The 139,953-nt window shown below is 46.0% G+C and overlaps 4 protein-coding genes and 2 long non-coding RNA genes across 9 annotated transcripts; 5 read left to right on the top strand and 1 right to left on the bottom strand.

Moving 5' to 3' along the window:
- Positions 1 to 9,326: 9,326 nt before the first annotated feature.
- Positions 9,327 to 65,323, top strand: PPP1R16B (protein phosphatase 1 regulatory subunit 16B). 2 transcript variants are annotated; one of them, XM_068207512.1, is made up of 11 exons: positions 9,327 to 9,430; positions 26,818 to 27,220; positions 54,478 to 54,548; positions 56,472 to 56,617; positions 57,800 to 57,903; positions 58,164 to 58,288; positions 60,056 to 60,181; positions 60,539 to 60,614; positions 60,992 to 61,121; positions 61,879 to 62,047; positions 62,622 to 65,323. In XM_068207512.1, the coding sequence occupies exons 2-11, from the start codon at positions 26,974 to 26,976 to the stop codon at positions 63,141 to 63,143; spliced, it is 1,716 nt and encodes a 571-aa protein (XP_068063613.1). In that variant the 5' UTR covers positions 9,327 to 9,430; positions 26,818 to 26,973; the 3' UTR covers positions 63,144 to 65,323. The 2 variants fall into 2 exon arrangements, with proteins under 2 accessions (XP_068063613.1, XP_068063614.1); XM_068207513.1 differs by lacking the exon at positions 9,327 to 9,430 and adding an exon at positions 26,558 to 26,678.
- Positions 65,324 to 69,587: 4,264 nt separating this feature from the next.
- Positions 69,588 to 76,773, top strand: LOC137483999 (protein FAM83D-B-like). The gene is made up of 4 exons (XM_068207514.1): positions 69,588 to 70,241; positions 72,814 to 72,981; positions 73,695 to 73,819; positions 74,142 to 76,773. The coding sequence occupies exons 1-4, from the start codon at positions 69,792 to 69,794 to the stop codon at positions 75,094 to 75,096; spliced, it is 1,698 nt and encodes a 565-aa protein (XP_068063615.1). The 5' UTR covers positions 69,588 to 69,791; the 3' UTR covers positions 75,097 to 76,773.
- A 281-nt stretch (positions 76,774 to 77,054) lies between these two features.
- Positions 77,055 to 81,827, top strand: LOC137484002 (protein FAM83D-B-like). The gene is made up of 4 exons (XM_068207517.1): positions 77,055 to 77,566; positions 78,432 to 78,599; positions 79,225 to 79,349; positions 79,597 to 81,827. The coding sequence occupies exons 1-4, from the start codon at positions 77,117 to 77,119 to the stop codon at positions 79,985 to 79,987; spliced, it is 1,134 nt and encodes a 377-aa protein (XP_068063618.1). The 5' UTR covers positions 77,055 to 77,116; the 3' UTR covers positions 79,988 to 81,827.
- A 952-nt stretch (positions 81,828 to 82,779) lies between these two features.
- Positions 82,780 to 112,119, top strand: DHX35 (DEAH-box helicase 35). Of its 2 annotated transcripts, none has more exons than XM_068207515.1 (22): positions 82,780 to 82,860; positions 84,246 to 84,379; positions 84,775 to 84,867; positions 85,027 to 85,104; positions 86,709 to 86,813; positions 87,659 to 87,720; positions 88,397 to 88,466; positions 89,092 to 89,151; positions 91,059 to 91,171; positions 91,338 to 91,434; positions 92,521 to 92,679; positions 93,865 to 94,075; positions 96,976 to 97,100; positions 97,567 to 97,621; positions 102,508 to 102,603; positions 102,953 to 103,047; positions 103,616 to 103,693; positions 104,793 to 104,922; positions 105,596 to 105,677; positions 106,217 to 106,288; positions 107,894 to 108,032; positions 110,385 to 112,119. In XM_068207515.1, the coding sequence occupies exons 1-22, from the start codon at positions 82,821 to 82,823 to the stop codon at positions 110,427 to 110,429; spliced, it is 2,139 nt and encodes a 712-aa protein (XP_068063616.1). In that variant the 5' UTR covers positions 82,780 to 82,820; the 3' UTR covers positions 110,430 to 112,119. The 2 variants fall into 2 exon arrangements, with proteins under 2 accessions (XP_068063616.1, XP_068063617.1); XM_068207516.1 differs by having other exon boundaries at positions 107,894 to 108,005.
- Positions 96,967 to 98,323, bottom strand: LOC137484003 (uncharacterized). Its single transcript, XR_011004703.1, has 2 exons — positions 98,165 to 98,323; positions 96,967 to 97,139 (listed from the first exon to the last, which is right to left on the bottom strand). It is a non-coding gene; the product is annotated as an uncharacterized lncRNA (long non-coding RNA).
- A 10,062-nt stretch (positions 112,120 to 122,181) lies between the features above and the next one.
- On the top strand, positions 122,182 to 131,513 carry LOC137484004 (uncharacterized). Of its 2 annotated transcripts, XR_011004705.1 has the most exons (4): positions 122,182 to 122,434; positions 129,132 to 129,299; positions 129,750 to 130,872; positions 131,234 to 131,513. It is a non-coding gene; the product is annotated as an uncharacterized lncRNA (long non-coding RNA). The 2 variants fall into 2 exon arrangements; XR_011004704.1 differs by lacking the exon at positions 131,234 to 131,513 and having other exon boundaries at positions 122,206 to 122,434; positions 129,750 to 131,191.
- The last annotated feature ends 8,440 nt before the right edge of the window (positions 131,514 to 139,953 follow it).

Here is a 139,953-nt window from a genome sequence, read left to right on the forward strand (position 1 = left end):
AAAGGCAAGATTTTGTCCCTTGCTCAGCAGAATTTGTATTTCAGGCATTATAAGTGATTTATAAGAGTCCAGCCTGATAACAAGACAAAGCTTCTGTTGATTGTTTTGGGTGCAGACTTAAACCAATATTCATTGCTTTTGGAAACCTTTATTTTTCCTACTGTATTTCAGATTTAGATTATTTTTCCCCCACTGTTTCATGGTCAGGGATAGGAATATCTCCTTGATAGAAGGTAGTGATATTTTAACACCAGGCTGCTGTAGTCCAGGTATTAAAATTATTTGATAAGAATGTGATTTAAGGCACAGCCAAGAAAATAATTTTACTGTGAATACTCACAGCAGCTTTAATAGATTTAATAAATATAAATCTGTGTTTCTGGTGACTTCACTGATGCCTCATCCCCCATATGCCTCTAAAACATTATTACCAAGAAAATTTAAGACCTTACCAAAATAGCTTAGCCACAGCATTCTGTGTTCTATGTTATTTAGTGTCCCAAAGTGCTGAGCAGGGGTTTCTGAGAAGGGAGGGGTGGTTTAATCCCACACCTGAAGGCTTTGGTGGCTGTGTTGAGAGGGCTCCATCCCAGCTGACAGACCTGGCTGCAGAGCCTGTTGGCACAAGGCAGACCAGAAATCTCCCACTTTAAGCAGTGCCCCTCAGGAATGACTTAGTATGGGTGCCAAAGCATCTCCTCAAACCAAGGAGCAGCTTGTCTGTCCCCAGCCTGTTGTAAACCAGCCATCCCTAATTCTCCCTACACTCCAGTCTACAGAAGTGAATTTCTCCTATGACTATAAAAATAATGCAGCTCTTTAAGGAATTAAAACTACTCAGATTAATCATCACAAATCCTCCCTTCTTTCCTTCTCCTCCAGAATAATCTTTCTCAAAAACCTTTAGGAAATGAGTGGGGTTAGGCTTGCAGAGCACTGGGACAGCCAGGGACTGCTGTGAGCTGGCCCTGTCCCTTTGGGGTCTGTTTAGTGGCACCACTTTAAGTTCTGCTGGTAACCAGCACTGAGTCATTACAGCATTAATTCTGCTGAGCCTTTAAAAGTGCTCATTTCAAACATCAGGGCTTTATTCCTTCACCTGTGGGTGGAATTAAAAAATAATGCTAAGCAGTTATCAGCATTGAGCAGTGTCTTGTGTGCTTTGGAATAACTTCACACAGGGTCCTCTTACATTTTTCAATGCCATCTTCCTTTCTGCATTCGTGTTTTCCTGGGAGCTTGAGCAGTGTGGTAGCTCTGTATTTGTCCTGGCTACTGAGCCAACACCTGGAATGCTTTCAGACTGAAATAAGTGTTGTTTATGTAATGTAAGTGGCCAAGGCTCCTTTTTGATAACTTCATCCCCAGTGCTGTGAGTTTTTATGCATGCAGTCACCTTTAGAACAGCTGGATGACTGCATGGTTAAACGTGGTTATTGTTAAACAAGCAGCAGCAGTTGAAGAGGGGATGTTGGGCATAGATAAGAACTTGAAATAAAGCCCTCTGCACTCTGCCTGGTTAAGCACCAAATCTTCTAATGGGAACTAGAAATTAACAGTTTTATGTCTCATAAAATGGAGACGTATGTGAGGAGAACTCATCCATGAAATAACCATCATCTTGTTGTTTGTTCCTTTTTTCCTTAGTATTTATTTTTCCTGGAAGTTCATCTCTGTGTCAAAAAAAATCAGCCAGACTCTGTGGGACAGTAGGTACAACTGTGAACCAGACTTTCAACAAGCACTCAGAGTATCAGAGCAGGAAACTTCCAATTAATATTGATTAGAATCAATTTTTCCCCCTCGTTTTAGATACTATAGGACAGTGTTTGTTGTCACCATCACTTTTCCTGTTACAGTTGTCATATTGACTTTTTCCTACTCGTTAGGATTTCAATGAAGAAATGGTCTTTCATTTGCTGTGTAACATGACCAGGGCTGGTTAACTGGAATACATGTGAAAGCAATTAGGAACATCTTGACCTGCAATAGATGCAGGGCAATGTCCAAATGAACAGCTGAATGCACTGGGAAAGGAAAAAAAGCATTCATCTGCTTTGCTAAAAGCTTGATAAAAGTGGGGAAATCTGGGGGGTTGCAAAATAAAATCCAGGTTTGGGGCAGGAGTGACCTGTGTGTGTTACCATAACCAGGGAATGGGGTTTGTTCTGTGTGTTCTGCTCTGTTAGGGTGCCTTGATACATCATTAAACCAGGTCTCAGTAGCCTCAGGGGGAGAAAAAGAATCCTGATGTTGCTTTTAGTGCTCTGTGTGTTGTGTAATACTGAATATTCAATTGAGGCTGGATACCTTAACCTTGAGTCTGTATTTTGAACGTCAGGGAACTTTGCTAAAGGGCTGAGTTTCTGCTGTCTCCTGGTGTGTCTTTTGGTGTTGCTTTGTTCTCATTCTCGTTGTTCTTAAAAGCTGATTATTTAAATGTGAATTCGTGGATTTAGAGAGCAAAGGCATTATGTTCCCTTTGGGAAACACTGGGCATGAGTGACAGGGGAACTCTGAGAACATAACCCAGCTTGTTTGAATGCTCCTGCTGCAGTCTTGTGTTTGCTCAGCATCATCACTGTCAGAGCAGCTGACCAGTAAAGCCATCCTTCTTACAGAGGAGAAAGTCCTAAGCATGGAATATCTGTGTTTAAATCCCTATAAACCAGCCCCTGACTCTAATAGCTGTGAGCCCAAGCTGCAGCTTTCCTTCCTCAGGCCCTGCTAAAACGAACATGGGGACTTTCATCAGCTGTAGAAACTGGATCTGGCTCTGAAAGATGGACAAAGGCTTCTGACACTCCTGCTGAGGCTTTTGTGCCTTCAGCTATCAAATGTGTTGTGTGCAGAGCACCATTAAAGATGCATGGCCTGTCAGGATCATTTCCCTCGGGGCTGGCAGCAGCAGCTCCAGCATTCACAGTCTCCTCTGCTCCTTTCCTTCACAGATGGTCAAGTCCTGCTGAACTCGGGGCCCTCTGAAGCTGACTGGTGTGAGGGGTGGCAATGCCAGCCTTCCACAGCACGCTCGGGGGTGCTGCTCCAGGGGACAAAGTGTGTGGTCACTCCTGGGAGAGGAGCAGGACCTGGGTGAAGGCACCAGAGCCATGGCAAGGGCTGGAAAAAAGTTCCTGAGAATAAACCCACCTGGAAACTGGAAGATGAAGCTCCTCAGCCAGCAGAACCAGGTGACTGAGCAGGCTGCAAGGACAGCATGGCTGGTTCATCTCAAGGGTTAAGTGCCAGAGCAAGCCAAGGGCTTGAGGTTATGACTCCAGAAATGTGTTTGCAGTTTTTCTGTTCCAGAGGGTTCTGAGGCCAAGCTTCTCTCTGAGCTTGGATTAAAAAATACATTGCACAATTGTATATCTAAACAGAAATGCCAGGCACACCCTTAAACCCTCCAGCTTGTCAAATACCTGAATGCCACAAGGTATTTTGTGGCTAAATGTTCTGTACACTTACTGCAAACCAAATTATTGGACAATATTTGCTTTAACTGGGGAGAAAGCTCACAGATAATGACAAAGCACTGATGAGTTTCAAGTCCAGTGCACAGGAGATATTTTAATTAATTCCAATCAATGGCTGCCTAATAGAAGATGGAAGGGCCTTTAATGGGACCAGTGTGTGAGGGCTGGGTAGAAAATGTCATGGTTTTCCCCTGGTAGTGCCCTGACTTTCCCTCTAAACCACAGCCCTCTTTCAAAACCAGTGTTGCTCTTTCTATTTGCCATTACACTTAACACTGTTGTGTTCCTGCTATCAAGGGCTTTATTCTCAGACTTTTTAAAAGAGATTAAAGAAACCAGAAGTTAGAGAAATGAGTGGTGCTGCAGCTGTTTGAGGATGGTGCAGACCCCATTTTGCAGGTGTACCAAACCTGGTAGCACAGCTCTGCTTGGGGTTTCTGTGTAAGTCTCTGGGCATAGTTCCCAGGCTGAAGAACAGGAGCATGGCAATTATTTTCCAAATTTCCATCAGCTGTGTGACCTACAGGTGAAGACCCACCCTGTTCCACAAGTGAATTATGGGCTGGATGATTTCCTCAAGGCCAGAAACTGAGAAATTCAAGGATGCTATCAGGAGGGATAGCTGCAAATAAAATAGCATTGTCTCCTCTGAATGCTAAAGCATCTTTCAGTCGCTCTGTGCTGAGATATTGTAGAATAATCCTGCTCTGCCTGATATTTTCTTCCTAAAAACTTTCATCCCTGACACCAGAGCTGTCCAGAAAGGCCTGGTTTCAGGTATCCAGAGGGTCTCGCTCCTGATTCACTGCTTTTGGAGACTGTATTTTGAGGTTCTCCTCCTCATGAGTAGCTGTGACCTTTAAAGTCCCTGATATGAGTCTATTGCCAATGTGTCAGTGCAGTGAGCCTGTGCAGCACCAGCAGAGTGTTGTGCTTTCATGTTTTAGTCTGTAATAAACATAAACCAGCTTGCTGCTGACCTTCAAAGTTTCCAGTCAGGTGCAAAGTTTGCACCTTGAGATGATCTTTGTGATTAATCTCCCCAAAATGCTGTGAAGAAGGTAAGAAACGGGTATTAAAGTGCCATGGGAGGGTGAGAGGAAGGAAACAAGCTACAGTAGGTAAAAGGTTTTCATCTCCCAAACTATGGACAGAGAGAAATGCTTGGAGCTGTCTGTGTGGTCTTCCCCAGAAACTTCTGGAGGTGGCACTCACCCCACATGCTGCTCTGCTGCAGAAGGAGGGAGGCCCCAGCAGGGATTGAAGGCACTAGAGAAGAGCTAGGGGTTAGTTGTGAGATAAAACCAGTGCTGCTGCAGGGCTGTGCTCTGCTGCAGTGCAATTCCTGCTTGGCACTGCGGCTCCTGTGCAGAGTGGAGGGAGGAAACCACCTCCAGAACAAATCCCCTCAAAGCAAACCCACAGGATTTCATGCCAGGCACTCAAGTGACCCCACAGATGGGCTCACCTGACACCAGGGGACTGCTCTGGCTACAGGCATCCCTGACAAGGTGGGGCAGGCGGTGCCCATTCCTTCAGCCCGAGGATGAGGAGGAGCAGGCTACTAAAAACTGGGACACAGTTTCACCCTGGGCAAGCAGGCAGCTCCTAACTACAGGGATTTTGTCTTGTGACCTTGCAAGCCATGGATCTTTGCCCACCAGCCTGTAATATTTCTTTCCTGTCAAGGCTTGAAATTCTTCACAGGTCAGCCTGGTCCTGGCTCTTTGTGAGTTTAGAGAGGTTTTCCTCTCCAGATCTGCTTCTGGCTTTTCTGTCTGCAGGTGGCCGTGCTGGGAAAGCCCTGAATGTCACAGTGCAGCTTTCACTGCCTTGGGTGACTGCTGGGGCTGGTACTGACTGTTCTGCCTGGAGGGAGTTGGCCTTTGTGCCTGCAGAAGAGGAGGACTGAGTGGCAGCCTGTGATAAGGGTGCGTTGTACAAATATTGGGGATTGATCAATTAATCATTTTTCTTCTTCTGGTCTATTTACAAGGTACAAACTGCCATTGGCACCATCCCACATCTTCATTTTCTTGCAGTGGTGAGGAAACACTTGGAGAGCTTGTTGGTGTGTTGGGAATTCCTTGTGCCAGTTCACTGCCCAGTTTGGTGTGGACTTTCCTGGTGCAGGTGGAGTGATGTTCTCAAGGTCACAGCCCCTCCCACCAACCTTTGCAAAATTTCTTACTGATCTGAAGCTGGAGCATGAAATATCAGTTACTTTTCACTTTTCTTGCTACAGCACTTTTAAATTCAGCTGTACTGGATGCATGCACCTTGTTTTTGCACCCTGGTTTATTCTTCAGCTAATCTCTGATATCCTCTCCCGACCTTCTACTGAAATCAGCATGAATATCCCAGATCTATTCCTCTGTCTCCTTTAGTCCCTCAATTCTGCAGCTACTTTTACCTTTCCCTTGGTGTCCCCCCATGTCGTCTCTTCTCTTACTGACTTCCTTAATCTAATTTTCCTTTTTAAGTCAGACTCTGGTTATTCCATGTGTAAGACATTTGAGAGCTTTCCCATGACATCAGCACTTTTCAAGCCCTTGAATCCGTTGTTTGTTTGTTTATTTAACAGAGAATAATCAATGTTAGTGTTCTTACTCATGAATCTTTCTCTATGATATTGTTTCACCACTGGCAACCGCCTGGCCTGAACATCATTTCCTTTTCTCGTCCCTTGCTGTTGTCTTCTAGAGAACCCACACCCCACAGCAGGATCACTCCTCCCCTCCCACCACCCCGCAGTTCCTCTTGTGCTGCACCACTGATTTCCTCCCACTACGTCTGCTCAAAACCTGCCCTCACCTGCAAGTTTGCCCATTTCCTTCTGTTTCCCCATCTCTGCTTTACCCACCTTCCTTGCCAGCATCCTCCTGGTGCTTTCTGTTCCTCCCTTGGCTTCAGCTCCTGCTCTGGGTGAACCCCAGTGCTCTGAGCAGCCTGCGTCCACCAGCCGTGGCCAACTTCTGCCTTCATTTGTTGTCTCATGACTTGTTCCTCCTCCCCAGCCCTCACTGTGCTGCCAGAGTGCCCATGGGCATTCCCAGAGGTGTTTGGACGTGCAGGCAGGGAGAGGACATGTTCCTCTGCTCTGCAGAGGCTCTTGCTCCTTCGCAGCAGGTTGAAGTAAGGACATGGTCTGCTCACTCGCCATCAGACAGCAGCTCTGAGCTGGAGTCAGATAAATACACCAGGAGACCTTGAAACACCACCAAAGGAGAACTTTTCCAGGGCACTAAAACTGCGGAGATTGGAAGCTCAAATTGAAGAGGGGAGAGGAAAACACAGCAGCATCCTCAGCCCTGCGTCGGGCTGCGGCCCAGCTGTGCCCAGCTGTGGCTTTGACAAGCTGGCAGCAGCACTGCACGGTGGAGCAGAGACCACAGCCACACGTGTCCTGCATGCCTGCAGAGCAGGGCAGGAGTTTTGCCGTCACCTCACTTCTTCACTTTAAACTCCCAGCATGGCCCATGGCAGCTCCTTCTGTGCATCCAAGGGACTGCTCAGCGTCCTTCAGCCACTGCAGCTTTCCACCTGCTTGTTTAATCCAGGAGGCTCCTCTGACCACTGAGCAACTTATGTATTATAAAAGCACAAGAGAAAAATCTCCTTCTTAGGCCTGGATGAAATCTTTCCAGCAAATAGTGAGCTTCCTGAAGAAAGGAATCTGAGCAACCAAAACTACCTATGAAATTGGATTGAATGCTGGATGAGGAAGAGGAATCTAGGAACTGGGTCTTTGAAACTGCTGGATGCTTTAGTGGTGCTTTTTGTGCAAGTTCACCTTTGAAATGTCTTTTTTTCCTTAACTTAGGTGTCTGCAAAATTTTATTTGTACTGGAAAAAAAAAAAAAAACCAAAACAACTTGATGCTGTGAATTTTGACTATATTAGTAAACAAACATTGTATTTCTCTTCTAGCTCCAAATCTTTGCATTGGCAACTGAAGCAAAGGCTTTGATTTGCCAGCAAAAACGAGGATGATGCAGATGCCTGCGGGCTCTCAGATGAGCTCAGCCTTCTTTCTGCCCTGAAGGTCTCCACCTTCTCCAGTTCCAGGCCCTGGGCACGGCAACATCCTGCTGAGGCTGTAGCTGTCCTTACCTTCCCAATAACAACGCTGATACCCAAATTTGAACAGAAAAGGTTGGGGGGAGGGGGCTGGGAGAGCAGTTCTGAGGATATTTTAGGGGTTTTTAAATCTTGTTGCTGTTAAGCTGCATTTCAGCTCTTTACGCTGACTCACTGGTCTGGCACAAAGCCAGGGTATTTATGAGACTCCCCCTTCATTTCCATACGTGCCTCAGAAAGCAGCTGTGCTTACAACACAATTTCAATAAACAGACAGCTGAATTATGGACTTCAGAGACTGATGCAAAGTTGCTGAGCTCTCCAGTGCCCTGGGCTAAGGCTCTTGCTGCCAGACTCGGGCTTTGGAAAGCCGCCTCCACCCTGTGCAGCCCAGGACAGCCAAGGTCCTGGCTGCTGATCTAAGTCTATCCCAGAGCTGTAATTAACCTCTAACGTGGCTATAGCTTTCCCCATTCCATCCATCCTGCACCTGTATCCCTGTGGATCCAGCGAGGAGGAGAACACAGATGCGCTTTCTTCTCATCAGCTTTGTTTTCAGGTTTTTGCACATACAGAGGCAGCAATAAGACAAGTTTTACAGTTAAGCCATGTCTCCATGGGTCGCTTGCTGACTCCTAAACTGTGTTCTGCCATGCTGCAGTAGTAATAAGTGAATTCTGGACAGAGCTCTCAATCACATGTCAGGGAAAGCTCTTACTCTAGTCAGACCTTCACCTTGTGGATGGTGTCTCACACTCCTGTACAATTGCAAAGATTCAGGTTTACTACCTGTGAACACTTATCTGCACCTTTTCAGGGAGTGACTCACATTTTGAGCCTAAAGGCCTCTCTTGGGCTAGAAGAGTTTCAGTGAAACCCCAGAGCTCGGTGTCAGAGCTGCTCCCCATGGATCTGTTCAGCCTGGGAGGAGGCTCTTTCCCAAGGAGAAATAGAGTCCATGATGATTAATCCTCCAAACCCTCTGAAACACATTTCATCCTGGAAAAGGCAACTGATCCCAGACACAATATCTGACAGCAGCATGAGGAATCTGCTCTGCTCTGCTCCCAGTGGGTGAGTGTGGGCTCCCCAGTGCCACTCCCTGGCCCAGGAGGCTTCTTGGCTTCTCTCCCAGTTCCAGTGGCTGGTTTGACTCCTGGCAAGGGCTCTTATCTGCCTATAAAATTGGCATAAGGCACACTTTAGGAATGGCATTTGGTTTTGGTATCAGTCACTGTGTTTAAAGCGACGTTGTACTGCATTGGGGGGAATTTTGGTTCCTCCTAAAAAGTTCTCTGGGACCCCATCCCTCACGCCAAATCACTCTGTGGCAAATAGGAACCTGCTGCCGGGCTCGCATATTTATGATAAAAACCCTGGCAAAATAGTTTCTAAACCACATATCCACCTTCCAGCCTCAGTGGGGGCAGCAGCATCCCTCACCTTGTGCTAAGCCAGAAGTCGGGGTAAATCTTATCCATAGGCAGCTGGGCAGGCAGGGGCGCGACCTTCCACCGAAATTCAAAGAGTTTTTTTTTTTTTTAAATATATATATTTATTTATTTATCCTAATTACCCCTCCCGGCGACAGAACCAGCCCCGCCCGCCCCATGCGGACGAGCCCTCGCTCCCCAGAGCCCGCAGCGGCCGCTCCCGCAGCATCCCCGGGGATGCTCCGCGCCTTCACCTGCGGGGCGGGCGCCGCTCCCCGCCCGCCTCCGGCCCCGGCCCCTCCTCGGGGCGGAGCTGCGGCCGCAACCGGGGCCGGAGGCGGGCGGGGACCGGGTCTGCGCGGCGCCGCTGCCGCCCTCGGCTTCCCTCCGCCTGCTCTGCTGCGGGAGCGCGGGGCCGGGCCCGCTGCGCGGAGCTCCGCGGTGAGTGCGGGGCCGGGGCCGTGCGGGGGGCGAGCAGCGGGGGTTGGGGCTGGCCCGGCTCGGCTCGGTCCGGCCCGGGGGATGCTGCGCGGGCGCCGCGGTCCTGCCGTGCCGCGGGCGGGCGCGGTCCCCGCGGAGTTCGGGTAACTCCAGCCCCGGAGCGGGCTGTGCAGCCGCTGCCCTCCCCGGGCAGCACGGCGCCCTTGCCGTGGCACATGGAGGAGGACGCGGCTGCCCTCTCCGCGCGGTTTGGCTCCGCGGAGCTTTGGCCGCCCGGGTGGAAGCGCCGTTCGTAGCGCGGGTCACCGCGCGGGAGCCGGCGCTGTGGGTGTGCGTGCTCTGGGCTGTTTGTGGGTGGGTTTTGCTCGGTGCGTGTAGAATTCCTCTCCCTTCTGGCACGAAAGGGGTGTGGTAGAAATTTACTCGAGGTAGCACAAATACAAGCAACCGTAATTACTGAAATGGCATCGGGGTTGCAAGTGCCGGTTTCAGGTGAGGTGAAGGGCTTTTGGGGACAGTCTCCTTCAGGCTATGACAGACCGGGGGAACTTCAGTCTGAACTTCAGCCCCTTCTCCAGCTCCAGGGCCTGAGGTAGCAGTGGTGGTAGAGATGCTTTTGGTTGACTGACGAGCCACCAAATTCTGGTTTATTTCTCTGCTTGCTTATCGCGAAAAGATCTGTTCTGCACGGTGAAAACCAGTCGAGGAGGAGAAGGAAGATACTGCAAGCTGCAGTAGGGTAATAGTTGGAAAAGTGGCTTTTCACAAATTGCCAGAGGAAGTAGAGGGTTCACAAACCTGAGGGAAAAAAAAAACCCAAAACAAACTCAAACCCAGCTCTGAGCCCTCCTGTTCCCTAACAAACCCTCAGGGAACCTCGGGAGCGGCGGCTGCCTGGGCTGCCCTCGCTGTCACCTTGACCCAGCCTCCCTTGACCCGCTGTCCTGAGCCCTGCCATTACTGTTAAGTGGTTTTTCACAGATGGAAGGGCCAAGTGCTGTTATGGCAGAAAGCAGAAGGGTTTTTTCTGGCTGCAACAGAACTTAGTCTGGAGGTAGATTGTGTTTGTTGTGAAAGATGTAATGTATTAAGCCCTGATAGTGAAGAATACTTTTTTCCTTCCTTTCCTTGTCAATGCTATGAGTTGGATAAAAAACTGCAGATGATATTAAAATACTCTTATTACAGTATTTTCATGGGTTTTGCTTTATGTCCTGAGATCTCTCCTGAGGCTGGAATTCAAATTTTAAAAAAAGTTAATTTTCCCTCTGACTGGAAAACATAAGTGACTATTTCATAAGAAAAAAAAAAGGTTTAAAGTGTTGAACATCAGATATGTGTGATGGATGTGATGAAATGCTGAGATATGACATCTTCTTTTTGCCATCAAGACCACGTGTCCAGGATGTGCATTTCTAACAATGTCTTCTTGTTGAGTCAGTTGTTGCAGGAAAAATGACTCTGTGTAAATTTGCTGGTACCAATTGTACCAGCTCCTCGGTGCTTCTGCATCGCTTCTGCAGTCACTTTGTTGGAACCTTATTTTCCCTTGGTTTAATAATTTATAAAATGCCTGTTGGCTCTAGGCACATTTCATCCAGCAAGAAGAAAAACATCAACCAGTGTTTACTGGTTACAGAGCCTGAGGTTGACAAATAATGAAGCTTTTGTGGATGAGGGGGTGTCTCATTTTTATATCCTATAAACTCACAAAAATGCAGGATTTGTGCTGAAAGTCTTGTTGGTTATTACTTGGTTCTTTTCCCCGTCCTTTAAAAGGATGAAACTTGCTTGCTGGTGACAAAGTGGGTTTTTAACTGTGACCTTCCTTACCTTAATTTTGGGTCTTCTCCTTTTACCTTTTGAGTCTGATTTAAGTTTAGCAGCTCTTAAGTATTTAACAACTGTCAAGTAAGATGGCAAAATCAGATCCTACATCTTCACCAGCTGAGCTGCTTTGGCTGAAAGAGATCAACCTCTTTTTGGGCAATAAATTGCTCTCTCAAATCCTCTGCCAGATACTTATGAGCCACTATCATTAACTGCATTTTGAATCACTCATTGAGCTGGAGGGGGGAAATTGGCCTGCAGTTCATCTCATCTCCTTTGAAACTGCTAAATGATGATTCAGTGACCTCAGTGGGCAAATTATATCAGCAACTAATTGGCCTAAGAAGAAAAACTTGCCTGATACCAAATAAACTGGCTGCTGCTGTTCATTACCCTGAAGAAGATGCTCCAGGTGAAACCTCCAGTTTCAAACGGTGACGGGGTTTTGTTGTGACACTGGCAAGGGGACACAGTGAGCTCCTCCTTTTGGCCATACCTGGATGTGGTGTCCACTTCACCTCCAGCAGGTTTTGAAGCTATGGTCCTTTGAAGGATAAAAATCTTAACACTTCAAGCTTGCCTTCCCCCTGTGGACAGCCCTCTGCTCTTCCTCCTCGGAGGGTAAACCTGCTCACTGGGGTGTGGTGTTTTTGGAGGACTTGGCTCTGGGGGGATCCCAGCAGAGCTGAATTTAGGAAGGGAGGCAATGCATAATGCAGGGGCCCCGTTCATCACCTTGTCATTCCCATCCCTGCTTTGGCAAAGCCCTTTCCAGGAACCGTGTGCCGCTTCCCAAAGATGCCTGGCAGCTTCCTGGCCCGACGCTGGGGACACGGGTCGGGGTTAACCCCTTGTGGGCCGTGAAACGAGCTGGGTGGCCAGCTGGGGAGAGGAGAGCAGGCTGGTGAGCTCTGCCAGTGCCACGGTCAGCCCGACCTCACTGCTTGTTCTAAACAGTTCAGGGCCAGTGGCTGCTCTGCAAGGAGCGCTGGAATTGCAGGTGAGTGCCAGGGTAGAAGCATCCAGGTGTGGCCTGTTCAGCTTTCCTTGCTTAAGCAGCTGCAGGAGTGAGCCGGGATGTGTGAAAGGGGTCAGCTGGTGGCTTTTTGCAAGGCTGTTAGTCGACTTACACCACCTCCTAGGATGGTCTTGCCAGCTGGCTCATCCTTTAGGGAAGTTTCAAGAGGCTTATCACAATCTTACTAGAAATCTGTCGTCTTCTATTAATCTGCTTGTCTCTCCTTGTCTTCTTCCCGAGCGCTCCCCTGCACATTCACCTCCACAGCCCCGCTCTGCTGCTGGCCCACACCAGCTCTGCTGCTTGCCAGAGCCTTGTTTAGGGGATGTCCACAGTTGTGGACTCTCACTTTTTACCATCCATGTTTTTTCTTTATTTATAGAGAGATACTATATTTTTAAAGGTTTTCTTTGAAGGTGCCGCTCCCGAAAGGACAGTGGAGCCCAGTTGCTTTGCTGGCTGGGTGGAGGAGGTGCAGGGTGGTACCAGCAGCAAGCTGAGTCCAGCTCTGGTTAAGGCAAAGCCCACTCCTGGGTCAGGTCCTGCTCAGTGTGGAGCAGGGGGTGCTTGGCCATGGCAGCAGCACCAGGGGCAGGTAATGGTGGCTGGGAATCACCTGCACCTCGCCTCTGAAATCAGGACAGTTCCTGCTTTGCTGGGCAGTGCTGGGCTTGGCTTGAGCAAAGAGCAGCAGAAAAGCGATCAGACTTTGGGAGGGGAGAGGAGTGAATGCAACACCCCGGGTCTCACGGCAGTGGGCAAGGGTTTGTCAGTGAAGCTGCTGGCACGGGACTGACCCAGAACTCGGCACTGCTGTCTGGGACAAACGACATCTGCAGAGTGATGTGGCTCTTCCTGACAGAGCTTCTTGCAGCTCTCAGAAGCATGTCAGCACTGGGGTTAACAGCCACGTAGGCACTGAGGAAAAAGAATGAATAGCTTGAGGAAAGCTAAGCCTTAATACCCAAACAAAGCAAAAAAAACATGGTGTATCGTTTGATGGGGATTAAGTGAGCTGTGAGATCTCTGGCTCTAGAGGCCCAGCCAGGAAATACACGGCCTTTGACAAAGGTGGCTTGGCTGTCCCTGCTTCCAGAGACAGCATCCGTGTGCTGATGCAGGTGCTGAGCTGCTGGAGCTGCCCATCTGCCTTTCCCCTTGACTTTCACAGGGATGCTCTTTCTCCTGCACAACACATTGTTTGCTCTCCTTGAATGTTGCTAGCTGGCAGGGAAAGAGATCAGTCTGTTTTTTTCCAGAATAGTCAGCTGATTTCATCCCATGGGAAGTGGTTGAAAAGCATGAGACAGGTGGGTTGGCATTCCTACTTTGTAGCCCTCCATAATTCCAGCAGGAGAAGGATAACCGGGAGAAGTGCAGTTGCTGGGTACATTTCCATGTTTGCATTTGAAAGAGCTTGATAGGCTGTGATTAACGGGGCTAAATGGAAGCTTGATAAATGGTAAATTCAAAGGAACCTCAAACAAAAATGGCTTTACAAGGAGGCCTTGGGGTGCTGTAAAGGGCAGGCTGCGGGTCTGCTGTAGTGCTGTTTGGTTATAGTGGGCAGAGAGCACTGCAGGCTCTGTCCCCTGCCTTGTGTGTCCCGTGCACCTGCTGAGGGACAGCCCTGTGGCTGTGCAGACACTCCTGCAGGTGGCTGGTTTTTTTCCTGGTTTAAGTTAATATGATGTTCCCAAATTGAGAGTACCACATCTGCATCCCAGAGCCCCCTGTGACCCCATAGCCAGGCTCAATTAAGGATGCTCTAAAAGCAGCAGGCCAGCTACCATGGCCTTGTAGATGAGAACCATTGGCCTAATCTATTTTTACAGTGAATTAAACTAGAAAAAGGTACTGCCACTCTAGAATAAGAAGCCACCTGGGGAGTTAACCCAGAATAGTTGTTCTGCTTTGAATTCACGCCCTATCTCACTTCAAAATAACTTTCCTTCCATATATGCAGGCCCTGTAAATGCAAAATGCAGGGCATGACTTAAGCAGGATCCCCAACAGAGCCAGGAAAACACCTTCTTTTTCCTGAGGTCTCCCTGCATCCACACACACTCCTTAACTCAGGCATCCTTCTCTGTCATGATGTTTCATGCTCAATCCCCTGCAGAGAGCTGTGCTCCTTTCCCACCCCAGCTCTGTGCTTTGCTCCAACACCCTGACTGCCAGCTCCCACAGCCACCTCTGCTGTCCTCCCCTGTCCCCATCCAGCTCCCGAGCAGGTCACACACAGTGAAATGAGCATCCCGAGTGCTCAGTCCCTGTCAGGATTGTGCAAAGAGCTTTTCTCAGGCTCGCCACCTTTCTCAGTGAGTCAGTGTGAGCAGCAGCTAAGAGGCAGCATCAGGTGGTTTTTCAGAGCTGGGGCTGATAACTTGGGCTGGCCAGGGGTGGCATGTGTAAATCATTTGCAGTGGCCAAAGGTTTTGCTCTGGTGCTGCTCTGGTCTTGTGTCTGTTGGGAGGAGCAGTGGGGATGTTGGCATGGTGGTTTGAGTTGTGCAGGGACATTGCTCCTCTGGCTTTGTCAAGCTCAAGTTAAATGTATGTAATTTTAACATCTGATTCTTCGGGGCCTGACTCATGTTTTCTTGGCCTGAATGATTCATAGCTCTTGAACTCCATTGCTAAATTCATTATGCAACAATTACAGGGTTGGAAATGCCACCCTAAGTGCACACAAACAAGCTGGCAGCAACTCCCCCCCTCCTTTTCTCTCACCCTGAGTTGCCAAGAGACCTTCCTTGTGAGTTTGCTCTTGTCCCTGCTTTGTAGGTGAGGCTTTGCTATATCTTGATGCTCTGCCCTTGAGCTGGGAGGGGCAGGAGTTGCAGGTCAGTATTTCTGGAAGAGGTGAGAGGACAGCCTGGAAGGGAGGGATGGAGATGCGCAGCTTCATTCATCAGGACCAGTTGCCTTAATTTTATCCCAGCTGCTCCATATGATGTTACAGCATCCTTAATGATCCATATGGGAAAACCCCAAGTATGAGGCATTGCTCTAATCACCATGTGGTGATTTTGGCAGAAATTCATGGGCACAGATTCTGCTTGATGACTGGCACAGCAGCTCAAAGGTCAAATACCCTTCCAAGGAGAAAGACCAAGGAAGGAAAGAGGGCCCTGTGCTGGCTGTAAGGTATCCAGTAATATCTTCATTTTCTCTCCCTGGTGGGGCTAAGCTGAGATTTAAGGATTTGTGTAGGACTTGGCTTTTTACTAGTGAGGTCTCAAGCAAGAGTTCATCTGGGATGTGGAGTTAAGTGGGTTTTGTACTGGGTGGGCTTTGCTTAAACCCCCCAAAGCAGTGGGTGGGAGCAGGGCTGTAGGGCTGTCAGTGGGATGCAGAAGGGTCATCCCCACCATATGCTCCTCTGAAATCTGATCAGATTTCAGGCTTTAAGGTGCCCCTGTTACCTGAATTTGACTTCTGCACTGTTTTTTCTGCCATCCAAATAACATTTCTTCTCAGAACAAACATGCAAGTGAGGTACCTACCAAATGGCAGGGTTGGCACCTCTGCCCAGGAAGTCGTCCCTAAGAGCAGCCATTCTTCCCAGCTGAGGCCTTAAATCTTGATATCTTTGGGAAGAGTCTCTCCTGGACAGGTGTGACTGTTTGCACATTGGGACACAGAAGAATGGCTGAATGTTGGGCTCATCAATGGCTGAGGTTTTCTGGGGTTTTCCTTGGTCCTTCTTGGCCTGTGGCAGCAGAGCCCTTGTGCTGGTAATCCCAGAAATGGCAGAAGCAAAGTAAGAGCTGGACTGGTGAGGAGGAGAGCTGTACCAGCAATTCTGGTTCCATGCTCACAAGTCAAGTCAATCTAAAGTATACAAAATCCTATTTTCAAACGGGTAAGTGATAAATATTTGATTAAACTAGATGTCAGAGCAAATGTTTTGTCAGAGCAGCAAGTCAAGCCAACAACCACCCTGACTGTGGCCAAGAGGAGATGCAGAAAACACAGAAAGTAGGGCACGTATGGTGACGTGAGGGTTGATAGCTGCGCCTAAAAATAAGGTTCTTCAGAAACAGAAAATCTGCCTCGCAAGCAAGGCAGTGGCAAGCTGCTCCCAGAGTCCGATTTCAGACTGAAACTGGCGATGTTGGCACCTCAGAGAGCTGCGCTAACGTTTTGTTAGCATTCTGCTAGCAAGACATTTCGTTTCAATCTCATGGCTTGCATGTGAGATAAGGCGAGTTCCTCTGGAGCAGGGCGGGCAGAGGTGGAAGTGAGAGGCGGTGCTGCTTTTCCCGTGCAGACTTTCTGCTCATCTGCATCTTAAGGAGCCTTTGTCCTCTTCAAGTATTGTGGTTCCGCTTTCTAGAAGATGCTCTTGTAATATTCCTGCAGGTTTCCAGGGAAAACAGCCTGGGTTGCCCTGGTCCAGGCGTGCTGATCGTGGGTGCCGCTGTGAGTGGGCTGGCCCTGGTACCCTATAGCAGCTATAGGGTGCTGCAGGAAGCCTGATCAGGTCTGTGAGTGTAGGATCAGCAGCCTCAGGGACCCCTTCTTGCATGCTGGGGGTTAACCTTGACCTGCAGAATCTGGGGGATGAATTTTTTGGTGACATGTGCGTGGTTTAGCAGGTCAAGAAGTCATCATGGAGTTCACCAAGGTATAAGGGCTAAACCCTAGACAACAAATCCAGATGTTTGAGCTGTCTGGAACAAAGCATCCCACACTATCACATGGATAATCAGTTTTTCCCAAAGTCTCACCTCTTTACTCTCCCAGCAGAGCCTGTGGGCACCCTGCTGGTCCCTGCACAGCAGAGGCAGGAGGGTAACACTATCCTGAGCAGCTGTACAGGCTCCCTGATGGGTCAGAGGGCATCTTTTTATGTTATTTTGTTAAGCCCTTTTGAGGATTATTGGAATTGTTGTAGATACGCTCACTAATGTCCATAAGCTTTAGAGTTGAAAGCATTTTGTTAGCAGTAATTAAATGCAACCGCTGTTTAAAATGGATGGATCAGATGGTTGGGAAGAGAATCCTCTCATAAATCTCCCACAAAATCAATATTCCTGCTGTCAGGTGTGTAGCAAACACTTTTAAATTCTGCCAATCACTGGCTTTATCACCGTGGTGCCACAAAGCTGACAGCATCACACCTTTGCCTTGGAAAGGGACCAGCAAGGCAGGACTTTCTTTTGGTGGCAAAACCCCCAGAAAATCAATAAAAAATGAGGAATGCAGTCCCACTGGATGGTAACTCCTTGTAAGGAGGCACAGCCCTGGGGGTGCACTTCTGCATGGGGGCAGGTGGGATGCCCAGAGTGGGAATTCCCAGGGAAAGGCACATCCCTGTCCACAGCTGGGAGCCTGCAGGAGCCCTGCTGCTGGCACATCCCACTGCCATGGCCTGAGTGCCCAGGAGCTGCAAATGGAAAATCCAGGCACTTTTCTAGCTTGTTGCTGTGCCAGAATAGGGTTGTTCCTAGGATTATTTTTTTTCTCCCCGTGGGCCAAAATATGTGTAAATGGCTTTAAACAATGGAAGGATTTCTGTTAAAAAGAGCGGGGTGTGGGTGCGAATAGGGTTGTAATTTATATCTTGAGGGAAGGGTGTGGGCTCTTCCAGTGGTGTTTTTGAGATTCTGTTGGAAATTAGCTTGGGGTTTGGGGTTTGTTTTTTTTGTTTGTTTTTTTTTTTTTTTTCATTTTCCCTATGTCTTATTTTAAAGCCTGTTTTGAGGGAAAGTTGTTGTTTTCCAAATTACAGATCTCTCAATGTGTAGCTGAAAATGTCAGGAAGAGGGATGCAGTTTTGGAAGCCTCCACACATCTGTCTGTGGCAGGGTTGATAAAAAATGGAAGCTCTAACCAGAAAAACAAATAAAAAGAGGTAATGTCACTGCCACAGATGGGTCGGGCTGCTTTCCCTGCAGGTGTCTGCATTGCATCCCCCACTCCCATATAATGTGCTGTGGAAAAAATAAATTGAGAGCCCAATCGGAGACTTATGCCCTCAATTAATTTTTGTTCCACATAATCGGAGCTGTTGCATGCCTTTCCTTCAATATTTAACTGCCTGGCTCAGAGGATGGGGCTGCTCTCGTGCGAGGGAAGCTGGGATTCGCTTCATGTTTGCACAGAAATCCCATTCTGATCCTTTCTTCGCCTAAGGGCAGGGATCCTGCTGCTTCTCTGATGCTGGAGATAAATTTTTGTTAGCAGACACTTCTCTGCTAAGGGGAGCAAAGGGGAGAGGGGAGTGGTGTGTGCTGGATTCTGGAAGGAATAAAATTGCCTTGTCTTCGAGCATCATCTTCCCTGGAGCCGTCGGTGCTGTCTGGGGCACAGTCAGAGGGGAGAGCTCTGCTCCTGGTTCCATGTGCTCAGCCCTCGGCTCAGGGAAAAAAGCAATCAGGACAATTAGTGAGTGACAATTAGTGAGTGCTGTCTGCAGCTTCCCGAGCTGCGGAGGGAGGTTTCTCCATGGCACCGAGTTAAAGGGGAATGCCTTGTTCTGGTGTAGTTTGAAATTGAGCCCTGAACTTGCTTTCTGATTTTTAACTCGACTCGAAATCGCCGTTAAGATTTTCAAGCTCAAGCTGGCAGAAATGCTCCCCTCCCTTCTTCTTGTGGAATTTCATAGGCAAGAGCCCAGGGTGTGTATTTTTACTGATTCACCTCAAACTGGGGCTGGAACAGCCCATTGTGCCCATGGATGTGGAGGAAGAGCCAGTGAGAGTGGAGCTTAGCTGCTGAGGAAGATGATAGGGAATAAAAATAGAGGGGAAAAGAAACCCCCAACTATTAGTGAGTGGGAAAACCATCCTCATGGAAGTTTTAGTTTTGAAAATATCCCCAGGCAAGGGCAGCTTAATGCAGAAAGGTGTGTGAGAAATGGTGCTCACTTTCAAAACATGTAAAATGTTTATTAAAACCTTATCAAAAACACAACAAAAGACTGAATAGAGAAAATATTGCAGCGCCGGGAGCAAAGGATTTTTCCCTCTATGTGCTCATCCACGCAGTGGATGTTCTGCCTTTTAACCCTTTAGCCCCTCCCACAGTTCTGTCCATCGGCTCCTTCTTCGCTGTCCCGTGGTGGACATCACTTTCCTGCACCTTGTTTGGAGGTCAGGTGCTGCCACGGTAACGAGCCAACCCTCCCAAAAATCCCAAACCCAGGCCAGCCCCTGATAACAACGCAAGGGAGGGGTGAAACATATCTATAAATCTATAAAACTTCTCTTAACATACACATAATATTTGCCCTTGAATCGTGAGAGTCAGCCGTCGCGTTACTCGCCTGCCACAGGTGGCAGCTCTGAAGTGCTGTGCTGGAGCAGGAACACAAAGGTGCATTTGCTCCACAGAGCTTTTAGAGGGAGGTTTTTAAAACACCTCCAGGTCCTGCTGCCTTGCACTGAACGGGGCTCCAGGAGCTGCTCTGCACAGGAGGAGGGAAGTGAGATCTGAGCTGGTTTAGCTGTAATGCGTGCTCCTAAATCCTGGGTGTGAGCTGTGCCCAAAGCCCTTCCCGCTGTGCCTGCTGAACCCCCAGACAGAGCTCTCCAGCCCTCTGTGTCTGGGCACCAGCACCAGCTTCGGCTTACTCCTCACTGCACGCTGATCCGGGGGAGGACTGCTTGGCACAGAACGGCTTTTTAATGGTTTGGAAAAATTTTTAAAGGAAGCCCACGTTGAAATATTGATAGGAAAATGAATGTATATTGTGCTGTGTTGGGTGTTTACAGGAAATATATAGTGAAAATACTGAGGGGCTTTCCTCAAACAACTGCCAGTATTGTTAGGAGTGGAACAGTTGGGAGGAGAAAAGAAAGAGGCACTTAAAATTTTCTATTGCCAGTGTTGGCTCCAAAGAGATTTTTTTTTTTTACTTTCTGCTTCACTTTTTTTTCCTCTTGCTTGTATTTTATTCCCTTTGCTGGGAAGGAGCTCATTGAAGACAGAGAGATTATCTGGAATTAGAGATAAAGCAGCCAAATGAAAATATTTTTAATTCTCAGGAGCAGAATTTAGCTTGAAATTTTGAGCTTTCCATCAAGCTAGAAAAATATTTTACAAGGATGCACCTTCAACACATTTGCAGCAGGCAGCAATGAAAGTTCCTTTGCTGCAGACGGTAAAACAGTATCTTCACTTTAAGAAGGTAATTGGGGCACAGATTAAGTTACTTATTTTGCATACAAGAAACCTGTGGGAAAGCCAAGAATCTCTCCTGAAACTCCCAAATTCTGACGAGATCTCTTACCCAGAATATTTCTGTACCTGCTCTTCCCCACCAGCACTTCAGGGCAGATGTAGGAGTTGTGTTCCCTAAGGGGTCCTGGCTGAAATATATATATATTTATATATATTTTTTTTAAAGTGATGTTTCCTGCCACTTTCCCTGTCATTCCCTCAGGAGGAACCATTCTTCTGGTAGTGCTGAACATCTGCTGCTTAAAGTGTAGCTGAAGCCCCACGTTAGGAAAGGAGCTGTTTACTTCTAAGATACCAGTGAAATTAAATCAGGCAGCAAAATTTTTCATTATTTTCACTCCTCCATGTGGTTAACCTGTGGGTGTTGTGGGGCTCACAGCACAACACAGAGAGAATCACACGGTGTGCAAGAAGAATTTGCCACCAGAAGCAATAGCCAGAGCTCCCATAGCAGCACTGAGGGACCAGTAGGTTCCACCACCAGTAGGTTCAGCACCAGTAGGAGCACAGGACCAGAAATAACAGTCCTGAGGTGCTGATATGGCTCTTGCAGTGACTTTGCTGCCCAGAGAGATGCCAGTGACTTTGATATGTGGTCATCTGCTCACCTGTGGATGCTCTTGAGCTCTGGAGAAGGGTTTGGTGCGGATTATTGAGGGCACTGGCTGAGGTGTGTGTCCTGCTGTGGTTTGATGTGCTGCCTTGGGCCGTGTGCAGGTTTCTGCCTTCAGCCTTGCCACCAGCTCTCATGTCCAGAGCAGACTGGTCAGTGCCCACCTGTGTCAAACTCCATGCACAGAGACCCAGACATGGGAGATGGTACAACCTACCTGGCAGGGTGATACTGGAGAAATAAAAATTTAGGCTTCAGGAAAAAAGGAAACCCTTCAGGAAGCTGGAAATGCTGCTCTGTAGGAAGAGGGACTGTGTCCTGTGGCATTGCAGGTGAAAAGGAGTGTTTTGGGGCTGTGATTCTGTGGAGGAATAGCTCTTGTGATTTGAGGTCCTCTTCCCAGTTTGCCATGTGGTCACTGTTGGTGTCCACCTCTGTGTGTCTTTGTTTGAAAACCCAGTGGCCAGGTCCCCTGTTGTAGGTGTGTGAGGCTGTGACAGGTGGGGCTCAGTGCAGTGTCCTTATTGATGGTGCTCTAATGAAATGTTTGCCCAACAGGCAGGAAGTGACAGAGGCAGTTTTTAAAAATCAGTTTTAGGCTGTGATGGTCTAAGCATGAAGGACCCTCTTGATTTGATGCACTCTACAAATGAAACAAATAAACCACACAAACCCCAAGAGCTCCTGTGCAGCACAGGGCTCCCTGCTCCCATCAGCAGAGAGAGTTGTTGGTTTTCCATCTTCTGGAGGTGCTGCAGATGAGAGCAGCTCACGTGTCCGTGGTGGGGAGTGCCTTGGCTGAGCTGCTGGTGGGTACGTGCTCTGTGGGACATGGCTTAGGAAATGACCTGGAGGGTGTTCCCCTGGGAAGGGTGGGAGGGATGCTGCTGCCCTTCCCACCCAGGCTGGGCTGTGGGAAGGAGGGAAAGGACCTGAGCTCCTTGTGTGTGCTCAGCCCCAGGGCACATCCCCTGAGCCCGCCTTGTCCTCCTTGGCGGATGGCTGAACTCCTGTGCCTGCCTTTCCCTGCTGTTCCTGCCCGACCCTTGGGCTGTCTCCTCCTTCTCTCAGTGGCTTTCTGGCTGGCTGTGTTTGGCTTTTGGGCTCAAGTGAGCTCGTGTCTCACTGGGGACCAAGGGGTGAAGAGCTGCTCTGCTGCTTCCTCCAGACCCTGGGAAGATCCTGGCCAGCAGCAGGAGCACCCATGCAGATCATCCATCTTTGGCTGGTCTGTGTCCCCAGACAGGGACAATGCTGAAGGCGATGCCCAAAGGAAAACCTGTGAATTCTTCATTGGTGCCTGCTGCCACAGGATGGGTTCAGCAGAAGGGCTGCAGTGGGCTGGTCACCTTGCATTTCATGGGACAGGAACACACAGATTGGCCTTGGCCCTTGCAGGGAGCAGAAAAGGTGAATTTGGCAGCTGCTCACCTTCCATGGTGCAGGTGTTGATGTTAGTGGAATAAATAAATCTGGCACCCCCTCCTCTGCTGACTGCTTATGCACTCAGATCCCTGCTGTAGGCTTTGGTGCTTGGTTTCCAATCCCAGTGGAGAGATTAGCTTGGTGTGGGGAGGAGAGGGCTGTTTCTGTCTGTTCATGCCACTGACTTGACTTTGTGCTGCAGACACCTCACCTGATCATCCAGGCCCAGTCCTGCAGGTGTCTCACCACGAGCAATCCAGTGGCTGGAAACGATCTCCTTAGCTTCAGAAATAGCTACTCTGGGCCTTCCTGTTTTCCCTTTGCTTGAAAGCTTTAAAGAATCTCCAGCCTTTCACTTCAAAGTGTATCATTCAAGGGCTGCTCTTCCATGGTTTGTAGGATTTTTTTTTTTTTAAGTAGAATAAAACTGAAATCAGTTGATGACACTTAAGGAGTTCTGTGAGTGTTTGTGTTCTGCATGAGTGTCATGCTGTGCTCTAACTGCTGCCTTGGGAAGATGTGACAGAGGATTTGCAGGTCTCAGCTCCAGCTTCATCATCAGATGGGGAGATGAGCATTTCCAGCCTCACTCAGCAACATGGCAGCTTTAACAGACCCAGCTCCAGCCTCTGCAGTGTTATGGCAAACTGTCTGCAAGTTGAATGCTTAGTAGGAAGGTCAGGGTGGCAGCTCTGAGTGTGTGCTGGTGGAGGAAATGAGTACCTTTGGTTTTCACCTATGAGGGATGCAGGTGCCAGACTCAAAGAGTGAAATGGGAAGGAGTTTGTGTGTGTGAGATGATTTCAGACAGGGTTGGTGTCACAAGCTGCAATCCCTGAGTCAGTAAACTCCCACTTCACTTGTATTGGCAGTGAGTAACCTCTCCTTGAGAGTTCTTTTGGGCTCAGTCAGGTGATACAAACGATACAGGAAATGCAAATTTACAAAAAAACCCCAGACAGTGTTGGCCAACACTTGTGTGCCCTTTGCAGGAGCCAGTCTTTGGTCAGGGTGAGCCTTTTCCTGCAGTACTGGGAGGAGGGGGATGGCACCCATGCCTTGCCTTCCTTTTGACCCCTGAAATAGTCCCCATTGTCCCTGCAGGGTCAGGGGCTGTGTGTGTGTGGCAGGATGTGCTCAGCCTGGTGGCACCAGTTCTGCTGAGCTCATGGAAACTGCTCAGCTCGGTCCAACAGGAGGAATGGTGCTTTTTTCTGCCCCTCTGCTTCTTTAAATAAAACGGAAACCAAAATGCAATGCCTTGCAAGCCACAGACACCCACACAGCCACTTCTGTGTACTTTGCAGGTAAGCAAATGCTGGGGGCTGAACCTGTGCTATAGTTAATCTGTTTGTACCACAAGTCAATGTGCCATTTCTTTAGGTACAGGGAAGGAACCAGGTCAGTGGAAAATAGGCAGTCAGAACTATGGGGACAGAGTCTTTTTTGGGACTCTGGGGTCTGTGAGAGTGATAGGGAATTATGTCTGGGAGAAGTTGAGCTGTGTTCACCTCAGGAAGTGTTCTCAGGGTGACCTTTTAGCTCCTTTAGATGTTTGTTTTCTGGTTGGATCGTGCTGGCATTTGGTATTTCCAGACATGTCTTGATGTCTGTGGATCTCCCCTCTCCATTTCACTCCCCTTTGCAGACCACCTGAATCTCCCATTTCTTCTGTTGTGAGAGCAAAGGAGCTGCTGGAGGATGAGGTGCATGCAGGAAAGCTGAAACATGGGCAAGCCCAGCCACACTTGTCCTTTACTACTTAAAAATTGCACTTTCCAAGGTGCAGTCCTAAACCCAAAGAGAAAACTTCCAGCCTATCTTGTGAAATGCTGAAATAAAGTTTCCTGCTTTAATAACCCTGCAGAATTAGGTCCTCATTTCTACTCCAGGTATGTTTTGGAAAATATTTGTTCATCTTTGAGCAAACAATGGCAGAAGTGGCCTGGAAAAGGAGCAAGGTGGGAGTGCCTGTTGGGTGTTCCGGGAGGCATTTCCTGCCCTTATCTCCCCTCCTTCGAGGTATTGTAACTGGGGCTTCAGATCTGTAGGCTGTGCTGCTGCAGCAGAGACTGAGATTGCCAACAAAGATACTTCCCAGGAATGCTTGCCAGGGGCAGGAGCTGAGTTCACCAGAGGTGCTGAAGAGCTTTCCAGCTGAGCGTCTGCGCTCGGGAAGTGTGCCTGTCCCAAAAGAAAAGCTTCTTGGGAAGTGCATTCTTGCATTTCTGTGGGGTTTCTGGGGACTGTGGTGAGTCCCAGCCCATGGGGGCTGTGGGTAGGGGTCAAGGACAGCTGTGAGTGGCTCTTGTGCTGTGGAGGAGCCATGGCACCCTTCCCTTGCTTTCCAGTGCCGTGCTAAAGCCACAAGTTGGTATTTTCCATCTTTAGCAGGTGAATTAAATTTGAATTTTGAGTTAGTAGCTCCCTTATGAAAAACTTTGCAAGGATTTGGGTTTGTTCCTGTGTAGAATTAAAGCATTTTTTGGCACTCTTAAATTCTTTTGGGATTAAACAGGGTTTTTTTTTTTCTGTTCAGGTCTACCCTGAAGTCTTCAAAATAAGGTTTGCAGGTGCTGCTGAAGCTGTCCTTGGCCATTTGCTGGATAAAGCAGCTGCCTGGACCTGCCTGTGTGCTCTGGCTGAGTTTGTTTGTTTTCAGTTCCCAAACCAATTATCTGTTGGAGGAAATGGCATGTCTTGCTCTCAGTCTGCCCAGATATTTATAGGTAAGGTCAAAGCCCTGTGGAAGGTCTGGAGCGGTGTTTGGTAGGTGTGGATGCTTCAGCCAGGATTCCCTGGGATGAGGTGGATGTGCTGTGTGGTGTGGACACAGCCTCTCAGAGTCTCCTCGATGGGCTGCTTCACCCTCTGACAGGGATGGGCTGTGGCTTTTCCTGCCTCACCTGGATGGGTGAGGTTGGGTATCCTCACCAGGGCTCTCAGCTGGGTCCAGCTGCCTTTTTCCTCTGCTGCTCTTCCCAAAGATTCTCTGCATCCAGTGCTTACAAGGCTGTTGCTTCCTCTCTTTGCAGCAGCAGAGTTGAGGTTCATCTGTCTTACTAAGGCTTTCTCAAGTGCTTGTGAATACTTCAGTTCCTCAGTCACCCTTTCCCATAAACACTTTATTTTTCTTTATCCTTTGTCCCCTCCTAACTGGCTGAACCACACGAGCTCTCATCTCATACCTGATTATTTGCTGCTTGCCTGGATTTTGCATGAGCCATTCAGTGTGCTTTAAAGCACAGGTCTGATTAGAAAGGATAAATTCCATTTGCTTGTGATTTTGGCTTTATTTCAAATGCACCTGTTGGACATCTGAAATCTGGGCTGTGTTCCCTCCTCCTGTGCAGCAGGTGACTGACTGGGCAGCTGCCCGTGGGTCCCTGGCTGGTCACTGTGGGCAGCCCTGCTCAGAGGTTTCTGTTGTGGTCACACTGAGGCTCAGGAGCTGTGAACTGACTGCTCTCATTGCTCGTGGACCCCGAACAGCAAAACCAGAGTGATTTAGTGTGTGGTGAAGAGAAAACCTGGAGGAAGAGAGAAATGAACACAACCCCCGTGTTTTTAAGAACTGAGGTTGTTTAAGTGTTATTAATACCTGAGAGCCAGGTCTATCCATCTGTCCTCAGCTGGGGCTGGATGGATGAGGCAGAGCAGCAGTGAAGATGCTCCTGGTGGGTAGAATTCCTCTGGGAAAACCTGCCTGGCCTCAAGGCACCAGACAGGTATCCCCAGATATGTCCAGCCTCTGGCTTCTGGGTTATTTCTGCTGGAATGGCCTCATTTGGTGTCTGTGACTGTCCTGGGTGTACTGCAGCTTGGTCCCCTCTGACCTGTGCCTTGCTGCTCAGACTGAAATGCCTCAGGGAGGTGGCTGCTGGTGTGCATCGGAGCAGGACCGTGGGGTGGAGACACCTGGAACAGGGCTGGTGGGGAGGACCAGCCCAGGGAAGGATGGGAGTCTCAGTACTCAAACTGCTCCCAAGTTGTCTGACAAATGGTATCCAACATGTGGCAGATCTTTGCTCATTAACACTTTATTCTGCTCGTGGGAGAGGGTTAATGTGAGCAATAGACATGAACGAGATGCACAGTGGAATTTCTGCTTAATCAAGAGGGTTTTGCTGGGCTGTTTAGAGTGAGGGTAGGGGGAAATCACCAAGGCTGGTAAGAACAATTAGAGCAATTAAAGTATAGTTAAGTCAGCTGCCTTTTGGGGTGGTAGATGTTGCTGTTGTGTTCTCCAGCAGGCTGAACTCATGTACTTGATGATACCTGATCTCTCCTGCTTTTCTCCTCATTTCAGGTTCCCACCACATTCTCACCGGACTCTGCCATGGGCCCTCCCCAGCTCGGCCTCAGGATGCTGGTATAGCAGCAGGAGGCTGCCATCCGGAGGAGCTGCGGTGGGACATCCCTTCCCACTGGGACATCCTCCCCATCCCCTCTCTCGGCAGAAGCCATGGATGCCCACGTGGACCTCCTGACTGAGCTGCAGCTGCTGGACAAGGTGCCCACGCTGGAGAGGCTGCGGGCAGCCCAGAAACGGAGGGCTCAGCAGCTGAAGAAATGGGCCCAGTATGAGAAGGAGATGCAGCACAAGAAGAGGAAGCATGAGAAGAAGAGAAATGCTGTGAACAGAAAGAAAGTGTCTTTTGAAGCCAGCGTTGCTCTGCTGGAGGCTTCTCTGAGGAATGACGTGGAGGAAGGTAGGGCGCTGGTGCCTGGCGGGTTTTGTCTGGCTGCCTGTGAGCTCCATGTGGTGTGAAGCCCTCTGTGGTGTCCAGAGGCATCTGTGCTGTCATCCATGGACTGCCCTCGGTGTGGTGTTGGGCTTTAAAGCGTTGCCATCTCTGACACAGCTCTGAGGTCCTCAAAGCCCCGTGTGACACCAGCGTTACCTTGGCTGGCATCAGGAGTGGGTGCATGAGTGCCAGGATAGGGCAGGAATTGTGACTGAGGTTTGGGTGAAGGAAGGCAGTTTTCATCTCTCTCCTTCTCACACTTCCTACTTACAGGAGGTGTGAAACACTTCCTTGCCTTCTGGGTGTGCCTCTCAGTGGTTTTAGAGGAGTCTGTCGCAGGGATTTACATGTCAGTGTAAATCTCTTCACTTTCCCTGCTTGAGGGCATGGATTCAGAGCTATGTGAATGTATGAATATTTTTCCCAAAATACTGGGAAGCACGGCTTTGCTTAGTGCTTCCTGAAGAAGAGACCTGCAAATCGTTCTGAAATTGGTTTAATTGCACCATTTCAAAGTGGATGAAAGTGCTTTGCTACAAAATCTGAAGGGAGGAGGGAAAAAATACGTCTAAAAGTCAATAACCATTAGCCTCAGCACAGCATGGGGGGAAATCTGTGAGCTCTGGGGAGCTGGAGAGTGCTTCTTTGCAGAGGAGTAAAAATATCTCTTGCAGGAGAGCTGGAGCAGCCTTTGGGGTTGGTGCTCTGCAGGGTAGCAAAATTGGTGTGATTTTCCTGATCCCTTGGCATGGCAGAGGAGAGTGCTTAGGAAACCTGGCCAGCTGAGCATCTCTGCTAGGGAATGTTGCTCTAGTTTCCAGCACCCTCTACAAGAGGCAGTGTATCCTTGCCTGGTACGTGGGGGGAAGGCAAGGACCTCGTCTTGTCTCGTGAAGAATCTCCCCAAAGTCATGTCCCTGTTTCTGAGCAAGCCTTTTCTGCACTGTAACTTGTCCTTGTGTGTGTGTTTTGCTCCTGTTTGGAAACAGTGGTGACCCTGCCTGGACATTGTCACTGCATTTGCCAAGCCCTGCCGTGGCTGTGGCTCTTTGTGCATTTGTGACCTCCCTGGGACAGCAGGCCTGTGATAACGCCCTGGAACTGCAGGCTTTTCTTTTTGTTCCTTCCTTGCTCTAGAGGTTTCATAGCTCTCTGCTTCAGTGGCCCTGTGCTTCTCTGAGCTGCTGTGGTCTTCTAGGAGGGTTCCAACAGTGAAGCCAGCTGTGACAGCTGGCACTGCCTGAGGGGACACGTTTGGGACTTGTATCACCTCTGCCTGTGCTGGCAGGTTGTGGTTTGGGTTTCATACCCAGCTGTTCCGCTGCCAGTGACAGGTCACAGCGTTGGGACGGATGATGAGCGGTGTACCATCTTCGTTTTGTGTGGCGCTGCTGCCTCTGCTCAGCGCTGTGCCTGGGGGTGTGATGGGTCTGCAAGAGGCCCAGCCTTGCAGTTTTGCTTTCGGCTCTCTCTGGTTTGGGATCTGGGTGTTTGGAAGGAGGAAAGCTCCTCAGTGTCTGTCCTACAGATGCTTTCTCGTTTTGTGAGGGAGGCAGGAATGGTGGAGGTGTTTGTGCTCAGGCCCTGGGGAAGGATGGCTGTGCTCCCTGAGGGCAGCGAGCGGGCAGGGCTGGCCCAGCGTGTGCAGGCTGTGACACCAGTGTTCTGGTGGCTGGGTCCTGTGGACAGTGGTCTTGCACCACGTGTGGACATGGATACTTCACTGCTGAAGCTGCAGAATCGATCTTTCAGCTCACACTTTCACTCTTTTCCTCCTGTGAGGGAAAATCCATCACTGCAGGTCTCTTTTGGCACCATAATCCTGTTCACCTCTTTCTGTGGGCGAGCCCAGGTTGTGGGCTTGAACCAGCAGCTGCTCTTTCCAATGTGATACTGGTGATAAAACCCAAATGTTACAAAGCCACTTTCCTGCTGACAGAAAATCAATTTCCTCAACCTATGGAGGAACAGTATTCCCAGGGCATAGGTGCTTCCTAAGTAGCTGGATTTTTCAGATGCCTCAAGTTATTACAGTGAATTTGTTTTGTGCTCAATTAATTTAAGTCCTAAAAGTAGTGTGTGGGCAGGTTCTGTGCCAGCTCTGCCCCCTCTGTGATGTGGGACCAGGATAAAGGGAGGAGGGGACAGAGTCAAACCCAGGTGCCAAACTGGCAAAATTCCTTATCAAGAAAGTGTGGAAACTCGTGGGCTTTTGGAGGTCCCAGGTGATTATTTTGACATATGAATCATCTTTTGTTTCCATGTGGGTTGTGGAGGGGGAGGTGAAATATAAATGATTAAGAAGTTGATCAGTCAGTGTGAGGAAGGTTGGAGCTGGGGGTGCAGCTGGCACGTGTCACCTCCGAGCTGCCTCTGGGCGGCTGTGCCATTTCCAGTCCTTGTGACTTCTCTGCTTATTTTTATCATTCTCACCCCCAAAGTGGGAGAGGGGATGGTGGTAGGTGCTGTGCAATGAAGGCAGGGAGGAGAAAGTGGAGTTGGCTCTTTGTCCAGATGGTGTCTGAGGCTGTGGTGTGTATGACCACCTCCTGAGGTGGTAGCTGAGTGCTGTAGGATGGAGCTGGTGGGTGCAGAGCCCAGCCCTGCTCTTCAGGGGTCCTGAGGTCCTGGACATGCTGCTTTCACTGTCCTTTGCCTGCCTCTTGCCCAGGTGTAATTGAGAGAGCTACTGTGTGCCAGGTGACATGTGAAAGGCAAGAGGAAATGGCCTCAAGTTGCACCCAGGGTAGGTTTAGATTGGTTATTAGGAAAGATTTCTTCACCCAAAGGGTTGTCCAGCCCAGGCACAGGCTGCCCAGTGCAGTGGTTGAGCAAGCATCCCTGGAGGGATTTAAAAGATGCGTCCATGTGGCACCTGGGGACATGGTTTAGTTGTGGCCTTGGCAGTGCTTGCGGAATGGCTGGACTTGATGTTCCTGGAGGGCTTTTCCAACCCAAATTGTTCTGTGGCTCCATGTTCTCAGTGTGGTGGCCAAGCAGGACTGAGGACAGGGGCTCCTGGAGACCATCAGCCCCAGCGTGGGCAGGAGCTGGGAAGGGGTGATGGCTCCCGTCTGCCTGTTCCTCTCATCTTCTGTAACAGATCTGTCAAAACACCCCAGGTTTTACAAGCAAGCTGCTATTAAAAGCTCCTTTGGATGTCTGCTGGCAGAAGCGGGGCAGGGAGCACACTGCAAACACGCTGGTGGCAGATGTGAGCGGGCAGCCACTCTGGGGACAGCGAGGTGACAGGCAGTGACCCCAGACTGAGGGCAGCAGTGCCCCTGGGCTGCAGGGTGCTGCCTGGACCTTCCGTTTGGCAAGCTGGGATAGCTCCAGACAGCTCATGGGTGAGTCTGAGGTGGGAGACCAGAGCACTCCCAGCTGCCAGGCTGGACCTGGTCCATGCTCCTCTGTGGGAATGCTGGGCAGGGGCATCCCACACCATCTCCGTTTTACTTGGAAATATGCTCCAGTCCTCACCCAGCTCTGGCTCAGTCTGAGCTGGTTTCAAAGGGATGGTGCAAAAGGAGGACCCCCAGCCCACACAGAGCTTACAGGGGGTGTAGTGCTGGATGCAGCCTCTGGGCTGTTCCGATGGCTGCAAAGGAGTTGCTTTATAATGCAATAAAGGGATGCTTTATGAGCTACTCTACTGATTGCAAAGGATTTGAGAAGATAAGAAATTGCTGAGGGCTGTGGCCCTTTGAGGCTCTTCTGTGAGGTGATGGACTGAAACCATGGAGAGGAGGCTGGTCCTGCCATTCCCAGGGCAGCACCTTGTCCCCAAAAGCATCCAGGGCTGTCATGTCCAGGTCTTTCTGCATCGCTGAGCTTTTCTAAAAGTAGCCCCAGAGCATGGGGAGACAAGCTGGTGTTCTGTAAACTGCAAAAAACAGATCCCAGAGGTGGGTGAAGTGGCTGCTTGTACAAACATGTGGCATTTGCTGTCTGGAACTCCCTTTGCACACCTGGGCTGTTTGCAGTGGGAGCTCCTGCTTGAATCACACAAACTGCAGGTGTTGGCTTTGGCTTCAGGGTGAGCTGGGCTCCTTCAAGGAGCCAGCAGAGAAGCAGAGACCCCAAGGATTGATTCACTTCCCAGCAGCATCAGAGGTGCCCTGGTTTCTCCTGCTCTCGGGTGAGAGCTGCCTCCCACAGGCACCCGCTGCCCCCGGCGATGGCATCGCTGCAGAGTCCTTCAGCTCCCACCTCCTGGCACTTCATCCTGCAAGCAAAACCTTATCAGAGCCAGAGTGTTGCATAAAGCAGCACTTCTGCAGGAGTTTACTGTGCAGATCGTCATGGCTGGTGAGCCTGAAAATGAAGGAAAACTCAGCTTTCGTGACCTTGGACTTGGCACTCGGCGAAACAGTTCCCAGCGACAGAGCAGAGGGTATAAGCTTGGAGCTCACTGTGTGGGGAAGATTTCCCTGGGCAGAAAGCAACTTACTCCTATCAACACATCTCCCTGCTTCCCTTTGTGCCATCCCAAATCTCCTGTTCCTGTGCCGTGGTGCCCAGCATGGTTCAGGCACCCTTCTGGGAGCATCTCTGAGCAGCTCCAACCACGCTCCCTTTGCACCTCTCTGGAATAAACCCAACCTTGTCACTTGCAAAGGCACTTTTAAAAGAGGCCCTAATTAGTGTCTATAAATTGCTTTCTCTAACCTTTCCAAGCTGATGTGATCTGTTCCCTTGTTACTTCAAACCCTTTATGAGGTGCCTTAATTTTCCACCCACATTATTAATCTCCTGAAGTTTTTTTTTGTGGGGTTCCTGTGTCCAGGTCTGTAAGTGCATTTATCTGTCTGAGAAGGTTTTTCCCCTGGGTTTTGTGTCCTTTGAAGGGCTCTGAAAATAAAAGATCTCTTATCACCATCAGTCTGAGTGTCTGTCTGGATATTTGGGAATGGTTTGAGTGAGAAATTAGGTTTCTGTTCAATAACAAAGGCATTTCTTGAGTTTTGAACTCGGCTGGGTGTGGAAATGAGAGCTGTCCTCTTTAGGAAGCTGTGTGTGGGAGCCCTTGGCAGTGATGAATTTTGTTAATTTTGTTAATGGGGGTTGGTACGTCTTCAAAAGCAGATTCACGTATTTGGCCACATTTTAACTTGGCTTTTTCATGCAGTTTTGATGTGATGCCAAGTTGGGGTGATTTGCATATGGCAGCTAACTAGAGGCATCTGGGAGTGTGAGCAATATTGAATCAGCAACTTTCTCTGTTGTCATAACAAGTAAATATTTTAAATTTTTTTCCCCCCTACTCTCTGAAATTCAATCAAGTGGGGAAATTATATCCATAAGAGATTCAAATGCCAACTTTCCTGTCTTGAAATTAACACTGAAAGTCCACCTAAGGTTTTCCTGGGATGAGGCCATCTCCCTCCCCGAATCTGGAGTCAACTTCAACAATTCATTTAACAATTATCCTTTAAACTTCTTTTACTTCTTTTATTTCTCAAAAGCTGGTCATTTAAACTTCATTTCGTTTTCTGGCTTTTACTCTTGTGCTGCCTCCTACCATTTCTGATACCACTGAAAATATTTCTGGTGTATTTTGTAATAGGATTACAGGGTAATGAATAAACATTGGATTCACACTGCAGTAAGAACGGATTGTTTGGGTTTAAGGTGTTTTTCATCAAACAGGGATTGGCCAGTCGCTCTTGTCAAGATTTTGTTTCTTACAAGAAGTAGCTTAAATCACTTAATCATCTTCCAACATTTGGCTGCAGTGTGTTTTGGAGGAGAAACTCAGTGTCTCCTTGGTTGCATGTGCACCTCTAAATACAAACTGGACATTGGCTTGGTTTTTTGGTGGTGTTAATGGTGTTAGTGTGTCGGTGTGTGAGAGGTGTTCCTGCCTCCCAAGGAGATCTGGGCAGCAGGGAGGAGAGGCTGGAACTGCTCAGGTTGTGCTGCAAGGTGCCGTAGGTGGGATATGTCAGGTCACCATCTGCTCTCCAACCCTGCCCGGCCAAATCACGGCAGGGAGGGCTCAGAACAGGAACGTCAGGCTTTTGTGAGCACAAGGCAGATTATCAATGGGACCTTAATTCAACCAGGTGCCTGGAGATGTCCCTGCCTACAGGTGCTAAATCAGTGGCATTTAACCTTTCCCTTCCCTGGCTGCCCTGCTTCCTGTGACGTGGAGGCAGCCTTGCATGCCTGCTTGTTTCCTGGTGTCTACAGAGCTGCCAAATGTCAAAGCCAGGACTTCCAAGTCTGCTAGTACTTGCTGACATGTCAGTGGCTCTTTCTAGCCTGGAACTTCCCAGCTTGGTTGTCCGTGTGTTTCCTCCTGAGGGGACCACTGCCTGCCATGTGCACGAGGAGGGCCAAGGCAGGGCTCTGGGTGGGCTGGGGCACTGGGAGCAGCACTCCTGGCTCCTGCTCAGTGGGATAACAGCTGGAAGGGCTGGCCCTACAGCCCAGCCAAGTCCTTGCCCCAGGAGATGAGCCATGGGGGGTTTTTCTTGCAGGCAGAGTGTTTCTTGCCTGCCTGGCTGCCTTTCAGGTGGGTGTTGTTTCCTGTGCTCCGATTTGTGGTGTGTTTTGTTGTTGCAGTCAGGTAGAAAAATTATCAAAGAAAGGCTTCATAAAATCAGGCCTGTTCTGTTAGATTGATTCCTGGCCTGTCAGTTCTTCTAAGTGCAGCTAGTACTTTGCAAGTTCCATGTGAAAACGATCTTGGTGTGAACAGTTGGTTAACATAACAATCTATTCCTAGGTGGAAAACAGCTAGCACCTACCTAAACATTAAATCTGTCCCATGAAAATCAGTGAAGGAAATATGTAAACAATTTAAGAACAGAGAGATTTGATGGGCAAGTAAAATACCTTTTACTAACCGATAGAGTAATTGGCAAGAAAACTATTAACCAATTACCGTTGAACATGAGTTCTGTAAAAACAGTATAAAATAAGTTGTGTGGATAAAGAATAGGCTTTTCCACATGAAGAAAATGGAGTTTCACATGATCTATTCTGATATTTTGCCCCAGTCCAGTAGCGAGGAACCGGAGAGCGTAAACAGCAGCTCCGTTGGGAACCTGCTATCTTCTGTGTAAAAGGCAGCACAACCCAGAGGGAAATTTCGTCTGCTTTCTGTCCTTGGCTGTGAGCTCTGGGAGCCAAGGCTCTGTCCTGCTGTGGGGCTGTGCTGTGGGGTCTAAGCCAGTTCTTCCAAGGGATGTGGGACATGAGCCTGATTGCTCCCGAGAGCTCGCTGGCTTTTTGCAGTGTCATTCTGTTCTCGAGTGTATTTTGTACAGCAAGCCACAACCAAAAACACAGGTCTGCAGCCACGTATCTGATTGTTCTTTGCAAGTGAATGTTGGTGGGGAGATGAATACTTTAGGGGATGAATCTTTCTTGCAGGGTGAAACCTGATGTTGCTGCTTTACCCCTGGTACAGCTGAAAATGCGTTCCCGGCTGGGAAGAAGTTGCTTCTAAGCTATGGTTGCAGGCTCTGCTTTCTGCCCCTTTCGCCTGGTCAAGGAAAACTTGAAAAGTGGATTAAATCTATTTTTTTTCCAGATTTAAATTCCTGCCTTTCTGGAGTGGGGCCAGCTCAGCTCAGCTGGTGTAGATTTCTCCCTCCTAGAATCATGGAAAATAGAGGTTGAGAGGGCCTCAGGAGGTCATGTAATCCACCTCCTGCCCCAAGGCAGGATCAACTGTATCTAAAATGCTTGCTAATGAGGGTGGAGTTAGGTATCTTAGTGTATTTATAGGCATCTCCACAACACCAGAGCACATCTACCTGTGCAAGGAGCCCTGCTTCTCATTCAGTTGTGCATATTTTTCCTACTTTTTTTTTTTTTTTTTTTTTGCTTTGCATCTCATCCTTACACTTATTGACTGGGAGTTTTCTACTTCCGTGAAGAATGCTCTAATTCTTTCTTTAATAGCAGTTGCTATGGCAGCTGGTTCAGGCACTGCCTTATAGCCTAGTGCAGAGCTGCTTCTACAGACACTTCCACTGCTTGTTTTTCCCTCTGGAGCTTGGCCAGATCTTTGGGAAACGTTATCATTCGCTGCGAGTGTCTTGAGGGAAAAAAAAAAAATTAAAAAACTCAGATGCTGGTATATAAAAACACCTCCTAAGCCTTGCCCACCCTCAAACCCAGCACTAAAGGATGCCTAAATAGGCCAGGAAGCCAAGCCAGTTTAATTCTGGCTGCTGGTGCATTTGTAATCAAGAGCCAAGATGCAATCAAGCACTTTGCACTCCCTTTTAACTCGGGGAACAAGAGCCCATGTGCAGCTCTGAGCAAGCAGATGCAGTTTCCACTGAGGTCCCTACAATTTGCAACTGCTTGTTGCTGGACTTGGCCTCTGGATTCCCTGGATAGCATGAGGTAAGCTGGCTGCAAGTGCCACTGGTGGGAAATGGATTTTAGTTACTCTGGGGTGTTTCTCCTGCTCTGAATACCTTTTTATAACAGCTCGTAGCATTTCTCAGTTTGGCCAAGGTTGTCAACCTAGGCCTTAATTCACATTTCCCTGGTGATTTTGTCTGCTGTGCTGGGCTTTGCTTTCAAAGCAGCAAAAAGATCCCTGCCTGGAGTATGAGAGCATCAAACTCTGAAATGTAGTGGGAAACTTCCAAAGTCTCATTTATCTTGGTTTGCCTTTACCTGGGCTGACAAGAGAAATCCCATTAGTAAAAAAAATGTTAACCACAATCCTTCTCCATAATAAAACCCCAAGCAGCCCACCCACCAAACAAAACAGCACTCACATTTTTTTTGTCCTAAGGGCTATTGCTATAGAGTTCACCTCTAAAAAAAGGGGAGACAAGAGCAGGAATTAACTCTAAGGCACTGTCACACGGTTCTCCTTGCTTGCACCAGCCTTGTTTTAGCCTGGTTGGCAGCTGATGGTGTCCATGGCAGAGTTACCTGCACACAGCTTCTGTTTTGTCCTGTGTTACACCTGCATCTGTCTGGACACATCCACGTTTTGAGTGGCTGGGGAAGATTGTGGCACCTCCAAAGCACTTCCATTTGGAGCAGCAAGGGTTAGAGGTGAGGTGCTGACACTTCCATGGTTCTGGTTGCAATGATAAGGACTGAGACACTATGGCTTGGTGTATTAATGGTCTTTTAAGTTATCTGACCTGAAGGATTCTCTGAGTCAAACCCATCCTTATCAATAAACAGCAAAGTTTTACCCTATTCATTAATGTTGAATGAAAAGTACAAAGTCCTTGCACAGAGAACAGAGCGCCAAGGTTTCATTGCTGCAGGGTATTTGTGGTTTGCCCAATGATTGGGTCAAGGAACTCACCTGGAAATCCATCCCAGCTCAGCCTGTTGGGGCTGGAGAGGAGCAGGGAGCCTGCAGTAAAGAGCAGCCATTCCACCTGTGTTGGGGACCTGGAGAGAACTTCCTGTATCTGCCAACATTGGCTTCAGATCTTGGGTGCTGTCAGGGAAGACAGGGGAGATCTGACCTGGGGTGCTGTGATTCACCCTCTGGAGAGTCCATCAGCTCCACAGAGACCAGGACCTCACAGAGGAACCTGGGGCTGGACAGCACACAGTGCTCCCACAGAGAGCAAGCTTCAACCTACTTAGAGCTCAGACTCGTCCTGTGCCTCTCAAACTTTTCAGACCTGGTTTATTTTATCCTTTCAGATCCTGTCAGTTTGTCTTTAATTAGCAAGGCTAGAGCAGGGCTCCACGAGAGCTTAAATGGGCCTCTTGTTTTAATTAAAATTGTGGTGTAACAGCCTGAAATAGCAGGTGTTAGAAAGAGCCAGAGCTCCAGAGAATGAGGACAGTCCCAGTGGATCTGCAGTGACATCCTCCTGCCTGTCAGGCACTTATCACAGGGGTTTCTTTCCTCCTAAAGCTGTGATGCTGTCACAACAGTGATGCAAGGCCTGAATGTGATACGAAGTTCCAGTCTAGGCTGTAACCAGCTTCCAGCCTGCTGCTGGATGCTGTGCCAAAACCACAGCGTGTCTGGTTTGGGAGGTGGCAGTGGGTCATGGAGAGGTGCTGGAAGTCCATTTTGTTTTTATTAGAAGGGCAACTGGGTTTAAAATTTCATCTGTAAAGGCACCTAAGTAGGATTGCTTGTGCTTTCATAGGAAATTTATTTCTTATAACTTCAATCATGCAGTTGTGAAATAGATATGAAAAAGCTGCTGCTCTGTCCCCTGACCCAAATTACTCTCATTTGTGGCAATTTTCTACCACTCTTCAGAGCCAGGAAAGGTTCATCTGAGTAGAGGTCAGCACTGGATCTGTAGCATTAATTCAAGGCTTGGCTCATCATTGCACTGTCTCAGTCAGTGCTCTAGGATTTGCCATGTGTTCAGTAATGGGATGTGTGCAGCATTGATCTGTCAGTTACCCTACAGGGAACAAGTGAACAGGAAATATTTCTTGCTTTGCTTACATCCAGAGACTTGTCTTGTAGCTCAAGGACAATATTTGTTGGCTGATTTTTCTCCTGGGAGGTGTGATTGGCAGCTTGGATTGCAGGAGCTGGAGGTGGAAGGAGCTGTGCCAAGAGCAGGGCAAGGGTGCTGAGCCAGAGGTGTGGCCATCTGGCTTTGCTTGGTCCTCGTGTCATTCTCGTGGGGTTCAACGCTTCCACAAACACCTTGCTCACTCAGCTGTCCTGGGCTGAGCTCTCACAGGAGCACCTTCAGCTACCACTGACTGAGGGCTTCCTGTGGAACCCTGAGCATTTTGGCACAGACCTCTGAAGATATTTGGGTTTTTTGCCTTTATTGCAGTCAGTTTGGTTGGGTCACTTAAAGCACTGTGCTCCATAGGATCCAGAGTCCATGTGAAGAACACTCAGCTCCTTCCTGCTGGATGCTGCTGTACAGACCACCCCATTAATCCCTGCCCCATGGTATTAAAATATATTGACATGGCATTTTGAATCCCTCGGGGGTCACCCTGATCAGAACCAGGAGCTCCCAGCAGCAGTGGAAACATCTTGTGAGTGCCATGGGCAGGAGTGATGCCCTGGGACAGCCAGTTCCCAGTTTTGGAAGCTGACCCCTGTGCTGTGGGCTCCCCACCCTCCTCCTTCCCTTCCTGCAGGAAGGGCCTGTGGGTTTTCCAGCCGTGGAACAGGAAAGAAGTGGGGATCCTGTTTACCTACCCACTGAGCTGCTCACATCTGTTTAAAGCTCCTCCTTGTCCCATGCTGCTCACGGCCGTGGCCTCGTTTGTCAGCTGTCCTGTCTCTGCTGTTCCCTCTGCTAAGAGCTCTGCGTGGAGCATCCTGAGAAGCCACAGCCAGAGGGGCCTTCCAAACCCAGCAGGCTGAGTGCTGGCGTTAAGAGCCCAGCACTGGGTCCTGTGTGACTGGGACATGAAAAGAACAGCTTGGTCACCCAGGGACCCTGGGACTGGAGGGCACGAAAAGGGTGTTTGCTGGCACTGCGGTGGGCAAAGTTGGTTTTGCCCTGTCCCAAAACAGCTTCTGTGTCAGATCCTAATAACATCCAGTGCAATATCAGCTCCTTGGGAGGTGCCAGGTGGCATCTGACACATTCAGGAGGGTGGAGGTCTGGTGGGACTCATGCAAAGTCTCAGCCACGTTTATCTCTCATTAAAATATGAGAAGACTTTGGGGTCTTTTAATTTGGCATCCCTTTGCTCTTGTTGGGGTGGCTGGATTCTCCACAGCTGGGATAGAAGCCAGCAGGATGAGACACAGAGCTGTGAGAGGGTTTGCTGGTGGAAGTGCTTATGGAGTAGGTGAGAGGGAGGCGGGAGGTGTCGCTGTCAGAGCAGGGTGAATGCTGCAGCCTGCCCTGGCTCTGGGACAGCCTCCTCAGCAACAAAAACCTCTTTAGATTGGGCACAATTTGTGGTGTCGAGCGATGCTGTGAAACGCTGCCTCGGGGCATAGGTGTTTAACCTGAACCGAAGTGTCGCAGGCTTGGGAGTGTATTTGCTTTGGAAAACCGCTGCCTACCTGTGCTCACACATCCCCTGGGACACTCACAGCCCTGGAAAGCAGCAGGGCTGCCAAGAGCATGTGGGGACACTGCCAGGGTGGCCTTCTCCGAGACTGCTGGTGGCAGGGAGCTTTTGTGCTCTCCTCGTCTCTGGGCAGCGAGCTGTTCCCGTGGGGTTTGGGGACAGCAGAGTGGCTGCATGGAGCTTTTACCCTGGCAGCGGTGGGTGATGCTGCAAAGGCACTTGTCCTGGGGCTAAGGAGGAGGCTGTGGGTGTGCTGGGCATGGCACAGGGTGCTGGCGGTGGCTGATGGGCGGCCCGGGCACCCCCAAAGTCACTGAGCAGCTGCCTTCAGCTGCCATGAGCCCCTGGGCAGCAGTGGTGGCAGCTGTGTGCAGCAGAGGCTTTGCTGCAGGAGGTGATGGCTGTGCAGGCAGCAGGGGCTGGGTCAGCCTTTCCTTGGCAAGGCAGCACGGTGCTCCTGGGGGTTGTGTTGCATTCCTGCAGTGTTCGGTGCTGCAGCAGCCCAAGAGCAGCACTGAGGTGCCCTGCCTGGCGTCAGGGACCACGGAGCCACACTGCAGAGCTGTGCCTGGCCACAGCCAGTGCTGGCACCAGACCCGGGGCTGTCTGAAACGGGCTGTGCCAAAAGCTGGGCTCTGGCAGTGCATCCTGCCCTGCTGCAAGCGGGACAAGGTGCCCCGAGCAGGGAGAATGGCACTGACTGTCACCTACTCTGTTTAATTGAATTTGGGAGGCTTTTTTTTTTTTATGGCCTATTTTAATTTTTTTTTTGGACAGTTGCTTAACTGGGAAAGTAAACTGGAGAAGAGAAGCTGTCCTGGTTTAAAAGGGTCTACCCTTAGCCCATAAATCTGGGCCAGATCTACTGGTACATGCTGATGCTTTATGCAGCCCTAGAAAGGAAAACAGGCATAAATATCACTTTATAGCTGTTCTGCTTTGTTCCATGAATCTGGATCAGTGTCTCTCTCCCTCTTAATCGGGTTAGTTTTCTTTTGATCTACCTCTGTTAAGGAAATCTAAACTGATTTAGGTATTCCCATCCATTTTCCATTTGCCTGATGGCTCTTTCCACAAGGCTGTCTCAGCTCTACCCTAATTACTGTTGAGTTGTCTGATGCTGCAGCAGGTGACACTCTGCTGTGGAACTTCGTAAATCTTAACCAATATTCACTGGGAATTTTTTTTGGCAGATGTTTTGTTTCATTTTTGGACAGATTCATTTTAAATTGGCAAATGCACTAGGCTTAAGGAGAAGACAATTGCTACTAGCTGCCAAAAAGAAAACACTAATTATCAATCATGTTTTATTGAGCCTCTGTTGAACTGATTTGCTGTAGAAAACATAATTTTCTTGTACTCTAGCTTCAGGAAATCTGATTTTTGAGAGTTCTGCTCTCCTGATGGCGCTGATGTATGATAGAGCATAGAAGAGAGGAAAAATTAGCTCAGAATTAAAATCTGTGACATCTTGGAATTTTAATCACCTGCTTTTAGGGACATAAAAGCATTTTCTATGCTGATGTGCCATAAAACCATTGCAGATGCATCTTCCTTGTCACTCCTGCCTGAAGAGCCTGTCCCTGCACGTGATTTACAGCAGAGTTCAGTGAATGCCATGGCTTGTTTGTTTGCTCTCAATAGGTCCCAGTTTCCAACACTGTGAGACAAGATAAGAGCAGCTGGGGGAAATCTGAGTGTTCCTGCCGTGCTCTGGGGCTTGGCTGCTTCCTGTGACTGGGAGCAGCAGCAAAGCACTGGGTACCTCTGGAATCACCCATGTTTTGTGAAGCTGCTGCTACAGTCATTAAGTGAATCAGGCGTTTAGTGTGCTATTATCCACTGGGGTTATATGTGATGGCTAAAACCTCTCTCACTGTGCTCCTGGTGTCTGTAACACGCTCAAACTGCCCGCTGGGAAAGGCAGGTGGAGGTGAAGGAGCATCTTCCTACCTGGCTCATGTAGCCCCTTCCTGACTGCAGACTGGGCTGGTTTTTCTCTTGGGAAAAGTCCAGCAGGGCAGCTTTTATCCAGCTGTTTTTCTTGGGAGGGGACAGCGTGACCTGTGAGGGGAGATGCTGTACCCTGCGTCCATGGACACGTGGGAGCTGGCCCAGGGGTGTGGTGGCCAAGTAGGACTGGTCAGTGGGTCAGCATAGCCTGGCCCCTGTCCATCACTGCTGGGAGTGTGCTTCATCAACAGCAAATTTCTCCTTATTTTCAGCAAGGGTGTAGGAAAAGAAGGGATTGCCAGCCAGGGAGCTGGGAAACCTTGTCATTCAAATCAAGTCCACTCTCTGAAGAAACTCCTTGATTTAAATATGCTGCATGGGGAAGGAGGGATCAGATGGTTGCAAAGCATCTCAAAACTGCTGACAGTGTAAGGACTTCCTTATGAGAGCTCCTGGTCCTTTCACAGTCCTTTGAAGAACCTCCTTCTAATGCTTTTTGGAATTTTACTGCAGAATAGAAACCCAAGGGAAGGTTTGTGCATCTTGCTGAGCTGCTCTGGGGCTCAGGTGTGTCCATATTCCCACCTGACCAGGGCTGTCCGGGCTGGTGCTGGGGTGGAGGAGGAGATGGCTTTGCCTTGCCTCTTGTCCCCTTCCCAGGGTGACTCTGCAGTTCCCAGCTGCTGTATTTGCCTGCGTGTGCTGAGCTTTCATCTCTGTTTTTATGGGTGTGTTATTTGTTAGACTCTCTGGTGCAATATATTCTTCTTCTTAATGTCTTTGATGCTGCTGTGCATCACAGGCACAAAACACCTCAAACCAATCTGGTTATTGGGTCTGTGAAGAGAAAGAGCCCTCCTGAGGAGCTGGGGCTGCACTGGTGAGCAAGGCTCCAGCAGCTAAGAGGTTAATGCTGTCTGTCCCAAAAACTCTCTGTGTCACCTGCTTGTCACCTTGGTCCTTAGAGCGCACAGAGCTGTTCTGTCCCAGAGCAGGCTGTGCTCCGTGAGGGATGTGTGTGCTGGGGAATGTCCTGTGCTCCAGTGCTGCTGCTGCCCTGTTTGGTGGAGGGAGCAGCACCAGCTGGGCCTCTGTGTGTCCTTCAACCCAGAAGTGGGTGCTGATGTGTGGAGAGCTTGGCCACCAAACCACGTCCACCCCTGAGTTGTAGGTGGCACAGATGATACAATTTATGCAAGCAGGGCCCATTTTTAACTCACTTTTTGCTGGTGATCCTCTTCCTGCCAGCTGTGCTGGATGGAGGAGAGCTAACAGTCCTGTTGGGATGTGGAGCCAAGCTGGGATTACAGCTGTGGGAGATGGCAGCAGCCGGGGCAGAAGATGTGTGCAGCCTTCACGTGCTCACTTCTCAAAGGGGAACAATAGAATTTGGTTCAGGGTTTGTAGGTCAGGTTTCCATTATACAACTGTACTGGTTGCAGCTGCTTGTGTGAGATCCAGCCTCGTTGGATGCTCCTGGTGGGGTGGGCTCCTTTCCCTGGGAATGATTCTTTGTGATCAGATGAACAGAAAGAAACAGGATTTCTCTGTTGTAGCATTAATTGGATGCTGATGGAGGCTTGGAGTGGGATTGCCTCAGCCTGTGAAATGTGGGAAACGTAGCAAAAGCATTTCTTACAAACAACTGACTGGAAAAATAATAGTTTTCTTTCAGCCTGTGTTTTTCCCCAGGCAAAGCTGCACCAAAAACAGCTGGGGAGGGATCTTGTGCTTGATCACAGATCTAGCAATGAGGATCAGATCTGCATCTCCCAAAACAGACACAGGTGCTCTTGGCACAAGTCACACTGAGCAAGTGGGGGTCTCTGCCCATGCCTTCAGGAGAGGAGTACTTGTGTGAGGAATGTTCTACCCCTGGTTTATTGAGGGAGAGTACAACCCTCCCACTCCATTTCACAGGAGATTAAATGGTCCATCATGTCTCCAGGAACCAGAACACTTGGATTGCTCTCCTCGTGAGGGTCTGTAAGGGCCCTGTCACCTTGGCTAGCCAGCCCTTCTCCTGTTAATGAAGGGCTTGCTCTCAGAAAGGGTTCAGGAGGATGCTCCAGGTCTCTCCTGCTGGGTGTTGTCTGCAGAAAACCAGCAGAAGCTGCTGGAGTTGCTCAGTTACACTTGGTGCTGGAGATGCTGAATTTTGGGGTTAGGAGCAGGAGGAACCAGGGGAGTGCTGGGTCCAGCCCAGGGATGGCACAGGGCTGCACAGCTGCCCCTTTCCATGCCAGCTCCTGGTCCCCTTTGCTGTCACTGGGATCCACCTCTGCAGCCTGTAATTAGTGCTGTCAGCAGAGCTGTAACCAGCCACTTCAGCATTAATTACTTTAATGAACTTACCCAGGTGGGTTGAGCCACTGAAGCATTTTGTTGTTCCTGTAAATGTTCAAGTCAAAATATTAAACTGCAGAATGGATGGGGGATGATGCAAAGCTGGAGCCTGGATTTCTTCTTGCCTTAATGTTCAAAATTGGGGTTATTTTAGTTAATTTGGTCATGTAGTCTGTTCTTCTCAAGCAGCATGGCAGGAGAGAGTAAGGAGGCTCCTTTACTCCTCCTTTACTCCTTGGTGTAAGGGGAGCAGTGAGCACAGGGCAGTCTGCCATTCAAGCCCAGAAGATGGATGTCACCATTCCTGCTCTGTGACAGCTCAGAGGTGGTCCATGGCACTCAGGCTCTTGTAGTGTTAAATATGTAATGAAAAACTCCCTGATAAGAGGGATCTGCTGGTGAGGGAGCTTTCAGAAACAAACAGGATGGGATAAAATGGCTCATTAACAACACGGGGTTTACTACAGAAATAAGTAGCGTTTTCTCTGCTGCTGGGAGGAGAATGGTCCTGCTGTTGCTAGTGGCAAAACTTAATGGGGAATTTTAATGGCTGTTAATTATTTTGCAAACTGCCATTTTATTGGGAAATGTGATATACTTTGGCAAACTGAAGCTGTTCTCCACTGGTGCAGGAAGGAAAACTAGAGCTCCTCTGAGCTGCCTCTTGCTGCAGAGGCTGGGGGAGGCATTTCACTTGAAATTCTGATACGGAGACTTGTCTTTCATCCCAGGATAAGAGTCCTCTCACAGGGATGAAGGGAGAGAAGTCAACAGATGGTTGGACTTGATGATCTTCAAAGTCTTTTCCAACCTTAGCAATTCTATGATTCTAAGTGGGATATATTGTGCTCTCTCTGCTCCCTGCTGTTGCCTGCAACTCCTTGTTCCCAGCATCAAGGGGCTGTGGCTTCAATGTTCAGAGACACTGCCCTGATAAGTGGGGTGCTTTAAACCTGTGTAAGAGCTGCAGGAATGATGTATTTTTTAATTTGGTGGTTTGAACTGTGCATTTTGTTAATATGTATTACAATAATATATTCAGGTAACACATAATACATATAATTATAATAAGCTCAGCATGTAAACACAAAGCAATGAATTAAAAATAAATAAATCAGTGTATGCATAGAGACAGAAGTGCTCAGCTCACATCAGTGACCTGGCCTGAAGCACTAAGGCAAAGCACTTTCTGGAGAAGACTTTCAGTTCTTTTCCTCTTTATGTTAAGTAAAAGGCTCTCAGGCTGCCCCAAAGGCTGGTAGAGTCCTGAGCTCAGAGCTCCAGTCTGAGCTGCTGTAGGTTTGGACCCCAAACCTCTCCTTCCTCGAGGGAGCATCCTTATTGCCCTGCCAAGAAATGGAGAGCTTTTCTCTCTCTGCCCATCACTAATCTGAAGGGGTTTGCTGAGTTCAGGTTGTATTGTGCAGATGAAAGAGTGAAGCTGATGGAGATGGCTTTAGAAAGTGAGGTGAAAAAGGAAAGTGCTGCCAGCCCCATGCTCAGTTTCTTTCTTCTCTGCATCAAAGTGCCAGAAGCTCAGCAGAGGAGAGCTGGCAGCAAAAGCTGTCCTGAGTTCACATGAGGCTGCACCTTGGTGTCTGTGCACAGGGCAGGGATGGGTGAAGACAGCCAGTTGGGCTTTTTTGTGCCTTTCTAAGGTCTAAGTGACCTGTCAAGCTCTGGAGCTGCCTCCCGTGGGCCTCCCAGCAGTCACAGAGCTGTACTGCATCACCCTGCCTGGGAACGTTCATCTTCTCCTTCTTGAAGTGGTGGCAAGCAGAAATCACGTGGAGCTTGTGGCAGAAGTTGCTTGAGAGAGCTTTCAACTTTGTGTGATGGAACAGATGAGATAATTATTAAAACAAGGTGATCTGTGTGCACAGCACTCACAGTCAGGTCATGGGCCAAGCCAGGTTGTATGGCTGTGTGCCTGCTTGTTTTGAGCAGATTTGAAGGCTTTTTTGCAGTCTCTGTCTCATTTATTGCAAGCACCACTGTAGCTGTGAAAAACCTGCATTTCTGCCAAGCTCAGGTGCTAACTTTGGATTGCACTCTCACATGTATGAGCTGGTTTCCATGCAGTGCTGAATACCTCTGGTGATGATGTTCACAGATAAAGTTGACTTCTCTGACAAGAGTCTGTTGGTAACCAAGGGACACTGGACTTTGGGGATTGCTTTAGGATTGGAGGTGTTTGACCTGGAGAGCAAATTTGAATGCACTGCTTAGTCCATACAAAGAATAAATTGTGGGCTGTGTGATTTGTCTGTGTGACAGGTGCTGAAATGAAGGTTCAAAGAGCAGTGCTTGGAAAGTCTGGGGGAATAATGAGATTTGATCAGCCCTTAAAAATTGCAAACTTCTGGGACCTGAGCATGTGAGAGTAGGGATAAAAGATTGCTGTTAGCACTGAGGCTTCAGCTGCTTTGTCCAATTGCTCTTGGCTGAACAACAGAAAGGATGGGGGAGAGTAGAGTTTTCTTGTGCTTAAAGGGCAGAGCTGGGACCTGGGCTCAAGGGCAGTGTCACAGGACAGTGCCATGGACTGTCATTGTCACCTTGGCAAAAGAAACGTCCCTGAGCCTCCAGAGCCTTGGTCTAACTTGGGTTGAGATGTCACAGCTGTGAAACGAGGCAAAAACTGATTGTAAAATCCCAGGAGATAGCCTGGAGCTCACTCCACTGAGGGCAGCTGCACTTCGAGAGATCTTTGGAGGGAAGGTGCTGTTGAAATTTAAATCTCTGAAATGTGTAAAATTTCCTGCTGAATAATTGCAGGTTGCAAAAGCAAAGGGGTTGCTAAGGATTGCCAATGCTTCTCTGGTAAAGTTCAGGTTGCTGCTTAACTTGCATGAAAGTTTTTTTCTGTGATGTTTGTTTTTTAAATTGAAACCATATTCTCTTTTTATCTGATATTAGAAAAGGGGGTGTGGGGAGGTGATTTTCTGCTTTTATAGACATTTCTCTTCCCATACTGCATGGCAGCACGGCATTTCCAGTTAGAAACAGAGCCAAGGAGCAGAGGTTTTAGCAGATTACTCTTTAACTGCTGGCATGTCCCTTGTGGTCTCCTGGGTGGGTAATGGTGTGAGACACATCTGGGCTGGCAGCAGCTCCTGCTGTGGCACTGTCACACAGAGCTGGGCACAGTCCTGGCACACTGCAGGCCCTTGCAGGCGTTCAGGAGTGCAGCCATCCATGGGAGCACACCTAAGGGTGTGATGTGGGTCTGTAGCTCTGGAAGATCTCCATCCCCACTGTACTCATCTGCAACCAAAAAGAGACAGTTTTGGAGGTGGGGAGTTAAAAAACCCCAGTAAGCAGCATTGGTTGAGGTCAGAGTGGAGCAGGTACTGAAACAGCCAGAGCAGATGGAGAGAAGAGACCAGGGCCCTCTGAAGAACAGAGTGTGGTTAGAGAAACACAGGACAAGAGTCTCTGGAGTGGGGCAGAGGAGGAGAGCCCAGCCTGCCATGAGCTCCTGGGATGTGGTCAGCAGGCTGTCACTGCAGGAATTGTTCAGCATGAACTCAGGGCAGCTTGAAAAGCAGATCTGTATTTCCCCACCCTCAGTATGATCTCAGGGCAGCTTGAAAAGCAGATCTGTATTTCCCACCCCCTCCACCACAGCCTCTCTTCTGCTACTCTAAGTAGAAAGTTTCCTGTTTTAAAATTGAAACTCTTTAAAAATGTTCCTGTGGTTCAGGTCACCATACAGCTGCCTAGCTGAGGCCATAGGATGCCTGAAACACGAGCTGGGGCAGAGGCTGTTGGCTCTGGAACCTAAGAGCACTTTCAAGTGGCAATAGGAGCTATTTCCTGCTACACAGAGCACATCAGAGTATCTTCTTGCAAATCCTGACAGTCTGGCTCTGTGTGGAGGTTGGAGGGGGCCTTTGCAATCCTGCTCCTCTGATCATCTGTTAGGTTATGGTGTTCATGTAGCTGGGGAAGCTCTTCACAGACAGCTGCAGAAGTTTCCCTCCTGACACTATTGCTCCCTTTTATCTAAACACTTCTCAGGCTGTCATTTCTATTAAAGCCAATTAATTTTTATGATGCATTTCCTTTTTAGTACCCTGAAAGACTTAATTTCTAATAAGATTAGTACAGACAGGTGCTGAGTGCTCCATGTCTCAGTAGATGGATTTTGGTCCAACACATCAAAAGTTGTTTCTGAACTCATGTGCAAGTGTGATACTCTGTGCTGCTCAGATAAAAGGCACATGTTGTGTTGATTTTGTGTTGTCTGAATGGATTTGCTTGTGTTGTCATGACTTCCAAGATGTGCTTTTTGTAGGAAGAAAGCTGGAAGTAGCCAGAGGAGTAGGAGAACAGGAGGTTCTGGCTGAGTTTCTGGCTCTGTAGGTGCCCTTTGTCTCGCTCTGCCTGAAACTCAAATTAAAATGAGATGTGTTGCTCACCTGCTTGGGCCCACCAAACCCAAAATTTCAGGTGTGAACTCAGGAGCTGGGGGGTGCTGGTGCCCCTGGAGCTGCTGCTGGAGAACGTGGCTGTCCATCATCCCTCTCTTTGTGTTGTTGTTCCCTGCTCAGGCCACTGACCCGCGTGGCTTCCACCACAGCAGGACCATTCCCTTTGTGAGCTCTCACACCCTAAAAGCCAGCACTGCTCTGCTGGTGGTGCCAAGCTCCTGAGAAACTTGGGAAACTTGGCCTTGGGTTGCTTGGTCCATGCCTCCCAAAGTCTGAGTTAATGCATTTTTTTTAGTACTCTTTGAATCAGGACCGTTCAAATAACTACTCTGAAATGCCTCGTAAAGAGAGAGGAGGCTCTGCTGCAGCCCAGGTGTTTCTGTCACAGTGATATTGGGGAATCTGCTTTCCTGGCTCCCTGCCCACAGCAATCCTGCTGAAGGCAGCTGAGCCCAAAGGTTATATAAAACACTCATCCCTTTCAAATCCTATCATCTGTTCAAAAACCATCCCAAAATGATTTATTTATTCTTCCAATATCAGATGACAAATGGGAAACCAGGGAAGTAACCTTTGACTTTAATTTTGCTTTATGTATTTAACATTTCCAGTGTGGACCAATTTCACTGTTGGTCTGACATGAGAAGAGGATCAGGATACTTTTGAACATGACACTACACCCTTAGAAAGGTGTGTCAGATTGGCAGCATCCTCTCATTTTTATTTTCCCAATTGAAATAAATTTGGCTTTGTTTCTGCTACGCCCTTCAAGCACTGTGGCTGCAGGTGGGTAACTTGCTCATTTCCTTATCCCAGTAATCCCAGGTGGATGGCAGCCATAAAAGAAAGATGCTTTATCATCACTAGCACTAAGTGGATTATCAGAGCTTGAAGTCCTGCATGTGGAACAAGAAAAATGCGGGATGCAGAAGGGTGTGGGGGCCAGGCTGTGGCCCATCCACCCAAGAAGCAGCTGTAGGAGGTTGTCCCTTTGTAGCATTGCTCTTGTTGCTGTGGTGCTGCAGTGATGGGTAAGGGTCAAAGCATAAAGCAAAAATGGATTCAAATATGCACAAACAGGGGGAGAAAGAATTGGACTCTGTGCCTTAAATAAATGTACGACTTGTTGACTTGCTGTCAGAATAAAACTTGCATAAGCCAGGCTCCCAACCATACAGGAGGAGCCTGCTGTGAAAAACAGGCTCCTCGGGGCTGAGGAGGGCTGTGCCCTCTTAACTAAGAGGCATCAAAGTCAGAAATAGATTTTCCTTGAGAGAAGCAGCACCTGGACTCAGTGTGGCTGCGTGCAGTGTGCCTGCCCTGTGAATGTGGCACCGAGCAGATGGGGCTCTGCTGGCCTCTCTCCAGACTTGCCAGATTTTGTGGGCATATTAGAAGCAGCGTGTGTGCCTGGCTATAAACTGGGTGGGAAGTGTTTAACAGGCTTTGAACCTTGCTGAGAAAGCTCAGTGATCAGTCAGGATGGGATGTCTCAGCGGCTGGCTCAGCAGGCAAACTGGGCCATATTTATTTTTAGGAGTACTCTGTGTTTGAAGCTGAGTATGGCATTTTGCTTTCTGTGGGGTTTTTCTGTCTTTCAGAAAGCTTTAGGGAGCTGTGGAGTTTATCAATGGACCAGCATGGGCTATCAGCTGTACATTGCAGGGAGTGGAGGATAAGGCTGAGTGAGTTCATCCTGTTATTGCTCAGAGTTTAGATAGGCTGTAAAATGTGAGTATCATTGTATGCTGGGCTAGGGAGCTGGCAGAGCACTCACAGCTCCAGTGCTGTTTTCCTGGCATTGTTTCTCCTGTGTAATAAATATCCCTGCACAACCACAGCAGTAAATGTGCAGCTTTGAAGTAGCTGAGCTCCTCCACAGTGCCATGCCTAGCAGGCTGGGATCAGTCTTTGCAGACATTTGCCAGCACCCCTGTGTGTATGTCACTACAAATAATGCTGGAAGGAGCTTCTTCTGCTACACTGGGTCTCTGACTAAAGCTGCATTTGGGTGAAAGGGACTTGGAGCAATGCGTAAAAATGGTTTATTAACCCAAACTTGTAATGAAACATAAATGAAACTTCATTTTATGCAGTGAAATCATGTGTGAACATACAGAAATTATTGTACTGTCATAGAGACCCCGTCTTTTAAAGGTGGCCTGAAAGTACCTGGCTCACCAAAAGGTGAACTTGAAGAGTTTGGATGATTTCAAAGAGAAATTGTTGAGTAAAAAAGAGACAAACCTGGGTTTTTACAAAGTAATGGCCTCTGTGTGTGTGCAAACTCGGAACACACAGGTAAGCCTGCTTGCCAGGAGAGGCAGTTTGTCATTATATATTTTTGGGAGGAATTAGGACCTCCTATCAGGAAGGTGTCTGTTGGAATTTTTTTTAATCCCTCCATGGTATCCATATCAGTTCCAGCTGGCTTTTTCTCTTATGAGTTATTAATGCTTTAGGTATGCAAGTGCTTAGTATAGATGGGAGTGTAACAGTATCCAGGATTTTATGGTGTAGTTTATTGACTTAGGGGAAACTACACTAACAGAGTTTTTTTGTTTTTTTTTTTTTTTCCCTTCATCTGGTTTTGGAACTTTTTTGGAAAAGCTGCTTCTAGTGTAAACTCAGTGGGAAGTAACACCAATAAGAAATGATAGCTCTGCAACATCTCTTCAGGCTGGAGAGTCAGTTGCCCTGTGTTGAGTTTTCCTTAGGACCTTTGCAGTGTTGTTTTTGCCTTTCCCCTGCTTTTTAGTTTTTGGGGAGAATAAGTGAGGCTGGGAGGAAAAGGAGCTCCTGAGAAGTGGTTTGCTGTGTTTGGGAGGAGAATCCTTCTAAGACTGCCCCAGGACATCTGATGGAGGGAGGCTTAAAACCCAGGCTGTATTTTTACAGCTGTTGTGGGAGCTTTTTCCATTTAACACAGCACAGATGTGAATGATAACATATAAATTGAAGATTAATGTACACCATCTTGGTGTGTGAGAGTTTCAATTATAGGCAGAGCAAGGAGAATAATGGAAAATACATTTGAGTGATCGCTCAGTTAATATAACTTGCAATGAATTATTCACAACAATTTGCTCATCCAGCTCTTATTGTGATCATTTTCATTCCTTCATTTGCTATGCCTTTGGAACTGCTTCCCACAACTTGTGCTCGACACGTAATAAAGAATCTCCACGCACCCAGCCCCTGCTCCCCACCTGCCTCCACCCACGCGCAGCTTTGACAGAGCTCAGCATTTTTGGCACTGAGCTCTCTAAGAAGTTAATCGTGGTGTTAGCGTGGAGCCTGATGCTGCTGAACACGCTGGTGTGACCCCAAAGAGCCCCTTCTGTGGGGCTCAGGGGCTTGCAGAGGGCTCACTTCTGTGCTGTTCCACGAGCACGGGGGGATTGTCCTTCCACGAGTGCAGGCTGAGGCTTGGGCCGACAGAAGGCGATCAGCTGTGCTGGGTGATTAATCTGTGTCCTTGGGAGCTGAGGGGTTTGCATCCTACCTGTGCAGCATCAGTCATGCCTGGAGGTGGGGGAGAAGGTGCTGGGCTCTGCAGAGAAGCGTGTGACACCAGCAGGGCTTGAAGAGTTCTTCAGAGTGCTTCTGCATTTTGCACACTCAGGTCCCTGTAACTTATGTTGTGTGTGAAGCAGCAGAGCAGGTTGGTACTGCCACAGGTGAGGGTCCAGCTTCCAGCACTGCACAGCATCAAGATAAGCCCCCCTTTCCTATTCTTAGGGCACTGGATAACCCACAAATGCACAATTTCTCCTGAAGTTTATCAGAAAGGAGGACTTGTTCTTCCTGGCTGTTTGGGAAGGGCTGTTCCTGGGTAGTGGGCATGGAGAAGGTGTCCATGTCCTCCCTCCATGTGCCTCTGCAGCTCACAGGGAGAGGGGGTGCTGAAGCTGCTCTTTGCCACCCCATGCCCTGCTGCTGGGCAGGACTGGGGCTGTGTTCTGTGAACTTGGGCTGCTGGGCAGGACTGGAGCTGTGTTCTGTGAACTTGGGCTGCTGGGCAGGACTGGGGCTGTGTTCTGTGAACTTGGGCTGCTGGGCAGGACTGGGGCTGTGTTCTGTGAACTTGGGCTGCTGGGCAGGACTGGAGCTGTGTTCTGCTGTGAACTTGGGCTGCTGGGCAGGACTGGGGCTGTGTTCTGCTGTGAACTTGGGCTGCTGGGCAGGAATAAGGGCTTGTTGCTGCCTGACCTGTGCTCCCCTGCCGAGCCCTGACATGCAATCTTCAGCTTAGGACTGGACAGAAAGCAGTCTGATCTCTTCTTCGTGCCTTGTTTGCCTGGACTCAGTGGAGCCACATGCACACCTAGCTGCATTATCTGACTTTTCTGAGCCCTTTTCTGGTGTCTCGTGGCTGTCAGTCTTCGGTGTGTTAGGAGGTACTGGGAAATAAGGTGAGCCTGTCCTGAGGGCAGAAGGGAGCCAAGGGGAAGTGCACTGGGAACACAGGGCTGTTGCAGGGGTTAGTGAAGAATTCAATGCTTCTTTAGGGTAAGATTAAAACTTCTCTGAATCTTAACCCTTCAGGGCCTCTTACAAGCTCTGTCAAGCCATGATCACAGTGCCTTTGATTCACAAAACCCTGTAACAAGCTGGGATTTATGCTGCCGCTTCTTTCCATGGAGAGACAGCACTTACAAGGTTAATTTGCCAGCATCTACTTGTCCAAATCTCCATAATCAGGCAAAACATGATTATGGAGCTGTGTGTCATTAGTACACAATGGCACTTAACTGACTGAGATTGAATTAAAACCCTGATGGCAGAGCATCCAAAGTAAATAAGAGACAAGCAGACCCACTGGTGAATGACTCGTCTATCACTCAGCTTGGATAAGGAGAGCAGGAGCTCAGGGCTGGCCAGAAACAGTAGAAGCAGAGTCATTAAATTGGATATACTGGCTGAGGTTCAGTGCTCTTATTACTGTAAAGCATGCAAGTGTTGGGGCTATGAGTCCAGTGTAGGCGAGGGCTTCCTGCACTGGCCTTTGAGCTGGGAAAAAACCCAGAGGCTTTGGATTCACTGTGGTGCTGGATGAGTTTTGTCTTTGCTGTATTCTGCTTTTTTTTTTGCTGCAGCTTCATCAAGCAGGTGTCATTGCCTTGAAATTATTTGCAACAAAAGTAAATTCAAGCATTCATTTTGAGTTGGGTGAAAGAACTGTGTGATGTGAAGTGTTTTATTTCACTTCTGTCTGGTTTTGCCTGCCTTTGTGATAACGTCAGAGCAGTGGCTTCCAATTAAAATTTCACTTTGCTTTCGATTTGCCTTTCTTGCAAGTGCGTTTTCCAGATCTTTTAAACAAAGCCTCATAAATCATCACTGATGTCATGGTGGGTGTGTTTTCCATGTTCTGTTTTGCATGCCAGAAGTGTTCTGTCCCCAGGGACAGCCCTGCAGATGGTTTTCCCTGTGGATGTGCTGGGGAAAGAGCTCCCTCTGACAGCAGCACAGGGATCAGAGGCTGCAGGATGCTTTGGAGTGGGCAGCCTTGCAGTGTTTGTGATTGCCAGCTCTGAGGAAAGTTATTGCCCTTTTGGCTCTGTCAGTGTTCCTGATTGTGCAGCTCTGGTTTCACTCAGTGCTTGCATGCCTGCCATCAAATAAGATGTGACGTGAATGTCTGTTGCTGCTCTGGCCCTGGGGAGATGATTATGAACCTCTGGCTTGTGCTTGTGCTGTCAGTGACATTTGAGGTAGGAAAAGCATTAGGTGGTCAAATCTCTGGAGAAAAAACAGGGAATGAACAAGGAAACAACAGAAAATGGGCACGGACCGTCAAGATCTGTCAGCAGTGTTGAATTTGAAGAGTTTCTGGTGTTGTTATTAATTTATGCCCTCTGCCAACCTTGTTGCTGTTGCCCTGTGCAAGTTTTTCATCTAGGGTCTAATGACTTTTCATGTGTTTCAGAAATTTGCATTTTAATGGAATAAATGCTGCCCTTTGCCCCCAAAGCAGTGATTAAAAACTAAAGCCTCTGGGAAGCTTTCTCCAAACACCCAGCAGCTCAAGTGAAATGTCCAAAGCAGCCCTGGTGTATTCAATGTGGCAGGGCCCTGAATGGATAGATTACCTCTTGAGGCAAGGCCTTGTCCCTCTCATGGTGGGAGGAATCTTTTCCATGGTTGTAACTCAGGACCCCAAAATCCCCTTTGGGCTCTCCTGGGCCACAGAGTGCAGAGGTTGCACTCTCAGGCATTGTGAAGCACACGGCAAAAATGGAGACTGTTCCAGCAGAACTGAATGAAAATTGTAACTGTGCTAAGCATCCTTTGGAAGGAAGCTGGAGGAAAATTGTGTTCTGGTGCTCTCTGCTGGATAAAACCAGGAAGGCTCTGCTCTCACTGCGGTGACAAGCCAGCGCTGGGCTTGTGGCTCCCGCAGCTCTGCCCACACTGATGGTGTGAATTGCATTGCCTTGAACTGTCCAGGGCTGGCTGAGAGCATGAGATGTGGCAGGGTGGCTGCTCTGACTCTCCCCTGTGCTTGCCTTGCAGTGTGTTACTTGCTGAAGAGCAACATCAGCCCCGACCTGTGCAACGAGGATGGATTAACTGCGCTGCATCAGGTGAGGCGTGGCAGGAGCTCACACCTCCCTGGCTCTCCTGCTGCCCACTCAGCCAACCTGCCCAGGTGTAACAGGGACACCTCTTAGATTTCTTTTTTTTTTCCTCAGTTAAAGCAGTGAAACTTCACCATGTTGTGCTGCCAATCTGGTTTCTTGGGGAGCAAACTGAGATCAGATCATTTTCTTGCTGTATCCCAGATTTTATTCAGTGATAATAAGAGCTCAGGGCTGGACTTCACATGTGAACAGCATTTCCCCCACCCTTTAATTTTTGTAGGACTAGGTTCTAAATTCTTACACAGATTAACTCAAATTTAGAGACCTTGGCAAGCCATGAGTTTTGAAAGTGATTTAAATAAATGATGCACAAGATGCTTGAAGAATCCACTGCTGCTCGTTGTAGGCTCAGGGACTTCCAAAGTCTGTATGAGATGGCAGTAGCTGATCACCAGTGAAATACAGACTTGCTATCGTGGTGTATAGGTCTGTGGCCTTCCTTGCAGCCCCTGTGCTGTTTCCATAAGGGTTTTTCTATTCTTTCTCAGGCACGTGGGACTGGCTGTGCCTGGCAGCTGCCGCCTCCACTGCCTCAAACAACAGTGGCATGGTTGTCACACGAGCACTCAGGGCTTTCTGGCCATAACTCCCTGCTCTGAATGCTCCCATTGACTTGGGATTTTGGATTCTTTTGCCAGTCGCCTGCTCTCTTCAAAGCTGGATGAAATGTTTGTTTAAAAATGCAAACTGGCTTCTGGAAGAAAAGGTCCCACCACCATCACCTCTCCTAAGAGATATTGTCCTGCACTCAGAGAGACGCTGACAGCCTCCTTGCTTTCACAGCCAGGCTCTAAAGGCTGGAGAATCCCACCTTGCCCACTGAGAGGTTGTAAAGGTGCATTTGGGGGTTCTGATGGGAGCTTTGTATCCACTGGAATTAACTGAATCCCTGGGCACAGAGAAGCCCCTCAGTGGGCACATTAGCATTCCTTCCAGTGCATGTGACTTCCTTCCATTTCTGTGTAACTTGGCTGTGTGACAGGCATGACTTTAACCCTACTTCCATGTACAAATAGTGAACAAAATAGAAGTACCTGAAAGGTCCTTGTCACTCAGCTGCTGAAATGCTAATTGTGTGCTGGAATTCAGCCCCATTAACAGCCCATACTGCGTGCTGAGCTGTGTGGGTCTGCAGCAATGCACAGACCACAAACAGGCTTTTTGCACAAGAATAAATCTTATTTTAATGTCTTTAACACCTGTACATTCATGTCTAGGGGTGAACAAGAGGTGGATCAAAGAGCATATTCCACCTTCACCAAAAGAAGGAGGTTGAGGCCCTTCTGGCCTGCTGGGCTGTACTCTAAATGCAGGAAGGAAGCTGCTTTTTTTTGGGAAGTGAAAAGTGCCCTGCAAAGGGCCTCATAATTCTGGGAATCCAATTTGTGCCTCTCCAGATAACTGTGGTAGGTAGCGTGAGCTCCTGAGAAGACTTTTGCTCATCACATGCCAGTGTGTGGGATTTTCCCTAAGAAAAGGGAATGTCAGTTTGTCAGCTCATCCCTTGGTATGTGGTTATACTGGTTACATTGAATTTCTGCTATGTTTGCTCTTGAATATGGAAGACCCAGTGGAATAGAAGCTGTGAGCATGTTTGCTGTTATTCCCTGCTGCTTCTGCCCCCACACCAGAAGGCCCTGGAAAACACCAGTGACCTTTTGGTATGTCCAGTGTAGGTGTTCTGCCTTTTTGATGGGGCTCAGTTTGGTGTTTAACTCTGCTGGACATGCTCCTTGCCAAGCAGTGCAGGATAAAGTAGGTTTCCATGTCCAGGTGCCCTTTATTAATTTACAGCTGAGCAGGTATGAACCCTCATTTTCCCAAGGTTTAAAAACCCCCAATCTGTCTGCATTTCTTCCTCCCCAGTGCTGCATAGACAACTATGAGGACATAGTCAAGCTCCTCCTCAGCCACGGGGCCAACGTCAACGCCAAGGACAACGAGCTGTGGACTCCACTGCATGCAGCAGCCACGTGTGGTCACATCAACCTGGTGAAGATCCTCATCCAGCAGTAGGTGGCTTTTGTGTCTGTCCTTTCTGCGGGTCTCATTCTACCCACAGCTTCTGTGGATGGAAAGTGAGACTGCTTAGGACCTTGGGAGATTGCAGCAGTGGTGATGATTCCCTGCTTTCAGGCTGCTCATGGGGGTCCTTCCTGCTTGGGGGTGAAGGGAGTGAAGGAGGAGGAGCAGAAAGGCTGAGGAGACAATAAAACCCTGAATGACTAGGCTCAGTTTTGTGAAGTTTTTGGAGACCGGACCAAAAATTGTGCCTTTTTGCCTGTGTTCTGGTGTGTCTGTGTGTGCCTGTGGAACTGTGATTGCTGGGGGGGTAGAAACAGGAGCAGCCAGCAGGATCCACCCTCAAGCTCCTAAACAGCACTTCAGATCCTGCAGCCCCAGTCAAGCAGACACTAGTGTAGGAGGGCAGCAGTGTGTTTGTGTAACTCAGACACCTGGGTGAACTTTGTGACCTGTCTCACTGGGTCTTAATTAGTGATCATTAAACTTCCTGCAATATTTGATCCCCAGTGGTGACACAGGGTGCTTGACAAGTCCCTAAAGATCAAGTCTTCCTAGACTTGCCAGCAAGGAGAAGGAAACCAGGTGTGTTTTGAGCTGTTCCATGAGCACCTGTGGTGAATCCTGCCTGGAGCAGGTAGTTGTGCCTGTGTATGGAGCCCTCTCCTCCCTTTCCCAGAGTGCCGGTGCTTTGGGAGTGTTAACCTGCTGCCTTGCACAGCCATGCCTGCTGCTTCTTCCTCAGGGAGGGAGACTTCTCCCTGTGGTGCTGCCATCTGGGAGATAAGCATTGAAAATTTGGCTTTTCTTTGACTGTATAATGAAGGAGAGAAGAGGATGCAGTCAAACATCCCTTGAAGGATGTTCCCACTCGGGTTAGGAAATTTCTGGATGAGGGTTATAAAAATGGAGCAGATGTGGAACACAGGGCATTACTGACTCAGGAAGGAGGTGTAGTGTGCTGCCTTTCATCCAGTTCTGGAATTAATCTTCTCCATTCATAGCTCCACAACTTTGCTTCAAATCTTTCTTATCTCATACATACCCTGGTGGCATTTGGGCAACTATCAAATCCCAGTTACTTTTTCCTAAGCATTTATCCCAGGGTTTGGCACTGTCTGCTCCAGGACGTCTGAGGTCCTTGCTGGTGTAACTCAGTTTTCCCCTTGCAGTGGAGCAGACCTGTTGGCAGTCAATGCAGATGGCAACATGCCATATGACCTCTGTGAAGATGAGCCAACCCTGGATGTCATTGAGACTTGCATGGCCTATCAAGGTAAGGAGACTGAGTTTATGTAAAATCCAGAAATGGGTCAGTGTGGTACTAAAAAATACCCTGTTTCTCAGCTCTTGATTTGCCTCTGGAGAAAAGCAGAGAGCTGCTCCTGGCATAATTTCTTGGGACCTGAACAGTCTGGTTATTCTGATTCCTAAAGATCATGAGGGTGAAGGATGTGGGGTCATATCAACCAGGATCATAAGTCTTACTTTACTCAACCTTTCCAACTGTCCTTTTTCTAACTGGAATTTTAACAGGGATTACCCAGGAAAGGATCAATGAGATGCGAGCTGCTCCGGAGCAGGTCATGATCTGTGACATTCATGACATACTTGCAACTGGCCAAGACCTGAACAGGACTGATGCCCAAGGTGCTACGCTGGTGAGTGAAACTGCAGCGGCTTCAGTTTTGCTTTCCTTCAGCCCAGAGGTTATGAAACCTGCCCTGGAGCAGGAGTTACCCAAAACCAACAGGTGCAAGTCACTGAGAGAAGTCCCAGAGACCATAACACATCTGCTGACCTGCAGGGAACTGGGCCTGGAAGACCTCCCAGTAACCTCTTGCTTCTCATGGACTGATTGGACTCCTGTGGAGGAGATGTGAGAGCTCTTTGATTTTCCCAGGAGCAGGATCCAGTGCTGAGAACCCTGGAGTCTTCCTGCCTCCTTTCTGCTTTGTGTGGGTCTGGCTCACACAGAGTCTGTGGCTGCTGTGTTTGTTCACACTGGTGGCACCTGGCCCTGGGCAGAGGCGGGCACCCAGGACAAGAGTACAGCACAAAGCAAGCTGGCCTCTGGTTTTTGTCTGCACAGGGACTGAGAAGGCTGAACAATCCTAGTTCTTTTCACCCCACAAATGTGTCTCCTAAATCATATCTTACAGCAGTCCCAGCTTAGGGAAAGTTTAGTAATGAGGTCATATGTGCTGGGAGTTTCATACAACCATGGTCATTTAATGCTTGGGTCCAGGCATAACCGATATACTGGCACTTGGTTCGTGTGCTTGAGGGCCAGGCCATGGCCGTGCATTTCAGTTTCTTAATCTAAATGTCACCTTCAGCATATACCAGAAGTGTAAGGGGAGGGCAGGCTCCCTCTAAGGTAAGCTTGGATGATTGAAGTTCTTATTGCAGCTTATTTTTAACACATTTTCCCCTTTAACAAGGGTTATATACATACATTTAAGCAGACCTCTGGGCTCTCCCTTTTGTATCATCCCCAACTGATTCCTTATTAATTTATGTGGCCTCTAGAATGTGGCATAAAATTTATGTAGAAATTAATTGAGTTGCCAGAAAGCATCAGGATTTATTTCCAGATGAAGTTTTTACTCCATGTGGTGGCATCCTCATGAAAAGTTTTTGAAAAGAAGCTTTGATTCTCCCATTTAGCACAACTGAAGTAGGAGGAGCTCTGAGTGGAGTCAATCCCTTCAGAGCAGTGCATGGGTCAATGTTTTGCTCAGAGATGCAACAGCAGACTGCAATTATGAAAATCTTCCAAGACCTGAAGTTGGGGGACTAAAAGAGACCATTATTGAATGTCTCCAAAGTGGTGGCTCTAGTTGGAAGCCAATATCTGAAAAATCATACTCCCTTAAGTTAAAGTAGCCAAGGTTTAAAATGTTTTTGACTTTCAAATGGTGAAAATAATTATGATGTGGCTGGAAGTGCAATTGCACAGAGAGAGTCCTGACTAAAGCAGGCTGTAAATTTGATTTTAAAAAATCACATCCACAGCACTTCAGTGGGGAAGAGGAGATGTTCTTCTGGCATGAGGAATGCAGAACTTAGAGTGGATGATGTTCTGCATTGCAGGCTCGTGTTTTGATGGAGCCTTCCTACAGCTTGGGAAGCACTTAAAAGCCCCTGATTTAAAATGTGAATACATTATTTTTCTCATCCATATATCTAAGTTATTCTAAGAAATGTTAAGCAATTTCCTCTCAAAACAGAACTACATGCAGGCAATACTGAGCTTTAATAACAGGAACGACCTGCTTTTGACCTGGTGTCATCTGCCCAGTGTGAAATGTGCTGCCTGTCCAGCTCTAGGCTCAAACATTATCCAAGAAAATCCTCTGAAACTCAGTGTATAAAACCATTTGTGGTCCTTGCAGGCGGCTCATGCTCTGTTCCTTATCTCCTAGCTGCATATTGCTGCAGCCAATGGTTATCTGCATGCAGCTGAAGTGCTTCTTGACCAGGGGGCAAGCCTGGATGTTAAGGACTGGGATGGCTGGGAACCTCTGCATGCTGCTGCTTTCTGGGGACAGGTAAGGATTTTGCTGAAAGTGTCATATGTGAGGGTGGCATTTCTTTCTGCCTGGACAAATTGGAGTACTCTGAAGATGGAATAAACATGTTCTGGGGTTGGGCTCTCTGGACAGCATCAGAGGAGATCCCATGGGCACCAAAAAGAACTGGTTGCTGAGAAATTTCAGGCAGAGCATGCCAGTGCAGGTGGATGGGTGGGAACAGTGTTTAACATCATATACATACCAGAGTTATTTGAGGCGAGTTGAACCTGCCTGCCATTGCCTCTCATCTTATTCCAACCTTTCAGCTTTAGGGAGGAAAGCCTAAATTGCCTGAAATACCTCTGTCAACTTGGCTTTCTTTCCATTCTGTAGATGCAGATGGCTGAATTGCTCGTGTCCCATGGGGCTAGTTTGAGTGCCAGGACATCTTTGGATGAGATGCCAATAGGTGAGTTTATGAAACTTAAAGAAAGAAATATTTTAGAAGTGGCTGGAGTCCTCATGTGGTGCTTTCAGAAGCATTAACATAATGTTTTAGGTATCCTTTTAGAATCAAAGTTAAAGTTTCTTTCACTGGGACTGAAGTTTTGAAGCATCACTTTACTACAGAAAATACTACTTCCTGCTCATAAAAAGAAGGAAGAAAGCATATCCCAAGCACCAAGTCTTCCTGCTGTGTGTTTCCTATGTTATCCCTTGTGCTTGGGAGCCTCCCTGCTGTTGTGTGCAGCCCTAAGACCTGGGTGTCTAACTAGGAAGGCACAATTAGCAACATGGTGTTAATGAGAACTATCTGACAAAGGGCTTGGTCTGTGTGTGCCATAGATCTGTGTGAAGAGGAGGAATTCAAAGTACTGCTTCTGGAGCTGAAGCACAAACACGATGTGATCATGAAGTCTCAGATGAGGCATAAATCCTCCCTGAGCCGCAGGACCTCCAGCACGGGCAGCCGGGGGTGAGTTCTGCTGTTCCCTGCAGGTCACTTGGGGCACTGGCCTGGCCACCCACGTGTGGTTGCAGAGCTCCCTGAGGTCGGTGAGAGCAACCCATCTATCCTTTCTGAATGAACTCAGGAAAGGCAGCAGCTCACTTTGGTTGCTGAAAGCAGAGCTCCTTGAAGAGTGGCTTTTTCACTAGGAAGAGGTGCTAATTCTTGGGGGGGAAATGGTTTTGTGCCGGTGTGGTTTAAGAAGTGCCCAGAGCACAGGACCAAATGGCAAGAATTTACCCTGTTAAACCACTGAAATTGGTGTTGGAAAATCAGTGCTTCAAGTGGATTAACTTGAGCTTTTCAGTAGTATGTCACGTGGCCAAGATGCAGTGCTGAGACACAGTTTGCAGAGGTATTTGTGAGATGTTTACTAGACACCAAAGCAGTCCTGCACACACAAAGCTCCCTAAACAGCCCATGGGCTGTTCTCTTCTAGATTTACTTCACCAGCTGCAGAATAGGTCCATAAGGTGACCTGCATGAGCTCTAACACAGATTTGCAGTGCCAGTTTAGAGCTCCTTAAAATTCCTCCCACCTTCAGTATCCACGCCTGTGCCTTCGCTTTGTGTGGGTGCCAGGAAGCTGAATCCACGTTCCATTCCAGAGGGAGAGGCTGTGAAGTGTGAGGAGGAGGAGGAGGAGGAGGTGAGAAGAGCTACAGGCTAAGAGGAAATGTCATGTCCTGCTCACAGCTTTGATGCCCTTGTCCCTGTCCCACAGGAAGGTGGTGAGGAGGGCCAGCCTTTCGGACAGGACAAACCTTTACAGGAAGGAGTGTGAGAAGGAGGCCATGGTGTGGCAGCAACTGGGAGCAGCAGAAGAAGGAAGAAACTCAGGTCTCATTGGAGAAATTGGGGAGACTCGGTCTGACCAGGAGAATACAGACCCTGTAAGGAATCTCTTCTATTTCATGGGAGTCACTGAGGAGGGCTGGTGGTGCAGGTTCAGTAGCAGTTGGGTGGAAGGTGGCTGAAAAATTTGTAGACCTCATCCACCAGGTGTAAGCAAGAGAGCAAATTTTTGTTTGGTGTAATGGGGATGTCCCATTCAAGTGGAAAGCCTATTTTGGGTGTACAGCTGCATACATAGTTTTGAGATAAAAACAAACCAGGATGCTCCAAAAAAATAGTGTCTGCCTTTCATTGTAAAGCTCACAAACTGGTAAGCACAAAAGAATTGTAAACTTGCTTTGCAGTGACTTATTTTTAATTAAGTTATTGTCACGTTATGTAGATAAGCATATTATTTTTGCCTGTGTGTGAGGCCTTCAAAGTTAAGGTACCATGTCCTGTTTGGGAAACAGTTCCTGGTTGGAGCTGACAGCATTAGTGGGGGAATTCAATGTTTGTGCTGCAGCACCTGTCTGGTAGAAAGGCTGAGTGTAAGCAGACTTAGGAGCTTGTCACAGGGATGAACCCTGCTATGGGGAATGGGGGAAAATGCTCTTTTATGCCTTGTTACAGAATTCAGTGCTGGAGAACTCCTCCCTCCTCCCGGAGCTAGCGAACAAAAGCACCCAGTGTGACACCGAGATCCCGCTCCAGAATGGACTGATGGCATCTGCCAGCCCTTACCAGTACACCTTTTCCAACGGGGACATTTGGAGCATGCACGCTGACCCCGACAGCAACCCCGGGCACATGCTGCCCTACGGCAACCCCGGGCTGCCCGAGGCCCCGCAGCTCTGGGGCACCTACAAGGAGCACAACCACCAAACGCTGTCGGAACTGAAGCGGCAGCGAGCTGCAGCCAAACTCCTCCAGCACCCCTTCCTCAGCACCCACTTCAGCACCGGCGTGGCAGGAGTTGCTGAGAGCGTGGGTGAGGCCAAGTCGCACTTAATCGAATCCAGGACTTCTCCCTACAGCTCCAATGGGACCTCAGTGTATTACACAGTGTCCAGTGGTGATCCACCCCTGCTGAAATTCAAAGCTCCCATGGAGGAAATGGAAGAGAAGGTGCATGGGTGCTGCAGGATTTCCTAGTCTGCTCTGTGTGTCACCCCAGAGGACACGAGACGTGGGTGGGCTGGTTGGATCTATCGCAGTGGCCGGGTTGTTTGCATTTCAAAGGGAGAATTTGGTTATGGACAGCCTGACTGTGGCAGCCTTGTTCATCTCAAATTGTACTTCACCCTGCCAATTATTTCCGTTGCAGCTGGATGAGTAATGCAGGTGGAGCAAGGCTCTTAGGAGGGATGCACATCAATATGATGTCAAAAGAGTCTCCTGAGTCTTGCTCCCTGGGGAAGAAGGTATGGTGTGCTGCCTCCCCATCCTTGGAAAGTCATGAGATGCCTTGGAACAAAGAAAGGATCTGAATTCAAGTCTTTGTGTCTCCTCTTGCTGTAAGTCACCGAGCAGCTGGAAGGTGACAGTTCACACCTGTGTTTTCACTCTTGAGTGATGTACATATCCTGGAGGGGAGGTCAGCCCCCATGTGAGGTTTGCAAGAGTGGACAGAGCTGTTTTCCACACAGCTGGATCCAGCACTTCCTGGGCCGGAGCAACAAGCAAGCACAGATGCTGCACTTAGGAAGTTTGCAAGGTGTTACCTCCTTGCAGTGACAGCTCACTGTCACAAACTGTGCACTGGGGGTCCTGTTCTGCTCGTGTCAGCTTGTCACTGCAGACTGCCATCAGGTTTGAAGCAGAACTTTTCTTGGAACAGGCTTCATTCAATAGGCTTTAAGACTGATGTTGCAATAAAGGGGCCCTGGCAATAGAATTATACTGCAATAAAATATTGACAAAGGTCTATATTGGGATAAGTAATTTAAAAAAACTTATTTGTACTATTTAGACTCAATTTGTTAAAACTGAAAAGACTTTTGTTGATCTCACTTTCCTATTGATTCTGTTTGTTTACTCTGTATGCTCAACACAGATACTAGGGGCAATATGCTTTGTGTTCTGATTTTTTCTGGATTTCCAGAACCACACGGCTCAGGAGGGATGGGAAGGAAAGGCTTGCCAACACTAACCTAGGAATGCCATGAAAGCATTTCTAATCCCGTAGATGTGACGACACTTGCATTAACCTGCAGTCTTTGGCTGAGAAATAACTGTAACCATTGCTGTGGTAGTTGAACACTGCAGCAGGACAGATGTTTTGTTCTGTTTTCCAGCTCCCTTGCTGAAGCTGTCAGCAGTGGGTAGCAGCTGGCAGAGGAAGGTTTAAATGCCTCTGTGTCTGGGGGAGTTGCCTGACACTTAACAAAGCCTCTCTGCTGTGGAGCAGCTGCAGTGCCAACGCTGTCTTGGTGTAGTTCATGTGAACTCTGACGGCCCACCTGGTTACCCTGTTACTGGCATGGGGTAACCTGGGGGTTTGGCACTGGCTTTGCAAGTTCAGGCTTTGTGTACCTGGGGGAGGTGAGAGGAGAGTGTGGGACAGCTCTGAGGAACTGGCCACACTTGAGTTGTATCTAAGAAATAACTGTAAATCTCTAACTCCTCTGCACAGAGAGGCTGTCACACACCTGTTTGCCTGCATGAATATGTGTCTTCTTGGGCAGCTTAAATTCCAAACTCTGAAGACATGAACCTGTTTGGGTCTCTGTAAGCCTCAGTGGATTAAATCCAGCTCATGTAGTTGTGCTTCAGCCAAGCAACAGCAAATGCACCTTCTACCCATTTTCCTTTTATCTGGCACCTGTCAGACATCAACATTCCCTTTCACATGTACTCTCTCTTTGTGGGGATCCTCACAGCCTTAACTTTTTTCTAGGCTATAAAAAGTTGACTGAGGCTGCCAGTGACTGTTAAGTGCTACCCTCTGCCCCCCATCAAATCCACCCATTGCTGGGGCTGGATACTTTTCCATACAGGGCTCTGGGCTCCTCGAGGCAGCAGGGGTGGCTGTGTGTCACCACCACGGCCACGCTGTGCAGGAGACACCTTTGGACCTGTGAGGTACCAGGCTGACAATTCAATGGTTTGAATTGTAAGACAGAATTCTCTTTCCTCACCAGTTTCAGGTGCAAACTAGAAAGTGGTAGCAGTTGATGTGGTTCACTTAAAACCGCAGTTTTGCTAAAGGCAGAGCTTTTAAAATCATTCTCCAGTAGTTAGAGGATGATTTGGTAACTGGAAAGACTTTCCTGCACCTGTGTGTGGTTAACAGTGGATCTTCTGATTACCTTGAGTAAGTTATTCTGGGATAACACCAAGTGTGGCCTGGCTGTTGTTCAGAGCTGGGGAGATGATCTTTCAGGTGCCTCTCTTCTCCCATGGTGGTGAGGTTTGTCTCTCCACATCCATCCTGATGAGATTTCTGAACTCACTCTAACAAATTTTGGTGCCGCTATTTACTAGGTTGTATATGGTGCAAAATTTGGGCCCAGATGTTGCCTTCCCTCCCAGCAAAGGAGGAGTAGGGCCCTTTTCCTTCTCAGAGCAACTTTGTGCTAGCAAGTGTATTGAACCCTGCCTAACTCCAAGGAAATGAAAAGGAGATCACTGACTGCAATGGTGTAAAGTAGTTTGAGGCTTCTTTTCGCTGAGAGCTATTAATATGTTAAAACTGCAGGAAACAAGTCCATTTTAGACAAACAGCTTTTTGGCTTCCACTGGTATTTCACATAAGTAAAACTCTGGGAACTCATCATCCTAGCTGTGAAGCCTAGTGGTGCCTGATCAAATGTAATCCATTCTTAATCAGACAGGAGAGTTATTAATGGTAAGAGGCAGTATTGGATAAATTTTGCAGGATATGTTTCACAGCCCTGCCAAGTATTTACCTACCACTGGCTTTGGGCTGAAGTTGCACCATGGTGTGAGCTGGAAGGCTGTTGAAGAATGGCCTGGAATGGATTCATGTTTCTGTGTGGTGACATTTGGGATATAATGGTCACTGCCTGTGGAGCACTGGCAGAGCTGTTGGTTGTAGGTCTGGGATGAAGGATTCTGTTAGGTGGAGAATTAACTTGCTTCTGGTGGACTATTTTGTGGAGAAAAACAGGCTTTTGGGGGAATAAAAAACACACAGGTTCTCCACACAGGCATTGTAGCAGCCTACCTCTAGGAATAACACTGTAAAATTTAGCAGTGTCACAACAATAGTGGTGGTTTGATATATGTGTGTTTTAAAGGCCATCCCAGGGGAAAGCTCTGAGGTACAGAGCAGAGGGCACTTGGCTGTTTCATTGGATCTCAGTATGGCTGAAAGCTGTAGAACCTAAAAATCATGTTTTGACTGACATATCTTACTTTATTAGAGGAGCATTTGAAGTTTTTATGATATACTGAATGGTTTTTTAAGATCACTAAATATCTAATTACACATTCAAGGCCAGATTAGAGTCCCAGTTCAGTTACCAGTGAGCCAGAGGTTTTATAGCTGTTCATAGAGACTGTGCAAAGATCTGAGAATGTGAATGTACTGACAAGTCTGTCTGTTGCAGGCAGAGCTGCATGAGAATAACCCTTCCTTCTCCTCACAATGTTTTCCTGTGTGCTGAATTTGTACTGTTTCTAGTGGTTGAGAGCAGATTTACATTCCATGTTGAGAGAAATTTGTTAGATGGAGGAAAAAGTATCTTTCAAAACAATGTCTCTACTTTGGTGAGCTCAGCACTGAAATGTTAGATAAAGGCTTAAGTCCCATTGCTGGGATCTGTTTGAAATCAGACCTGGATCTGTGTTTCACATACCACATTATGTGATTTCAGCCCACCTAATTTCACTTCTTTGGTGCTCCTGAATCTTAAAACCCTCCCAATTTTGGGAAGAACTGACTCTAGCTGAAGTGATTCGGTGCCATCTTGGAGGTGTGGTTGAAGAACCACCTAGATGAGGAACTGGTAGGGAAGGGGAAGAGCATGGCAGGGCAATAGCAATAATGACTCAGTGCAATACTCAGTGGAAGCAGTGAATTCTTGAGTTTATTGAGCAGGATCTTACTTCATGGGGTTGAAATCCCTTAAAAGCTCTCAAATGAAATTACAGCTTCCGTCTAGTGTCTTTTTTTCTTCAGTCTTGGAGCTTACCCCCATCATCCCTGCTGAAACTACATCAGTCACCATGGAAAAGGGAATATCCTGAGAAAGCAATAGCACTGGTCTCCAGTGAGCCATGGATGAACTGTTTGTCTGCTGGAAGGTTTCTCCCTACACCTGGGTTATTTCTGTGCCTTATACTTGCTAAAGGTAACTTGTCTCTGGAAGGTTTGTGGTGACTATACAGTTCTTGCTGATTTTTAACTTGGAGACTTTTGCAAGGGGGTAGCAGTCCAGAGCATGCCAGATTGTGACATTATTAATTGCCCTTTCAATTTCTCTCGTGATCGCCACTTCTCTCTTCCTAAATACACAGAAAGGAAATGCACAGGGGCTTCACTGTATTTTAACAGCTCATGTTGACTGCTTTGGTGTGTCAGTTCTCTACAGGCAGAATTCAGAATGTGCTTGCAGCAGCAAAGTCTCACCTCTTATACCAGAACACTTTTACACTTTTTCTTTTGTTTTGCTGTGCGACAGAACAGTTCTCCCTTTGTTTGTTCTTCACCTTTATTCTGTTTTCATGTTGGCCAAACTGCTAAAGGGCTTCTCAGTTCTCTCACACAATTCAAGTACCACTGGGCTCTCTGGGCAACATCTGCCATGGCACAATTATGACTTAGAATATTTTGCTGTATTTCAGCCGTGGAAGCTGTAGCAGAGGAGACTCTGCTCGAGATACCTGTTCCCACAGCTACACCAATGCAATGATCTCCACCCACAGCTGGAGGGGAGACACGGGTTTTTAAACAGTGCAGATGCAGCCTTAGTATTGCCACCACCATGTCTTCAGCCTTTAGATTGCAGTGTGAGGTTGCAGGAGTGTGGATAAGCCTGGTACAGGTGGGAGTGCTGCGTGTACAGGACAGTAAGAGATGATGGCAAGCCTTCTGCAATAACTCGTAATTCCATTGATCACTAATAAACGATGTACAGATAAAACTTGATGAAATGTATTTTATGTGAAGAAAAAAAAAATAATGTAAGAACTGTATATTGTATTAGCAGCTTTGTGTATAAAATGGCATTTTGGCAATCAGAGTCTAATATATTTAAAACTTTTTTTAAAAAAGGATATTTGATATTGTATGGAATTGACTTTATTGCTACTGTAAGTATGAAGATGGTTTCTTAACATGTTGAAGCAATGCATAAAATCTTAAACTTTATGTAAAACTCATGCCAAAAGCATATGTTTGACAGTATTAGCACCTGACTCAGTGTCTTTAATAGAGATTGAATTTTTTAATTTAAAAATTATATTAAATTTCTTTTAATAATACAAAAATGCCACTGAGGGTTTTTTGTTTGTTTGTTTGTTGGTTTGTTTTTTAACTGGTTTGAGTTTTGGCACTCTGTTAAATATCTCTGCCTTTCAGCTGTCTACATACAGCCAGGGATTGTCTAGAAGAGGAAATCTAGGCAGTGGGTGGGTGTAACTTGGTTTCAAATGCAGAGCTCAGGAAGCGTTTGGACAATGCTCTCAAGGCTATGGTGCCATTCTTGGTGCTGCCGTGTGCATAGCCAGAAATTTGACTTTGATGAGGTTTGGGGATCCCTTCCAGCACAGAATATTCCGTGATTCTGTGAAGTGGCGGCAGTTGGAGCTGGAGACAAGCTGGACAGCCAAAGCTGTGCTTGCCTTCCGTGGGAGCGCTCAAGGCTTTAGCTCCAGCATTGGTTAGCACGCAGCATGACGAGCGCCCTTCTCAGAGGGCTTTGATTCTGTTCCGGGCAAAAGCTCCGCGATCCCTGCCCCTCCCATGAAGGGCAGCAGGCTCGGGCAGGGCTGTCCCGGATCCATTGAAGGGCAGCAGGGCTCGGGCAGGGCTGTCCCGGATCCATTGAAGGGCAGCAGGCTCGGGCAGGGCTGTCCCCAGCCGGGAGCTCCATTGAAGGGCAGCAGGGCTCGGGCAGGGCTGTCCCGGATCCACTGAAGGGCAGCAGGGCTCGGGCAGGGCTGTCCCCAGCCGGCAGCTCCATTGAAGGGCAGCAGGGTTCGGGCAGGGCTGTCCCCAGCCGGGAGCTCCATTGAAGGGTAGCAGGCTCGGGCAGGGCTGTCCCCAGCCGGGAGCTCCATTGAAGGGCAGCAGGCTCGGGCAGGGCTGTCCCCAGCCGGGAGCTCCATTGAAGGGGAGCAGGGCTCGGGCAGGGCTGTCCCGGATCCATTGAAGGGCAGCAGGCTCGGGCAGGGCTGTCCCCAGCCGGCAGCTCCATTGAAGGGCAGCAGGCTCGGGCAGGGCTGTCCCCAGCCGGGAGCTCCATTGAAGGGCAGCAGGGCTCGGGCAGGGCTGTCCCGGATCCACTGAAGGGCAGCAGGGCTCGGGCAGGGCTGTCCCCAGCCGGGAGCTCCATTGAAGGGGAGCAGGGCTCGGGCAGGGCTGTCCCGGATCCACTGAAGGGCAGCAGGGCTCGGGCAGGGCTGTCCCCAGCCGGGAGCTCCATTGAAGGGCAGCAGGGCTCGGGCAGGGCTGTCCCCAGCCGGGAGCTCCGTCCCGGTCCCGCCCGGCGGAGGCGGTGCCGCCCTGCCGGAGCCAACGGCGGCGCGGGGCGGGGAAGGCTCCGGCGGCGGCCGCGCTGTTTGGATTCAAACTCGCCGCAAAGCGCCCGGCGGGCTCGGAGCCGCGCTCCGGCCATGGCCAACGCGTCGCAGTGTCTGGAGGAGGGCTCGGGGCGCTGGCCGCCGCCGGCCGGGCCGTACAGCGAGGCGCAGCGGCTGGCGCTGGAGGAGCTGGTGGCGGGCGGCCCCGAGGCGCTGCGGGCTTTCCTGCGGCGGGAGCAGCTGCCGCCCTTCCTGTCGGAGCCCGAGGTGCAGGACATCGCTCGGGCCGCGCTGCCGCCCGCCGCGGGCCCGGAGCCGGCGGCCGAGCCGTCGGCCGGCGCCTCGCTGGACGCCTCGTCGCTCACCTACTTCCCCGAGCGCTCGGACCTGGAGCCGCCGGCGCTGGAGCTGGGCTGGACGGGCTTCGCCAGCGGCGCCTTCCGCGGGCTGACGCGGGTGGAGGCGCATTTCCAGCCCGGCTGCGGGGACAGCATCTACGGCTGCAAGGAGGCGGTGCGGCGCCAGATCCGCTCCGCCCGACAGGTGAGTGCGCGGCGAGCGTCCTGCTCTGCCCTGCCCGGGCCCCTCTCCCCTGCGAGCACATCAAAAATCGGCACCGCTGCGCGTCGCCATGGGACGCCGAGCGTATCCAAGTGGCTTTAAAACTCATGTCGAACAGACAGTGTGATTAAGGAGGAGAAGCTCGAAAATACAGAAAAAGTGGCACTCTGTTTGCTGCATCTGCGAGCCCTCCCTTTCCCGGGTGCTCTGGGTGATGCGCCAAGAGCTCCCCGTCGCGCAGCGCTGCTGCCCTGGCCAGCACAGCCGCTGTATCCAGCTGATCCTGCTCTCACTCGGAGCAAAAGGTCTCCTGTTCAAGATTCCCCACTGATATTTTCCGCCGGACAGTTGCGCTTGCAGAAAGCTCCTACTGTCCTTCAAAGGCTGTGACACAGGAAAAGCCTCTTCTGTAAGAGAAGGTTACATGTAGATATTACACCGTGATTGTATTTTCCTTCCTTAGCTCACTAAGTGACGTACAGAATTGCTTTTGACAGGAATTTCTCCCTACAGGAGTGAACGCTTTTGTTCTGATGCACAGTATGGCTTGAAAACCACGTGGCGTAGGAAGGTGTAGCTGTTCCCTGTAACTCATTGCATTCCCGGAGTTTATAGCCTCCAACTGTAATCCCCGGCCGGGAACCTCCCTTCTCCTGAGCAGCCATTCCATTGGCTCAGCTAAAATTTAAATGTGTAGCTTCCTTTTTGGGTGGCCAGATGAAGCAACCCCTGTCTCTTTGTGTAACGTGCATGGCACACCCTGAATCAGAACCGAGCTTAGTCTCTACCCCCTTCCGAGGGCAGAAGCTCAGGGAGTGTGTGAGGATGACATGAACGACGGGCTCCTTGCCAGAAACGGTCACAGAGGAAGCTCTATTCTCAAACAATCCCTACAGGTATATGAGACCAGTCTGGTAACTCGAGTAGACACCATAACAGCATTCATTCCCCCCAAAAGCTGTACTTTTTTGTAATACTGTTCTTGCGGCATCCTGTCAAACACCTTCCCTCAGTCTGAGCCGAGAGCAAGGCAAGCTGCTCCTGCCCCATTTGTGGCTGTGCCTGATCCAGGGAGCGTTTTTGTGGACATAAATGGACATTTTTGACACCCTAAGATTTACTGAATGTTAGATTCTGTGTGATACTTCTCAATAATTTCTGAGTTCCTCAAGTTAATGTGAAGACTGGGAAAACTTCAGATGCTGTATAATTTATTCCCTAATTAATGCATTCAAATGCAGTTAGTTCAAGTGACTGCTGTGATCTTGTCCTTGCTATCCCGAATGGAGGAGTAGATAAAAGGGTTTTCTCTCTTTCCTCTAAACATTTTGGGCACAACTGTATTTCTTTTTCAGCTGCTAATTCTGGGACTTAGAAATCAAAAGTGCTGTGAATTGAGCTGTCATATGAAGGCATCAGTGCTCCCAAGGATTAATGTGAATTGTTTTGTTTTCAGGGGTGGTTTTCTTACTTGTCTAGTCTTGTCAAAAGCATCTTATTGGTTTTTAATCTTCTTCAACACTTAAGACCAGTGATTGGGTGGCAAGGAGCTCAGGACACACGCAAGAAGCACCAACATAAAGTAACTTTATCTAGAAATACCCATGTGCTTGTGCATGTTATATGTCAGAACTCAGCCAAACAGAACCAGTCCCTCGGGGAGCAGGACAGAGGTGGGAATGCAAAGCTCAGCCTGTTCCTGTGGGAAAGGTTTCCTGTAAGTGCAGGCTGTGCCACACACAGAGCAGCTGTGTTGCGTGCTTATACACCTTGGGTGTGCTGCAGCAGCCTCCATCTGATAAGGGCAAGTGCCAGGTACCCACAGTGCTTGTATTCTCATTGTTGTTTATGCTGGTTTAATTGAAAAGTGGGAAATTCAGTCATAAAGTTGAATCTTTTATGCCTTTGTGTCGCTACACAGAAGTGGTTTGGAAGGGTGAGGACTCAAGCAACAAATCAGTGTGTGAGGTGGCTCTGAATTAGCTGGAGAGATGGTTCATACATGTGATAGTCCCATTTTAGGATTTGCCTTTTTGAAAGAACCGTTGGGTGAATGGAGGGATTTCCTGTGAAGGTAGGGGATAGAAACTCAGTAAGAATATAGAAACCAGGAAGAGTCTGGAAATCAGCTGGGGCTTGTGAGATATGACAGCAAGGAGGCCATTCGAGTGAATTCTCCTGTAGCTGCTTGAAACACTGGGAGAACAGATGTGGAGATGGTTTGTCTGGATGGTTTGTCAGATTCCACTGTGATAGCTTCCCCAGTCTGGCCACATTACAGGGGATTGTGTAGGACAGGGGGATGTGAAAGTGTACAAAAGCAGCAGACAGAGGAAAAACCACTTCAGGCCTATGCTTTGCATGCTGGGGCAAAATTAATTTACAGGAGTGTTGTGGGAATATAGAAATCTTTTAGAACTTTCCAGAGACTGTGCAGGAGGACAAGGGAATGTGCATGAGGCCCTGATGATAACAGCAAGAGAAAATGGCTGGGAGAGGCAGTGGACTTGTGTAAAATAAGTCCCTTGAGTAAGTGGTGTGGCTTTCCTTGCAGGTGATTGCCCTTGTGATGGATTCATTCACAGACATTGAGATCTTCAGTGACCTTCAGGATGCCTATAACAACCGCCAAGTCCCTGTCTACATCCTTCTTGACCAGGACTTTGTACCCCATTTCTTGGAAATGTGCAACAATTTGGGAGTTTGTCCTGAGCAGGAAAGTGTAAGTACTAAACTGGGGTCAGTATGGTTTATTTTTATTTTTGTGGTACAGTTTATGCATATCAAAGAAACCTTTCTATAAAGCATCAGACAGCCTTGAAAGGCTAAAGCAACCTGTCTATTGCCCATATGTAGGAGCTACACCCATGATGTGCACCAGCCCCGTGTGCTGTGTGCAGTGTGCACTGGGATCCCTGTCCTGAGGATGCAGCAATTTTCAGAGATTTAATTTTGCAATGTTTAAATAGCTTTATTCTTTGGCTCAAGGAACTGCTTGCTAAGGAAAACAGAAACGTGGGAAGCTAAAGGGTGGTACAGCTTTCTATCATCTGCTTTCTTTCCTAATACTTTCTTTTAAGAGGATTTGGATGATGTGAGCCAGGTGATTTGTTTAGCTGCTGTGAATATAAACAGACATGGCTGTGTTATGGCTTGGATAGGCTTATGTTCACTGCAGTAAAAGTTTCTCTGGAGAGGGAAAAACACGCCTGCCTTCCTGGGCAGTAACTAATTGGAACTGACTGTTCTCACCTAATCTAACAGGAATTTAGCACTGTGTGACTAAAACCACTCATATACAGACTATATTAAAAAGCTCATTTCATTCCTGTCTTCCATACTGTGCTTAGCTGCTTTTAAGTAAAATTGCTAATCAAAGTTTTTGCAAGTTACCTTAAATTTGATGTCACTTTTTTCCTTGCTTTTCTGAACCAGATGATGAGAGTTCGAACTCTCACAGGGAGCACGTACTACATGAGGTCAGGTGCCAAAATTGTCGGGAAAGCCAAGGAGAAGTTCATGTTAATTGATGGCATTAGAGTGGCAACAGGCTCCTACAGGCAAGTATTTGGGGTCTGCTGGTGCCCAGTGAAGCTGTAGAAATGGGGATTTGCTGCAAAAGGATGTATTAACTTTGCTGTTTGCCCCATGTTAATGAGTGCCAATGGCACATGGACTAGCTGAGTTGAAGTGGGGCTGATGCAAATCTGAAAACACCTTTGGAAAACTGGTTTACTCAGCTTGTCTGGAGTTCTTTCTGCAGAAATGAATAGTCTGTTGACTTCTTACCCTGCCTTAATTTTTAAGCTGAGTTTTGCTGTCTGTAGCTTACTGTGGAAATGCACTGGAGGTTAACTGTGAGTCCTGGTTTGTTTTCAACAGTTTCACATGGTCTGATGGGAAGCTGAACAGCAGCAACTTGCTGGTGTTGTCAGGTCAAGTGGTTGAACACTTTGACCTCCAGTTCAGGATTCTTTATGCCCAGTCACTACCCATCACCCCCAAGCGACCGTCCAGCTGCAGGAACAGTGGCATGTTTGATCACCTGCTGACCAGAACAGAATCCTCTAAAGAATATACTGTGGAAGGCAACTTGAGAGCAGAATTTGCCAGACTGTCTAGCACTCCAAAGAAATTGCTGGAAAAAGCAGATCAAACTGAACATACTCCTGCGGGAAAGCTTTGTAACCTACGGCTTTCTTGTCTGTGTGAAGAGGAATCGTTCAGCAATCAAGTGGCCACAGTGGAACAGAAAAGTGTATCAACTCAAACTGGCCCATGGGAAGAGATGGCAGCTATGACGAAATGTAATGCAGCCACTCAGGTCAGCGCTGCCACAGCAGACACTAGCACTCAGGCTTCTGTCACGGCCAGAGTGACAGGCACTCAGACATCAATTTTGCTGAAGACTGCAGTGACACAGACGAAGGAAGAGGAGGGCACAGAAACACCCCTCCTTCCCAGAAAGTTGTCAAAAGAAGAGTATTTTCTGTCTGGAAAGGCCATATCCAGTTCTAGCCTGCAATCGTTGTCTTCATCATCGTCCCAGTGCTCTCTTGCAAGCTCTACAGGCTCAATATCCTCTCTCCGGTCCTTTGAATATTCCAGTAGTCACAGGGCACAGTATTTCCAAAAACTGCACAAAGAGAGGCAATTCCACTACTCCACGATCAGGTCGAAGCTGAGCCACATGGTGGATATCCTGTCCCGGCGGGGCCGTGTCCCTGCCAGCTACATGAGCCAGTACCCTGGCAGGTGCAGCCTAAAGCAGAGGCGCGACATCAGCGCCAGCCTACGCAGCCTCCGCGACGCCTCGCTCTTTTCCCTGAAAAAATGATTCCTGCCCTGACCACACAACACACAAACCCCAGTCTCAAGTTCCTGTCACTTTGTACCTAAAGATTCTTCCACTTCCGTCCAGCACTTTTGCTTCTTTGATACTTTTTTAATACACCACCCTCCAGCACTTTGTTTTATACTATGCAATGCATGTGATGAAAAAGAGACATTTCATTGTAACAACTTAGAGATCCCTCTTGTATGCATTAGTGGTGAAGATCATTTTAATTCTGGGTATTTAACTTCAAAACTGAACTTGTTACTGATTTCCAGGATTGCTAATGCCCTAGTTTTAATTTATGTAAATTTGGAAAAATCCGAGTCACACTGAACTTGCTCAGATTAGCTTTGGAGATCTATCTTATATCAAGGAATTCTCAATCTTTTTTTCCAATATTGGCTTTTATTTCCACTTTATCTTTGACAGGAGAGGAATCAGCTTTTATGAAGAGCCATAAAGCTGATTTTATTCTAACTTCTGTGATATATGTTACTCTTCCACTAAAGTTGCAAAGAGTCTGTTGAAACAGTTGCAAGTTATCTTCAGCTGTATTATTTTTCCATTGTTTAAGCCTTCTGAATGAGCTAACTAGCCCTTTAGTTTGACCATGCTCTTGTGCCTTTGTATAGAGATATAGAAATATCTCTGTGTCTGTGTGTGTGTGCTTCCTTCTTTGCAGTGAGCTCCAGGGCGAGACAATCACTGAGGGCATGTGACAAAACCCCTGTTCAAAAGTAAACTGACAAATGCACTAGGGAATGTTATGGGTTATATTGGGTAATGTTAATTAACAAGTAACTGTAGGAATTAAATAAACATTTTTCTCTTTTTAACTGTACTGTCTGAAATACTCTTTCCTGCTCTATCATTTTTCCACGACTAACTTGGTTTAGAGGAACTAAGGTGCCACTCTGGTTTTTGAAGGTACTTCCAATGTTGAGTGGACCTGAGGTTTGGTTGCTTTGCAAACCCTTTATCTGTTTGCAGATTTCTGTGCATGTCTGTGCTTGCTGGGTCTCTTACCTGAGCAGTGGGTGCAGTCTCTCCCTGAGATCTGGCCTGTACTGTTTTTCTGTAGACCTGCATCTCAGTACTTCAGGGACCAACCACACTGAATTCTGTCAAATTAAATTGGAGTCTGGGTTATGTACTTTTTTTATTTAGGTGCATGTGTGTCCAGTAGATGGCACATTTCAGCTGTTGTCTTGAGTATTGAATGAATGAATGAATGAATAAATAAAAATATCCATAACTCAAAAAGTTGCTAGTGTTGAGAGTAACTAACTTTGGCATTTCTGTCTGAAATCTCTGGATAACGAGGCTTAGCTACTTTTATTGCTTGGATTTCTAAGCAGACACTCCTTCACTAAAGCTGGAGGTGGGGAAAAAAGTTCTGTCTGCACTTGTTCAAAATGATAAGGAATTTATTGCTTGATTCGTGGATCTGGAACACTGGCACGAAACCAAGATGCAGGGAGGGAGCCAAGATTACAACTTCAAAGCCAATATCGAGTTGTATTTTTAAGAGCTCAAGTCCTGCAGTTCTTGAATGTATGTAAAGTTACCTTGTTTGTTCTACGTGCTTTATTATACCGTGCAGCTGTTAAGGTACTCTAACAGGAACAAGAAACAGTTTACAAATAAACTCCTTTTTGCCATGGGGCTTTCACCTGATCATAGCTGAGATTTGTTTTCTGTTTATTTGACATTTTAAATCGGGGTGACTAAGTCACTTCGTCGGCACTTGGTCCTTTCCGGCTGGGGCCATTTGCCCTCTCCAACCTTAGGAGCAGCCTTTTGATCCGGGCTGGGCAGCAGGCCCAGGGCTGGGCTGAGCCTTCCTCCTTCGAGGCTGGCGCTTCTGCGGGCTCTTCCCTGGGCGTGGAGAAGGCTGCGGGCTATGCCACCCGTGACTGTCCCGTGGGCGAGCGGCCGGGAGGAGCGGAGCCGGGCGGGAGGCGCGCAGGAGCCCGCGGAGCGCTATAAAGAGCCGGGGCAGCGCCGGGGCGCTCCGGCCATGGCCAACGCGTCGCAGTGTCTGGAGGAGGGCTCGGGGCGCTGGCCGCCGCCGGCCGGGCCGTACAGCGAGGCGCAGCGGCTGGCGCTGGAGGAGCTGGTGGCGGGCGGCCCCGAGGCGCTGCGGGCTTTCCTGCGGCGGGAGCAGCTGCCGCCCTTCCTGTCGGAGCCCGAGGTGCAGGACATCGCTCGGGCCGCGCTGCCGCCCGCCGCGGGCCCGGAGCCGGCGGCCGAGCCGTCGGCCGGCGCCTCGCTGGACGCCTCGTCGCTCACCTACTTCCCCGAGCGCTCGGACCTGGAGCCGCCGGCGCTGGAGCTGGGCTGGCCGGGCTTCGCCAGCGGCGCCTTCCGCGGGCTGACGCGGGTGGAGGCGCATTTCCAGCCCGGCTGCGGGGACAGCATCTACGGCTGCAAGGAGGCGGTGCGGCGCCAGATCCGCTCCGCCCGACAGGTGAGTGCGCGGCGAGCGTCCTGCTCCCGCTGCGCGGCTTCCCGGGGCCGCCTCGTCCTGCCCTGCTTCGCTTACTCTTTCATAAGCTTTCGTTCTTAATTATTCTGCTGTTTCGTATTGCTTTATGTCTTTCCCACCATCCTTTGTAGTTTTTTTTTAATCAAGTCCATAATTTGTCAGCTTTTTCCCCCCCCATACTGCTGAAAACCGAGTCCGGGCTCTCTGGGTGCCGCTGAGTTCCCTCGGAGTTGGCACTCGTGAGCGATGAATCCGGAGTGCCCATTCCCAGGTCTCTGAAATTACCATTGCTTCCCCATCCTGTGGAGGATCCATGGCAAATCCTGGGGTTCAGTCCATGGGGAAGATCTGCGGGGGTAGGAGCTGGCTCTCAAGGGATGTTTTACTCAGATCTTGACTTGAAGTATGAGAATCTGAATAATAAGGTGAAGACCAACTTGACTTTTATCTTAAACAGAGCTGAGATATAAAGAGCAGTCAGACACTGGTGGTTTTGGGTTTTCTTACTGTTTCTTTTTATATTTGATAAGTTGAAAGACTGGAAAACTGTAGTATTGGAAGTAAGCTACTTCTTCTGGCCATGCTTTTGACATCTGTTCTCAAGAAAAAAACACTTTCCTGCTTAGGAAGAGATCAAATTTGCGTAACATAGGGCAAAAACAGGGGTCTACTTCTATCTCAGGGTGAGGAAGAATACGCTTTATCACAGAAGATTGTACCATGTTCCATAGCCACCTGAAAAAAAGTCAGGAGGGAGTATTTAATTTGAAACTCAAATTTCTCATGTGCTATCTCCTTTGTGATGCTGTGGAAACAGCCTAATGGTTTCTTCTGAAACTCATTTCAGATGATTGCCCTGGTTATGGATTCCTTCACAGACACTGATATCTTCACAGACCTCTTGGAAGCCTGTAGCCAACGGCAAGTTAAAGTGTATATCCTTCTAGATCAGTCTTCATTTTCCCACTTTCTAAAAATGTGCAAGGATCTGGGAGTTGACCTTGAGCAGGAAAAGGTGAGCCTTGTCATATTTATAGAGGTATGCCTGTAATATTTAAGCTGTAAAAAGAAGAAATTATTATGGCTCTCTTATGGCTGTAATCTTTAAGCTGTGAAAAGAAGAAATTTTTACACCTGCTGCCACAACTTAAAATGGGTTTTATGTAGCTCCAGTTCTATCTTGGAAAATTTAACTATTCTTACATAAGAGAGCAATTTACAGAAAATCTGAAACCTTTGTAATTGGATGTTACAGCTGCTTTCTGAGCACAAATACTAATTGAATGTTCAAGGAAATGCAGGAGGAATGTCCAGTTCCTAAAGCATGACCGGAGTTGCTTGGGCTTGCCGAGACTTTGAAGGCTGAGGGAGTAGCAGGTTCTCAGGAGTCTGTGGAATTTGGATCCTGATGATTAGGTGACAGGAATTTTCACAGTCCCATTCTGCACAGTCAGTTTATGGGTTTGCCCCTTAATATCACCTCCTTGCCTACAAAAACAAGGCAAAATCCTCACTTGGTTCCTGGTGGGTGACTCTTGTGCCAGTGTGCAGCTCATCAGGGATGGTTATTGCTGTGTTACTCCTTTAAATGCAGTCACTGAACTTTGCAGTCCACCTGACTCTTGCCGTGTCTTTAACAGTTGATGAGGGTTCGGATTATCACGGGGAGCACATACTGCACCAGGTCAGGCACCAAAATCATTGGAAAAGCTCGTGAAAAGTTCATGTTAATTGATGGCATTAGAGTGACAACAGGCTCCTACAGGCAAGTGCCAACTTCTTTCTCTTGCTTTACATGATTTCTCTCCATGAAAAGGAAAACCAGCAATGCTGAAGAACTGCTTTCCGTATCAGATTTTATGACCAACATTTATCCTTAGAAGAGCCCACTGCTCATCATTTGGGTTGTAAGAACAACATAACTAAATGTGATGAAGGAAAATTTTCAGTGAATACTTTCTTTACTGATTATTTTGAATTAACTCATCATTTTCTCACTCTTCCTTTGCTAGTTTTACGTGGACAGATGGGAAGCTGAACAGCAGTAACATTTTGATCCTGTCAGGCCCCGCAGTTGCGCACTTTGATGTGGAATTTCGGATTCTTCATTCACGGTCAAAGCCTATCAACCTCAAAGAGTTTTCTAGCTGCAAGAAGAACAGGGTGTGGGACCAGCTGTTTAGGATAACAGTGGCTTCCAGAGACGTGACCAGGGAACACTTCCTGAGAATGGAATTTTTGTATCTGAGAGCATTTGTAGGAGATCTGAAGAGGAAGAGGAGCTGGCTGCACGCCTCCAGGGAGGCCGTGTACACCCCAAATAACACAATGCACACCTCTCCCCCGCTGACTAAGAGGAATGGCTCCCTGGTTATGAGGCCACACTGGATCATAGAGAGATGAACTGCATGTCCATGCAGAGCGAGCAGCAGAACCTCAGGAACCACGTCCGTCCATCCCTGTCCAGCACTGTCTTGCAGTGTGTTTGTGAGGACAGCTGGGAAAGAAACCTCAGACTGAGAGAAAGTGAAACTGGAATTGTGGCTTTGTTTCAAGAATACTATAAAGCCATTATTGACTTCTACTATTCTGTTAAATTTTCATTTCTCAACCTGTTCATGCATATTTTAAGCTGATAGGTTGGCAGTGTCATAGCTCAGTAGCTCAACCCTTTCTTTTTTTTTTTTTTTTAAGAAATCTAGGTATTGAAATTCATATTGCTTGAAAGCCTGTTCCAAGATGAAAGCAGGCTCTGAAATCAGTCTTGGTCTTGTACAAACTCTCCACCAACTGGTTCATGACACAAACCAGGAGTAACCCTAATCCAGAAACCAGTAGGTCAGTACCACACTACTACTCCTCCAATGTTACATTTTCTTCATACAAAATGTATGAAGGCAGGCAGAACAAGCTAATGTGTCAGCAAACAAGGCTTTAGTAGTGACTGAATTTCAAATGGCCTTTATATTAGACTGTTTGGATTGTTGGACATCATGCAATGAATGTGTGCAAGTGATAATATTCTAAAGGACCCACTATGTTTGTAGGAGAGCCAAATGAGACCAATTCCTCGGCATTACCAGACAGACTTGTTATCTTTGTAGCCACTGCTGCTGTCTGGTCTTGTGGGAAAAGCTGAGTAGATCTGAAATCTGTGAAGCTTCTTCCTCTTCACAAAAGTCCTAATTCCACCAGAAATGCAATGACACAGAAGTGAGCAACAGAACCATTTTTAAGGTCTCTTGGAAGCTCAATTTTTTTATTATTATTTTTATCCATTCATTTCTGGAAGGAAAAAAAAATAAAAACCACCCTCAAATGAATAAGCTATCCTCCCAAACAGCTGCACATTGAGGTACTGAAGTTCCAGCAGCCTGCCAATGCAGATACTCATTAGTCAAAACAAAGGTTTACCATTTCTCAATTGTTCTTGTGGCTCTTCTACTGCAAAATACTCAGATATGTGCTTGTGTGAGTGTCTTGTGGGTTCTGGGCTTCAGAGGGGAAGGTTAAAACTTGGCAGGGGAATTTCACATGGGTTTCAGCTAAACAGCAGCAAGGTGACATTAAACTGGACAGATGGATCTTACAGAAATGTAAGATTGCAAAAATGGACATTGCAAAGATGTACTGATTAGTATGCAACTAATCTGGGCCCTCTTTCTTCTGCACTGACAATCATGGAAATGTAATCATTCTGGCTCTCCTAATCTGTAAATATTCAATAGTTTATAGCTTTGTACTATTAACTTCTATCCAGATGTAAAGAAGTTTGAAATACGTATTTTTATTCTTAGCTATATTTTCCATAAAGGCAAACCCCATACAGTGTTGGACTCTATGCAAAATACTGTTTGTGCAGTCTTATTTTCATAATAATTATCTGTATATATTTTCTCAAGCATAACTTCTCTATTTTGTTATTCATATCATTATTTTAATAGGCAGCTCTTTTCATGTGGGATTTTTTCTCAACAATTACTAACATATTGATGATAAAAAATACTGTGAGTTGTGTTTATTTTTTGATAGTGTGAACTTAATATCAAAAGTACATTGAAACATATACTTAGAACTTTAAGAACATCATAATTATAACCTAATAACTTCTTTTACATGGGTTACTCAGTATAACAAGTGACCATGGAGGTAGAGTGTTGTGAGGTGCAGTCTGTGTTAATCACCATAACTGCACTGCTAGTGTGGGAAGTTATAAGAATATAGGATGTGATTAGATTTTTACTTTCCCATAAGCATGAATATATGACAGTATTAATAAACTTACTAGAAACAGTTTGGGCTATATTTTGTATTTCCTTTAGCTTCTATTTAATTAACTCACAGCCTACATTAAGTTTGATTCAATAGTGGCTTTCATGGATGTGTTTGTGGTTTAAACAGGCTGTAAGCAGCCTGTGGTGGGGTACAGCTGCATCTGTTCACTATTAGTGTCATAATTTTCTTTCTTGTCCTTCAGCTGCCTGGTGTAAAGTGCAGCAGCTATGGTGTGGGTAGTGTGGAGGCATCCTCCACTGGAGAAGGAATCGGCTCTAATTAATTAATGAGTAGGGACATTCGGGCAGTGAGCTTTCGACCCAGTTAAACCCTATGTGCTCCCCCAAGTGACCATAGAATGGGTAGGGTTGGAAAAGACCTTAAAGCGGATCTCATCCTAACCCCTGCCATGGGCAGGGTCACCTTCCACTGTCCCAGGTTGCTCCAAGCCCCGTCCAGCCCGGCCTTGGACCCTGCCAGGGATGCAGGGGCAGCCACAGCTTCTGATCCCAGTTTGCACCTCACTCCCTTCAGTCCGCCGCTCCTCGGGCAGCCACGGTAGCGCGGCCAGCCCACCCACCCGCACCGCAGTTTGCCGGAGACCAGCTGTTACCAAGTGGACCAGTAACTCCGGTGTCTCTTGGCTGCGGATGGCTGCCTTGTGAGGGAGGAAGGGCAGAGGGAAGAAGGGCGGCCGTGCTTTCGGCGGCTAACTGCGGCCCACCCGCACCGCAGTTTGCCGGAGACCAGCTGTTACCAAGTGGACCAGTAACTCCGGTGTCTCTTGGCTGCGGATGGCTGCCTTGTGAGGGAGGAAGGGCAGAGGGAAGAAGGGCGGCCGTGCTTTCGGCGGGTAGCTCCTGCCGCTGAGGGGGCGCGCGGCGGGGCGCGGTCTCCATGGCAACGCGGGCCGCGTCACGTGGGCGCCGCGCGCCGCTTCCGGCCGCCCTCTCACCCCAAGATGGCGGCGCCCGTGGGGCCGGTGAAGTTTTGGAAGCCGGGTGAGGGATGTGGGGGTGCGGGGTACGGAGCCCCGCCGCGGGCTGGCCGCGGTGAGGGGTGCGGGGAATGCAGCCCTGCTGGCCGCGGTGAGGGGTGTGGGGGACAGAGCTCCGAGCTGCCTGGCCGTGGTGAGGGGTGCGGCGAAAGCCGGCGGCGCTGCCCCGCTCGGCTCTTCGGGGTCGCTGGCGCATTTACAGTGAAGGGCAGCAAGGCTCTGAAAGGATTCGAGAACGTGTCTTATAGGAGCGGCGGGGGCAGCTGGCTTTGCTTAGTCTCCAGAAGAGGTTTAGGGGTGACCTGATCGCTCCCCACAACTCCCTGGCAGGAGGCTGTGCTGAGGTGCGAGCCGGTCCCTTCTGCCGTGCCTGCCAGCGAACCAGGGGAAATAGCCTTAAACTGAGGCACGGGAGATTCCCATTAGCTCTTAGAATTTTTTATTTCACTGTTCGGGTGGTCAGGCATTGGAGTGGTTTGCCCGGGGAGGTGGTGGAGTCACCATCCCTGAGGGTTTTTAAGAGGCGTCTGACTCTGGTGCTGGGTGCTGTGGTTTAGGGGTTACAGTGGTGGTGCAGGGCTGATGGTTGGCCTGGATGATCTTGAGGGTCTTTTCCAGCCTCGATGATTCAGTGAGGGCAGTGGGGCAAAGGCTGTCCCCTCAGTGCCGAAGCCCAGGGCGTGTTTGCCCCATACCGGGGTGCTGCCCGGTAGGGGGTGGCAGGGGAGGGGATGGGGTGGGGTGGATGTGCTGCCCTTTGAGGGGGTCTCCAGGGGATATGAAGTGTGCAGGGCAATCCCAAGGACTTCCGAGGGAGGAGCAAAATCCTGGCCATGGGTGGGAATAACCTTGGTTAACACCAGGGAGAGCAGCTCAGTGGAGAAGCACCTTGGAAACCAGGACGGTAATTGCTGATTTGTGCTAGAACTGCTTGACAGTTCTGAAAAGGACTAACCTTTTAACAGGGGAGAGTGCAAGCAAGGCAGTCCTACAAAACAGGGGAATCTTTTTTGCTCTCAGATTTTCCTGGTTGAATCTGCAGCTGGAGATGACCCATTCTGTTATTGAGATGAGTTTCTGTCTCTAGTTCACTTGTGTCATTCCACAGTTTCAGTTGTCAGTAGTTTTGTGATAATTTGCAGCAGGAATAAATCAAGTTTCAGTTCCTGAGGTAAGTTCAGAGCTGAAGCACGGGCATATCCCTTGTTTATTGTTAGGTAATATTTCGATTGCTTTCACAGAAAAGTTTTTTTTTTCTTTTTTTTTTTTTTTTTTTAATATGCTGCCACCCATGATTCCTATTTGTATGAAACATACTTATTTTGGCTGTATTGTGATGCGCCAGGCAGAAGTGTGTTGTTCCAGTTAAAATTCACTCCTGTTGTGTAGGCTCTGAAGGTCCTGGTGTCAGTGTCTCCGAGGAGAGGCAGAGCCCTGCTGAGAGCAGCGCTGTGACTGTCATCTACAACCCTTATGCTTCCCTCTCCATTGAACAGCAAAGGCAAAAGCTGCCTGTTTTTAAGGTACAGGAGTTCTTTTTGATATATTAAATGTGTTGTATGATGCCTGGTTCTTGTGGTTTTTTTTGTTGTTTTGTTTTTTTTTTTTTTGAAAGAGCAGTATAAAATCACTTTGCAACATAAATAATGATTTTGTGGCTTTGCTCTCTATTTATTGGAATTTTTTGTACTATTTGGCAACTGTAACTGACAGTTCTAAGGGCTTTATTGATGGATGCTATTTACTATATGCTGTACATGTTGTTTATAGATTTTAAAGGACTGTTTAGCTTTTGGCAGTGAACACCATGTAACAAGAAGTCACTCTGTCTGCCAGATATGCAAATATTGTAATTTTAATTGTTTTCATATTTTTGTACAATCTGCTTTTTATGTTTAAATGTCATCTTCTCTTTCAGCTAAGAAATCACATACTTTACCTAGTGGAGAACTACCAGACTCTGGTGATTATTGGGGAAACAGGATGTGGGAAATCAACGCAGATTCCACAAGTAAGTGTCTGGTTAGGTCGGTAGAATCAGGTAGTCCCTCAGGGGATTTTACATGGAATATTGAGCAGAACCAGGTAAAAACACAAAGTGTGGGGAACTAACACCTTGGTATAAGCACAGCATGAGCAGTGTCTCTCTTATCCCCACTGTTGTTTGCAGTACCTGGCAGAAGCTGGCTGGACAGCCGAAGGAAGAGTTGTTGGGGTGACACAGCCTCGTCGGGTCGCTGCTGTTTCAGTGAGTGTCCCCATCTTCCCAGTCTGTTGGCATTATAACCTCCAGTTTAGCAGCAGGTTTTGCTGAATTGCAGGAATCTGCACGAGCTCCTGAATGAATAGGTGTTTCTGCTTGTCTTTCTCTAAGAGCTGCTGGTGTTCCACACCGAATTCAACCTGATTAGTGGGTCTGGCCAAAAATTTCAGCATTCCAGAATTGCAGATGTAGAAGCTTTGAAGTAAAATTGACTGATGTCAGCAGAACTGTGTGCGGAAGTTAGGGCTGAGCTGTGATTGACTCAGGACTAGAACTGTGCTTGTGTGACCCTCAACTTCTTTCACAAGGTGAAACAGTGATGTAAATCTGCGTATAGTTATGCAGCCACTGGAAGAAACAAGAGGTTGTGCACCTCTTTCTAGCAATTCATAACTAGGTTTTTAATATTTTTTCTGTGTTTGTTTTTTGTTGTTTATTTGGGGTGTGGTTTTTTTTTTTTTTTTGTTTCCCCTTGTAAAAATGTCAGGCAGAGGAAGAAACAGTTTTATTGTGAGAAATTTTTGCATGTACATATTTTGTCTTGGAGAGCATAACATCATCTGGATGTGCTGTGAGGGGGAAAAGGAGATGCTGAGGGCAGTGACTTCTCTCTGATAGCAGCATGCACAGAAAGCATCCTCTGCTCCTTTGTCTTCACAACTGCTGCCAGGCACTGATAGGGGTGAAGTTTCTGCTGCAGCATTCTTTTTATACAGAGAGCTGCGGTGCCATTTTATAACCCTCATTTTGCCTGTTCTCCATAATATAGTAAATGGTATCTGCAACACACCAGCATCTACCTTGGTAAATACTGTAGAATCCAGCATTCCTTGATCAGATCCAGCCTGGTTAAGGGGACAGTCTTTAGCAGTGCTCTGCATCTTGTGCTTTGGGCAGTCTGCCTGCAGTGTCCTCCCTTTTCTCCTTCATAGGGCATCCAGCTGACAGAGCACAAGTTCTACAGAATATGTTGTGAGTGCTGCAATGATTTCTCACAGCAAACTCACTTCTCTTTTCCCTTTCATGTCTTAATGCGTCATTTTTAAGCCTAAAATAGAAAGATTATTCCATTCAGGCTTAGTACATGGACACAGCAGTTTTTTTCTTTGAGACTGTTGTTGCAGACTGCCTGGACTGTGGCTGTTACTGGAGATGAGAAATACAACTGATGATTTATTGTTTTGTCCTGAACAGAAAATTATATTTTATTTTAATAGGTGACTTATCTGCTCTCCCATCCAGAGCATGGGGGTTGTTAGAAACAAAGATAGGTTGCTGCAAAGATATAAAGCATAGTTTAGAAATTCCTGAACTCTTGCTTGCATTACCCAGATTGACAATTATCCTGAATTCTTGTGCTCAGAGTGATGGAATGGTAAGATTCCAACTGAAATAATGAATTTACTGCCTGTAGGTATAGGCTAGAGTGTCACTAAAATGACTGGCACTAACTTGTGGTTGGAGTTCTACAGGGACTAATTCATGTATTGTGGAGTTTTATTGTATCTTTAGATGTCTTTGTAATTTGTAATGACACAAGGCTGGAGTGTGCTGAGCTGTTTGTTGCTTATGAGGATCTCTTTTCTCAGGTTGCAGGCCGAGTTGCTGATGAAAGAGGTGCAGTACTGGGACACGAGGTTGGATATTGTATCCGGTTTGACGACTGCACAGACCCACAGGCTACAAGAATTAAGGTGAAACACAAACAGTGTGTGGTTACTCTGAAGGGATTAGTTGAAACTCTTCAGTACTTTTGCAAAATTAATGAGAACCTTATGATGCCCACTCAAGAGAATAGGTAACATTGCAGTTTCCCAGGTGGGTACCCCAAAATTGTGCTTGAAATGGCTGTGGCAATCCAAACCTTAATAAAATGAGTACCTGTTCTATTCTGATAGTCTGACAAGCAGCATTTTAAATCTAAAGAACAATTTCAAGGCATGGCCATCTGTTGGTACCGCACTGGTGTGAGCTGTGTGCCACTCAAAGTCATAGGGAAAGGCTGCAGTGAATCACAGATCAAAAGTGACCTCCCCTAACAATAGATTTTGATTAAAAGCACAGATAAAACCCAAGATGAATAGGCTGAGACATAATTTGGTGGATTAAATAGCAACTTTGCAGATGTTTTTCAGTGCTGTGAGCAATGTTAGCATTGCTTGTGTTCTGCAGAAGAGGATTTGCTCTAGTTGTGCTGGAATAGCAGTGATGATGAATGAGACAATTTGCTTTGTGATTTTTTTTTCAGAGGTTGGTGTTCCTTTTACAGTGAAAGAAATGGAGTTATTTGTTCATTAAATAGAGCTGAATTTAATTTTTTAAGCATGATTATTAATTTAGAGTTGGAAATTTGGAGGTTTTTACCATCAGTTCTTACTTAGCAAGGCCACAGTTGCAATCACAGTCTAATTTGATAGATCATTAGAAAATTAAAGGCCAGGAAACATTCAGGCAAAAGCCTACAAAAACATCTATGAAATGTTAGTGGAGACTATATGGTAAGGATTTTTTTTGCCTTTTTTTTTTCATTCACTTCTAGTTTCTAACTGATGGTATGCTGGTGAGGGAAATGATGGCTGATCCTTTATTAACAAGATACAGGTAAGAAAATGTAGAATGAATGCTTTCTGAAGTGCAATTTGGTAAAAATCTGCTTTTTTCAAGCTATTATGATAGCAGTTTTTATAAATTATTAGTGGCTATTATAAATTAAATAGCAAAAAAGTGAAAATTATTGTAGAACTCTGACTTCTTTATGTTGTAAAAACAACACTGTTTTTATCAACGACATATTGTTGTTAGTTGATCACTGCAACACCAAAACCAACAAGATTTGATGCTGTAGTTTTGAGACAAAAGCTAAGGGGGCTTTATGGAGTCCAAATTGTTTTATTTCTTAATTTTAATTTTTTTTTTTTCTTAATTTTAAATTATTTTTTCTTCCTTATACTAATAAAAAAAAAAAACAACAAACAGGCTTTTCTGATGCCCAGAAAACATATGCAGTGCAATAAACATAGACTTGTTTTCTTCTACTCCTTTCCAAAAACTAGCCTGAATAGAGAACAGGGTGTATGTCCCATGTGATGTCAGGTACATTTTTCTCCCTGCTTCACTTCTGCACGCTTTTTGAAGTTCCCCAATTCTGTAAGTGGCTGTGAACAGTAATAGTCCAGCAGCAGATTTCAAATAATGGTGTTTCTAGAAGACAGTGAGACACTGATTCTAGTGTCAGTCAAGTAATTTCTGAAACCTTACCTTTCTGCTTTTTTCACAGTGTCCTCATGCTGGATGAAGCTCATGAAAGGACTCTTTATACAGACATTGCCATTGGCTTACTAAAAAAGGTAATTCTTTTTTAATTCACTGTAATTCTGTCATTTTAGGTTGGTAATTTTAATACAGCTCTCTGTAACTGTTTTAATTTCCATCCTTTTCATTCAACCTCTGATCCTGATGGCTGGTAATTGAGGGAGTGTGATTGCTGCTTCCTCATTTAGGGAGTGTGATTGCTGCTTCCTCATTTATCCTGCAGCCCATTGTACATACCCAGCTATTTACTTTGGTCATCTGACATTGAGGATCCTCTTTTTCTTTCCCCTGATGCTGAAATGTCTCCTTAGCTGATAGTTCCAAAAATACACTGTTGATTCTGCTGCTGCTTATCATGTGAAGTGATCTGATAGGGTCTTGTTGCTGACTTTCAGCCTACTAAAGATCTGACTCCCACCAGAAATCAAGAGTAAATTAAAATAACTGACTGAATGCCCTTAAAATAATTACATGAAACTCCAAACAGTCATCGGGTTCTTAGACCTGTGGGGTGATATGGCTGCTTCATTCATCACCTGTCTTGTAGTTTAAAGTAGTTTTACAGAGAGGTTTCTGCTAATCTGGATTCTCTAAATCGTGGTCTAGTCTTGTATTTCGGAAAGCAGTTTTAACTCTGGATGTTGTTGGTCTCTCTCCCAGGTTCAGAAGAAGCGTGGGGATCTTCGCCTGATTGTGGCTTCAGCCACCTTGGATGCAGAGGTACAGCTCAGAGACTTGGGTTGAAATGAGGTGACATTAGGTGACAGCTCCACTGCTATTCATGTACAGCTTATCCTCTGTACTGCCTGAGTGGTTGCAGAAAAAAATCTGCTGTTGTTCAGTTGCTCTTTTTTGTTATCGTGTTCTATTTGCAAACTGTTTTGGGTGTGAGTTTAAATATGAATCTGCTTTTTATATATTAATATATTTTTTCTCCTTATTTGTATTCTTTATAAAAGTATGTTCTCTTGGCTTAATTTATTAAGGGGCATTTAGCTCAGTTTTGCTGATAGAAATAATCTGAGGCAACTATAGACAAGTAAAAATAAGTGATAAATTAATAGATTTAATTTCAGTGAGATCTTACTGGATCCCTCGTTGACTTGTGGCCTGTGGACACTTACGTAAACTTAGTAAAAACATCATGAATTTAATTTTGAGTAGGAAGAGAAGAGGAGGTCTCTTAGAGCTGAGCAGTGTTTCATCCAGCCCTGTGTTGTGCTTGTAGCAGCAGCAACAGGAGATGCTGTTTAGGGGAGAGCATGTGAGCCTGTGCACCTGCTGTGGGTCTGTTCAGTCTGAGCTGCCTCAGCACCTGCAGTAGTTGTAGTACAGATATTAGTCAGCACCTTCCTGCTGTTTCCCTCTACTATGTGTTTATGGACCTGCTGTTTGTTCTTTTCTCTTTGAATCTGTAAGTCTCCAGGACACCAGGAGTAATTTTCAGGAGTTTGCCACCTGCTGTATAATGAAGTACTTGGTCTAATTCTTTCAAACCTGTTAGTTTCATGAAGGATCTCCCAGTTCTTTTACTGGGTATTTGTGTTTAAAAAAAACACCCCCCAAACCAGTTTTACATTTACTTTGTCACCTTTGATTCTGTAAACCGCAGCTGCGTCTTCTCAATCTTGTGCTCCCCAAGCACAGCCTTTTCAGTCTCCTCATATGGCAGTTATTCCATTGCCTGTATCATGTTCATTGCTCTTCTCCACTTTTCCTAACTGCTCTGTCCTTAATAAGATGTGGTGGTGAGAGCTTACATGTGGCACTAAAGGTGTGGGCACCCAGAGATTCCTTTAGTGACAAGTACCGTATGCCATGAATGTTGGAAGTGTGCTGTGCTTTGGTAATGTTTACACTGCTGTATATTCTGTGCACTACAATGCAAAATTGTAACTGCCAGAAACCATATTTCAAATAGATGACAGTTAATCTAAAATGAGTTAATATGAGCAAAGTGATTGGTGTGACTATATAAAGCTTTTTGTTTAATGCAGAGAGCTGATGGTTATCTCTACAATGCTCATAAAAGTTAAGATGAATTATATGGGTTCTTAAGTTCCATCTTTTGCTGTTATTTACTGAAAATACTTCATGATAATAGATCTAAATTTATGAAGGTTTCTCACAATGCATAAATCAAAAACTTTCATAAATCATGCCTAACTCTGTTTTTACAAAGTGAGATCTTGGTGTTCAGTAAGGGCTGTAAAATTTACTCACTCAACCAAAAATGGATGAGAATATGCAGGCCCCACACAAAACCTTTTTGCACAATTATTTTCAAGTTCTTCTTAGCTTTGACTTTGCTAATTTGATAGATTAACTTCCAGTTAAAAGTTTCTTTATCTTCTTTTTCCAACTGTAGCAGCTGATATAATTAATTTTATTTCCATTTCCTGTTTTTACTTCTCAAAGTAATGAGACATAGCACCACTATTTGTGCTAAATGCCTGAACCCCAGACAGAAGGCAACAAAATCAAACTTTCACATTTTTTAATTGGCACTGTCAAATTGATGAAGTAAATATCCAAGTAGTAGCAATTTAACTTCTTTGTGCCTTTAGGTTTTTCTCTCCATTCCTTGAAATGTCAAACTGAAAGTGTTTGTTTTTATTTTAATGTAGAAATTCAGGGATTTCTTTAATCAAAATGATACCGGTGACCCCAGCAAAGACACCAGTGTGATCCTCACTGTCGAGGGGAGGACGTTTCCAGTGGACATCTTTTACCTACAGAGGTGTGTTCCTGTCTGGTCTTGGCAGTAGTGAGACTGTGCAACTGTGCTATCATTTTGTCTAGGTTAGAGCTCTGGTGTCCCAAAGCTGCTCTGTTTGTCCCTGCTGGAGGGGAGGAGTCTGTACCTATTTTTCTGCTCATGTCTCTGCTGTTTTCTCTCCCCATAGCCCTGTTCCTGACTATATAAAATCAACTGTGGAAACTACAATGAAAATTCACCAGATGGAGAATGATGGTGATATACTGGCATTTTTAACTGGCCAGGTATAGACATAAGCCATATTATTTTTTTGCTTTACAGTGCTGTATTGTGAGCTTTGCAAAGCTGCATCAGTCTCCTGAGGCTTTCCTTAGTTTTGCTTACTTTATTCTCAGTAAAGATGACAAACATTTCTCTCTTGATGGGAGCAAAACTAGGCCAGTCCCAAAGATATGAAGACAATATATGGCCTGAGTTTATCAAAGCTAGTGATGGATGATAGCTTTTGTCATTTAATGCTGTATTTTCTCAGCCTTGTTAGTGGGTGGAATTCTGTGTGGTTTGCTGGTGCAAGTCACACATACCCAGTTCTTAAATTGACAGTGAGTCATGATTAATAATTAAGGCAAATGGAATTTCCATTTGTTAGGCTTAACATCTGAAATGTTTGACAGAAAAACAAATTGCCATGAGATCAAAATGTACTGGTCTCTTCTCTATTTATGCTTGTCAGCTCACTTTGCAGCTGGGAAGAGCAAATGGGAGGCAACTCATTTCTCCAGTGAGGAGCTACCTTGAAGAACTTCAATAATATCTTGCCTATTTTCAAAAGCAGTTCCTCATCCTCTTTATTGATTTAACTTTGGAATAATGAATTTGGTATTTCATGAGGCAATGTTTGAACATTTTGTTTTCTGTCTTTAAGAGTGAGATGCCACAGCTGAGATTAAATATTGAAGTCGAACAAGAGGTATCAGTGCTGTTCCTGTTTCATTCCTGATCCAGGCCCACAGCATTCTGCTCTGCCAAAATATTTTGGCCTCCCATTTTGCTCTCACCAGTTGAGATAGACAGGAAAATTAACCTGCTTCCTCCTAAGCTTGGTTCAGTCCTTCCCCATGATTTTGCTGATGTGTTTGTGGTATGACATTGACTCAATTAACAGTGAACGCAAACATGTATATAAAGCTTTATTTATTACTAGTAGCAATTTATCTTAAGAGTATTACAGCATGGAATGAGCTAGTCAAAATCCTGGAGTCTGGACAATTACAATGGTATTATTTGGTGCAGTTTCTGTATCTAGGTGACAGGAACGTGCTGTTAAAGTCCACCCTCTCACTGTGTGCCCTGTGCTGCTCTGGCTGCAGGAGGAAGTGGAGACTGTTGTTTCCATGCTCATAGAGCAGGCTCGAGCCCTCGCTCGCACCGGGATGAAAAAGCACCTCCGTGTTCTGCCCATGTACGCTGGGCTGCCTTCTCCTGAGCAGCTCAAAGTATTTGAGAGAGTCCCTCACACAGTCAGGAAGGTGAGCTCTTGTGTCTGTCTCAATTTCCACCACCCAGAATGGTGTCTGCAGCACACAGGTTGCATTTATCAGGTTCACATCATGGGACTATTGCAAATGCTGTTTTGAGGGAGGCTTTCTGCATCTCCCATCAATGCTGTCAGCTTTCAGAATGGGAATGAACAACATGTTCCCTGGCTTCCTTTTTCAACTTTGATCACTCCTAGACATGTCAGTTCCAGCTTTCCTCTCTGCCTCATCAGCTCTGCAATTTTTAAGTGTCTCCATACAACTTTGTATTTGTCGTCATTCAGTTGCAGCTTCTTACACTCTGAACTCCTTTGCTTTTATCTTTTTCTTTCTTTTTGTGATCGAAATGTCCATGGCTGTTTTCCACCAGTAGGAGAAAAATTAGTGACAGAGTGAGTGCTATATTTTCATCTAAGGAACAAGTTCAAGCTTACTAGATTTTAGTGAAAAAAAAAAAAAGCTTTGTTTTGACTTCTGCAAGTATTGTTTGGACATTTAATGTCACAGAAGTATATAATTGGATGTGATTAGTGCTTTCTGCTTATTCAGAGCCTGTGTTGGGGCTGAAATAAGCTGACAAAACTACAGCAAGGTGACTTGTAATTCTTGTACCTTCTGAGTTTGACAAGTAAAATTGTTCATCTGCCACTGAAGAACGTTTCATATAAATACTTCTCTCTGGGATATGACATTAGTCAGTTAAGTTTCAAAATGTACTTGTTAATTTCAGGTGAAATAAACATCCTGAATGTGGAACTCTTAATCAGCTCTGTTCCCCTCCTGTCCCCCACCTCATTCTAGTGCAAAGAAGAGTTCAGTGTAACTGAGAAGCAGAAAGAAAACATTCCTAGTTTGCTACATGAGACCACTTGATTTACAGTCAGTTAATCTTTTTCTCTTCAAACACTGCCAAAGATTTTCTCTGCAAACACTGCCAAGCTCTTCTTTTATGAAGAGAGAATAAATTTGAATAAGAAAGTGATTGTAAAGCTGTGAGAACTGCTGTGCAAACTGGGCTTATTTCAAGCTGGCACCTCCTGCTGCTGCTTGTACTGTATCTTCTTGTGCTGCTGAGCTATCCTAGGCCTGTCATGACTGAGATGTCTCCCTGGCTGCTATTTGGCTGATGGGCTCACTGAGCCTGGGGAGCTCACAGGATCCTCTCTGTGCCTGCAGGTGATCGTTGCCACCAACATTGCCGAGACCTCCATCACAGTGCACGGCATTGCCTTTGTCATCGACTGCGGCTTTGTGAAGCTGCGTGCCTACAACCCCAAGACGGCCATCGAGTGCCTGGTGGTGGTGCCCGTGTCCAAAGCCTCGGCCAACCAGCGGGCGGGGCGTGCTGGCCGCAACCGCTCCGGGAAGTGCTACCGGCTCTACACAGGTCAGCAGCTGTGGGACCTCGCTTCTGTGCTTTTTGTTAGCGTGAGATTAAGGAGAAAAGGCTGGGGTTGTTCGTTCATAGAAAGAACAGTATATCCCTTTGTTGTTTATTGTTGTTGCTGTTAGTAATGAAGGAGTGGGATTACTTTTGGCTTAAGAAGGTGTCTTGGTTTGAAAAGACAGGAGTCTGTGAAGGAAGGCTAGAGTCTCCCGTGAAATGGAAAACGTAAACCCCCCTCCCTCCGAATTACCACAATGTCAAAATAAAAAAGCTCTCAGGCAAAGATAAGGGGATGGGTATAACAGTTCTTTACTAGGAAAAAAAACCCTAAATAATAATAATAATAATAAATGTAATTAGTACAACCAAAACTACTTAGGGAGTCAGAAACCTGACACTCTGAGGAGTCAGGGTGTTGGTGATAGTCCAGTTAAGTGGTGGCTGCTCCTCCTAGAGTGGCAGATGAAATGCTGCTGAAGCGGTGGTCCTGAAGAAGGGTGTAGTTTTCTCTGAAGGTCTGGTGATAAGAGTAGATGGGCCTGGTCTTCCTCTGGGAATCCAGTGGAGAAGAAGCTGCTCCTTTGGGAATCTAGGGAAGAGGTTGAGTTCATATCTCAAAAAATGCCGATTTTATGCAGGTAGGGATGCTTGGCTCCTCCCTCTGGGTGGAGCATCTCACAATGGCATGATGTAACCCCATCAGTCACGCAGTGAGTCATTCAATGGCCCATTAACAGAAGATATCTCCCCGGAGGGAGACATTGTTCTTGGAAGAGATAAGAAAACTGCCCACCTCCATCAGATTCTATTCCATCAAATAGGCTTATCTTACAAGCCAGGACAGAAGTATTTATTATTTAGATAAATATTAATTTTAGAGGTTTTGAGATTTATGAGCGTAAGTAACTGGTTATAGTTCAAGAGTGGTCACAAGTTACAAGGTAATATATAACTTTCTATTTTAATGGACAGATGTTATAAGGTTTATTTTGTTTTTTTAACTTATCACTTTTACTTCTACTGCACTGCGGATACTTTTGTCTAATAGGCTGCTGTTGTACATATACACATGTTTCTATTATAACTTCTAAACTCTTAGCTTATTCTATATAACCTCTACACTACATATTTATAACCTATATAATCTATAGAACCTCACCCCTACATTATAAACCCTGTATTTTATCAATGGTCTCTCACTTATTTAAGGTATATTCTTACTTACAACTATAGAAACATAAGTTAATGATTTTTCTGTTTAATGTCTGTGTATTGTATTTTTACATCAATTTAAGCTTATTCTAAGGTTATAAATCAAACTCTTTAGTATCTGTGGAAGTTCGTATTTTTGATTTCCACAGTTGTTCCTCTGGCTTGTTTAGAAATACCTTGTTCTTACGTGCTAGGTGCTAGAAACTGAATCTTTTTTGTGAATTAGAAGCACAAATGGGCAGAATCAGCAATTGCAAACATGAAATGTTAATGCAGCTCTTAAAAGTGGTGAGGTCATTAAGAAGTTTACTCTTTAAGGATTTTGGTTTCTGAGCAGTTTCAGCTTGTAATACTAACCAGTATTATAAGCTCTTTTCTCTGACTGAAGTCTTTATAGACCTTGCATTTAACAAAAGGGCTCTGGAAATCCTTTAGGTAACTCAGAGAAAACTTCATGTCTCTTTTTTTCCTAGGAATAGCTGCCAACCCCAAATTCTTCCCTTGAGTCAATGACCCTGGCAGTGCACAAAAATTACTGTTATAAATAAATCTCTTGGCTACCTTACACTATCCAGAGAGCTGCAATCAAAGTGTCTGTTCTCAGCTGCTTAATGAGAAAAGGCTTTGCAGCTGACCACTCCCATTGCTGATGGGCTTCAGGTCCCCTCTAGTTTTACTGGAGCTCTGAGATGTTGGAGATGAAGCATTTTCCTTTAAAATGTGTACGTGCTTGCCAGCAGTTGCCACATTAAACCAAGCCATGGTTTATGCTCGGAATTTTTATGTATTCCAGTAAGAATCAGGAGACAATATGTGCTACAAAATATCCCAAGCTTACATAGCTTTGTGAGTGTTTTACTGGAGAAACTGTGACTACACTGAAGATATTTTTGTGTGCTCAAGAGCTCGTCTAGGGAGTGCTTTAAGAAATGTTTTAAAGGAGGAAAAAATAAAAAAGAAAAGAAGAAAGTACACAGAGTGAACAACAGCAGAGAAACAGCACTGTCTTTGTCCTAGGGAAGGTTTGAGATAGAAAAGGGTTATGTAGAAATGAAAGTAGTTTGGGTGAAAATAGTGTAGAATGTGCCTTTTTTTTTACTGCAGAGCAGTTGGTTAGTGGAAGGTTTTATCCTTACATGGAGTATTTTTCCAGACTTGGACTTTATAGTGAACGTGATTTTAAAAAGGCATTGTTAAATAAATTGTTTTTCCATCCTTAATCTTTATTTAAAATATATAATTCAGACCGTTTGAGTAGTTACAAAAATAGTGTTCTTGTACTGAAAGCATGCTGCTTTGAAACTTTTCCATGTCTCTTAAAAAAAAATGCATTTTTGCACTTTCTGCATTGCACTCTGCCTTTTATTTTCTGACAAAAACATTAAACAGAAGAGAAACAAAACATGTCCAGATTTCTGTGAAGAATTTATAACATTTCAAATTGAAATGTGGATGGGTGAACTACAAAATCAAAATTGTAGCCTAAACCATTGAATTTCTATTTAAATAAAAATAATGTAATACAGTAACTGGAGAAAGATAATCTTTGGGATAGAGATCATCTTTTAACACCTGTCAAGAATCCATATGTGGTAATTTAAACTTGAAATGGGTGTGATTCTCTCGTGATGACTGCACAGAATGGGAGTTGAAGCTCAGTCCCCAGTTGTGTTTTTCTCCCCCCACAGAGGAGGACTTTGAGAAGCTGCCCAAGTCCACGGTGCCGGAGATGCAGCGCAGTAACCTGGCCCCTGTCATCCTGCAGCTCAAGGCTTTGGGGATTGACAACGTGCTCAGGTTCCCCTTCCTTTCGGTGAGTCCCAGGCTCTGAAGGCTGTCACCTTTCCTTGGGCTGAAGAGAAATCAGGGGATGTCCTGGGGATAGCCCACAGAGCCATCCACCATTGCCCTGCTGGTTTGGAAAGTGTAGTTCGTTGTCCCTGTCAGGCAGCAAAGGATGTTCCTGGGAACCAATAGTGCAAATAATGTGTGGGACCACTTAGAAACAACCATTTGTATTCCAGAGTCTGATGTTTAAATTGTTGAGAAGTCAGGAAAGTCTTAAAAAGACAAACTGTGAGGTTATGTAGAACTGTAATTGCAGTCCCTTTGCACTGAATTTATGAAGAAGGAAGAGTGTGAGAGCTCTTTGTTCATTTTGCAGCAGAGAGTAGGTAGTTAAGGATTTTGCAAAGGAGGAAGATCTATGAACTCATGTTCTATGCTAAAATCATGTTCTATGCTGATAACTTCAATGAATGCACATTTTCTCTTCGCAGCCACCCCCTGCACAGTCGATGGTGCAAGCTTTAGAGTTGCTGTATGCTTTAGGAGGTGAGATTTTAATGCTTTACTTTATTTGTAGCTATATTGCAGGAGTTGTGAAAAAAACTTGTAATTTGTATTTGGTGATTGGATGGACAGTAATAAAATTAGCATTTCAGAGCTGTGCTTTGAAAAAGAAGGAGAAACACAGCTGTGACTGGTGGAATTTTTTTGTTGGTGGGTTTTTAGAGTGTACCTCAGTCTCTTCTGAATTTACTCTTTTCTTTTGTTTATTTCAGATGGGTAAGCAAGCAAACAGCAGCAATGGAGTTTAAACCAGAATTTAACTATTTAGATTGGGTAAATGGGTATTTTGTAGTTATCTTATCTGTATTTCTTTGCAATTTCATGGGAGGAAACCAGCTATTTGTCCTTGCTAGGAGCAGGGCTCTGAGCTGATGAGGGTGTTTTTTTCCTGGCATATCCTCTTTGTGTTCCTTCAGTCCTTACAGAGTGGTATGAAGATAAAAATGGAGTTTGGACACTAATTAGACCAGTAGAGGAGTTAGACACTAACTTTACCTGCACCCAGTTAGATAAGTTGTTACATACCTGAGACTTGGTGTGGTAGTCTTTTATTTCTTGTTACTGTGCCAGCAATGGAAACATGTAACACTTGCAGATATAAACAGAAAAAGTTGTAAGCAGAGGTTTGACTGTAATAACCCAGAATTTATCAAGGCTGATAGAATTGCGACTTTGTTCCTTAGTGGGACTCTGAAAAGCATGGTGTGTCTATTGTAAATTTTCCTGTTAACACGTTGCAGTCATTATCTGATTTTGCTGTGTGTGTGCTGGAACTCTGCCTAAGCACTGTGAGTCAAATGTGATGCCTGAATTTGGGAGAGCTCAGTCCCTGGAGGCTGTGCATAAAACCCCACAGAGAGTGTGACAGTTTCAAACTGCCTCCTTGCTATGATTTTGAAGGTTTTGCTGACAGAAGTTATTAAGAACTAATTTAATTATAATTTTTAAATGAGTTCCAGTCTGTATTCTGCTCTGGATGCAGGATGGGCTGTGGCTGAAAGGCTGCACCTGCTGTAGTGTTATGCTTTTCATGTTTGTGCTGTTGGTCCTGCAGCTGAGGCAAAGTTCAAACCCACAACAAGTCAAACTGTTCTGATTCTGTTAGCTGTGATTACAGGATACAACCACTAACAAAAACCCCTGATCATCCCTAAAACTAACACATTTTCTCCTGGGTGAACTGGAGCTCTGTTTTTCAAGGAAGTGTGTGTGTTTCAGTGAACAGCTCAATGGCTTTTCATGCTTTTAAATGCATGCCACTTGCAAAGACTCTGCTCTAGTTTTAGTATTGAACTTGCCAGTTATGGACAAGTCAACAGATAGACACAAACTTGTAATGAAAAGAAAAGATTAGTCTGACAGATCTTGAGAGCATAATTCAAAGTACTTTTCTACTATTCAGCTACTTAAAAGAGTATCTTTTTAAAATTCTGTTCTCTGTGTTACTAATCACAGCTTGTTCTCCAGTTCATTGGAGTCTGAACAACACTGTTGGCATATGGTTTAGTTTTAGGTGGTTCTGTGAGGAGCAGGGACTTGGACTTGAGCCTTATGGGTGGGTCCTCTCTAACTTGAGATAGTCTTTGATTCAAAGTGTGTTCATTCTGGTTTTATTCATTATGCTGCTGTTGGCTACTTTTAACACTCAGATCACACTGTAGTAATATGTTTTTATACACAGTTTTCAACTCCTTTTTGTGTGGTGAGTGAGATGCCTGCTGCCTAATTTTGTTTATAGGAAGAACTGTTATATTGTTGAGTTTTTTTGACAGCTGTGTAATCTTTTTGAATGCAACAAACTAAACAAAACAGAAACTTGATATGATGCCAAGTAGTCAAAACTAATCTGTGTTTGACTTCAGCTCCTTGTTTGTAGCTAATTCAGAGTTGACAATGTTTGCTCCATAATGTAAACATGAGGCAGCATAAAGGAGATTGTGTAAGTTTTGGAAGCTTCCAGAGGTTTGTGGCTGTTTGTAGACCACTCACAGATGCTGTGCTGTAACTTGTGGCAGTCTGCTCTCTTTTTATTCTCATGGAGCTGTAACTCTGCTTGGCCAGGATTTTGCCCTGTGCTGGTTCAGTTCCATCTTGCAAAGGAGGGTTTCACTTAAGACACTTGGTTCTTGGCAACCTCTGCAAGCTTGGAACAAGGACCTTCACAGTGGCTCAGGAATGTGTTGCAAGGATGAATTCACAGCCAAAACCACCTTAGGGAAATGGAGAGGAAAGTTCAATAAACTCACTGATTAGCTGGGTGATGTTTTGGCAGAAGTGTTCTGCTCATGTAGCTTCAAAGAGCTCTTATTCTCTTGGCTGCACAGCTTTGCAGCAGAACAGAGAAGTGCTGATCTTGGTGTTTCATATGGAAAGAAATGTGTGTGCATGTATGTGATACACTCTTCAGTTTTTGCTGAAGTTTAAGGTGAAACTAAGTTTTAGGTGGTTTATTACGAAAATTTTATATAAGGTGCAGACGTGGAGCTGCCCAAGCATTTGCAGCTGCAGTGAGGATTAAATTTCTCTTATGCAAGTAGGAACATGAATTTCATCATTGGCATTGCAGTCACATTCAAAAAGGCAGTTTGGGGTCAGGCCCCTGTTGTGCCAGCGTGGTGCCAACTCGTGCAGGGCAGATGCTTCTAAGTCTGAGATAGCTGTGTTGAATAAACACATCACTGTTTGTAGAGGAGTTATTTTTACAGTGGTGCAAACTGATTACATCAGAAGTATCTCTCCTCAGCCTTCTCTGATGCCCTTTTGAGAGTCTGAGTTATCAGCTGGAGTTTATTGGTTTTAAGCATAATTTAAGAGATAAATAAGCAGGCAAAAAGTGGCTTTATTTTTAGGGTTATTTCAGGTCTTTGTTGAAGATTTGTTTGAGAGTTGTCACGTATCAGAAACAAACACTACCTAAGTTTAAAAAGGATAGTTTTCATCCCTCAGCCTGTCACAAACTAGTGGTTGTTACTTGAAACCTTTTAGTGCCATGGTACTTGAATAATCTCTCTTGAGCACATTTAATTAAAATCTTTGTAATACCTTTTCCTAAGAGCTTTAATTTCCTGTATATATGTGGATTCAGTGATGGCTTCCAGGATTATTTGAAGGAAACTTTCACCTATTCCAAACTAGTATCCATTGCAGGCTATATTTTAGCTTATTACTACAAATAGGTCTGTGCACAACCCATATGTAGATCATGCAAAATTGTATTGGAGTTTGTAGGATGCAGTAGAAGCCAGAGGATTTTGGCTTGATGCACCTATAGAAGGTGGTGCATAAATATATGGAAATTTCTCCTTTTTCCTGCTTAGGAATGCAGTTGTCTTTCTGTAGATGAAAACCTATCTAAGCTATTAATTGTGGTAGAAGTTAAACTTCTCATATGGCATTAGTCAAATGAAAGCTATCATACCTTAATTTTTGCAGGTGCTGTGACTTTGTGTTTAAATATGTTAGTTCACCATTGCACAAAAGCTGCCTTTGGTACCTGTTTCTGAGGAAAGCTCTGTGACATTATGTGAAAAGCCTGGTAGGTTTTGTTGGACAGTGTAGGGGTGTGTGAGTGAATTACTACATTGTCATGAGTTGGTAGCATATCAAATAGTAAAATAAACACTGGCTGGAGGCATCTGTGGGTTCAGATGTGCTGACATGAGTTATAGGAGATGTCATTCCGTGACCTGATTTGTGGTTTTGCTTTTCTCTGTGAAACAGAGCTGCAGTGCAGCTGTGGCTTTGCTACCACCACACAGTCTGACAAATAACGTGTTTATATAATGTGAGAGCTGTGGTTGTTTCCCCTCAGGTCGCTTTGCTGTGGTTGGTTATGCAACCTGCATTGCCCCAAAGTCCTGCTGTTGGGCTCTCACTCACCCCTGCTTGTGTAGCCTTTCTCTTGTGCTTTACCTCTTTGTCATACCTCATACAACCTAGTCTCTTGGAATTTTCTCTTTCAATTTCTACTCTTTGCTGCCTTTCTTAGCAAGCTTTTTTTCCTCATTATTGTTCCCTGTGTATTGTATTTTTTAAATTCTATGTCCTCTTGCATAGGAAAGGCTTTTCCATTTAAATCTTTCCCTGAAATCTCAGCATAAAGCTCCGAGTTAGACTGTGACCTGTGCTTTGCATGGGTCACCCTGTTGCAGGGGTTTGACTGCAGGGAGCCAAGCCTCTAAAATGGTAAATGTGCAGCATTGCTCAGGGTTGCTCTGGCCATCACAGATCAAGCTGTCAGGCCTCCCTCCTGTGCAATCTCCAGGGAAAAGGCTGCAGCTGGAACATGGCTGGCAGTTGAGTGGATGACACATGAGGCAGACTGAACTGTAAAAAAGCTTCATCAGCTGTACATCTGTTGTTTAGATAATAATGTATTCTTTTTCTCCATGACCTAAGTAGATGTGCTTAGAAAAATGACACCCTACCATCAGCAGTGCTTTCTGTTCCTGCAATAATGCCTATTCCATGTTTATTCCCATTTTCATTCTCGTCTGCTTTACATCCCCATTAACAAAGATGTTACTAAATATTTAAAAAGAGGATCAGAGGTCTAACAGCTTATATCCTCTCTGGCTATGGCATTGACTTGGACTGCAGGTTTTTTTAAATTATTGACAGTAAGAGTGAAACTTGGTCAAAATTAAAAAACTTGCATGTTCAAGTATTTTTGAAAAATAAATCTGGTGACCTATGGGAGAGTAAATGGGTATCATGGATTGCCTTTAAGCTTAGTGTAATGTACATTCAGCAACTTTAAGGTGTATTTACTATATTTTAACTTGTAATTCTGCTCTTTAGTATAGTTTAATTCTAAAAGAAGCCTGGTGTTTTGCCTGTGTCCCAGCTACATTTTTAATATGCTGCAGGTTTGGATATGCACTGCCGATTAACAGAGCCCCTTGGAATGAGAATAGCAGAGTTTCCTTTGAATCCTATGTTTGCAAAGATGCTTCTGGAATCAGGTAGGAGGAAAAAGATCCATTTCTTCACAGTCATGTAGTTGTAATGCATTGCTAGATATTTGCTAAACTCAAGCTATGCTTCTTCTTGGTGTGGTCTGCAGTGAAAAGAATTGGTTAAAATCTCTATTAAATAATTAGTCTAAGACATTTTGCAGTCTAATACATCTAACACCTGCTTCTTAAGTTTTCCACTGAAAACATTCACTCTTATATGAAAAAAATACAGGAGTTTACGTATTTTTGTTTTCAAGACTATAAAAACATATTTTACTTCTTTTTAGTTTTATTCTCTATGGGGGTAAGTTGAATGGAAGATTTCCTTTATTGAATTTCGTCATTTACTCTTCAGGAAATTTTGGCTGCTCCCAAGAGATTTTGACAATTGCTGCCATGATGCAGATTCAAAACATCTTTGTGATCCCTCCAAATCAGAAAAACCAGGCTGTAAGTTCAGTTATGTCTCCTTTTCTATTTGTTGGTTCCACATTTCTGGATTTCTAGCAAGTATTTTACTGGTGCCTATTACAGACTGCAGCTTTATGTGAAAATAAAATAAGGTCTGGAATTGTATCTGTTTGTTGTAGGTAAAAGAAGAAACCAAATAACAAGGGAACCTTGGAGTCTTTTAGTAGTGCTAAAAATCTCCTTCTGAGGTCCAGGAACATGAGAGGTTATAAACTAATATTGGTCAGTTGAAGGGTTTGCAAAAAAAATCCCCCAAAACCTTCCCACACACCATTTCTTTTTGAGATGAACAAAACAGGAAGGATGTAGCAAATTCTTAATTGCCTAATTGGAGATTCTTTATCTGTTCATTTTTCCAATTTCAGTTTTAGAAGTGTGCCTGAGTTTAGGGGGGCTAGTGAAGTATTGCTATTGCCCAGAGGAGCTGCCCTAGGTGGTAAGAATTTAACAGTCCCCAGGAAATACAGAGCTGAAGGGAACTGGGCATGTCAGACATGATTTCAGCAAAAATCAATCTGCCTATAAAATGGTATTTCTTGTTCTGCAGGCCAGGCAACACAGAAAATTTGCTGTGGAGGAAGGTGATCATCTGACCATGCTGAATGTTTATGAAGCCTTTGTCAAAGTAAGTCAGTTCAAGTGGATGTGGATTTGTAGGAATGGGAGGAACCTGAGGTTCTCACTTCTGAGTTCTGGCTACAAAAACTTCTTAAAGCTGAGGCCTTACTAAGCTTATCAAGCTTATTAAAAGACTCTCTGGTCACCATTTTTGCCACAGACTTTCCGCAGTTCCTCTGAACAGGGAGTAAAAGAGAATTTTGTTAGGGCACAGCATGGAAATCTTATGGGTAGACAGCTGTGTTTTCAAGGAGACAGGGATTTTGTCTTGCGGTTTGGAGAAAACAAATGTCCAAATTTTCAATGAAATTAATATTTTTCTCATGTTTTACTGATGATAATCTGCATTTAAATCTGGCAGTCTTTTTTCTGGTGTTAATTTAAACTCGATATCATACCTTGAGGTCTAACACCAACCTTAGTACTGCTCTTTAAGCTGAGGTTTATATAATAGTTTTGAAGTTGCTACACCTATTTGGGAGAAGTATATTTTGCTGGTATAAACCACTTCTGTAGTAAAATACTTGCAGCAGTGCTGAGTTGAAGCAGTATAACCACCCAAGTGTTCAAACATAACTTCTTTTCCCCAGCCACTAAGCAGCCAGGCAGGCACCAACTGAAATGTTGCCCTTCACATTTTCTATCTGTGTAATTCTCTTAGAAACAGTGAGATGCAAAAGCTCTTGGAGGGAGTGCTGGTTTCTGGAGAAGCAGCTCTTTGCAGAGAGAAGACCAATGAAAACAGCACTAAAAAGGTTGTTTACATTTTGAGGTTGAAAACAGATGAGTTTATGATCTGAGAGAATTCACTTGAATGACTGATGCTCTTCCCTTTCACCACATATGAAGAAATGAAGAACATCTGTTTGAAAATACTCCATAGCATTTGATCTGCTGCTCTTTACAAGTTGTTTGAGACATGTTTTTTAGTTACTAGTGCTACATACCCTTGTTAATTGCTCTGTAAATAGGTAATTTTCAGGGAAAACCACAATAAATGTGTTGTAGGAGACCAGAATTAAGACAGAACAAGGCTATCCAAAAGAGATTGGGTTTGCTTTACTGATGGTATCTCATTGAGATTTTTTTCTCTTCTCACTGTACAGCACAGCAAGAGCTCCCAGTGGTGTCAGGAACACTTTCTGAACTACAAAGGGCTTGTGAGAGCTTCTGTTGTAAGAGAGCAGCTGAAAAAGCTTCTTGTCCGCTTTAAAGTGCCAAAGAAGTCCAGTGAAGGTGATTTTTTTTTAAGCTCTTGTCCAATACATAGTGAATGTAGTTTCCAAACTGTCAGTCTGCTCCCTGCTTTTCTTGTAACCTTTGCAGTATTTTTATCCTGGCCTCAAAATAATGTTAATTTAGACCAGATTTTTTTTCCTAAAAATGGCTGCAGAAGAGTACTTTAGCCGATTTTAGTCCAGTCTTCATTAGCTGAGACTTCCAGCAAAAGTTTTAACCACTAATTATCTATTTAATGGACAGATTTTCCAAAAGACTCATAAATAGGTCACCCTGTTCCCTCTTTGTCTTTTCAAAAAGGCCATTTTTGTTCAAAGTGCTGTTCAGCCTTTGGGATGTGATTTCCAGCTGTGCTGTGTGTGCACGGCTGCCAGGACTGGTTCTTAGCACTTGTCTCTACCTGCTCTGAAAAATCAACCCTCATTGCTCAGCTGTCACACTGGGCTGCTTTAGGGACTGTGAAACTCTTCATGGAGACACAGGTGGCAACATTTGCTTTGCTGTGAAATTGAAGTCAAAAGGAATTGCAGGGTTTGTCTGCTCTCCTGCTCTCTCTCCTTTGCTGTCAAAGCCTGATGCGCTCTGAAAAATTGTTTGAGATTATTAAGTGGTATTTTAGGGATTTTTGCCTTTCCATTGACTCATCTTACAGAAAAATTCTTCTTTCCAGGTGATCCAGATCCTGTTTTGAGGTGCATAGTTTCAGGATTCTTTGCTAACGCAGCTAAATTCCACTCCACAGGAGCTTACAGGTGACTATATACAGTTTCACTACAACTGGTGCTTGGCTGAAAGCTCCCCTGATGAATTAATCTAAGTTTAATCAACAAGCAGATGTTTCTCCTAATTTGCAATTAGGAATATGTGTGGCAATCAATGCACTAAATATTTGAAGTCCTGTATTTGCAAACTGCTTCAGTGTTTATCTCTTCTCTTCGGCAAATATAACTAAAATTATTAAGAGTGGGAAGCTGCTACTAGTAGTCATTAGATTGCTTTAGTTAAACAAATACAGTGGTAGTGCAGTGGTGTTGTAGCACTCCCAGAGCACCGAGTAAAAGCCTGAAATGTTACTTTTCATGTAGATACAACTCTTTTAGGACATCAAATTATCAATTGTTCCTTTCGCCAGCATTTAAGCCTTGTTTTATCTGCTCATTAAATGCAAATGTTGTTAATTTGCTCCAGTCCTTTCATTCTTGCTTTTATAAACATTCATACTGGGGCAGAAAGGAATCAAATGTTAAGCAATAAAGAGAGGCACAGTCTAAAATACTATCTTGTTTTCAAGGACTATCCGTGATGACCATGAGCTTCATATCCACCCCAGCTCAGTGCTGTATGCAGAGAAACCTCCACGCTGGTAAGTTAGAGCTGCTTTCTCTTCTTTGGGGATTTTTTAAGGGATTTGCAGCATCCAAGTTGAATTGCTTCTCTCCATCATTGGAGAAATAGATGTAAAAGGTCATCGTTCCCACAGGGAGAATCCAAATGGCATTTCCTTTGCAACATTTTGTAGGGAGTATCCAAATAAATAAGGGGAATAGAGTGATGTTTAACTGTCAAAGAAACCTGCAGAGGTTGGAAAGCAGAGCCAGGTGACCCTGTTTAGTGGGCATCACACCTTGCACTGCAGATTGTCCTCCAAGTAGTGTCTGTACCTAAGCAGAGCTAGGTTTAATTCACTTTTTTTAAGCCTGTTAAGGAAATATCCTGTCAAACAGGTGCTGCAGAAATGGTGAAAGGATTGCAGGGAAAGGGCTTGCACATAAAATGCATGATGTGAAAAGTTATGGCTGTCCAGCAGATTGAGGAAAGAACTGGCCGTGCTTCCCATTAGCTGGGATATGATCATTCCATTTGCAGGTCAAATGTCCTCAGATAACAAACAGAAATGTGTGTGGAGCTCTCAGGTCAGCATGATCAGCCTGAAGTACTTGGACTTCCACCCTGCACTGCCTGCTGCTGAGACTTAGAAGGATAAGCTTGGCCTAGTGTCATGGCATCCTGTCACATAGGAGTGACATCCAGTCAGTCAGCAACCTAAATTTCAGTGCTGCTGCAACCATCCTCTATTGAGGGCTTCAGTTCTCTCTCTGCTAAAAGTGTATAGGAAATGTGTTGTCATTCTGGTTGGTTTTCCTCTGATTTATTTTTAGTTGTGTTAGCTGTCATGTCTCAAGACGCATTTGGCAAAGAGAATTTTGGACTCTTTCCTCTTTACTTTTGAGAGCTAAATACCAATTAATAAGAAGCCACAAACCTCAGGTGTTTGCAGCTCTGCTGTGTGCAGAAGGCAGATGGTGACTTAAGGATTTGGTAGCTGCCCTTCAGTGCAAGAGTTTGCACTTCTTGGGGAAAAAGACCTTACCTGCTGAAGGTGACTTCAGAAATAGATTGTCCATGCTGGCAACCAGACTGTGCTGGTGGTGGGGATGAGTCCACATGGTTGGCTGTTCCTAAATCTCTTCCCAGGAGATGTTCTGGCAGGAGTTAAAGCTGATTTCTTCCTCTGATGCTTATCTTGCATATCTCACTTGTCTGCAGACTGGCGCCAGGGATAGTCATGCTGGGGTTTCTGCCCTCCTTGTTGTGGGTGCAAGGTTTTGGTGCTTTGGACATTTTCCCTTATGCTATCACTGAGTAATTCATATTCTGTCTTCCAAAGCATCAGTTGTGAGTCCCCCTTGACCTTATTATAAGTAACATTCTTTCATATATACCTTGCACTCATGTGGTCTGGTAGTTTGTGAGGTTGTTTTCATGGCAATCTAAGGACTTCCTTAATGTGGACAACTGACCAACCAGAAAGAGGCAAGAGGCTGAATTACAGTTTAAGGACGCTCTTGTCACTCTGTAAGTGCCACCTCTGGCAGCATGTATGTGAAACTGTCTAAATACGCTGTTGGTCAGCTCTCCCTCATTGCTTGACAGCAAACACTATTCATTTTTGTCTCCTTTCTCCCAGGGTAGTCTACAATGAAGTCATACAGACTGCTAAATACTACATGAGAGATGTGACAGCTGTTGAATCCTCCTGGCTGTTGGAGCTGGCACCTCACTTTTACCAGCAAGGAACGGTACGGAATCGGCATAAAGGCCAAACGGTACCATTGCTGCAGAGCAGCTCTTGTGTCTGAACTTTCTGAGGGTTTGTGTTTTGCTGTGGTCTAATGGGACAGAAATTAGGTTGGCTTTGGTCAGTGTAGTGATTTTAATATAAAGGAAGAGGATAGTAAGTTGATGCATGAAATGTTTTTCTCTATTAGCCATGCCAGTGGATCTGAGAGTTAGAAAATGAGATCCATTTGCTGGTAAAGTTACATTTACCGTGGTATCACTTAGGGAAATGAAGCCTTCAGCCATTCCACATTTCAATATAGGCCCTTGGTAGCACATCCCTGAGCAGAACTGTAGGTAGGCAGTGATCACACTTGGCATAATCATGCTTTTTGCATGCTTTGCAAATGGTTGTGAAAATCCTGAGGTTTTTTTTGAGCATTAATTATGTTTACTGCAGAAAAATCAGTTTTGATCTGTTCCAATGTGAAATGGCAAAGAACAGCTGCTGTCTGTGCAAAGCTTTATTGCAAATTGCTGTGTGTGGTACAGATGCATTTTATTTATAAGTATCTTTTAGTACTTGTCACCAACCTGCATTGACTGTCCCATGTGAATCTGTCAATCCAGACTTATTCACTGGTCATTCTTAGAACTGAATTGATATTTAATATTACCTAAATTTAGTTCAGCTGGAGCTGTTGGTACCACATGACCTATAAATACTGTACAAATTACCAAATTGATCTTGTATTTGAATTTCCCATGGGACATTAATATCTACTGAGCTTTATATTTTAAATTAATGAAATATTTCCAAAATCTGAGTGAAAAAATGCATTTGCGTATCAGACTTAGGAAAAAGGTGGTCTGTTTCTAATTTATACATCTGCTTCACTATTTGACTTCTTGGAGAATCTGATGTTTGTTTTCCTCACTTCCTTGGGGTTTTGTCAAAATGGAGAATCCTGTGGTGCACAGTGCATCTTAGGACACCTCTGTGGTTGCAGTTCCCAACAGTTTGGCATCTATTCATGTGATTGACTTGAGAGAGGGTTTTTTTATGCTCATCTTGGATAATTCATCTCAATTATCTCGACAATTCCCATATATAAATGCACTTACTAAGTTACTGAATATTTTCTGCCTTTTTCCTATAAGACATTGACAAAGGCAGGGATGACCCCTGTGGGGCAGGGCTTGAGCCTTCAGCTGCTGGGAGATGATCTGCAGACATGGTATAAAAAGGAGCTGAGCCAATGTTGTATCAAATCTATTCCAGCAATAATTAGTCCTTTGACTCACATATTTACAGTTGTCACATAATTTACATTTAGCAGCCCACACCCACACAAATTCCTGTTGTGACCTCTCCATGGGCTGAAGTTTGGGGTGAGGTTTTCCTTTTAGGTGGTAGCAAAGAGGACTTGTCTTGAATGAGGGAACATGTTTTTTAAGGGAGTGTTACTACTGCTGTAGATATTTTAGGAAATTACATCAAAACCCAATTTTTACCAAGTTTTTCACCTTTTGATCAAGTGAAGTCAGTTTGCAGTATGACCTTATCATTGCTTTCATCCTAAAATAAATGGTAGCTCTCAAGGATGGTGCTGATTTTGAGGAAGATTCTCTCTTCCAGCCTGGTCAGTTATCCATATCAGCCAAAAATCTTGGGTGTCCTTGTAAAATGTTTGAAAATTAGAAATATTTCTCTTGTGTAAAACTTTGAGTCATACATGTAAATGAATAAGTGAACTGTTGCAAATCACACAGGTTTATGTTAATTTATAGATACTCAGACCCTTTTTCTACTGAAGGATACATACTTGTGCTAGGAAGGAAAGGTTTTATTCCTTTGTCAAGTTACAAACAAATTACCACTGAATAGGATTCTGTGTTAAAAATGTTCCTCTACAGTTTGATCTTGATCAGTTATTTCTCATTCCAAATTTGTAGGTCTTTAAGGGCATATTTCATTCCACATTTGTAGGTCTTTAAGGGCACAGAGGTTCCAAAGATCCAGTGCAACTTCAGGATTCACGTACATTCTCCGGGTGTTTTTTGCAGATGTATTGTTGGGAGCACATCTTTCTGTGCTTTTTTACACCTGGAAAATTGCTTTCAGTGGGAAATTGCTCCTATGCTTGCAGCTACTACAGAAGAACTAGGAGTTATTTTATTACAAGCCGGAATATCACTTTGGGGTTCATGTGGGTTTTTATTTAATGGGTTTATTTTAGTTGTGTCAGTAACAAGTAGAGCTTGGATAGGTGTGGATATTTGTGTTAGAATTTATTTACATTGTGATTAAGGATAGAAAGCATTGTAGTTGATTTTTTTTTTCTCTAATTTTTGGTGTATCTGCTAAGCAGCTTCTTTGTTCTTTTCTTTTCTTGCAGCATCTTTCCTTGAAAGCAAAAAGGGCTAAAGTAGATGACCACTGACATGGCTTCAATTGTTGTGACATCAGAAGCAGAACCTACCAGTGATTTCAAGCTGGCCACAGTCCATTCAGCAGTCAGTTCATTAGCAATTTGATCTTCCATCAACCTAAATGTTTAAATGCCTGCCAGGATCTGTAGGGGTTTATGCATGACCAGTACATTGTAAACCTAGAGCTTGCATTGTGGACATTTTAATCTTTGCCTACTTGACCTCTGTTGTTAATCTGAGCATGTTGCTCCTTTTAAATAGGTAGAAAAACAACTTAAAAAGTAAGAGGACATACAGGACCACAAAAAACCTGAAACCTTCAAGAAAGAAACTGATTTCCTGGAGTGGTACTGCCTTATGAGCGTGGGGAGTAGGGTACCCTGCCTCCTGTCACCCAGAGCACTGTGACTTACACCGGCCAAACTGAGCCTGGCTCCTGCCAGCAGGAGCTCAGGGCAATCAACTACCCCTTGAAATGCAAGGTGCTGCCGTGGAAACACTGATTTCCTGTTGGACCATCCCAAACTGGTGCAGCTTGTGCTCCCAAGCAGTGAAAGTGTCCTGCCCGAGGCTGAGCTGGCCCAGCTCACTGTGCTGAGCAGTCCCTGGGTACTCAAAGGTCTGGGTTTTGCACATGGGAGTTGCTGTTTGGGGAGGAGAGAAAGAGCAGCTCAGTATTTTTAAGATGGATTAATTTTCTGCTCAATCAGGGGACTAAAGATTTATGTTCATAATCAATCAAGTTCACAGACAGGGCTTTACTTTTTTATCCTATGAGAGAAAAAATGTTAACCTTCCACTGGTTGGAAATACCAGTAAATTTCATCTGAGGAATATAATGGAACTCTGTTTTTTAGCCTCTGTTGATCAGCAAAGAAGGAAATATTCTATACTTTCCTATAAGGAACACAGTCCTTTATATTTCTTTTATTACAAATCTGTTCTTTGCTGCTTGGGACTCGTTTTCCTCTGTTACTGAGGAGAAGGATGCTCTGAACAGTTGCTGCTTTAATTGGGATTCCATGGCTACTTTTCAGTAGGGAATTATGCTTGTTTGTGTTTTAACAAGACAGCTTGGATACACATATTTATTTTTTTCCATTTTCCATTTTTACCTATATATATTTATTTTAGAAAGACATCGCTTGAAAATTTTATTTTTGTAATTCAACTGATTTGATGAATGTGTTTTTTTGCATATTAACTGTTTTATTTCCTTAAAAAAAAAAAGGATGTAAATAGGCAAAAATTTCTACATAGAACAAATGCCTTCCTCATCACAGGACTGCCTTGAAAACTTTCTTGAGAGCTTCTTTACCTTGTCCCTTCCAGATACCTGCAGAGAGAGCACGTTGTGCCACGTGCACTGTGTGGTCTCCTCGGTCTGTCCATCCTGACTGCCAGCACAAACACATGTACCAGTCTCCAGGAATGGCACCAGCAGCATAAAAACTGTCACCTTCCTCCTTCTTGTCCCTGTGCCCCTCACCTTTGTTTTTCTCTCTTAGACTGGAAGCTCCTCCGGGCAGGAACTGTCTCCTAGCCAGAGCTGAGAGCAGTGTTGGAACTCACTAAAAAGTAATTTGCAGGTTTTTTTCTCTTAAAGGTTTAGAGAAAGAATTGAATATGAAGACTTGTCAATTGTCTGTGTTTTTCTGTCCTCTGGAAGTATTCTTAAGAAAAATAAAACTGTTGAATTGAGGAAGCTTGGGAATGCATCACTTGGGTCTGAGCAGGGGGTGATTTCCAGGGGTGCTGGGTGGGTGTGTTGGGCTGGGCTGGCAGTGGGTGGCCACTGCATTTGCCAGCTCTGAGAATTTTGGGTGGCTCTGGAGACCTGTCTTGTTCAGATGTTCTTTTACCTGACTGCACAGCTGCAAGATTTCCTCTAGGAATGATTCTGATTCCTGCTGAGGTCAGAACCCAGGGATGTGCAAGCTTTGTCACACGCTACAAACCATTGTAGTTAGGTAAGAATGAGTGCAGTAGGTCCTTATAAACAAAACAAACAAACAAAAAAATTAGAATTTTTAGCAGTTTTACAAACTACTGAGGTATCTCCACACCCAGAACAGGCAGACCCCACACTAGATATGCAGGTTAAGAATAAGTGCTATTAGGATCCAGACTAAGGTCACCTTTAGACAGAAAACACTGCTGGCATCAGAGATATGGGCACTTGGAAAGTGTTGGAAGACAGAAAATTTCAAAAAACCCTAAAAATCTCTATTTTGTAAAGCTTTGGCCTCCAGCTCCCTGCTAGATTAGTACAGAGCATTCTGCTTTAAATAGCTGTGTGTAAGGAGGTGGCTCACTGCCTTGGTGATGGCTCTTTGCTGCATGAAGGCTGTTGTGGGGAAGGTTGGAGTCATTTGAAGATGGCTGTCAGGAGTTAAGGGAACATTTAAGGGTTGGAACCCTGGCTTTTAGAGAATGAGGTTAAAATATCAGCCTGTTAAATCAAAATGCTGCATGGAATAGAAGTCATTCCACTGCTGGCAAGGAGACAGATTTTTTAAGAAGTAAATTTACTACCCATTGACATCAAATGATTGTGGGGTAAAAAAAAGGTGCACACCTCAAGCCCCTCAGAAAGTGCTGTCAGTGTTTCTACTCAGGACTTGAGCATTGTCAGCTCTAGAAGAAAATGAAGTTAAACTGGAATAAAGATTCAGACAAGAAAATATTAATTGAGATATGTTTCCCATCTTGTTGGTTAAAAGTAATTCTGATAAACTAATGGGAAAACAGTCACAGCCCTTTCTGGTTAATCTGAAGAAAGAGACAAGTAATTAAATGTTGGGAGCCTTGGTTGCAGGGAAGGAAGGAGAGAAGAGAGCAGGGAAGCAGAGAGCCTTTCAGAATCCCTTCTTTTGGGAGCATCAGTGTCATGGATAACTGCTCATCCTGGGATTCTGGTAATTGTCATTGTAGGCAATTTTACTGAAAGCAGCTTGGAAACAGGTTTATTACTCTAATTTCTCTAATTTCATAATGTTCATCTCTATCAAGTGATCACACAACCAACAACTGGCAAAGAAAGTCGACACCCCTGCTCAGCCTTTAGAGTAAGTGGCTCTGCTGGGGCTCGGAATAAAAAAGTTGCAAGATGAACATAAGAAGCTTGTGGAAAAACTTATATCCAGTTTTTGGCTTAAAACTGGCTGCATTTTGAGAAAAGTGCCAGTAGATGGCAGGCACCGGTTTCAAAAAGTATCTCGGGGAAAAACTAATTGGCCAATTCTTCAAAAGTTTCCCTTATTCTTCAGTTTTAACATTTAATTAGTTTAATGGTAAGTGGGATGAGAAAGGGTAAAGGAAAAAGCTGTTGGTGGCTGTGGGATAAAGGCAGTATTTGAGGTGCAGAGATTAGTGAAAAGCCCAGAGGGCTGAATGTCCTGCTGGTTTAAAAGCAAACAAACAAAATGCTCTTAAAAAGCCCAAAATTCCCAGTCAGGACATTCTGTGGTGGTTCTTTTGCTTACACCCTGAGTCATAGAAAATGGCAGTTTGTCCACACTTCATATTCACTGGAAAGGAATCTTTGAGCTGTGTTGGATTCTAGCCACTATTGTAATAAACAAAATTAACAGTTTAATGCAGAAAAAAAACCAAAACAAAACCCCAAACCCAAAATTCCCCCTGTTTTTGTTTGTGGCAGCAGGGCAGATGTGATTTGTCTCAGAGGATGCAGGAATATCTTCCTGCTCCATTCCAAAATTGGCTTTGCAGGGCTGTGGATGTGCAAGGCTGTGAGATGCAGGGGTTGAATTTGGCTGTGTTGCCAGTTATGAGCAATCAAAAATTTCCTTGGGAAAAAAAAAATCCCTCTTTTCTCCTTCCTAGAATAATAGTTACAATTTAAAACAACTAAATGCATTTATCTTGTCTTTCAGATTTATTTGAACTCTCCCTTACAGTTCCTGGAGTGCACAGAGCATGAGGAGCAGCACTGCAGGAAATCCCTGCTGATGAGCTCACTGTGGCATCAGGAGCTGGCTGCAGCTGCACATCCCACCCTTGCTGCTTCCTTGCTTTCCCAGGTCCAAGGTTGCTCCCTGTGCTCTCCTCCCAGGCTGGGTGCTGCAGGCAGAGGCAGAAGGGGAGAAAAGCTGAGGCAGCAGCAGTCAGAGGAGGATGATTCCTGTCCTTGGGGTGTTTCTGACGTCCTCCCACCGATGGAAATGGGTGGGTGTCCCTGCAGCGACTCCTGCTTTGCTTGTGCAGCCTCTGCCTGCAAGACTTCCTTCAAGGAGGGAGCACCTGAGCAGGGATCAGCCACCACATCCCTGTAGACTTTCCATCCTGTACTGCTTTGCTTGGAAAAGTCAAACCTTACAGGAGAGAGAGCAGCAAATCACAAGAGCTTCTTGGTTCCCTTCAGCCAAAAAATAGATTATTTATTGCAGATGCCTGTTGGCAGAGAGAGGATCCTGTCAGACAGGGAATGTTTTGATGCCAGGAAACATCTTCCATGAGCCCGGTTTTATGGAACTCCTGCTGCTTCTCCCTTTGGTGTCTGGGGAAATACCAGGGTTTCATAAGCTGTGCAAAGACCCTGCTGCAGCCAGGGCAGGGAAGGGACACCTGGGGCTGTGCTGGTACATGGAAGAGCCAGGATCATGTTCAGTCCTGCCACAGGGAGCAGGATCTGCCTGGCCCTGCTGTGCTGGCACAGGCTGGGCAGTGCTGGTGGGAGGCATCCATCACAGAGGCAGCCCTGGATGTAAATCCAGGCTGGGACAGTGTGAAATAGTGATGGCCATTAGGAGCTGTCAGAGCAGCCAGGGCACCAGCAAGGCTCTTTGCAGCTCCCTGGGGATGCTGGGCAGCCTGGCACATGGAGGGGGGTTGTATCAGAGCTGCAGCACTGTTGAACAAGTCTTGGCTTACTCAAAATCTGTCCTTTTGGAAATTGCAGCTGCTGCTGATTTAACCTTTACATCTCACAGGTGGGAAAGCAGCATGTTACAGTGGTGAGGGATCCATCAGAGAAGCCTTGAAGCCTCTTGGTTTAGCTAGAGAAGCAGAAAGTGATTCCCCCGCAGCTGTGTGCAGGGGACCTGCTGCACTGGGGTGTTTCCAGAGGAGGTCATTCCTGGCTCTGGTCCAAACCCTGCCCTCAGAACTTGCCTGTCAGAGCAGGGCGTGGACACTTGATCTGCCTTGCAGGGCTCCCCGTGGAGAGAAGGAGACAGTCCTGGTGGGGGGGGGTGTGTGTGTGCTTCTTGTTGGCAGCAGGGCACATCTCTCTTGCTGTGCAGAGAGGAACCAGGCTGTCACTGCCCCTTTGTGTGGCCAAGGGTCCCCACATGGTGATGGTGTCCCCATCCCCTAGCACTGATTTTCCAAGCAGCTGTCAAGACTCATGTTATGTTCTGTTCCTCATCCTGTCTCCAAAATATATGTGGAAAAGGCTAATTTTAAGTGAATTCTATAAATGGCAGACGGCCCCATTCAAACCTCATGAACCCCACTCAGAATGTCCCCACTGGTGCCATTCTGGGGGCAGGATTTGCAGCAGGGGAGCAGTGTGTAACCCACTCTGTGCAGGTTTCTCTGTGGGTATGTGTGCCCTTGGTGTGATTCATCCTTGCACCTTTCCATTTCAGCCCTGTTTGGGGCCTCCTGAGGATGTGCTGTACCACAAGGAAGGCTTGTGAGGATGAGTGAGGAGACCCAAGTGGGAAGCACTCATCACTGGACAGGGAATGGAAGCAGCAGGGGTTGGTGCATGTTGGTGAGAGCAGCTGCTGCTCTGGATCTGCTCCATGTCCTCCTGCTGCTCTCCATCCAAAAGCTTTTCACAGACACCTCCTAACTCTTGTCCCTTTGTCACAAAGTCCTCTTGAGTCTATTTAAGGGTTGTCTTGTGAGAGTGAGGAGTGGAATACAGAGGGAAGATGTATTGTAGAAGGAAATCTCAGGGACTGGGGAGGCTGAAATATGTGGGAACCCACTACTCAGTCATTTGAGTGAAGTTCCCATTAGGGTTTGGAAACTTTCCAGGAGCCCTTGTACCCAAGCAAGCAATAACTTCTGCCAAGACAGAAGTTTTAGGCTTTGCCAGAATTCCTGCCTCAGCTGCAGTGAGAGGAGAGTGGAGCTGAGCCTGACAGAGCTTTGCCCAGGGCACAGCCACAGGGGCAGGCACAGTGCCTGTCACCATCACAGCTCTTCCTGAGGTGGGTTCTCCAGAGAAAAACACCTTCAAGGACTCCAGAGGCACCATCCACCTCTTTGGAGCAGGATGCTTGGTGTATTTTTACCGAAGTTGGTAGATAAATATTGACTATTCTCCTCCTCTCTCCAGAATTTTATTCTGGAATGACTTTTTGGTTGGAAAGAAGGAACTGGAACATGTGAATTTTGCTGTTGACTTTGTCTCTCTCTGGGTAAATCCACTTGTAGTTCATTTTACTGAAGTGTAAATACATGTGAAATTTTATCTCCCACAGCAGTAGGAGGCTGCAGTGTCTGTCAGATTTATTGACACCCACAAACACAATGGTTTCTGGAAGGCAAAAATGGTTTTGGCAAGTGGGCTTTCATGTTTAGAATTTTGTCGCCAAAACTGGCTGAGATGGTTTGAGAGAAAACTCTTCTTTCTAAAACTGGAAGGAGCAGATTGCTGACATCTGATATTTCTCAGTGCTGCCTGATCTTTAAATGCTGTGCTTGATTTCGGTTGCACTGTTTTCCTCACTTCACTCTCTCTGGCTGAGTGGCAGAAAGTATTTTGCCACATCCCTCTCCTTGCTGTGCTTTTCCACTGCAGAAAGATGCAGATCTGCAAAGGAAGCTTTTTTCCCTCCCTTCCTGTTCAAAAAATTGTGAAAGAAGCAGGGTGAAACTTCAAAACATGGATAAAGGGTTAGGATCTTCCTTGGGGAAAAAAGATCAAAATTGTTTCAAATGAAAGTTTTCAGTGAAAAAACACACATTAAGATTGTGGCTCTGTCTGCCACTGCCCAGCTGTTGAGGTGCGGCTCTCCAAGCTGTGCTTTGCACACACAGCCCCCCACAACAGTCCAGCTCACTGGGCCTTTGCAGTGAAATGCAAATGTCCTTCTAGAGACTTCCAGCACCTCTCATTTGCTCCTGCAGGCTGGTGTTGTTTTGGCTGAAGGGTTGATGTGGCACAGCCAAGGTGGGAAGCATTGAGGAAGCTGCAGTCAGCAGGCTGCTGTTAAAATCTTGCTGCTTACGTGATGCTGGACAGATGATATGGAGCTCCTCATGAGCAACACGGGGCAAACATGCCATGAAAAATGGCAAGTGAACCAAAATGAATGATTATGAGGAGCAGCGTTTCCAGGCAATGTCTTGTCTGTGCAGCCAGGATGGTTTGCTGGTTTGGAAGCTCTTTTAATGTCTTTAAAGATTAAATCCCTCATCACTGTAGTGTAAACTTGCATTAGTTATTTACAGCTACATGCATGAAAGGGCTCAGGGCGTGAGTCAGGGAGCTGTGAGGGCTGACTTTGGGGTGTCTGGCTCCTGCAGTGGACACCACAGCCTTGTGTGGGTGTCTGATCTTCCATGCAGTGCAAAGGGACTGCTGATGCCAAAGGATAAGGTGTGTGGCACCCAGTTTGCTAACTGAGATACCTGAGATAGGCAGGGAAAAGTGAGCTTGAGGCGGTAGTGCCAGAGAGCTCAGCTCTCTGAGGTACTGTGAAACCTCTTGTGGAACTGAGTTTCTGAAAGCCTCCCATAAAGTGATGTAAAGAGCGGCAAAACATTTCTACCACTGTGAACCCAGAACTCAGACACCAGCGAGATGCTGACGGCCAGCAGTGGTTTGGCTGTGCACGAGTTACATCTCCTTCTGAGGGAGAGGGACGCAGCCCATTTCATTGGCCTTTGCTAGTAAGTGTGCAAAGAAGTGTGAGGATGGTGAGCTCCTGCAGCACACTGCTGCAAAACAGTTCAAATTCCACCTACAGGAGGAGATAAGTGATAAATTCCTGCCCTGCATGTTGGCTCAGATGCATTCACTCAAACTGTGGTGGGTCACCAGCTCCAGAAGAGGGGTCAGGGTGCCAGGAGGGGACCTGGGCACTCCCTGAGTGCAGATCAGCTCCCCTCGTAAAAGGGAACCAGCATCACAGCACCCTGGGGAAAGAAAGACTGTGGCTGCAGCTGTGCAAAAGCAGCTCCACAGAGAGCCCCAAATCCTTCTACAAGTGCTGTGGTGTGTTTGGAATGAGAGGGATGCGGGGCAGAACATCTGGCTGGGGGTTTGGGACACGGCAGGGGCCGGGCTCAGAGCCTGGCCCCATGAGCTGGTGCAGACCAGGGGTGCCTGGGGAAGGCTGGGGAGCCCGGGATGCTGACAGCAGGGCCAGCCAGACCCAGAGGCACTCAAGTAACAAATTGAACGGTGAATATCTTAAGATGACTTTGGTTTATTGTCCAGATCAGGTCAGCGGAAAAAATATTGGGAGACTGAACAAAGAGACAGGCTGCTTTAGCAGATAAATGGACTGATCATTTCTTATTGAGGAACAATCTCTAAAACATAGTTTACTGCGCAGCTGAGGGCTGAAGCATTTGCTGATGCCAAGAGCTCCTTCTTTGACCCTCGGCACGCGTGGAATTAAATGGCGCGCTGCTTTTTGATGGTTAAACTCCCCGAAGAAGACACTCCATTTGTTACCAGGGCTCTGATGAAGTAAAGTGTGGTTTATATGTACAAGGCCGGCCTTCAACTCATCTCAGAATGAATGGAGAGGTAAAATTGAATTTTACACCGCTGCTGCTGTGATTAATGTGCGGGCTCTGGGAGCCGGGTGCTGGCCGCAGGAGGGCAATGCAGGCTCGCTCTGGGCAGGAGCCTCCTGCCTCCCTGGGGCACGGGGAGCCATCCAGGGGAACCTGCAGAAATGAATAGCTGCTGTAGGAACCAACCTGTTAGCGCAATAAATCCTGCCCTGTCTGTCCCAGCGCGGCGCTCCCACGCCAGGCTGCACCTGACAGAGGAATAAACCTGTTAGATGAATAAAAGAGCACGTGGACATTAAATCAGGGGCTAATGGCAGGGACTGAGAGGGCTGGGCAGGGGGACAGCTGCTCAGGGGAGGGCTCAGTGCTGGACGGGCACCTGCAGGTGGCCCTTCAGCCATGCAGCTCCATCCTCTGGGATGGCTTGGAGGAAGGCACAGGAAGACCCCAGGGGTTTGAAAGCTTCTCACGGGCAGGACAGGGACAAACTGCCCCCCGTCCTGAGTGTGTGTGTTGTTCTCACCCAGCGGAGGAGAAGAGGAGAGGATGAGACCTGTCCATAACTTCCTTTGGGACTGAGAGGCTGCGGCAGAAGGGAGTTGGGAGGCCAGGATCTGTGGAGCATCCTTGCACTGGTGGGAGGCGATGGCAGCAGCACTCACCATTGCACTCTTGCTCCACTCCCTGGGACTGTGCTTGTCCTGCTGGGCCTGTGCTGTGTGCCTGTGCTTCCTTTCCCACAGTCCCAGTGGGGAAACAAGCTTCTGTGGAACCATTCCCTGGTAAAAAATGTTCCCTGGCTATCCTGCATGTTCTGGGTAGTTCTGCTGCTTCATCTACACGGTTGTGACCACCTCCTTCACCTTGACCCCCAGCTGCCTTGGTGATTGCTCACCTGGCTTGGCTACAAATAAATTCCCCCTTCTGGTTAATTCTTGGGTGTGGGAATGACCCAACCCCACTCACTGCTCAGTGCCCCTGATCTCCTTGGCAGCATTGGAACCCACGGTAGGATACTCAACTATTAAAGGGCGGTGTGTTCATTCAGAATATACATTTCAAAAGGTAAATATCAGGAAAATGTTGGGCTGAGTACTGCAGGGGACAGTTCCTATGTTGATTCATGTAGTGGAATAGTTTCCCTGAGATTTACTGTACTATTTGCCTAAAAATGCAGCAATTCAAGCCAATGACATATATTAAAAGTAGAACAAGGTAAGTAATTGTCTTTTACCATCTCTCCAGCCCTGAGCTCTGGACTTTGAAAGGCTGAAGATCAGAGCTGGTAACAGGGAAACAACATGGAAACCTGTTAGATCTGCTCTGCTGAAACCAATGGACTCTCACCTGTGTGACTGAAAATAGAATTATGTAAATCATTGCTTCTTTTTCCTTCATAAACTGAACTTTTATGTGTCAAGTATCAGGTGAAACTTATTTTACTTTTTATTTTTCTGTTGGAATGCAAAATCAGACTTACTGGTTTAGATCTTTTGATTTATTTATTTTTTTTGTTTTTAATTCTAGATGAGTTACTTTGGTTTGCTTTTATATATTTCTAAATTGAGGTATGTTTCTAGGGTTCTCTCACTAGAAATGATTCTCTCAGTCTCATCTTAAGATGTGGACAGTACTCTGCCCTTACCAAATGTGAAATGCACAAGGCAGAAAGCCCAGAGTTCTGGAAATGAGCCTGTTTGCAGGAGCGGTTCTTTGTGGGTAAATTTCTCAGATGCTGGGAATGGAATGAGTTGATTCTTTTCAGGCAGCACCCTGCTAGTTTTGAAAACAGTTCCCTGCTTCCAGGCATGGCTGGAGAGTCTTCTCCATCCTGTGGCCAGGTACAGTGGAATTAACGCTCCCTGCCCTAAGGAGGGCTCTGCTTTCCAGTGTTCCCCAAAACCAGCTTTGGCCTTTAAATTGGTATCATTCAGAAGGTATTATCCAGTGCTGTTTGTTCTACCTGGCTGTGCAAAAATAATTTTGTTTTGCTTTCTGAGCTATGGAGCTCAGAGGAAAAGTTCTTGTGGTGAGGGAGACAAAGTTTCTATGGTAAATCGGAGCCCTCCAGCCCAGGCTGGGTGGTGTGGCTGGGGGCAGGGGGGCTCTCAAACATCTGCTTCAACTCTGCCCCTCTCTGAGCCCAGCCACGGGCACCCGCTGACAAACAGTGAACGGCTGAAGGATAACAATGAGTCAGGTGAAAAAAGGAAATTGTTTTTTTGACAATCTGCTGTTGGGCAGGAGGGGGAGGCAAAAGACCCCGTAAGAATGAAAAGCCTAGGAGAAAGGGGATAAGTTAACATTAAATGGGCATGTGGTGACAGGGAGGGAAATGGTGGGACAGCTGGAAATGCAGCAGGAGCCTGGAGAAAATCGATACGAGATAAGCGTTCCAGGGGTAGTGCTGTTCATCAGGTGACAAAGTTAAAGGCAGCGAGACACTAAAAGTGAGAAAATATCACTGACCCCCTGCAGTATTGATCAAACAGCTGAGACACTCAAGGCCAAAGTCACTAATAAAGTGAGATGTATCAGCAAGAAGCCCATGAGAGCAGATGAGTTGGCTTCCGAAGGTCTTAAAAATAAAACATATCTGCAAAAGTTCTTGTTAACCATCTTCTTTGTCTTGTTAAGTGCAAAGGAGACAAAGCAGCTTTGTTGGGAGGCACAGAGGAGAGGCATGAGGCTTGCTGTGTTATTTGAAAACTGAGTGGATTTTGTACAGAGAGGAAAAAAGGAGCCTGTGATGCTGGGAAGGGACAGCAGCTCTGCCAGAACACCTGCAGAAACCACCTGAGCTTTGGGTCCTGGCCCTTAAATGGGTCAGTCTGGTCAGCTGAGCACCGGTGGTGACACCTGTGCACGTCTGCCTCAGCACCCCCAAAGCACAAGCCTGAGGCAGTTCTCACAGGGAAGGTCAGGTGATTTGTGCTCCTTGGTTTTCTCTAACTGCGCTGGCTGAGGGAGGCAGGTGAGGACCGGCCTCTGCCAGGACACAGGCATTCCAAATAGGAACAATAATTATATTAACAGAAGTTTATTCCCTGCCTCCTCGCACTTGAAATGCCTGAAGTTGTGCCTGGAGGAGTTGATGCTCTCATTTCCTATTTGAAATAGGCTCAGGTCAGCTTGTTGTGTTGGTGCAGGCACAACCTGCAGCTGTCCTTGACCACCTCATGAATTAAAACTTGCCCCAGAGCTGGATAAGAAGATGTTTGGGCACCGCTGTGTTTTGGGAACTGTCCAAATGTTCCAACTCCAAGACACTTCAAAAAGACTTCTGATGGTGAGAGGACAGTGTGAAAGGAGAGCTATAAGTAGCTGTAAAAAGAGCAAATGTGATTAAAAGTGTTGCCTGGATAAGGAATTAGAAGAGATGAGTGAAGCTATGTGGTTGGCTACAGGGGGGAATGGAATAACTTAATTTTTAAGTCTTGATGTTGCTCATCAAATAAGAAGGATCTGCCTCTCTTCTCTTCTTGAAATTAAAAGCAGAGTCTTTTCACCTCCCGTTTTTAATGGGTGGAGTTTCTATGTGGTTGTTCTCTGCTGGGAAATACCTAATTTTAAGGTTTGACACAGGTCCAGCTAGTCCCTTTCAGGTGTGTGGATTTTGAGTGAATAATTTTTAGATATGTGCAGTGAAAAACCAGTAAATTAGAATAGCTCCTTTTGTTTGCTATTTTTTTCTTCTAGCTAAGCCTTTGCTGTTTCACACACTTTAGAAATAGGTGAGTTAGGAACTAAATATTCTGCCTGACCTCTTCAATGCTGAAATACCCTTTTATTCCAGTTCTTAGTGTGTCTAGGAAGGGCAGTGTCCCAGAACCAGTCAGAAAAAACAGAGACGGTCTGATTAGGTTATTTTGTTGAGCTATTTTAGTTATCCCAGCATTTGCACCATTATCTGCTCACATGAACTGTTATCTTGGTGCACTTTTACCTGCCTTTATTGTGGTTGAATACTGGGAAAACAGAGCTGCTTGGGAAAGAAAAGGAAAAACTCCACCCTTTTGTTAGTTTTTTTATGAAAGATAACTTCCTCTGGCTTTTGCCCCTCTCTCTTGTGGAACAAAGCAGGAAAGGAAGATGAAATAAATACTGGCTTGCTAAGTGAGGGTAGACATGAGGTCCCTGCAGTGGTGGTGATGTAGAGCCCTGAGAGCAGTTGTGCTGTGAATAACTGCAGCACAGGAACTGCCAGGCCCCCCAGAGGAGGGACTTTTGGGGGAAGAGTCCACAAAGGAAGCTGACAGAGGAGATGGGATTTATGCAGCTCAGCTGTGGGGAAGAGAGGTTAAAGGAATTGCTGGATTCATCAGGTTTCTGTGATAGTAGAAATAACTGCACCTTAAATTCCTGTTGGAAGACTCTAAACCCAGAAGACTGGGTTTTTTTGGGGGTTTTTTTTGTGTGTTTTGTGGTTTTTATGTGTTTTGTGGTTTGGGATTTTTTGTGTGTATTTTTTTTTTTAATGGGCAGGATTACCATTGGAAATGATTGCAAAATTTAACTGGGACGTTGGCCATTTTATAGATGGCAAGATCAGATCAGCCAGCAAAGAGAGATTAATTTAATTAAATAAATATGTGATTGCTAAGCCTCATAACAGAATTTTAAATAAGAATTTTGGAGAAAAAAATGATTACATTTACAGGATATAAAATGGAGCAACTGTTTGTTCCTGAAATTCTTTTGTAAAAGGTTTAGAAAATTACGGACTTCTTCCTTTCCCCATTTCCCCATCCCTTCATGTGATAGAAAAACTGGTAACCTGTTTTGGGATTTTTCTTTTGCTGTTAGGTCTTCCAGCTTTACAAGTTTAAACACATAGTAGGAAAGAGAGGAAAACCCCACTGCAACCCTTTGCACCTTTGTCCCTTCAGAAAGGTACAGTTGTGCTTCTTTTGGTGTTTTCAGATGTTTTCTTTCAACCAGATTTCATTACCTAAGTCCAGAGCAAAGATCAAGGTTTTTAAAAGCTCAGTGATTTTGGGCACCTCACCCTGTGGAGTGCACAGGAATTTCTTGCACACCCTGTTGAGTTTTAAATTCTACTGAGCCTGTCAAATTTCATGATTTTATTTCCTAGGAAATCAGGTGAGATGCTTGGGCAGACAGGGAGTATGATGGAGGAGATGACCCTGGAGCAGCCCAGGTGCTGGAAGGTGCTGCTGCACCAAACAGCACCACTCCCCTGCAATAGGCTTTTCTCCCAAAATACCTGAAGCTGACTTGTTCACTTTGCTAGCGGGATTCCAAATGGAATTGTCCAAAGTGAACAATGGAATCTATTTTAAAACAAAGAACTTTTCCTTGCCTTTCAGGCACCCACTTTCTCATGCAGCTCAGACATCCCACTTAGCTTGTCTGCAGGTGAGGGTGGGGCTGTCCCACGCCCCCTCTGGACCCGGGCTCCATCCCATAACTGCTTTCTCTGTGCCTGTGCCCCCTCCCAAAGCTGAGCCACCTCCTGAAGTGCTGCTCACACGGAGCCTTTCCCAGAGCTCCTTCCTGGGGAGCACCAGTCCCGGGTGAAGCTGAGGGGACACGAGGAGCTGGGCAGTGCCACCCCGAGCAGGGATGATGTGCCAGCCCTGCAGTGCCTGTGAGCACGGCCAGGCCAGCTGGTTTGGGAACAGCCAGCTGTTCAGGGCAAGGCACCCTCCCCAGCACCACCCTGCTATTTGTGCTTGTCTAATTATTATTGCTCCTTGCATTTGCTTCCAGTGCATGAGCAATGGAGGAGGGTGGAGGGAAGGGATGCTGCAGGGGAAAGAGAGCAGTGGGATTTGTGGGATGGGGGTCCCATCCTGGAGAGGAGGACATGACCTTGCTGAGCAGCCAGGGCAGCCCCAGCTGCTGGTGTGTGCTGTTTGCTTGGGTGGGGACTGTGGTGGCATTTTAGGTTTTTTTCACCTGTAAGTGCCAGTTATTCATGTTTTAATTTCTAAATATTCCCCAACAAGTGTGGAAACACAAGTAAATCCCTTGCTCAAGGTTATTAGTGAAAATGAAAATAATAGTGAAAATATTTCTTGGCCTAAAGCTAATGGGCCAAGAAACACAGTGTTTTGTAGTTAAAAAATTGCTGCTAATTGTAACAGCATAAATTATAACATCTGTATTGTCTCACCCTTCACATGAGACTAAAAATAGAATAAAAGTTTTTAAAACACCTCTCAATTACCCCACTTCTAAGTCAGACAGGGACATAATCTGACAAACAAGCCCACAGTTGCTCTGAAAGCAAGCTATTTCCCCATGAGACCTGAAGAGGTGTTACAGGACTTCTGAGATGTGACCCAAGCTGCTGTGCTCATCCTTGATAAGCAAAATCTCCTGATTGTTCCAAGAGTTAGTTTAACAAATCAAGCTCTTTGAAACAGCAGCTTTCTTTTCTTGGAGCCAAAGATAATTCTGGATTTTTCAGGGCAGCAGTCTTTACCCCAAGAGCAGATGTAGCTCTATGACAACCCTTCCATTGGTGGAGCACGTTGGAGACTGCAGTAAAGCACATCTGCCCTTGAGCACGATGGTTTTGTTAGGATATTCCATGGTCTTGTGTGATTATGGTGGGAAATGGAACCCTGATGCATCCTTTATTTTGTGTGTGTGTTTGCAGAAGCCTGCCTTCTGAGAGCATTGCTTGCTTTTTTCCCATCTTGATCAAGAGGTTTCCCAGAGTGTCCTGCTGACTTCCCAGAGAGATCCTGCCTGTGCTTTCCTCTGGTGTAATTTGGGTTCTAGTGAAATGCAAATATTTTGGCCTCCTGGAGATTTACAGGGGTGGGGAGAGGACAGGACATTTTGTGAGGGTGGAGAGTGGGGTATTAATTCCTACTTGATTAAGAAACACACAAATGAGAAGTCTGGAGGGGTCAAAAGAGAAGATTTAGCCCAGTATCAGTTCAGCCAAGCTTTTGTTAATTTTTATTTGTGTTTCATCAAGTTCATTGTGATGTCTTTAAACACTTGCAACAGTCTAAATTCCTGAATCAATAAGGGGGGTGGAATCCCTTGGCCACATCCAGGTAGCAAAGAACAGTTTGTACCTTGTCTAGCAGAATTTGTATGTGATGCCACAAATCTTCCCCTTTTTTGTGTGATACTTCAACATCTTGGACCAGGAAAGCTCCACAACTTATAACCTAGCTCCTGTCTCACATGTGAGTTACATGTGGAATATTTACAGGTGCAGTGAAGGAATTCTATGGGATATTTATAGATGCAATTCAGGAATTTTATCAAGGCTCATTTTTATTCTGTGGAGCACGTGCTTTTATGCAGTTTTGCTGTTTTGTTTTATCTTTCTACTTGTTTTTTTTTTGCCACCTGATTCCCAAGAAGAGATTTCTTGTCATCTGCACAAGCTCATATCATGCCCTAACCTGTGACTATAGAGAATTTCATGCTTACATTGCCCTCTGTGGCTGTGGGGGATCTTGGGCTGTTCTGACAGAGAGGTTTCCCCTGCTGATCAGAGCTGTGTTCAGTGAGGTGGGGCCCTTGTACAAGACAGTCCAGCACTTGTGCCTCTGCCCTGGGGAGGCAGCAGTGAAAGCAGCAGCTGAGGTACCACCCTTTGGGATGCTCTTGGTCTCTGTGAAAGAACAGCAGCTTCTTACAGTGGAATGAGAAGGAAGATGCTGGGCCTGGATCAAAACCAGAGGGGTTCCTACCCCAGGGTAGCACAACTTTGTTCTGGTGGCATCTCAAGCAGAAGTTTTGGAGAGTGCTTGGAAACCAGTACAGCCAAACCCAGTGTTTTCCACAGGTTTTCCACAGTGAAAACAAACCCCCTCACAGACCTTTCCCCTCTGGAGGTGTGCACTCTGCTCTCTGTAACACTCTGATCCCTGAGAACCATAAATCTACCCCAGAGGTCCTCTGAGGCACTGTGCTGGGAGTTTGCTTGGGCAGGGTTGGGAAGCAGTCCTGTTCTTTGTCCTCTGACAAAACAGTCCAGCACTATTGAAATTCATGGTGGGTAGGCATCAAATCAGCACTTCTTTTCTTTGAGCAGCTTGTTCTGTTAACTGCTAAACCTTGTAAAGCAAAGCCATCCTTTCCTCTGGGGACAGGAAGGGTTTTGAAACTCCAGAAGAGCAATCAAAAATCAACATGTTCAAGCATAAGACCTGCTTGTACTTGAGCATTCCTTGGTGAAGGAATTGGAAGATTGTTGGCTGAATTTCCCAGCAATTTCCAAAACATCCCTGCTCACCCCTTGCCCTGGTGTGCAGACAGGTTGTTCAGAGACCTCCGGGGCCAGGTTTGACCTGCCTCTTCAGTTACCTGATCTGGGAAGGAAAGAAACAAAAGATGCCAGCTCTAAAAGGCCCCAGCTCAAGCCAATGCGAGGGCACAGGATGGGGGCGGCCAATTATGATGGGATTATAAAAGATGGCATTACAGCACTGGAAGTATTGATTGAACCTTTAGCCATAGAGACATTGAGAGAGAGAGAAGGAATGAGTGGGAGATCAATACGTGCATCTTTAGGCCTATTTATCTCTGGGTGATTTTTCCATTCCCCTTCCTGTTCGATATGGCATAATTTACCTTCATAAAGTGTTCAGCGTCAGGGGTCCGTTATCAGAGTAATCAGTTTTGATTAGTAGAGAAAGGGTACAAAATTGTTTAGCCTCTAGACAGAACTGTGAAGAGTGAGTAAACTATGCTTGACAGCACCTAATGCAGTTAGAATGTAGACTTAATTTGATTCCAATTCTTTATGGCTTTCCATGATTTCAAGCATCTATTGGTTTGTTAGAAAAATATAATAGGAAATGGGCTGTGGCAGGTGGGAGGGGAGAGGGAGGAGAGAGATAATTTAAGTTTGCAGGATGCAATTTCCCTCAATATAAACATTCTAATGCAATTTGATGCCTGTTTGTTTTGGTGTGCCCGGCAGGAGCTCTTATTGTTCAGATTTATTTTTAGCACTTTGAGGATACTCAGGGGATAACCCAGTCTGGGTAGTTGGATGTTTATTCCCAATACCATGAGCTGAACCTCAGAAACTCTGCCCTGCAGCTCAGAGCTGGGAGTTAGGGCTCTTGTCTTTCCTTCCCTGCTCTTTCCCTTGAACGGTGCTGCAGCGTTGGCCTCCTCCTAACTTGTGTTTGGTCCTTTTAAAGTGGAGGGGACAATCCTGTGAAAGGCATTAAGGGTGGTGGAGGTCTTGGAGACCCTCTAGTGAAGGGGCTGTCCTGTTTTGAAGTCAATCATTGATCGGGAGGAGATTAATGCTGCTGAACACACCATCAGTGCCAGGGAGAGCCAGTCAGGGTTTTACTGGGCAATGATTTCCCTCTGCTCCAGCTCTCAGGACAACCAGCAGAGCAGCGCGCTGGAGAGGATTGGCTGGTTTCCCAAACTTCTGCAATGAGCTGTTTTGAATCCTCAGTCTGTCTCAGTCATGCCTGAGGCAGCTGGTGCACAATGATTCCACCTCTGCCAGGTGGACACAGAGGTCAGTCAGGTGACAACGTGACAGGAGAGGAGTGGGGACAGTCCCTCCACGTGGCTAAGTCCTGGCACATCCCTGGCTGTGGTGGGGAGTGATGCTCAGGGCCTGGTGTCTGTCACACCAGGGTGCAGAATTTAGTCCTGAATGCACATCTCATAATGGAGAAATCCCCACCCCTGCTGCCCCTGCTCTTCTCTTACAATGAACTGACACGAGGATTTAACCTCAGCCCTGAGCTGGGTCAATAATCACCCGTGCAGAGGCAGGAGATGTGGGGGCAGAGTGGGCTGGGCACCTCTTGCACACCCATGGCAAGGGGCACAGGGCAGCTGGCTGGGTCATCTGCAGCTGTAAAACTTTATGTGAAGGTAAAATTGAGGATAAAACCTGAGTGTGCCCACTCCCATTGCATTTAGCTGAGGCATTTAAACTCTTCCCAGATACCCATCCTGTTCTAAATCCCCCCCCAGTTTTTCTCCCTCTGTCTCTTTTTTCCTTGTTTTTCAAGGGAAGTTGAGCAGTTGGAAGAAAACCAATCCGAATTCTTGAAGTTGGCCAATGAAGTCCAACAAAGGAGCAGCCTGGATCTTGCAGCCCAAAGGCAAGCTGGGCCTCTGGAGCTCACACCCAGCTGGCACATCTGCCTCTGCCCATCTGGGAGGGTCCCTGGCCACGGGTGAATTATCAGTAACACTCCGCAGGACATAGTTATTTTTCTGGTTTTATAGATAAAATTAGAGCTGCACAAACCCATTTAAGTAATAGGATCTCCAGTCAGAGATCCTGTAGTGCTTGATTTATACCCTCCAGTGACCAGGGCTTTAGTGCCTTTTAGCACTGAAGGAGACAGTGCTGCTTGTTCCTGTGCTTTTACTGACTCTTGGGATATTTGGGCTTGTGTTTATTATCCCAGCTCCTGGAGGCAAGGGACTGCAAGAGAATTTTGGCTTTTGTTTTAAGCATTTCTAGTAATTGTGGTTTGTGAGAATGGCTTTAAAATGTGATCTGGCTCCACTGTAAAGACTCATGGACTAGAAGACAAATAAAAACTTAAGTTATAAAAAGCACAACAACCCCAATTAATTTTTGAGCTACTTATGATTTTTTTTTTTTTTTTTTTTTGTAGGGTGGACAATATACTCACAAAACATGTCTATACATACAATTATATATATGGAGGTGTTCACTTCTGTTTTCTTTTTTTCATTTGGAAGTTGTGTGTAATGTTAAGAATTGGCAAGCAGCTACCATCAGCTACAACAAAAATATTTGAAACGGCTTTCCTCTTGTGATGCTTCACTTGCTCCACATCCAATACATGCCAAAGAATGCTGGGCTTGGAAATGACTTTTCATGGTGAATTCATGTCCAGTTGGAAGTGGCTGTAGGAATTTCTGCAACTGGAATTGAGGAAATGCACCTTGGGATCTAAAGGGATGAGCAAGAGATGGTGAAACCTTGAGTGGTTTGGATATGATGGTGGTTGGGTGATGATTGTGATCAAAAAAGAACTGTTATTATCCAAAAAGTCATAACTGTAGCAGTGCTGGTTTTGGGGTTTGTTTGTTTTGTTTCAGGCATGAAAATGGTATAAATTAGTTTTCCTGTCTCTGTTATTTTTGGTTTTGTCAACCATGTTACACTGTGTATGGACAATCAGAGGAGCTGAAGATTTGCTCTGTGCCAGAGTTGCCTGCTGGATTGCATACATTTGTGAAGAAAACAGAATTGGTGCAGTTAATTGTTCACAGAAATTTCTCTGTGAGCTGTTTCTGTTCACAGGAGTGCTGTTATCCTCTTTCACTTGGTGAGAAAGCTGTGGTACCTGCCATCTCTCCAGAACAGTTTTTGATCTCTAGAGTTTTTGGTTTCTGAAGAGAAACAGGCTGAACTTGGGGGGTATTGCTGGAATGGGACATTTCCCACCACCTTTTATCTCTTCTGTAGCAGCTGGCCTTGCCCCACCATGTAAATGGGAGAATTTTGTGGTGAACATTAACTCTGCTTTTGCAGACCTCTGTCAGAAACTCCAGCCTGTGTGTGGACGAGCCAGAAGTACTAAAACAAAATTTCAGAGCAAACAAGAAGGATTCCTATGACTGGATTTTTGGTCCATAGCCCAGCAGAACCCTTAAACACATGTGCAATCTGAGGGAAGTGTGTAACATCTTAAGTGAATTTGTTTCAGCTGTGTTCACGCCTCTATGTCAAGTACTTCCCATGAAAATTGGGACTATAAAACCTTGCTGGTATGAAAGTTTTTTCTTCTATAAAGTTTAAAGTTGTGTGCAGCAGTATTCCATATCCCAAACTAATAGTTTGCATGTGCGAACCAAAGTATTAAGTTCACAGTTTTTGAGCAAAGCCAATGTTTATTATGTGACACATCCAGTGTGTCACTTACCTGCTCAATCACAAAGCTGCCATGTATTGTGGAATTGGGATCTGTGGGACAGCAAGACTCGCTGCTGTAAAAAGGTTAAATTAATCAAGTTGTTTGAATGGGAGAAATTATTAGCTGATCAGAATATACCATTCATTTTTGTAGCAAAGTGAGGTGGATGGCTTGCTTATCTCAGTGTCCACATGCATGTATTCCTGGTCTTTCAGGAAATTCATCTCCAGTGCAAATCCACAGATTCCTTTCTTTGGATTGGCATAATTCAGATTTCTGGCCATGAAAGTGATTCCAGACAAAGCCTAAGGAACTGGATCCTGTTTAATATCTGAAAGTCATCAGCTGTGCTGGGGAAGGGTCACCATGTGTTCTGTCAGCAGAGTTACCAGCTTTAAGCAGGCACATATATCTGGGGCTACATGATTTAAAGGGGTACCATTTTTCAGTAGTTAAAAGATGCCAGCTGGGTAAATAAACTCAGACCATCATGCATGAGTCCTCCTTCTTCCCGAAGTTCATTAGTGATAACAAGACTCTTGGCATTTGGATAATAAATCCATGCTCTAAGGGCTGCTGTGCAGGTTGAGGAGCTCAGATGGTGACATTAATGGTGCAAATACAATAACATTTGAAAAGAAACTTCTTGGAGGGGAGAGGAGGGAGCAGGAAAGGGCAGCCAAGTGTTGGAGTACTGGGGGGAATTTCATCATTGCACCTCTCTGTGCAGAGCACGGACCTGCCACAGGCTGCTGGTCATTTCTGTGTCAGAGAAGAGAGTGAGGCAGTGAGAGATAGGGAATGGGGACGTTCCCTGCCTGAGCTGGTTTGTCTGGTGTCTTGAAAAGCCAGGTGTCTGCTAAGGAAGGCAGGAGCCTCCCTTGGAATGGAAAATGTAAACACCCTCCCTGTGAATTATTATAATTTTGAAATTAAGGGACTCCCAGGCAAAGATATGGGAATAGGAACAACAGTACTTTATTAGGAAAATTAAAAATACAAATACAATAGTACAAAACCAAAACCAAACCACTGCCAGAGTGAGAAGAGGCCCCGGCAGCCTGTGGGTCAGGGAGGTGGCAGCAGTCCCATCCCATGGTGGCTCAGCCCTCCTGCAGTGCCAGCTGTGCTTCTGCTGGAGCAGGGATCCTGCACAAGGGTGGAGTTTTCCTCTGAAGCTCCAGGGCTGCTAGAGATGGGCCTGGGCTTCCTCTGGGAATGCAGTGGGGAAGAAAGCTGCTCCTCTGGGAATGCAGTGGGCAAAGGCTGCTGTGGGGTTCCAAAGTCAGATTGTATCCAGGTAGGAATGCTTGGCTCCTCCCCTGGGCGGAGCCTCTCCCCATGGGATGATGGCATTTTCTCAGCCATGCAGGGACACTCACTGGCCATGGACAGCAGAGATCTCCTGGAGGGAGGATTGGCTGTGGCAGAGATGAAGAAAAAACTGCCCAGTGAACAGAGAGAACTGCCCCAGCTCTGACAGATGGGGACAGAACACACACCCCAGCCACATCTTGCAGCCTGAGACATCTGGCTTCCCCAGCTGCAGCAGTGGGGTCAGATGGGCTCAGGGACTGCCTGGGATGGTCACACCCAGCTCTTCCTCCCTCACCTGCCTCCCTGCAATGGTTTGATTTGCACTGAGTTACCTGCCTGCGTGCCTGGCCTGTGGGTATATGTCTGTAATCCCAAAATACTTCTTGAAAAGTCTGTGCAGGGGAATGCTAAAAACCTCCAGAAAAACAGGGGTACTGTGAGATCCTCTGGACCTCTGAGGCAGGGACTAGTGATTTTTGGTAAGAAGCCCCTTCCATCAGATACAGAATCTGTGTACATCTACAATCTGTGCTATCTGATAACACCTGGATCTGCACCAGGGCTCTCCTTGGCCAGCAGAGCAAAAAAAAAAAAAAAAAGAAAAAAAAAAACCAACAAAAAACACAACAACAACAACAAAAAAAAACAAACCCAAATGTAATTTTGAAACTTTCTTCAGTGAGAGAAGGGAGAGAATCAGGTGTGGGCTGAGGAGAGTGGGGGCACCAGCACTGCTGCCCTGCCAGGGCTCCTCACAGGTCAGTTCTGGCTCTGGGTTTAAAGCCAGCTCTCCTGGCTTTGTTGAGAATTGTGAAAATGTCTTCAAACTTAAATTTTTATTGTTCCGGGCTTTAATTTTTATTGTTCTGGAGAGCAAGAGACATGCTAGCACAGACTGATTTGTTTTCAGCCATGAGAAATAGTGAATTAACCTCTAAAATTCTCCACGAGAAATAGTGAATTTATCTCTAAAATGCTCCAAACTGCTTTATCTCGGGAAAATGTTAACTTTTGAAAGCTTCATGCTCTTGTACCAGGAGCTTTATTGGTGTTCATCTGTAATTTAGCAAATGCTAAAACCAAAACCCTTAATTCAAAAATCAAAACTGTCTAAACACCATGGAAAGAAAAGCCAAGCAATGGGTGACTAAATCTCTGCTTTGTTTAGAAACAGTCACAAAAGAGCTTCCTATGCCTGCTAAGCTGGGCAAGATTTTGCCACAAGATTGAAAGTTCGGGAGGGTCAGAAGTTTGGTTTGCTGCAGGCAAAGCAGGTGCTTTTATAAATTGCTCTGGAGTGTTTGCTGAGTTCCTGGGAGGACATCAGCTTCACCTGGACTCACCTTCTGTGGGCAATAGTCAGCTTTTTGACTCTTGTCTTCTGTATTGCAGCTGAATTAATTAATTATAAAAACTATGTCTTTTCCTCCCTTCATTTTAGACCAAGTGTGGTTAGCAGTGTGGATGGCAATTCACACACAAGCTAACACTGTAGGCCTCCCCCCAGTTTGTAAGTCACTTTTGGCTAAAGCGACCCATGCCAAGTGTGATCTCTGATCAGGTTACAGCTGAGCAAGGAGCCTCAATTAAATTTTCATCTCATAGGACTAGGGTGGAAAATAGAATCAAACTCAGCAGATAAATGAATACAATCTCAAGGACGTTGACAGAATAAACATATCTGCTAAGCCGTTTGGTAAGAGGAAAATGTGGCACCTCTTGTTTAAGGAGAAAATGTGAGGAGGAAATATGTGCAGTCCTTAAGTGTCTGAGGGAGAAGCTCTGGCAGAGGTAGGTGTGGTGTCCCTCGTGGTGGTTTGGTGCTGGACATGCCAGTGCTGGGTCAATGGCTGGACTTGGTGCTCTCAACAGGTCCTTTCCAATCTTAGTGATTTAATGATTCTGTGATTCCAAGCTCATTTGAAATGTCAAACACCAGATTCTCTGTCTCAATAATCTTAAACTGTGTCGTTGTAGAGACAGAAACGACACACCAAGCAACGTATCAAAGGCTTTTTTTATTGCTGCATTTCTCCTTTTTTATACAGTTTTACAGACCTTGGAGCATATGATTAATTGGTTAGTAGCTTACTTGCCAATTACTCTATTGGTTAGTAAAAGGTATCTTTCTTGTCCATCAAATCTCTCTATTCTTAAATTGTTTACATATTTTCTTCACTGATTCTCATGGGACAGATTTAATGTTTATGTGGGCGCTAGTTCTTTTCCAACCAGGAATAGATTTTTATGTTAATGAGCTGTTCATACCAGGATTGTTTTCACATGGGAACTTGCAAACTGCTAGCCACTGATCTAACAGAGCAGGCCTAATTTTATGAAAATTTTATTTTCTTTTATATTTTTTCTACCTTACTGCAACAAAACTGTGCACAGCAGAATGTTTTTTCTCAACCTGCTGTGAGTGATCCGTCTCTTCCTGCCACTCTGACCCCACTGGAGTTGGCTCTAAAGCTCTGCTGTCCATGGCAACTCTGAAATGGCCAACATGAGCCCAAATCACACAGTTTAGGAGACAAGGAGGTGGGTGCAGTGCTCTGGCTTTGCTTGGTGAGATGCCAGGAGATTTCCTCCTTCTTGTCCTCGCCGATTTAAATGGAAGTTGGAGAAATGCTAAGAACCATGCCATACTTCCCAAGGATAAAAGGAAGGTGTTCAGGCTGGTGTGCAGGGCCTTTTCCAGAGGCAGTGCTGCTGTCAGACAGTTATTGCATTTCCTGAGGTCATGATCCCACATTTGGAGTTATCCCCAGACCATCAGCCTGTAATCAGCCCACGTTCAGCTGGTCCAGAGCCCCTCACAGGAGCTCTTGGCAGGATTTGGAGGGAGCCAAGTCATGGTGTTATGGGCCTGGAGCAAAGGGCAGGATGTGCCCTTTATTTCTGGGGGCTGAGGAGAGTAAGGGGGCTCACAAAAATAAATATATTTAATAGCACAGAATGAAGCAACAAATTGAAATTGTGCTGAAATCCAGTTCCAGGGTTTTATAATCCACAGAAACTTACTAACTTCAGAGACCTGTGCAAGCTGGGGGGAAAGAAGTGAACTTTCCCCTCCATCCCCAAAACAGAGAGAATTTAGAGCCCTTTTATGGTGCATTTTAGAACAATGACCTGGGCAATGTGTTCAGCTGCTTTGCTTGCCTCATAAAACCCAGTTTGTACAGCCCTGGAATCAGTCCTGTTCTCTTTGGGGCTTTCCAGAGCAGGGACTGCCAGCAGAAGCACTTTATGATATGGAGTTGAAGTGTCACTGGGACACAGAGCAAAACCATCGTGCTCACCTCTGTGATCAATAGGAAAGGGATATTTAGACATAAATAACTCTTGCTGTGCCATGGGCAGAGCCTCTCCCTGCAGCCCAAGGTTTGAGGGACCTTCTCTGCTCTCCAGGATCTGATTTTTTTAAAGTTTGCTTACGCAAGGTAGCACAGCTGAAACAAGAGAGACCCCTCAAAAAAGAATGTGAAGATGACACTCCCAGCATATTTTACTTGATTGTGCCAGGGATCTCCACTTCCTGGCGCTGAATTTTCTGTAGCAGTGTTTGAATTTTATTGTGTATCCATTCCCCCAAGACTTTTTCGTTTGGAAATACCAAATGCATTTTTGGTTGCTTAATGCTTCACACATTGCACAATTTCTTTTTTTTTTTTTTTCCAGGGAATAAACCTGCTTTCCCTGTTTCCAGATCTAATTCTGAATCTGTGTTTTAACAAGGTTTTCCAGCTTCTTATTCCAAAGCAAAAAGGGGCACACTGTCCAAATGTTGCAGGGTGGGAAGGAGCTGAAAATTGCACAATTTGAGGTGAGAAAAGGTGTGGTTCCTCAAGACAAATCCCTCTCTTGCTGCTTGTGTCTCCACTCTGAAGTTTTTGAAGTCTGCTTGTTTTTCCTGCAATCTTCTAGGGACGTTTGAAGAGGAAAACATCCGGGTCACAGGAGAGGTTTAACTTAAAGAAGAGAAAATGGATTTGGGAGAATGAACTCTATTTCAGCCACAAAAATAGACCAATTTCTGGGTTAACACTTGAGCACTTATTTTAGCCGAAGGTGTTTTCCTGTAGTCAATATTTCTGCAGTTTCCATGAGTATTTAGCTCTAAAGAGAAACCCCTCTTGACATTTCTTCTTGCAATGACACAGTAACTGGCATTGTGGCCACAGCTGTCACTGTCCCTCCAGCCAGTGTGCACATTGCCACAGCAGAGGGAAAGGAGAAAAATCAGAATTCAAGTCCTGTCTGAAAAGTAAAAGGGACAAATTAGTTTCTTGTCACTGCACTGCAATAAATACATTGTCATTTTTATACCCCAGTGAATCATATTCTCCATTTCCCCCGTAACTATTATACAGTCTGCTGGCAGTACATCATTTTTTGGTAATTTTATTTTCACCAATTGTTTTATGAAATTTTTGAGTTTTATGGACACTAAAACAAATCTAGCCTGCGCGTATTATAGCCCTTTAAATCACCAGCAGGAAATCTCAAGGTTCCTCCAGACTCTGAGAGAAGGAAGCTTTAGGAAAGAAAGATTGCTCCTAGCTTATAAACTGAGCAAAAATCCAGAGATAAGTTTGTAAAAGGGACATACATCATCACTGGCAAAAAGCGGGACGTAAAACAACATCTCTCCACTCAGCTCCCTTAAGAATAAAAATGGATTTTTATTTAGCAGAAACACAAAAGTAGTTGGGGAAAGGAACACACAAGCTTTTCCATGCTTTCTTAACCATAACAATCCTTATTTCCTGCAGAGCTGCAGTGTCAGGCACTGCCTTGGCTAAATTACGGTTAGTTGTAGTCCCAAACTAGAGGGAAATTGGAAGAAACCCTGAATTCTAAGCTGAATGTTGGCAGTGCTTGGCTGAATTTGAGCCTCCTGGTGCTGAGGAAGTGGAGCCACCAGAGCATGGGGAAAGGGATTATTCAGGTTCTCCTCTTCTTATCCATAACCTTTGTTAATGTTTCCATGGCTGAACAATCTGGACTGGTTTTTTTTTTGAGAAGGTTTTGCTTAAATCAATGCTGAGCTGGGGTATGATAAAAACTATACTTTTTTTTAATAAATAAGATTTTTATTCTCAAAACAAAAGTAAATTTTCTTGGTCCACTCTGATCCACTCTGCGTATCCCTGAATATAAGACAGTAAAAGAAGATGAGATGGCCTTGCTTAGATGGAAACATTGAACAAAAGCTTTCTTAAAAAATCTTGTAAATCTGACAGGGCCGATGACTGAGCTCTCACCTCAGTTCTGACTTGGATTTTGCAGTCTTGAATGATCTACTCCTTTTTTGCTTTTCCTTTTTTATTCACCTCAATATATTTAAGGGCTCTGAAGAGATTTGGATGATATATTTGATTTGTAAATTGGAAGAAAGATTGTTTTAAGATCAAATGGAATATTTTTGTGTCTAAGAAATTAAAAAAAATATATAGTACAAACAAGAAATTTGAAAAGTGGTATAAAAATGGCTGTTCTGTCTCAGACCTGTGGTCCACTGTTGCTGGAAGTGGAATGGTATAACTGTGTATGCACATATTTCCCTCAATATATCCTTCCAGCAATCTATTATATGGGAACTTATGAGCCAAAGGGAACACATTTGTTAATGGCCCTTGATGGATTTTTCCCTCTGTGAATTTATTGAGTTGAACATATGTACATTCATTACTCCCCCTCTGTAACATGTGGTGTGATGGGAAAAAAAAAAAGCCTCCTTTTTTTCCTGCTTTTAGACTCCTTTCTTGTCTCCCTTCACCTGCTGCCCCACTTTGTGCTTTGTAAGGAGCTCTGCTCTGTCACCATCCCTTCACCTGCCCCGTGGCACCCATGAGCTTAAAGATCCCTGCCCTTGTCTTGTCCGGCCAGCCCGTTCCCAGCCGGAGAAGCCCAGGTTGATTACTGGTTTTGGACAAAAGAACCTTCCTGAGGGAATGTGGTGCTTCTCCCTGACTGGGCTTGGCTTCACGTGCTGCAGATTTGGAAGGCTGGAACTGCAACTCTTTTCATTGGCATCAAGAGTGGGTTAAAGCTCAATTCAACACTTTTCACTGACAAGTTCTGAAAAAACAAAACCGGTAAAGACATATCCCATGAAGGAATGGTGTTTTTGTTGCAAAGCAAAACTCTCTGAAAAGTAAGTGCAAGCTAAATTCTCCATTTGTAAAATTAATATTCCCAGGCCATGGACTTAAGGCTGTATATTGTGAATAAATCAGTTAAAGATAAACACGGGGAAGTTTTCCAGCCCTATTTTTATATCACCAGAAAAGAAATATCTACTGGTTTGAACTCAAACTGCCTTTGACTCTGCACTCCTGGTGTTAGGAGTGCTGTGCAGTCTCTGTCCAGAGCACATCAGAGCTGCTCTGTGTCTCTGACCCGTTGCCATTTGAGTGTTTCAGGGGAGGATGTCTTCAACAACACGAGGATCAGCCCCTGGCCACATGCATGGTGATTTTTCTCTTCACTTTAGCACCAGAGCATCCTGAGGATTTATAATTGGTTTTTATTCCTATTGTGGTCAATGGGGTGACAGAGGTGAAGCACTTCTTGTTTTGAATGGTGGTGAGGAAAAGGTACAGTTGAGAGGAGTGAATGAGTAGATGTGCTCAGCATGCCTTGATCCTTCCAGGAGTACAAAGCAGGGCATGGCTGGACAGTAATTATGAAATTTTGGGTATAGCTGTATTAGCCAAAGGTTTTATGTTGCTATAACTTGTGCTCTGATGAGAAGGAATTAACTCCAGCTCTCTAAAGCATCTTCATGTCACTGGGGCTGTAGTCATGCTAAAGGTATGGAATGCTTCCATGAAAAATGTTCTCCTTAGGGTTTGGGTCACAGCCCTCCCACTCTGGCTCAGAGGTTTGGGAAGGGCTCTGCACAGCTACCAGGGAATTGTGAGGAAGGAAATGGCCATGAAAGGAGGACCTACAGCTCTGTTCAAAGTGCTGGAGAGAAAAACCAGAGCAGCAGCAAAGATCCCTAACGCCGTGGTTTGCTGTGTGGGGGTTGCTGTGTCCCTCCTGTGTCACCTGGGGTCTGCCACTGACCCCCGAGTTGAGCCACATTCCTGCAGGAGATTTGACAACACAGGGTGAAGTGCTGTGCACCCCATTTGTGTTTCAGGAATGTTCATCTGAGCCAGGTAACAAACACACATCTCAGCTTCTCTGTGTTTTACCAGCTCTCTGAAACCTCTTTTAAAACAAACCTCACTCTGCTACTCACTCACCTCCCTCTTTGCTGCTTTCTCCTCACTCCCCTCTTCTCTTTGCACAAAGTGCAGTTGCTAATCTTTTACTTTTGCTCTCTGTAGCTAAATCTACTTTTAAATTCTTTCTCCTCCTTTTTTTTTCTTTTTTGCCTGTTTAATCTCAACTCAGCCCCAGCACTGGTGCAGTGTTACAACAGTTTTGTCATGTTGGCTGTCACTGTGCTGACAGCCCCGTGACAGCTGGCAGATGTATGGATGATGGATGTTTTCTCCCTTGTGCAAGGACGATGGGATAAAAGTGCAAACAAACCGGGTAATAGATGGGAAAAGCAGAGCAGTGTTGATAAGGCCTGGTCCCCACTCTGTGATGTATGGGA

The sequence above is a fragment of the Anomalospiza imberbis genome, chromosome 17, assembly GCF_031753505.1.
Source record: "Anomalospiza imberbis isolate Cuckoo-Finch-1a 21T00152 chromosome 17, ASM3175350v1, whole genome shotgun sequence".
NCBI classification, from domain to species: Eukaryota; Metazoa; Chordata; class Aves; order Passeriformes; family Viduidae; genus Anomalospiza; species Anomalospiza imberbis.

Excerpts from the sequence above, each read along its gene's own strand:
- PPP1R16B (XM_068207512.1), top strand. The coding sequence starts at position 26,974 with ATGGATGCCCACGTGGACCTCCTGACTGAGCTGCAGCTGCTGGACAAG. Across the intron at positions 57,904-58,163 it reads GACTTGCATGGCCTATCAAG|GGATTACCCAGGAAAGGATC; the intron begins GTAAGGAGACTG and ends GAATTTTAACAG. Across the intron at positions 62,048-62,621 it reads ACCAGGAGAATACAGACCCT|AATTCAGTGCTGGAGAACTC; the intron begins GTAAGGAATCTC and ends GCCTTGTTACAG.
- LOC137483999 (XM_068207514.1), top strand. The coding sequence starts at position 69,792 with ATGGCCAACGCGTCGCAGTGTCTGGAGGAGGGCTCGGGGCGCTGGCCG. Across the intron at positions 70,242-72,813 it reads AGATCCGCTCCGCCCGACAG|GTGATTGCCCTTGTGATGGA; the intron begins GTGAGTGCGCGG and ends CTTTCCTTGCAG. Across the intron at positions 73,820-74,141 it reads GTGGCAACAGGCTCCTACAG|TTTCACATGGTCTGATGGGA; the intron begins GCAAGTATTTGG and ends TGTTTTCAACAG.
- LOC137484002 (XM_068207517.1), top strand. The coding sequence starts at position 77,117 with ATGGCCAACGCGTCGCAGTGTCTGGAGGAGGGCTCGGGGCGCTGGCCG. Across the intron at positions 78,600-79,224 it reads TTGACCTTGAGCAGGAAAAG|TTGATGAGGGTTCGGATTAT; the intron begins GTGAGCCTTGTC and ends TGTCTTTAACAG. Across the intron at positions 79,350-79,596 it reads GTGACAACAGGCTCCTACAG|TTTTACGTGGACAGATGGGA; the intron begins GCAAGTGCCAAC and ends TTCCTTTGCTAG.
- DHX35 (XM_068207515.1), top strand. The coding sequence starts at position 82,821 with ATGGCGGCGCCCGTGGGGCCGGTGAAGTTTTGGAAGCCGG. Across the intron at positions 89,152-91,058 it reads CAGCCACCTTGGATGCAGAG|AAATTCAGGGATTTCTTTAA; the intron begins GTACAGCTCAGA and ends ATTTTAATGTAG. Across the intron at positions 94,076-96,975 it reads GTGCTACCGGCTCTACACAG|AGGAGGACTTTGAGAAGCTG; the intron begins GTCAGCAGCTGT and ends CTCCCCCCACAG.